We start from the raw sequence: 101,854 nt of genomic DNA, 5'->3' as shown, positions 1-101,854 counted from the left end.
AAACAGAACTAAATATACTAGTTTCAAGAGTACAGCATATTTCAGTGATAGCTTCTATTTGAGTCCTTTTTATTTTACCAGTCCTAAGTTTGTGATTTTTAAATGAATGTTGTATGTAAAAGGAGAGATGCTCCCAGCCTGGTTGTGCTCAGTGTTTAATTGATTCCGGAGGGAGGTAATTTGGGCTCAGTTGTATTCCTGGTGTCCTGAGGTGTGTACTGAGTGCTGCTACCTGGAGGAGAGCAGGAGATTTTTAAGGTAGTACCACCCTCTGTACAATAGAGGGTTTGGTGGTGATTGGCTCGTCATGCAGGCAAAAGCTAAGTCAATGAAATGGTACCATTCAGCTAAGGGGGGAGTTGGTAGTGCTGTGCTTGGCTGCCTAGGACTATCCCAGCTATAAGTGCTTATGTGCCCTCACAGGACCCTAGCCATCGAGGTGAGTAGTGATTGGTGCTTTTTAAATGTACTGATTTACAGGAGACTGTTACTATTAATTGCTAGAGATTGTTGCTAGCTATTTGAAATAATATGCAGTGTTAAGTATTGATTGTTAAGTCTATTGAAATGTTATTTGATGTGAATTAGTGATTATTGATCTCTGTTGAAATACTATCTGACCATCGTTGATACCTGCTGTAGTGTTATTCAATGCTGCTAATAATGACACTGAGACATTCATTTGCATTTTCAAACTGACCTCCAGAGACAAATAGGCATTTTGATTTCCAAGGCTCTCGTGTTCAGACGCGAGTCACTTATGTGACTCACATAATAAAATACAGCTAATTTCAGTGAGTGTTTCCTTGAAATACTCAAATATGATTCTTGTTGTTAATTGTGTTTGGTACCTAATTATTACCTACTGAATATACTTCTATTTTTTCAGATTTGTACTTTTGAATCAGCCTGTTAAGTATAAATACCCATTAAAGCTGCTACCTGGGTTTGTTTACTGTTTTCCCAGACAGTTTACTCAAAGGTGTGTTGTGACTGTGTTTCACTTTGATAGGACTGTACTGTGGAAACAAGGCTGACTTGTTTACCATTGCTTTAAACTAGGGCTTGGCTTGCTAGCACATTGGTTATTAAGTGGAGTCATTCCATTGAGATTACTATATAAAGACATATGAAGTCATAGACAGGGAGAATGCATCACCACGCTGTGACTGTACAAGGTCAAGGATATTCAGACTCATGTTATTTAGTTAAAACTCTGACTAATAAATACAGGATATTTAATTTAATTCAGACCAAAGATGTGTAGTCTTCGTAAACTGTGTTTTTCAGAGAGGAGGATGTAAATTAGTTCCTGGCTCATTTCAGGTCCTTAAAAAACTGAAGTTAATTTCAACAAAAAATAATGTCTACCTCTTTTTTTCAAAATGACCTGTTTTCTAGTGATATCCTTATAATCAAGTCACAGCAAATAGGTACATTATTGCAAATCAGTTATAAAGCTGAAAAATATTTCAAAGAAACTGCCCCTCCCATCCAAAACACCATTAGACCTGCATAGTACATGAAACTGAGTACTCAGAAATATGAAGCCTAAACTAGCCATATCCTTTTGTTTCATTTCCTGTTTGTACTCCACACCCCATCTCTCCTCTCACTCTCAACAAATGTTCTAATCTGTGAAATCCTTGTTAAATAATTACATGACCTTGTAACATGCTGTAACCCTTCCCACATTATTACCGATTGTGTGAAACCATCATTTAAACTTTCGAGTTGCAGGGTGAGTCACAAGACACCCAACATAAGGACTGTTACTTTTGTTAAAGCAAATTCTTACAAAAATAACAGTCGGATTGTCACGTTCTCCTCTGCCCTTTTGTTGATTTTTCTTTTGAAATTGCCCTTGTTGCCATCCGCCAGGGTACGGACGTTCAGAATACTGAACAGTCAATAATTCAGGATCCCAAATATTGGTCTCCATATTTTGTATGCTTTTTGTGGTCTCATGTAAAGCAAATAACGTGTTTCACAATCAAATTTCATGTTCTCTTAACAAAAATAAAACAAGGAAATGACAATGTTGCAAACGTTTGGCTCAAACCTACAAAAATCTGAAAGGAAATAAAAACAAAAAAAGGTTTTGTTTATTTTTAGATTTTCTATATTACTGGTAATTTCCACTATAGCAACAAGATTTTAAAAAAAAAATAACATTCAGAATGCCCTCGTCTTTTTCCAACTATTTTAACTAAAACATTATTTTTCAAATGAGAATTACCCTAAAAACCTATATAATAGGGTGACCAGAACTAGATGAATTTTTTCGGAGTCCTGGTCATTGGATTAGGTTTAGTATATTCTTAATAATGTAAACCTGAGCCTACAGTCTCAGAGGCTTTATGTTGTAGTATGCACTGGAAAGCAGTGCAGATTGAAAATGCATCTGTAAATCTTGGTTAAGGGATCCCAGATGAGCACAGCTGAAAACCACTCTTCCAGATTATCGGTGGGCCTTATAGGGTTAACGATACTTTGCATTCTACCCCAGTCTAGAATTACAGCCCAGTGTCTCTGCTCCCTGACTCGTTTAGTTAAGGAACACATGTTAAAGCAAGCCCAAGTAAATCGAATTTTGTCTGCATCTGATTTTTTTTTTTCATTGCCTCCAGTCATTGAAATTAAAGACAAAATTAATAACAAAATGATATGACACATCTCTTATCACATAATTGTTAATCACCTACAGTTTGCTGGATACAGTGGTGCTGCCAAGGCAGTTGGTTCTGGGCAATACAAGAAGAGTCACACTGCCGCCATTTCAGTGAAAATATACGAGACTCACAGCCTTTTTGTCCCTTACATTCAGAAAAGTGGCAGTAGGAAAGCCACTGGCCTTCTCCAGCAATTCTAGACCCCTAGACAAAAGGTTCCCAGTCCGGGAGGCCATAATTAGTCAAGTCCAATTTGAATGTTTCTGTAACATCATTCTCAAATGTGTTGAAAATGTAATGCAATGCTGAGATACTGTGCGCTGAGGTCTAATACACAGGAAGTTGGGTTTTTGTGCGGTATTTATAATTGAACATTACAGATTTTATATAAAAAAAGATTGCATTGCCATCATTGTGAAATATTGGCTAACTAGGGTGCTTTTCCTTAAGCAATGTAATATACTGCCGGCCCACAGATGTTATTATGTTTCAGCACCACATGTATTGTTTGAATTATTTGAGAGGGCAGAAGAAAGGTCTTTAGGTAGAACCTAAGAAGCTCCTGGAAACAGCGTTGTGGTTCCCAGGAGCCGCTCTGGAATAGTTTCCTGGACACGCAAATGGAAATTTGGATTGAGCTACCTCCTGGTTTTAAAAAAGTATTTTATATATAGCACTTAATAGTTATCTAAAACAAATCGGTAGAGAGTGATCATAATATTTGTATGTGTTTATGTACATTACATGTATGTATTTATTCCACTTTGCAATATTGGTACTAAATTATTGTATAGGGCATTTTAGTACGATGTGTAAATAAATAAAACAAAAATGTACATTATTAGACTGGACTGTTCCAGCTTAGAGTTCTTTTTTTTTTTTTTTTTTTTCAGTAGGCTAAAGATAAGATTAATAATTATCATTGCTGATTATATTCAATAGTAAACTTTAGTACATTGTTTACATTTTTTTAAAGTTTTGTTCTAACTTTGTTCTGACAGATAGCACCTGATTAAAGATTTGTTTGAATGATTTCTATAACAATGGTATAAGATTGTTTGAATGATTTCTATAACAATGTGTGAATGTGTGGGTTGCTGTGCGTAGTGAGAGGGTGATGCAGGTGCTCCAAACAAGGACAGACACAAAGTTCTCGGTTCACGGTTTAATCCTCCAACCACTTTCACCGCTCAAAAATAATAAAGCTGGCTCTACCTAACAATGTGTATCGCCAGTGAAAAACGAGGGATTACAGTCCCGAAATAATAATACAAAAACACACACAACACAGACAGACACGTCTCCAGACAATAAGCTCTTGGTGCAGGTGCGGTGCTGGAACAGTGGTGTTGGTTCAGTGCAGGTGCGGTGAAGTCCAAGTGAATCGTTGGCCCCAAGGCCGCATCTCCCAGCTCCGTGCTCGATCACTCTGCCGACAGAAAACACACACTCTTGCAAAACAAACACCCACTTAACTCCGCCTCTCAAAACACAGTCCTCGTTTCCTCCCATCAACCACAACAAAGGAACCGATCACGACGTCACGTCCCTCGAAAGTACCCATAGCCCCAATCACGTCTCCTCCAATTCATGAATGAAACTTCGCTCACCGTACTAGGCGATGACTCCTGGTACCGTGACGTCGTCCCTTTCCTGAATAGCAGGCTTCCGACTGCCCCTGGAATGAACTTCCAAACAATTCAGTACGGGGCACGTAATTCCTGCTGTGCAGTGCTCTCACAGGTCGAGAGGGAGATTGTTGATCCAGATTCATTCGCTCTTTGTCACATATCCCACCGCTCAGAGTGAAGCCGAAGGTACACTCGGCAGAATCTACCTTGCAGATTACACCCCCCCTCCCGGGAAAAATAATCAGCATTTTGATGATCTCTCTCTGCACGGTGTGTCATGAAATACATGAAGGATTGCAACGCCAAATACCACGAGTTATCTGGGCATTGCTATCCTTCATCATGCTTAACTATCTGAGTGGGGTGTGGTCAGTGACCAGATTGAATGAATGTCCCAAGAAGTAATAATGTAAGGTCTGAGTGGCCCATTTAATGGCCAGACATTCCTTTTCTATGACGGAATAGTTACGCTCCCGAGGGAGCATTTTTTTGCTTATATATAGGATGGGGTGTTCTACGCAGTCGACCTGCTGGGAGAAGACAGCCCCCAGACCAACATCCGAAGTGTTGGTGTGGAGGAGGAATTCTTTATCAAAATCTGGAATGAGTAGGGCGGGGGCTTGGCAGAGTCGTTGCTTAATGGTATCAAAGGCCCCCTGATACTCTACTGTCCACTGGGGACCACAGTGGCGTACTCGGGATAAATCGGCAGTAATAACTGGCTAACCTCAAGAGAGATCTCACCTGGGACTTGGCTTTCAGGATTTCAGGGTTTCACCTGCCCATGTCCCATATTTAATCCTAAATATTGGGTTTCTCCTTCGGTAAATGCACATTTACCCAAGTTGGCTGTCAGCAGGGCTACCCTCAGAGACTGCAGGATGGCTGTGACCCTAGCCAAATGCTCTCTCCAGGTGGAGCTGTAAATCACCACATCATCAATATACGCTACTGCATATTCACAATGTGGGCGTAAAACCTGGTCTATTAGTCTCTGAAAGGCAGCGGGCGCACCATGTAGCCCAAACGGTATGGTTGTGAAATTAAACAAATGAAGCGGTTGGTGCCATCCTTTTTGGCCACTATCACAATTGGACTGCACCACTTGCTCCTGGAAGGCTCAATCACCCCAAGCTCGAGCATCGCCAATACTTCTTTGCAAACGCCACCTCGTTGACTTTCTGGGATCCGGAAAGTCTCTCTCTAACTCTCTAACTGCGATACCTGGGGGAGAGACAATGTCATATTCAATAAGATTAGTTCTACTAGGCACATCAATAAAAACATCGCTGAATTCCTCAATTAACCTGCACATATCTCTCTGCTGATCTGGGAGTAACTGTTCCCCCATCGGAATGTTTGATATGCTAGAGGCCTCTATAGAGGTTCCAAAACCATCCTTTACCTCGCCTGGGGCTATAAATAAGACCTCCCTTGGGCTTTAACAAGTTGACAGGGTAAATTTCCCGTTCGTTGCGGCGGTCGGGCTGCCGAATTTCATAATTGACTTTCCCTATAGCCCGAATCATCTCATATGGCCCCTGCCATTTAGCATATAGCTTGGATTTCGACATGGGAAGAAGCAGCATTACCTTATCTCCTGGTCAAAAGGTCCAAATCTGTGCATTTTGGTTGTAATGCTGCTGTTGCCTGTGCTGAGCCGTTTTTAGATTGTCCTGGGCCAAACAACCGACTAAATCCAGACGATCACGCAGTAGGAGCACATGCTGCACTACATTTTTGGACGAGCCTTTGTGCTCCTCCCTCCCCTGTCTCAACAGGTCAAGGATGCCGCAAGGCTGTCAGCCGTACAAGAGCTCAAAGGGAGAGAACCCTGTTGAACTCTGTTGAACCTCTCTCACTGCAAAAAGGGAAGGAGTGCTGCCCAATGTTTCTGCTCTTGGTTCACAAATCGTCTCAGCATCTACTTTAATGTTTAGTTAAAACGTTCAACCAAACCGTCCGACTGTGGATGATAAACAGATGTCCAGATGAGATGTATTTTTAACATTTTATACACTTGCTGTAGGGTTCAAGACAGAAAGTTAGTACCATGATCAGTCAATATCTCTTTGGGGATCCCTACTCTCGACATAATCTGCACTAGTTCTTTGGCTATTGCAGCGGCACTAGTGGATCTCAATGGAACTGCCTCCGGGTATCGTGTTGCATAATTTACCACCACTAATATATGCGTATACCCAGAGTCAGAAGGTAGCAAAGGGCCCACTATGTCCATTGCAATGCGCTCAAAGGGAGTGGAAATGATTGACAGTGGGACCAAAGGGGCAAAATGCACTCTACCCGGCGCTACTAGCTGGCAGGCTGGGCACATGGCTACATATTTCGACACTTCGCTATGTAGCCCTACCCAATAAAATTGAGCCAATATGCATTCCCTCGTCTTGTCAGCTCCCAAGTGTCCTGCAAAGGGGATGTCATGCTCCAGCCTCATGACCTCGGGCCGACACGACGGGGAAACCATCAATTGTGTTACAGGCTGTCCTGTGCTCGGAGCAGGGTTTACCCTATACAGTAACTGCCCCTTGATAATGAAGTGCGGATATACTAGCGCCCCAGCACCTTCAACATCCTTACCTTCAACAGACCTAACCCACCCCCAAGCGTGCACCAGTGTGGGGTCTTTTTTATGGTCCCACACCAGGTCCATGCTGAGCCCCACATGTCCGGTATATTGAGAGGGATCGGAGTAACATCTGCTCTGGAGGGTCCAGTAACCTTGCCCTCTCGGTCACACTGCATACCGACTCCCTTCGAGTGGCGTTTGATACCATCCGCGCTCTCCCCCACCAGCCCCCAGCCTCATTTCAGAGATGCACCTTCCCATTTTTCTATCCGTCTCTCTTTCTTTGTTTTCCTAGGATGAAAAAGGGAAGAAAGCTTGCAGGGGGAAAATCTCACCAATTATTTCCCCTGCTTTGTCTGCCGCGGTTATGCGTGAGGCCAGGACTTTTGGATTAATTGCCGATACTGTGGCCAGTCGCGACCCAAAATTATGGGGTGCGGCAGCCTTTCCACCACCCCACTGTGAGGTAGTGCTGTGTCTGACCTATCGACACGTATGCTTTTAGGGTGGAGTATGTCGCCGTATCCCCATGGATACAGGAGATCGCCACCTTGCCTTGTGGCCGCCACGGCACACCGCCTAAGAGAGCTGATCGAATTAAGGTCTGTGCACACCCACTAAAGTCAGTCCACTAAAGCCTGGGTACTCACATTACCAACCATTCCATCAATAATACAAGACCCCTCTCGACCATTTCCCTGTTCCTTACCTGCCTCAGAAGCCAAATTGCACGTCACCACATTGCACTCCATTGCCGAGGGGCACAGGCGGGCGATGTATCCAGGTTCATGGCACCTAAAACAGATGATCGGGGCAGAAGGCACTGGGGTCAGCGGTCTGTCCTGCTGCTGATAATGCAGCAGGTCGGGATTAGTAAATCTAACACAGCTGGGGGCCAACCGCTGCCTCCCTGGTGAAGAGGGGGGTCAGCCCATTGGGATCAGTGGTTTGGCCGGTCGGGGTCCCAGGGGAGGAGATGTTAGTGGTGGTGCTGCGGGCGCTGCTCCTCGGCTGGTGAGAGGAGGAAGAAGGGTCAGTAGTCTGGTCTTGATAGAAGTCCGGGAGTCCTCAAAATCCACCGCCAGTTTGATGGCTGCCTCCAAGGTGTCTGGGTTGTGACACCGTACCCAGTCCTGTGTGTCTGTGCCGACCACATGGCAGAACTGCTCCAAGACCATTGCCTCGCCCATCTGTGCACCGGTCTTTTGCGCAGGTTTGAGCTAGTGCATCATGTGGTCCCACAGTTTCTGGACCCTAGGGTGGGTCTCCCTTGGCCTCCGGTATTCCTGGAAACGCATCCGGTGTCTCTCCCCCGTGATGTTGAGACGCTGGAGGATGGCCCTCTTGACCAGGTCGTACTGGCTGGCCTCTTCATCAGCCATGGCTTGGTAAGCTGTCTGAGCCTCCCCGCTCAGCAAGGGCTCAATTGACTGGCTCAGTACTCCCTTGGCCATTGCACAGTGGTGGCCAACCGCTCGAAGGCAACCAGGTACCCCTCGGGGTCATCCTCCGCTGTCATCTTCTGCGCCTGTGCCTTAGGGGGTGCTATCACGGGTACCCTGGTGTACGTTCCTGAGCCCGACCCTCTCTATCAGTGGCATGTATCTCTCCTCTCTCTCTGCCTCTCCTCCAACTCCCGTCTCTGTTCCAGCGCTTGTAACAGCACAGTGAGCTTGGCATCGTCCATCTCCCGTACTGACACCACGTGTGAACGCTGTGCGTAGTGAAAGGGTGATGCAGGTGCTCCAAACAAGGACAGACACAAAGTTCACGGTTCATGATTTAATCCTCCAACCACTTTCACTGCTCAAAAATAATAAAGATGGCTCTACCCAACAATGGGTATTGCCAGTGCCAAAACGAGGGGTTACATTCCCTAAATAATAATACAAAAACAAAGACACAACACAAACAGGCATGTCTCCGGAAAATGCTTAGTGTAGGTGCGGTGCTGGAACAGTGATGTTGGTTCAGTGCAGGTGCGGTGAAGTCCAAGTGAATCTCTGGCCCAAAGGCTGCAGCTCCCAGCTCCGTGCTTGATCACTCTGCTGGCAGAAAACACACACGGTTGCAAAACAAACACCCACTTAACTCCGTCCCTCAAAACACAGTACTCGTTTCCTCCCATCAACCACAACAAAGGGACCGATCACGACGTCACGTCCCTCGAAAGTATCCATAGCCGCCCTCTCCGACAGCTAGTTCAATCACGTCTCCTCCAATTCATGAATGAAACTTTGGTCACCGTACTAGGGCGATGACTCCTGGTACCGTGACGTCGTCCCTTTCCTGAATAGCAGGCTTCCGTCTGCCCCTGGAATGAACCCAATGCCCAACCATTCAGTACGGGGCACATGATTGCTGCTGTGCAGTGCTCTCACAGGTCGAGAGGGAGATTGTTGATCTAGATTCATTCGCTCTTTGTCACACAATGGTATAAGATTGTTTAGGGGATCACTGAAGGGTTCTTATAGACAGTTCTTATAGGATTTTCTTTAGGGTTTGTACAGAAAAAAGTGTGTGACAGATTCGCCCCCAAGCTTTAAGCATGAAGCCAGATAAAAGCATGCTAATACTGGGTACTAGTCCATTTATAAGCACTACCTTTCTCTCGATCCGCTTTCCAGTTACATTACTGGTATTGCATCAGCAGACAGGTATACTTGACTGAACCCACTGCGCCATCTAGTGATATTTTGATATTTGAACTATAGTGAAAATAGATAAAAGGGCGAGTTCTGTTATGTTATAACCTGATACTAAATCTAACATCCCATTTCTATTGTATTTAAGAAGATGCAACTCCGTACAGGAAAGCACGTGTCTAATGCCTTTATTTAAAAAAAAGAAGATATTAGCTTTACAGTGCCCATGAGCCCTCATCATTTATAGTGTGTGCAAAAGAAAAAAAGAAGTCATGGCAGTGTGTAATTTTCAAAAAACAAGCATGCCACTGCCACCAGCAAAAACAAGAAAGCACCATGACTTACATCCACTGTAAAAAGTTTGACATAAATACTGACAGGCTGATGGTTCGTATACCCTTCTACATTCTAACACCCCAAGAGCACGGCCAGTGCTTTTCTAGGCATATTTAAAAACAGGGTAACAAAAAACCCTTTGTGCTAAAAAAAAGTTTTTTAAAGTTGGATAAGCGCTTCTTCAGATATATAAACACAGTAAGTGTGAAAATGACTATCTGCTCATCGCTTTCATGAGCGTCCACTTCCTCTTCTATATCGCTTGCATCTGTACGCTTTGTATACTGCAGCAACAAGGCAAGAGGTGTTAACATTCAATGCCATGAGGGGTTTGTTCTTTTACACAACTGAAACTAACAGCTATAGTTTTTTTTTTCTTCTGATAAACCATATCAATGATTCAGTTATTGTTAGTTTAATTCTAATGAAAAAATCATTCAAACTAGAATTCACACTCTTTTTTTTCAGCTGTGCTTTCACAGTATAGTTCACAGTCTACTGGATGCATCCAGCTAGTATTTTACATGCACTTTCTACCCTGGCCAGAGGCATAATGAGGAAGAGATGATGCTCTCTGTAACTTATGGTGGTCAGACAGTGCTGTCGCTAACCAAGACCACTTTCTCACATGTGGAAAATATTCATGTTCCATGGTTTAATGAATAACAATTACTGTGAACATGCTTGCATGTAGGATCATATCATTACCCCAAAAGAAACAGGCAAAAGCAACCTTTAACAGGATAGTCTCTGACTTAGGAAAGTATCTTTGAAATCGACTAAATTGCTACTTTGAAGCCTGTCTTATTGCTTTTGGCTGCCCTCTATCTGTCCTGCCAAGAATACTGTTCTAAATAATCCCATCAATCTGAAAGACAAGCAGGTCTGGGAATAATAACACGGTGTGCTTTCTAAACCTAAACCTAACAAAGAGGGCCTAAAAGGGAGCTCCTAGTTTCTCTGCTGAAATGAATTCTTCACAAGGATGGACATTATCCTGTCTAAGTCATTCTCTCAATCTGAACACATATTCACCACAAAGTATACCCTTGGAGAGCTCAAACAAATTGAGGGGTGGAACTGACCTTTATGGTTGTTTGTGAGGCTAAGGGGTTATGAAAGAATATCTTCTCTTTACCAGTACCTTTTCTGAAAATCCCACTTATACCAGCTCAAACTGAGGAGGCTCAGTTTCCATTGAACCAGACTGGTTTATTCTGCCCATTATTGTACGTTTGATGATTACGATGATTTGTGAAATGGCGGCAGACACACGCGTCTTCCGAAACATGCAATGCAAAGCCCTCTTTTCTCACACTACAGGTCCACAGCGAAGCCAACAGACCTATCATGCGGGAGGACAACACAGATTTGAATGGCTCCACATCAGACCCAAAGTCGCCCTGCCAGCTTCCTACCATTCAACCTTAAACTTTTAACAACCTCCCCTCCGCTCCGATGTCCTGGTTTTTTGTACCTCAGAGGTGGCAGTCCTAGTTCGCCATAAATAAACACACTTCACATCCAGTTCTGGTAACGCTATTGTACTTTTAGAGGCACTTCCTATTATTGTTATTGTTACAGGTGTTTGTAAAACCGATTACTTTGGTGAATTGAATCATAACAGTAAAATAATCAAGAAATCTCCTATAATAATTATAGTACCTTAAATGATATAAAATCCAGTACTAAATTTGGATAATCAAGTTTTTACTTTACAAGGTAATGCTGTTGATACTTCTGGTGGCAAAATCTGTTTCACTGCCCTCCCCTGTTCATTGTAACGGGTCCACAGCAATATGTCAGTATCTGTAGAGTTCCTGTATTATTTTGTTGAAACTGCTTGTTGTTGCAATGTATAATGAACCCCTCCAGAACCCCTCTGGGCTGGAATGATGAGCATCTCTCTCTGGTGACGTATCTCTACAATTAACACACCACAGTAAAACTGTAGTATAGGCTACCAAACTATTTGTCAATCAAGTATATACAGATAGGCAACTCTTTACATTGTCTCTAATTACTGTGTATTTACATAGTAATTACTTGATAAATACATGTGCATTTACACGTAATTGCAATGTTAGTATGCATGGTTACTATACACTTAATGTGTAAATTGTTTTGCACAATGTATGCAAGTACACAATTGTATCAGAAAAGGGTTAAGCTTAGGGTTATGTCGTGCAAAAGGATTTATACATTAAGTACATTGTAGCCATGCACAATAACATTGTAATGATGTGTAAGTACACATGTATTTCCTAAGTATCTTCTCTGTAAAGACATAGTAATTAGAAGCACTTTATGAACAATGTTATTAAACACATTGCCAGCAATCCTGAGAAGTAAAAACAATTAACTTCTCAAGGACTGGACTAAAATAACTTTGACAAAAACATATTCATTATGCTCCTGTAAGCACTTCTTTATTTTTCAAACAAAATAAATGTACCCAAGTGAGTTTTCTCTCAGAGGGCAATGCCATCAGAGTGCGGTTTTTGCAGGAAGCGGCCACTCCTGAAATGACAAAGCAGCTCGGTCTGCCACTGAGAGATAATTAATAAGCTTGTTTTTCATTCTTGATGAAACCTTCTCATTCTGCTGCCAGTAGAAAATGCAGCAGTTCATTGCAATTAACAAGTCTCACAGCTTGTCTGAGATTAACACTTCACAAATGTGAATAATATCACAATAACGCAGTTAAAACATAACCCCCTAACCCTAACTCTCTCAACAAAAAACAAAACAAAAAAACAGAGCAGGTAATAAAAAGAACAGATACAGCTTACACTGAAAAACCAGGACTTTTTTTCCCTCAATTCATTGAAGCTGCAGCACCTCTGAAGATGTTCAAATCTTTTTTTTTTTAATCAGTTATATAAATGGCTGTGTTAATCACAACACAACAGGGCCTACCTTAAAAGGTTACCTTGGCTGGAGGCACTTTCAATAAACAAAACAGAAACAGAAACCCTAACTCAAAATCTAACCCTAACCCTAACCCTAACCCTAACCCTAACCCTCTTGTGGCCATAGTGCTGTATTGCATCCTAGTTTAATTTCAAAAACTGACTGCATCATAAGGAAAAATCTCTTGGTGATAGCTTCACTTACATTTCCCTAAATATACTTACGTCCCCTAATTATATTTACCATTAAACCCTTAACTTATCATTTTTTTAAAAAATTTGGAATCACCATTATTTTTTCTCATTTTCTCCCCAATTTGAAAAGCCCAGTTTTTTTTTTTTTTTATTTCAACCTGGTTCACTGCTGCCACTCCAGTGCTGACTCAGGTGAGATGAAGATGGACGTGTGTCTTCTGATATGTGTACCGTCAGCTGTCTGCCTCTTTTCACTCTGCGTGCCACCTCACAGCTATAGCATCGGAGGACCATGCAGTCCTGGGTAGCTTACAGGCAGGCCCACAGGTGCCCGGCTACAGGGGGTCTCTGGTGTGCAGTGAGCCAAGGATACCCTGGCCAACCTAGGCCCTTCCCACCTGGATGGCAGTGGAACAGCCTGGGCTTGAACTGGCTATCTCTGGGCTACAGGATGCATCCTGCAATCCATGCAGAGTGCCTTTACTGGATGCGCCACTCAGGAGTCCCTTAAGTTCTAATCTAACCACTGTTAGCATCTAAATTTGAACTAAGTAGTGCTGTACCAGTAAAAAAACATAACTGAAATACAGACTATTACCATTAAAGATGATCAAATACACTAGCAGTAGCAGTAATAGAGCATTTAAATGATGCTCAAGCTAACTTCCTTTTCAGATGCTGTTACTCTGTTTAGAGAGAAGGTGGTTCATGATTCAATAGACAGAGTAGCCTCCAGCTGAAATAATGTTAGCATTGTCCAGGGACTGTTTTGTTTAAATTGCAATGATTCCCAAGATTATGCTTTTATCTTTAAATCATTGAGCCTATGAGATTTGTAGATCTAAACTGTATACCTTAACCATATGGCCACCCAGAAAAACAGCTGTTTAAAAGATTCAATGGTAATGGAGCTTGTAAAGTGAGTTACGTGTACACTGGTTACAGCAAAACTGGAGATGGGAATTCACAACCCATTATGTATAATAGACCACATACAGTATATATTCTCTGTGGGTGTGAAATGTGAAGATTCAGAATGTAATGGGAAAAAAGATAAATAGATCAACCTTTTATTGAGTATTACCAAACATGAGAGTAGAAGCATCAATTAAAGCAGACAGCTTTACAGAACAGTTGACAGTGTAACAGACAGTGCTGTGTGAAGCTCTACTGGAACAGATTGTGCATAAACTTCTTCCCAGGCCTTAGCCCGCACAGAACAGCACTGGGATATGGCCTGTGATGTGTTACAGTTGTTATTTATCACTGCGTTAATGATTTAGTTGCACTGTACAAGTCTTTCTAGACATCACTTCACTTCATCCATTTTGCTGGTCGAAACTTTGTAACAAACAAGTACAAACAAATGAGACTGATAAATATCTCAAAAGACTTGTCATGAGCCACGTGCTGATGCCACAACTCAGAACAAAAGAAGTATGTTAGAAAACACACATTGATTCAGTACATGACTTATGAAGAAAAAAATATAATAACTCATAATCACTTCACAAGGGTGCAACAACAAATACTTATTGGTTTTTAATCCTCATGTGCAAGTTTAATAGGAAGTTCATCAATTCATGTTTTTCATTTCGCAAAATGATTATTTCTTATTCTAATCCTCATCTCCATTCAGTCCTGAATTGTGGGGATGTTTTATGTTGTGGACTGTTCTGTGCACTGAGAATCACACTGAAACCACCAAACTCTTTTCACTTGTTATGATCGTAACTATTCAGACCCAGACCTCCAGTGGTGTATGACTAGTGCATACTACCTAGTCCCCTTCACTACATTCTTCAGGATTTCACACTGCAGTTGAAAACATTAAGATGTGCATTGTCAGGTTTTTAGAGATGTGCAGGACATGAGTTTTACAGAAAATAACCCAGAATGACAGGTAAGCAGACAGATAGGGTAGAACCAGCCTCGGTTTCATGTCTTCACATGAACTGACTTAAGTGGTATTAAGTTCCTTCACCAGGCAGCAAGCCTGAGTTATAAACTAGGATTCAAAACTACTATTAAGTGTGTGCTGGGTGTTCCAAAGTGGTTATTTCCACAAATCAGTGGCCAGCTTGTAAAGACAATCCTATTATGAATGTCTAGCCAGCCAAACTTAGTTTCACTTGCTTCATTGTCTTCACTATAACTGCTTGTCCAGTTTAGCACCACCCACTTAAAACCATCATATATCTTCAACAGTATCCTAACATCATGTTGTCAGTTACACATGATCTCCATCATATTGGCACCAATCACAAATACAGCACAAGAGATCTGCATACCTTTACATTATCACCATTCAGTCACTGAGGAATTTGAGATGCGAACGCTGTAATAGTGCTGCTTCATTGTTCGCGTCTTCCAGAGTGTTGGAGCAGATGTTCCAGCAACATTCCAATAATAAGTGCAATCCTACTGCATCCATATCAGGCACTCAATTCAAGAAGGAGCCAATCTGAGTCATCACCTTCTGGGTTTGTCCAACAATCACAACGAAGAACGATTGTCTTCTGCGAATGTTCAGGAGCGAGGACAGCCTTTTTGTAAATAAAAAAAAACGAACTTCAAAAAAACAACTTCTACAAAACATTTATTTCAGCGGAATCTTTGGAATGTAGTAGTCATAGTTCAGCGTAAATGATAACAACAGCTACATGTGATTTCAAGGCTGTCCCATGTGTAAGAGTACAAACATTAGATAAAGTTAAGGCCTTGCTGTTCTTCGCTACAACAGCAACTTACAGAAGCAGTATTGAAAATAAAGTTTTGGTAAAAAAATCTGCACAAAAGTTTTATGACAGTACAAAACGTAAAGCAATAATGTACTAGTTAAATGGAAATATGTTACTATAGGAAATTTGTATACCTTTTTTCAATAATGAAAACACCTTATTTATTTTACATTTCAAAATTATGTCACATAATCTGAAACCATGTAAAAAGAATTTTGTAACACTGTTTTTACAAATCAGTAACCTTATAAACACAAACTTCTTAAATATATTTATCAGTGCAAGATTGTTTTTTTATTTATCTAAAGCTACAGTATCCTTTGTGTATTTCTACATTTCACATGAGAGAAACATTTAACAAGAAACATGAGCCAGCTGTATCGCAGTATACTGTATCTTTTCAACAGAAAATAAAACATGAAACGTGCAGAACTGTGCTTCACAGTTCAAAACCTTACTTATTTCTATTACCTTCACAGCTATGGATGTCCTATTATGAGAGCTAGTTTGAAACCAGTTTTGCTTTTACTGCTAAAAAAAAAAAAAAGCGTTTACTAATGTGTTTGCTGCTAAAGTTTTAATGTGGTCTATTTTTAAATCACATACATGCAAAGCACCCACACATTTCTCACCATTTTTACCACTGAAAATACAACCAAATGCATTAGCATTCTATCGTGTAGCGTGCACTGCACACCTACTTAACCAAAGTGTCTTTACATTTTGTTATCCTGCTGGATGTCATGGAAATGCATAGCCCTTTTTAACCTTTAGCATGCCTTTCTTCACTGTGATCATTCTTATTGATTTTAAACTTGAAGCTGGACTGGATCATGTGGGCATGCTGTGCTCTGGTCGAGGCCGTCCTTCATGTAAAACTTAAAACCAAAGCCTGATCTGCTTGCGTTGTGATTTGTAGATTGGATCCATGGTACTTGTTGGGAAGGAGCGAGGGCACTGCTATTGCTCTGCTTTGTCTCTGAGCCAATTCCTTCAAAGATGCTTCACTTTTATTCCCTGTATGGGGTGAAGGCGTCGCTGTGAAAGAGGATGCATGCTTCAAAGGTTTCAGGGAAGTGATATAAGTCTGCACGCCTTTAATAACATGGCTGCAAGAAACCAGCCTTGGACTGGAGCAAACAGAGAGGCACAGCGTCCCTCCCCCTCCCCCACCCTAGCTAGACCACTGATCACGTTACAGCAGATTGTCAGCAAAGCACTTGTCTGGTTGTATTTCACACTATACACACAAAACCAAAGAAAGGGATACTGCAGCTTTTTTTAAAAAGGGCAATAAAATATATTAAACTTATATACAATACGTGAGTCATGTCAAAACCTTAGGGGAAGCAGTCGCTTTTGTTTTGCCTCAACCACAATACTCTTATTTATTTTGCTAGCAAATTGGTTTTAATTGAAAAGGGATGTAAAACTCCAAAATAAACTACAGAAACCAACAAGCATGTAATAAAGGCCCTGCAGGAACTATACATCAGTCAGACCCTTGTCAGAGACAGTGACCTGGGGTTGTACTGTATTGTACATTACTGTGCTGTATGTCCTTCGGAAGGATAATAGTACATGTTTGTCAGGATGGTTCATTTTGGTATTTTACATTTTTTAATTAAAAAAAATATATATATATAATAAAACATCTCCTTCAAGAAAATGATAAATACTTGTAACATTGTCTTAATTGGTCTCAACACCAGCATATGATTATTAAAAATGAAAATGAAAAAAATAATACAAATAACAATAATATTAATAATAATCTGGCTGTACATCTTTCATTTCTATACACAGTGTCCCTGTTTTGTAGGCTTCTTTCACTGCAGCTCCTGAGAAAAGCTTGGCTCAGTCGCAGTCCCTACAATCCTCTTTCTTCTCGAAAGATAAAAGCAGTTCCCATTCGCCTTGTTTAAATCCTGGGGCTCATTTGTCTCCATGTCTTCTCTCATGCCTCTGAATATGAATTCTGTGAGTTGAGTTTGTCTTTTTTGAGTTTGACTCCATCTACAAGTTCAAAATTATAGTTCTCCAGAGCTGACAAGTTCCTTTCTGCCATTCCGCCATGGGAACAGGCACAGTAAAGGACGACTCCGCAGATGGCCCCGAGAAAGACCCCTAGAGCGCTCATGGCGATGATAGTAATGAGAATGGGGTCCAGGGTTTTTAGCATATTCCCTTGGATCTCTTCATTTTCACTACTGTTGTCAGGATACTCATACTCCGGTGTAAGGTCTAAAATGAAGAGAGGAGAAAAAAAATCTTAATGAAAAACACAGTTTGTGTCTCCTGGGAGTTTACAAACTTCTGCCCTCAATCCACAATGGTTACCAAGCTACAACTGTGTTTACAGTATGGTGAATTTTTCACAATATCGACAAAATCACAGCATTATAATAACAAGAACAATAACACTAAAAAAGAAGAAGAAGAAGAAGAAGAAGAAGAAGAAGAAGAAGAAGAAGAAGAAGAAGAAGAAGAAGAATTATAGTGTTAAAACAGCATGTGACCTGACTGAGTGTAATGCAACAATATACAAAAGTTTTTTGTCACTGAGTCTATATGTGAATTTTGGATGCCATCTTGTTTAGTTTGCAGCTATTTCTGGAAGATATCTCCCTTATAAAAGTTTCCCACAGTAAAAGCATGGTAAAGCATTGTAAGAACAGTGCGGTATGGTAAAGCACATTGATAAACATGGCAAACCAGGGTAATATCAGTGGATTTATTGCATTCAATCTTGAGTACATTCACCAACAATATCGTTGGGAAGAGTATTGCTTCAGTTGTGTGTGTATGCAGGATTCTTTTGTCCAAGCTGTCAAGGGACCCACTTTACTGTAAATCTGATGTTGTGTAGAAAGAACGGGTGTGTGTGTGTGTGTGTTGGGGTGTGTGTGTGTGTGTGTGTGTGTGTGTGTGTGTGTGTGTGTGTGTGTGTGTGTGTGTGTGTGTGTGTGTGTGTGTGTGTGTGTGTGTGTGTGTGTGTGTGTGTGTGTGTGTGTGTGTGTGTGTGTGTGTGTGTGTGTGTGTGTGTGTGTGTGTGTGTGTGTGTGTGTGTGTGTGTGGTGTTGTGTGTGTGTGTGTGTGTGTGTGTGTGTGTGTGTGTGTGTGTGTGTGTGTGTGTGTGTGTGTGTGTGTGTGTGTGTGTGTGTGTGTGTGTGTGTGTGTGTGTGTGTGTGTGTGTGTGTGTGTGTGTGTGTGTGTGTGTGTGTGTGTGTGTGTGTGTGTGTGTGTGTGTGTGTGTGTGTGTGTGTGTGTGTGTGTGTGTGTGTGTGTGTGTGTGTGTGTGTGTGTGTGTGTGTGTGTGTGTGTGTGTGTGTGTGTGTGTGTGTGTGTGTGTGTGTGTGTGTGTGTGTGTGTGTGTGTGTGTGTGTGTGTGTGTGTGTGTGTGTGTGTGTGTGTGTGTGTGTGTGTTGTGTGTGTGTGTGTGTGTGTGTGTGTGTGTGTGTGTGTGTGTTGGTGTGTGTGTGTGTGTGTGTGTGTGTGTGTGTGTGTGTGTGTGTGTATGTGTGTGTGTGTGTGTGTGTGTGTGTGTGTGTGTGTGTGTGTGTGTGTGGTGTGTGTGTGTGTGTGTGTGTGTGTGTGTGTGTGGTGTGTGTGTGTGTGTGTGTGTGTGTGTGTGTGTGTGTGTGTGTGTGTGTGTGTGTGTGTGTGTGTGTGTGTGTGTGTGTGTGTGTGTGTGTGTGTGTGTGTGTGTGTGTGTGTGTGTGTGTGTGTGTGTGTGTGTGTGTGTGTGTGTGTGTTGGTGTGTGTGTGTGTGTGTGTGTGTGTGTGTGTGTGTACAGAAATGGCATAAATCGAAACTATTAAGCAATTAAAGACAAAAAATTAAAAAGAAAAAAAAAGCTTTTTAAAGATATAATGTACAAACTGCAAAATGCATTATTATTATTATTATTATTATTATTATTATTATTATTATTATTATTATTATTATTATTATTATTAATACTGGAAATAATGAAATGGAATATCGTACCAATATCATCAATGGAGTTTCCAGTGTCTGGATATTCTGTTGGAATTTCTGGATCTAAAAAATAAACCATTACAAATTGTCAAGTAGGGAAATATTTCACCAACAGTAAAACAATAAATAACCGGCAGTCAAACAGACTACTTCTTCACTCTGTGTGAATAACTCATATGAATATAAAATAAACACAAGCAATGTGAAAACAGATTTTCTTGCACCTTCATGTTTTATTTTTTAATAAACTGGGGTATTAAAAAATGTTTTTCTGATAAAGAGGGAATACACAAACAATTAACTCTTTTAATGTAATGTAATTGAGCCTCTGCTGCGTGCATCGACTTACCCCTGCAATCTCCCATATGCATGTCATCCAATATGTTCACATCATCCAGCGCGATGTCTCCCCAGCTGCTGTTTTCAATTACAGCTTCCATCACAACCTGTTCAAATATCACTGTTAGTTATTATTACCAAAAAAAAAAAAAAAAACATCTACAGATTTTACCAGTGTAAAATACAGCATCTGCATAAAAGGGTTTACTCATCTAAAACAGATTTTGCACTTTCATATCTGTGTATAGTTTGTGGTTCTTTTTTGTGGTCTTTTCTTAGTTCTTATATCATATTGCACACCTCTTTTTTAGTAATCTCACATTGCTAAATAAGCCACCCTTTAAAAACCAAGCAAAAAAAATAAAACAACTGCCTACAAGTAACAGGCAGGGCTGTGTGACTTACTGCCGTTACTGTGTCTGTCCTGTCCCCTTTTGGTGGGTTGAGAGGAGGTTAAAAGCTCTAAAATTATTAATTTAAATGAGCCTAGCTATTTCACATTGTGGTCTAGACGCTCACTTCCAGTGCGCGGGGTCGCTGGTTTGTGCCCAGCCTCTGCCCTGTTACACACACGCACATCACGTTACGGTAATGTACGCTTCTTTCACTGGGATGGTACCTGATAAGCGTGTGGGCTCTGAGGAATCACGAGCCGGCCCTCTCTCCAGCGGCTGCCCTGATGCCCGCTGACGGTCCACAGAATGATTTCCATGGGGCCTTCTGCGGTTTGCTCCCTCTGTTTGATCCTCAGGCGGCCGATGTGAGAGCCGAACATGTGATACCAGAAGGACATGCAGAGATTGGAGCTCTGGGGAAGCACGGTGGGGCTCAGCAGCCGTGCCACTTCATTCTCCGGCTTCCCATTCGCCAGAGCGGAGATGAAGTTACCACCGTCTGCATTTAAAACATGAGCCAGATGTTACAAAATAGTAATAATAATGAATAGGAATACATCCCCATGTATACAAACTGGTATATAAAGAGTAATTATTCGTATACAAGAAGGCTGGCCAAAGTTGGCCTTTCCAGTCCTGGTCTTTGTTCCAACCCTACTCTAAATTGTGTAACCACTGAAACCTCCATCCAGACCCTGAATTAGTTAATGACATCATTGCACTTGTTAAACGTGGAGTGTAATAGCCCTCCAGGACTGTGACTGGACACCCCTGGTCTACAATCTTTATTTCACTTTAAAATAGGTTTTGCTGTTGGAATGAGGAGCTCAAGCTTACTTAAAACTCATATATAAAACCTGCGGGAGTGCTGGTGTCTCTCACCTCCTGTATGGTCCTGATTTGGCCCAGTGTTGCTGGTTGGTTTCCCACTTGACTGCAGCCTCCACTTCCCTTCCTGCTGCCAGCCGCACATAGTCTGGTCTGCACCCCAGCCAAAGTCACAATTGAACCAATGAATGTTCGTGTCTAAGAGGGGAAGATAAAGAGGCACAGTCTGTTAAAGTGAACTGTTAAGACTGCTTCGGAATGGTTGGGAAAATCAAATCCTGATTAAAATGCATGACCTGGAGGGGTTGCAAAAACCCCACCCCAATTCAACAATACACAGAAAAGCAGGCAGGTCCCTTGTATTGAAAAAGATGGAAGCTGAATTTAAGATATGGAAAGATACAAGTTGAAAACACAATTAAACTGTCCAATATGCTACTCATGGCTGACTGACCTACAGAACTGCTGAAGCCATTAATGCTGTAGAACTGAGACTTAAACACAAGATGGCAGCAGAGAGCTTTCACAAGCTTAAATTAAAAGCAGAAGTCTGTCTGGAACAGCAAACAAAGACAAAAAAAATGTTCACAAGAAAAGGGGAGGGCAGGAGCAAAAATTCAATTCCTTACAGAGCTCAAATCCGTAACACATTAATTCATTAATCTTTGTAAACAAAAACACCCCTAAATCCTACTTGAAGATGGCTAATTAAACAAGGATTGTTAAAACTGAGAGAATGCTATAACATGTTCAGAGCTCAGTATTCTAAGAAAAGCATAAAAAGGGGGTCATTTTTAATGAGCGGAGCTGTACACTTTAAAGCAGGATATGCTCATGTAATGGGCCCGCATTCCACAGAGCTGGTTCTCTGGAGACAGCTATATGCCAGCAATTGCATGCTTCACAAAAACAGGAATTGACTAAGCAGCTTTATTTGCTATTGAAGAGATAAAAGCGCAGGCCCTGCCTCAGCCTGCTCCAATGTCTTGCACGACACAGTTGTGCCTTCTTGCCCTGTGTTAACAGCAAATCCTTTTCTTTCTAGTTTTAATTTATCAGTCATTCACGCTTCCAACAGCATGGAGCCTATCAAAAAGCTCATGTGAGATAAAATGTTGCTGGAAAAATACTGGTAATCTGTTCTTTACCTTCTATGTTTTTATCTCTCTTTGATGCATTAAATAGTGGCTGCTCTTGTTTTTAGGTCTGATGTATTTAATAGATATAATATGAAAAAAATATCAACAAAAATGTATGGCAGAGGGGTAAAAAAAAAGATAATTTCTAGATTCAATTTCACACATTGCACAGTACATCAAAGATATTGTGTTGATTATTATTTTGTATTAAATGTTATTATACTGTGTAAGGTGTTTTTTTTTTTCTTTTTCAGGATCTCATTTTGGAATCTATCTTGCATTCATTCATTCAAACTGGGCAAATCGCACTGTTCCCAATCAGCCTGTTTTCCCAATCCAGCTGCTTGAACATTTTTCTCACCTGGAAGTTTTGAGGTATCCCCACCTGTTGGCTCATCTGTGATCTGCACAGCTCCACCACCTAGCCAAGGAATAGGAACTGGGTTAGATATCTGCTGGACAACTGCAACATAGGCATGGTTACCAACAAAAGTTACTGCATGTTTTATAAAGCTTTTAACTTCAGCATCAAATGTGTCCAACTAAAACTAAAAGGGGTTAGTTGGTTTCAAGTAGTCCTTTTTATTTTTACACAAAATCTTCCACATTCCACATTATTTAAAGGGATAAGCTGTAAATAGAGCGGCATTCAATGGAAACTAAACAAAAAAGCTAGATACCCCTTGACCATGTATTTTAGCATGGTATTTTTTCAGCTTTACCATGCTTTCCCCATGATTATAATATGCATCTACCATTGTTTACCCTGCTTTGCCAGTATGGTAATATGCTTACCATACCTCGCTATTCTTTACATAGCTTACCAATGCTTTGCCATGCTTTCACGATGTTTTATTATACTTTGCTATGCTTTTTCTATGGGAAACTTTTAGAAGGGGTGTCCATTGAATGGTATTGAAAGAGACTGGCATGGGTGGAAAGCTGGCAATGGAATGAGGGTGGTGTTAGCACCTGGCAAGTCGTAGTCATCACCTGTGCCACTGTGACAGTTTGCCTGGTCGTCATCACACTCGTCCGTCAGGCTTATCGCCGTGGTGGTGGGAACCGAAGTGGGAGCTGGGAAAAACAAACACACAGCTTCAGACACGTACCACCCTACAGTCGAGCACCACCAAAGAGTTCCACCCAAAACCAAAAAGTGTAATTACACTGAGGAAAAAACACTGGGTTTGAGTATGCATTCGGTATGAGACCGCTTTCACTGAGAACGAAGCAAGTTATCTTTTAGTGCAGAGCATGAAACGAGTGCATGTTTGTGGTGAGTTATTGAAAATACAATGTACAGCACATATTGACATGGTGAAGCTAATGTAACTAAAACTCCCTGTGAAACATACCATACCGAGATAGGCTATAGTGAAATACCTGTGATCATAGGCCATATTCACAAACATGGACTAGGGTTTTATGAAGCACTTGGCTTTTGGCAAGAACACTGCACATTGATCAGGCAAGAAGTTAGAGCCAAGGCATATGATTGCCACACTACTACATTGGATTTCCATGGAATGAGTTTGTTTGAATACTGATACTGTCCGAGCCATGTTAACAGATATAGATCTGAAGCCTGGCAGCAAAACTGAATCCGTTCCAGCAATGTGACTTCAGCTCTAATCTTCCATTAAGTGGCCTTTTCAGAAAAACAGTTTTTATTTTACTAACTATTTAATTTGATTAAATATCCTTAATAGTAAAGAATAATAGCACATCAAATAAAAATCCTGATATTGAACACTGGTGAAGCTGACATCATAAAGTACAACACAGAGTTAAAGCATGGAAGAACCCAATTCTGTAGTCATGGGTAATGTCCATCTTCATGAGGGCAACTGGTAGGAGATGTCTTGTTTAATTAGTGTAAACTGAGAATTTGTTTTGGCTTCATAAAGACAACATTCAAAAGCACACTTTAGGATTTGGAATGGCATAATATTCTAGACATTCTCATTGATTGATCTTTATTATGTTAAAAAACACATGATCTAACTGGGGAATACTGGGGACCTGAGGTTACCACCCATTAGTTCTACCAAAATAACCCTTATATATACACACACATATATATTTATATTCTGTCATTCTTTCAGTGACTAAATAATTACCATTTCAGCACTGAAGAAATGAGTAGGCCTAATGGAAAATGAAATACCTTCAATCTCGCAACCAAGGAGCTCCATTCTCAGTCCCAGCCCCGAGGATGCAGCCCGTTCTGGGTAAACCCGGATGAACCTTGTCAACAGTGGCTCAAACGTTCTCAGCTCGGGGGTGTCGTAGTTGGTATTACCTTCAAATGTCTTGAGGAACATCGGTGGAAAGAAGAAAGGAAAGACATATTGGCGAGAATCCTAGCAGTGATAGATGCTAATAGTTTTACAGTGCAGAGGGCTCTTGGGGTTGAAAGTGGGTTAAGATAATCCATATTGTTTCGAAATGGCTTCTTCCTTCATTTAAAATAGATTAAAACACACTCAAACAGGTGTAGCATGACTAGATTAATGGCGGTTACTGACACTGGATTGGCATTCGTCAGTATAGAGTTTCAAACAGCATTCCTGGTAAAGAAACCTAGTAAACAATGTATAAAGTGACCAAACCGAAATGCTTTGAACACAGCTTCTGAAGAAGTCAGTTGTGAAGACTTATCAAAGGATACTCTCATTGGCAAATTTGCACCACACATCATTATCTAACTGATATGAGCAGAATGAATGCAAGAAACAGCAATCTGTTCCCACATCGCTCTGAAGACTGTTAAAAGGGCTTTATGAAAGAGGACACAGGAAACAAGACCATGGAAATTTGGATTTCATTTGTTCAAAAATCACATATTAAGACATCTGGAAGAGATTTTGTATTGTTGTACCTGTCCCTTGTAACCAGGCACAGAGTTTAACAGTATTTCTTGGGAAGTGCGCTCCACACTCAAAGCATAACACTGCTGACAGATACATCTGAGGCCTGCATTGATGTTGCATGCTTCTTTCAACTCCTATAACGATTCTTAAAGCTCAAAAGTGAAATTTGACTTTCAGGTCACAGAGCTTCATAAAAGGAATACGAAACGTGATTTGTAACCAGAACAAATGAATAGGGACATGTCAATTGAAGGGGGGGGGGGTTAAAGAATTTAACCCCCATAATGCAGGTAATATATTACCTGCTTGTAATATATATTACAATGTAAATTGTTGTAATAGGTTTGTGCTAATACTTGGAAGCACACGGTATATAATGTATGATAATGGCAGAAAACTCTTTCAATTCATAATGAATGTACTTCTAGCATGTAATACAATATGTCTACAGAATGCTGTCCATATGGGGTATCGGTTCAGTGCTTCTTGAGTCAGAGATTAGCTCTTAAAACTTTGAAATAGATACAGTACCCAAGAATACAAGCATCACTTGCAAGGTATGACAATAACTAGATCCACATTTGAAAGTACTCCATATAAACACACGACCCCTAGGCAGTTGAGAAATAAAGAAATGGTTGGGTGACTAGATCATCCTAACTCACCTTGGGCTTATTTCCACTAGCATCCATGATCATCTTCCAGTCTGAGCCGTTGTTGCTGTAGCCGATCCTGAACTTCCTCATGAAGACCTTGTTCTCCCTGTGCTTGCCTCCCTGGATGATGAGCCCCCGCACCAGCTTCTCCTTGGCCAGGTCCATCTGCAGCCACTCCTTGGTGTACGGTAAAGCCTGCGGCTGCAGCACCCAGCCAGACCGGCTGGTCAGGAGACGGGCGTTCTCGGGGACCCAGTTCCGGTCAGCAAAGTTGGAGGCTGTGATGTGGCCATCTGTGATGAGACCCGACACCATTCCCAGCATTCCAGAGCAGGGGTACTCTAGAAGAGGGGTAAGAGGGTTTGATTATGAGTTTGCTCATACTGTATGCAGTAATCAGAGTTTAACACCACATGCAGGTACTGCTGGATATTTTAAAAAGACCAAACACATCAATATTTCCAAACTAACATCTTAACCACTGTGCAAAAAAGAGTCAGTCCCCTTTTGCAGAGGTAGTTTACCTTGCTGATATCCCTTGTCTCACTCATTATCTTTAGATTTCTCTTTCTTTACTCCAAATCTCAGATCCCTCAGAAAATAAAACAACAAAAACAATCTCAAAGGTCTCTAGTAATGCTGCGTGCAAATCAAGTCAGGGCACTTCAGCACAACACAAGAGCCAACACAACACGTGATGATTTCATGATTTTATAATAGGGGATTTGCAGAGAGCTGTTACTCAAGGCCAAGCTGGTAGTCGGATCCAGATTCTTTTTTCATAATCCTTGTACCAAAGTTCTGAATTCTAGTTGCTCCAACCTGCTCAGAATCAACTGCTTATAAACAATCCACTTTGGATGCCTAAATTAACCCCGGTAGCATAAAAAAGCACAAGGTAAACTAGCAGGCCTACCACTGACAAGCCACACTGATGAGTATGCTCGTAGTTATTTGGTGAGACGATGGGTTATTGGGAAACGGTTCAGTATGAAAATCTATAAAATTGCCTGTTTTGATTCTTTACCATTATGAAGCAGTATACTACTTCTCAACTCAATCCACCAAGCTTCAGAAGATAGAAACATCTAAACAAGGAAGCATGTAAAACGCTATGTGCTGTGTGCAGGCAGCCTGTGCACACAATAACATGTACTGTATGATCATTCAGATCAAGGTGTTGCAGTTTCTTTAAGCATGATTAAATAGAAATCCATTCTCAGACACTACAATGAACAACCACATAAACCTTGAAGAATAGCTTGCAGTTTTCATTTGCGTGTGGGTAATGTTTAAATATTTTTCTAACTATGAAATGAATTGAATCCGGGGGCTCTAATCCATCTCTTGTGATTGCTATCGAAGTTTCTGTTGCAAGCTTTACAAAGGAAGGAACTTTCTGGAGAGCAACCACAAATTAAAAAAGCTGCAGAGGTAGAAATGAAGATTAAAACCACTATTACTGTAGCAAGGACCTCTACATGAAGCTTATTGCATCGAAAGACTGGAGGAAATCAGAGGGTCAGATTTGACTGAGAGCATCAAGACCAAATCATCAACACTGCATCAAAAAAACAAGATGTAATCAACGAAAGAGGTGGAGTTTACTTGGCTAGGCTAACCATTTTAGTTGTTCCCATGAGGTCTTCTTCAGGGAGTCTTCTTTTGATTGTTACCCGCTAACTGAATCTCAGTGCTTTTAACTGAGCTTTTCCTTTATTCGTGCTGAACCAGCAACATCACAATTTCTCCAACAAAACAAACACCAGAAAACATGACCTACAACAACTCAGATACAAGTTCTTTCAAAATGAAAAACTTAAATGACCCCGGTTTCTTCTTTGTCTATTCTGCTGTCCTACATACAGTATGTCCTAACAACGAATCACTGTTGAGGCTTCCTTATATTAATTGCACATCTCTAGGCCCCTTTGTGCCTCAAATCAGGCCAACTATTTCTACCATCACACGCTTTAATTCTCCAGTACGAAAAATGACAGTCCCTTCTGCCAGCTACTGCTCTAGGCTATGCAACTCCCATCAATAAGCTAACCACTGCTGCTTGGAACCACAAGGAAAAGCTAAGTGCAAACCAGCATAATAAACCACAATAGACAACCTGTGGTGTTTCATCATGACAGTGTACAGATGGGCAGGGTGGTTCGATAGTCAACCAAAGACTTAACATCAGAAATGTAAGATTACCTTTCAACATTTGAACCCGATAAGTGTAGAAGAAAGTACAGCATTCATATGCATCTGAAGGCAGCAGGCTGTTATACTGCCATGTATTTTGCATCCTAACACCAGGCAGCATACATATGGAATAGGATTTAGTGCATTTATATTTTATAATTCAGTTCAAAGCAGAGTGAAAATACAGTTGGATTGACTTGCACTGACCAGAGATTTTACAGCCGTACACCTCGAAACGCAGTGCTATCCCGTTCTCCCACGTTGTCGGCCGAATGCGGATGAAGCGAGTCAGGGTGGGTTTTGGAAGAGGAGTCTTGACAACATCTACATGATTTGTGTTCCCCTGGAAAATCTGTATTTAAAACAAAGGTGATGAATTATATACAGTGTTTTTTTTTTAAAGGATGTACATGAAGAAAACCACAGAGACATGACATGACCTTCAGTATATTTTATGAAGTCTTTTGTGAAATGTGTCCTAGAAACATAAACTAAAATTTAATATGTAGGCCACTGTTCTCAATAGAGATAAGAATTCATATCTCACTATATTCATATTATATATTTGTATAAACAGTTTGCCTTCAGTATGTTTTGTGAAGTCTTTTGTGAAATGATTTGTTCCTCTGAAAACAGTTCCTTTATATTTCATGGACACTGTAAGTCTATGTGGCAAAGTGCCCGCCCATGTGTGTATTTTGTGTTGTGTGTTAATGTTGGTGTATAGTCATTGGTACACGGGATATAAACGGGTCTGTGTAACATGAGTGTTTAAAATGTATATTGGTATTTAGGCACGAGGATTGCACAGAACTTCACGTGCAAGTAAAAAGTAATAATATATGAGCATGGGGAATTGCACTTTATTAGTTCACTTGCAGTTGTAAAGCTACTCCAATTGAATGATTGATTAGCAATCGAGTCTCGGTACAGCTGCATAAAAGCTGCATGTTTTCACTCACTCGGGGTTGTGTGTTCGGTGAGTGGAGAACAGGATTGGAGACAGAGGTAATTGTAATAATAATAGTTAAGAATAGAAGCTCACCGTGTTTTGTCTGTATAGTCTGTTTTATTTGTCTGTTTAATTTTGGCTACCAGTGCCGTGTCCTGTGTTTTTGTTTGTCTTACAACAGTTTATTTTCTGTCTGTCTGTGCACTATTAAATGCTGAGTGAGACCATTCGCTCAGCTCCACCAAACTCCACCTCTCTGTCGTTTATTTCCTGGTTCTTGTTTCTGGTCTGACGTCCCCCACTCCGGTCGTCTTTGTGACAGTCTATTACTGTGATCTATAACTGCTGAGGACCTTTAGAGCTGATAAGAGCCTGCTATCAGACATACACCTTGTGCACCTGCCACATTAGGATGCTGTTTTATTTTTCAATGTTACTGTAACTAAAACTGACACCTAAAAAGGAAGACAATTCTGCAGCAACTAATTTGTTATATATTTTAACACAAACCTGAAGCCATGCTACTTATGCTCGAAGATTTCCTGCCGTTACTGAGACACCGTTAAATGGGGAAAGTCCATTTATGCTGTTATTACAGTCCAGTCCATTTATTACAGTCCAGTAATATCTCTGTATTATCACCTCAGCTAACAGCATTACCAAGACAAACCCAATTATCCCCCTACCTTTTGCTTAGAGCCTTCCTTCAGAGTAATCCAGTCTTCCCCATTGGAGCTCACATCCACTTTGTAGCTTTTCACGTAGTAAACTTTTGACGTTACTTTTGAGACGGCCCCTTGAGTTCCAATGGCAGAGACGAAACGCAGAAACCCCAGGTCCACCTGAGCGAACAAAATGGAAATCAAACAAGGTATTAGGAGACTATATGAGATCCCTCTGATTCTCTACCTGGAAATGAACTGATAGTGCAGCCAATAAAAAAAAAACCAGAAGATGATTACAATGCTGGTGTGTAAACGGGCCACTGGGGAGCCACATCTAAACTGTGAGTGGATAATCTGGGAGAGACCTTTTGAAGCATGCTTTATTTACATTGTCACCGAAAAATAATGCATTATCACTCTTCATTACAGTACGCTAAAGTATAATTCAAGCTGTTTTGCCTAGTAGCCACTGTGGCAATAATGTGCAGTGATGCAAGGAAACAAAGGTCAGCAAACAAGCAGCATTACGAATTTAAAATATATTTCTTTTGTGGATTTAGGACTGGAGGCAAAGTCTCAGCTGGCAGCTTCACTTCTATAAATACAGAAGATTAAATCGGAGGGCAGATGTGAAATGTACACCTGGTTTCAGTACCTCTCCGGTACAAACTCCCATCTAACTTGATAAATGCAGGTCAAGGCAGATGATATAATCGAACGTCCAAGATTGTGGAATTGATGATTTAAAGATAGCGTAGAGGAGGATGCTTTGAAGAGGAAAGTATTTGCTGTTAATTAGTGGAACAGTAAAAAAAATCAATCCTGCATTGCTTTCGACAGAGGTGACTCTGACATTGCACCCGGTTGCTAATGTAATATTTCAAAGATTCCACTTCATTTTCTGACATGTGCAGAGCTCTGTGCAGAGCTATGATCACAGCACTTAGTGAACTTTTAGCATAGCCCAACAACACAATTCATCAAACAGCTCCCACTGTCAGAGGCCTTAAACCCGCAAGTATTTAGGTTTGAAAGCATTCTGCTTTGCTGCTGTTTGCATTGCAAGTTAGAAATGTAATAGTAATTTATTTTTCCACAGGAATATTTATATGGCTTCTTGCCTTTGTTTTCTTTTTAGTTCTGTTTCCACACGTTCGTGTGTGCCGTATATCACTTTTAATACACAGTTCAATTAAATGTGAATCCTTCTCGGTTTATCCTGATAAGAATGACTAAGCACGGAAAAAAAAGAATAGTCTTTATATTTCTTTGGGTAATGTGAATTCTTATAAGCCTGCTGATTTAAAGCCAGTATTAAAGACAGGCCAGGAAAGAAAATTACTGACAGCATTCAAATTACACAATCTCATATCAACATTTCAGTCACATGGAGGAAAAAAGTGAAAGTCTAGATTCACAACAGATTTTACTTTACAATTAAGAAAGTCCCAGGAGATTTTTTTTTGTATCTTATTTTGAACAACTGTAGCAATAACAGCATTGCCTGTCTTTAAATAAACACAAATACAAAGAAACAGCTTCAGCATTTCTGCCAAAAGTTTTGAATCCACCGAACATAAAATCCATACTGCTGGATTTTGGCAGACCTATATTTCCCCAAATGGAATAAAATCCTTGATATTAAAATATCATATATATATATATATATATATATATATATATATATATATATATATATATATATATATATATATATATTTTTTCTTTCCCTATTTTCCCTTTCATATCACTTTGGTATAATATATGGACTCATTTAGATTTACTGCACTCGTTCATCATAACCCAATGTAATGCAAGAAACTAAAAACAAAAAACGATCCTGGTTCTGTTCCAGGAGCTTCTCCCAGATAAAGTTGCGTAACTTTGAAAATGTCTTTTAGTTCATTTTTGAGTTACTGTATCCAGTTTTCAATTGCTACATTAGCCTACTGTACCGTTGGGAGATAACCTAATTCTTCCACAGGACGTGCTTAAATATTTTAAAATGTTGTTTCCTTTTTAAGGTTGAGTCTATCCTGTATAAACATCTCCAAATATATATATATATAATATATATATATATATATATATATATATATATATATATGATATATATATATATATATATATATATATATATATATATTTTTGAGACACAAACTGTATTTTCTTTGTCTCAGGGCACCTTTGGGACTGTCATTCAGAGGGATTTGAAAACAGACACAGCTGTAGGGAACTGTGCGCTGTGAATCTGCATCTTGTGAACAAGCCATGCACCAACGTTCAATTCCAATGCAACCTCTTACTCTCAGACCTGATATATACCATTGATATGAATGGCAATTTAACCATGTTTGTCTCTCAACAGTGATTTAATTCTGACATTGAGGAGAAAAAAACTGGTTAAGAAATCCCATTGAATTCTGAGTGCTTATTGAAAAGGGATTCTCCCTTCAGTTGTGTATTGACAAGGAGTCTTGGTTTAATGGGAAGTGTAAGGAGGATTCTGTGTACATTTGCTTTAATTGTTTTAATGAGTACTCTGTGGTTTGAAAGATATGCCATCCAGCACCAATTCTATTGCTAAGTAAATATTTTTTCTTCAATTTTGCCATTTCCCTCTCTTTACATAAAACATACAGCTTAAGGGCCAATTGCATATCAATTTACATCAATTTGCATAATGAAGCAGAACGAATCATTTAAATATCTGTCTAATTTGCCAAAGTAATGTTTCTTTTATAGTTAATAGCATGCTGGATTGTGTCATATCCATGAATATTTTTGAAAAACTGTATATTGCAGAAAAAAAAAAGTTTTTTCTTTTAAACAAACAGCTATATCAAATATGTTTTTATTCTGGCAGATCTTTCATTTTCAATTTTATATAGAAGTGTTTCTAAAAAAAATATTTCACAAAATGCAAAACAACATAAATGACTTATGTGATGCACATTGGATCTTTCTGGTGAAACTTGATAAAAGCTTCCCTGCATTGTGTTCCTAATTTTTGACTACACTGCGTTAGTCCGTTCTGTCAGCAGGTAATGTGTGTACATGAGTCAGCTTCATGGGCAGAGGCTGTCAGCATCTGTGACGAGACACTAGATGGCCCTCAAGACTTTGCTCTGTTCATTTATAGAGGTCTTGGCAGACTGAAGTTAACATGAAGGGAGTCACAGAAGGTAAAATAATATTAATCCACCCAAAAACCTTAAATAAAAATGGAAAAAAAGAAACACACAACAATACGATAACCAGATTAACCAAAGTGGCAGTCCAATAAACATCAAGGTTACAGAAGTGTGTCGTGTAATTGGACGATTTCCTTTTCACTCGTTTAGTTATCTTCATTATATAAAAAAGAAAGCTCAACCCAAGCACAAGAAAACACATTCGATGTGTTCTTTGGATTTGTTAATTCTTCCCTCTCAGCTGTATGATCAGTTTAAAAAAAAAGCCTTCCTGTGTGGGCTATAGGAATTTGGAATTGGTACCCAAGGGACCTAACTGAAATGTTCTGTAGATTCTACATAAACAAAAACTTGACGATAAAATAAAACCAAACTCTGATATACGACTATATACGAAATTAAATACCATCTGGTTCTGGTTAACTATGGAAATGCTGACATAAAAGACAAATTCAAAATAGACCTATTGAAGTAAAGACAATGGGAGGAACTTTATGGTTTAGAGGCATCTTACAAACCTATGAATGAAACAGCTTTTTTAGTATAGACTAATTAAGCAATTCTATCTAACAGGTTTAATGAGAGAAGAAGGTTTGCTATAATAATTATTATTGCTTTTTTTAACAATCTGTTCTTTGTCATTGAATTTATTATGTTTTCTTTTGTATTTCTCAACTTCCCAACTCTTGCAAAGATGCAATATTTCTCACAGTATCCAAGATGCTGGGCAACTTGATAGGGCAAGGTAAATCCAATTGTGTTGAACCTTAATGTTATTTGCATTGAAATTGAGCTAGAATTGCTTTTATTATATTATTATGTATTATGATACCCCCATCGTCTTGCTTAATGAGCAGGGGTTGTCTTAAAAACCTCTTAGATACATATTTTGTTTTTATCATAGGAATTCAGTATTGACAATAACAGTTGTCATGTACTGTATATATAAGAAGATTCACATCATTTGATGAAAACCTACAGTTCTACATTGCGGGGTGTTGCAGTGTTAGTTTGTGTTCGTGTGAAAGGGTGACTGGTTCCCCCTGTCTCGTACTGCGGTGGTGTGGAGACAGTGGTAATTCATGTGATTAAGCAGAGCATGCCGTAAGCACCAGGAGATGAATTAACTGACCCCCAGCTGACAAACTAGGGACTGGAAGCAGCAAGACTGGGACACCCATTCCAGGTGGCAGGTTTAGTTTGTGAAGTAAGCTGTTTCAGCACTGATTTCTACAAGCAGCGTACATTAAAATAATAGACAAGCTCTGCATCTGGAGAGCTTATAGGAGCCGGAGTCTGTATCACAGGAAGCAGCCCCATTGAAAATCTTTTTGTTTTGTTTTGAGCTGGTAAACAACAAAAGTGCATATCTGCACATAAATCAGTCTCTTGTTTTGTGTGCTAACGTGGCAGACTCAGCAGCTACCATATAACAAAAAGCCTTTCTCTCTGAAAATGTTTTAAAGTAAAATACTCATGAATAGCTAAATTGTTTCTTTCACTGTAAGGCACAAGAATGATCCTGACGGAGCTTTGTTTTTTTATTTGTTTTTTTTTTTAGCATGGCAGGATTAACGTGTCTTACAGGCTGCCATACACGTGATCTGCATATACAATGTAAAGCTTTATTCCAGCACAGTAAACTGTTATGCTCATTTGGCCAAGCAGCTGCTTTTATAATAATTCAATCAGAGCATAATTCCGACTTCTTATTTCAGGCAGCTTTTTTATATCCTGCTTTTTATTTGCTTGTTCACGTTGGAAAAGCAGCTAAAGCACATTGGCTGAGTCAGCTTTCTTCCAGGACACTCTCTTACAAGACAAGAACTTTAATTACTATTCCAGATTTTAATTACTTATCGCGTGGGCCAAGGGGCCCATGGGCTGAAAATATCTCTCACAGGTTACTAGCACCAGTCACCAGTAACAATGGAAAACGGACACAGTTGCATTTAAGCACCCAGAGCTAATTGAAAACACATTTGTGCTTCCTGCAAAAACAGGATATCGTAACGCTAATTATTTTAGTTCCAGACATTAGTTATGTGTTTTTTCCTAACTAGAGAAAGGGTTAAGAAAACGGATCTCTTCCTTACATCTTGTACACGTCGGGGAAAGTCCATAATTAGCAACTTGCTTATATCGGCTAGATTAAATTGTATAGAATTTACCATGATATGCCAATGACTGACAGCTAGAAAAACAGCGAGCAAGCCAAGTGGGAATTCAATCAGCCATGGGAATGTCAGACTGGCTCCATCGACAATATTTACCAACCTTAACCTGCCATTTATCTTTGTCAAAAAAATGAATGTGTTCTCGTGGGCTCAGGACTTGAACCTAAAGACTTTACAGTAAAAATCTTTCTTTAACCTTTAATCTACTGTACTGTCCTAGATAACACTTTCAAGACAAGACTAAGCTTGCACTACCTCACTTTTAAACACATTTTCATTGTTTCCTGATCATGCTTAACACAGTTTTGATTATAAAATCCCTAATGAAATCTATATTCTTAAAGTAATAGCTAGCTGGAGAAGCACCAATCTATTGGTAGATTGCAATCTTAATTCTCAGTGACTGCCAATATACTTATTTAAACTGGACAAAGCCTCCACACATGGCTCGATTCAATGCATGTTACTGGGCAAACAATACCGCTGCTTCTTAATGAATGATTTATCATCTCAAGAGGCAAAAAATGTAAAGAAAATAAAAATACATATTTCATGTCATGGGTGTGATTAGTATCGGCTGTCTCAGATTATAATCTTATTTTAAGATTGCTTCTTGCTGCATTCCAAAAGCCAACCAGTTAACACCTAAAATAATATAAGCCACAGATCACTTCTTAAACCTAAAACTCAAGAGTTTAGTTTCAAAAATACTTTCCTATTTTGAAGAGCAGACTCGGTTGTGTGAGGTGATCGTCCCTGCGTGCTTGATTCTGATTATATGGAGACTGAGCTCCATCCATCCTCCTTTCATTTCCCTGACAGTACACTAAGTATTCATTCAGAGGACCTGTTCATATTTCTGTGTGGAATTGTTCTCAACACATTCTGGCAGAGTGTTTGCCTATTTGTAGTCACTGCATTTTCTAAAACATGCTTGCTCTGGAAAGTAAATTGAAAAATGAAAAAAGCACAGCGTTGATGTATTTCTGGTACGAAACAGACATTGTTTTGGGTGCTTATAATGCAGTGCTCAGACACCCCACAAAAAGGCCACTAAGTCTCGAAAACCCTTCAGTCAAATGCCCCTCTCAATGTTGTAACAGCCAATTTCATTTGAACCTTTTTGAATGGCTTGATGGGCTAGTGAATGAATCAGTCTCAAAAACAATAATAATAAGAGGCGCCGATTCATGGTGCATCATCTAACGATGAGTGAAACGCTCTGCCTAACGCCTTCACCAGTGAATGCATGTTTACGAGCGAGACCAGCTTTCCTCCAGCAACAAACAGGGTGGATCAGCTGTCGATTTCTGTAAATATGTCTTTGGATGACGGAATAAAGACGTGGCAAGAAAACATCTGCAGTTCTGTGGTAATATGAACAATACTGGGACTTACAAGACACTGTCTCTTGAGTACAGACGTCAAACTGGACGCTGTATAAGGACCAGTAAAATCAGCACAGGGGTGCATGAGAGAGACAGGAAAGCTGCACAAACAAGAAAACGTACTGTACACACAAGGAAATCAACACTACTGGCCAGGCAATTTAACAATGCTGCTGATACACACATTTACTGCACATTCAATTAAAAATGAATATATTCATAACTAAATTCAACATGCTAGCTAACCTCCTGCAGCACATGTCCTCATGTTAACTATCTCTTGAGCTACAGTATGTAGAATATGTTGTACTTATATTTCTGCATTTTAATGATATTATATTAAAATCCACAAGAAATTGGTTTTAAATGCAACATAACAAATCTCCTTAATGAACTGACCGTTGTAGTTAATAATATAAATTGGTTTGGCACAAAATATGTTGTTCGATAATCAGCCAGTTAACGAATCCCTTAACTTATATAAATATGATGGATTTGTTAATAAAATAGAAGATAATGACAGTCTGTATTCTGGTCATATCAAAGCTATCTTCTGTGGGAGTTTGAAATTAGAACTTCCCCTGCATAGCATCTCTTAATCAAGTTGGAATTACCCATTTTACTCTTCTAATGATTCATTAAACTCCTTTAGGATGCATGGCTATGCAACAGAAGAATGCATTTAAACTATACATTAAACACCAATAGCAGGAATCTTTATTTCACTGGAAACAAATGTATATTTTTAAACTTTGGCATTGGATTGGTTCAGGGAATATCTCTGCCTGGTAATTCAGTGTTTTGTTGTTTTGATCATGAAAATCATCAATTTTCCCATAAAAAGATAGATTGGAAAAAAAAAAAAAAAAAAAAAGCTGTCATATTTTTATTGCAATTGTCGGGGGGGGGGGGTTCTCCTCATTTTAATGTTGCTTGTGATCCACAATCTCATTCATTTTAATGTTGTTTGTGATCCACAATCTCATTCATTTTAATGTTGCTTGTGATCCACAATCTCATTCATTTTAATGTTACTTGTGATCCACAATCTTTCATTTTAATGTTGCTTGTGATCCACAATCTCATTTATTTTAATATTGCTTGTGATCCACAATCTCATTCATTTTAATGTTGCTTGTGATCCACAATCTCTTTCATTTTAATATTGTTTGTGATCCACAATCTCATTCATTTTAATGCTGCTTGTGATCCGCAATCTCATTCATTTTAATGTTGCTTGTGATCCACAATCTCATTCATTTTAATGTTGCTTGTGATCCACAATCTCTTTCATTTTAATGTTGTTTGTGATCCACAATCTCTTTCATTTTAATGTTGCTTGTGATCCACAATCTCTTTCATTTTAATGTTGCTTGTGATCCACAATCTCTTTCATTTTAATATTGTTTGTGATCCACAATCTCATTCAATTTAATGCTGCTTGTGATCCACAATCTCTTTCATTTTAATGTTGCTTGTGATCCACAATCTCTTTCATTTTAATGTTGCTTGTGATCCACAATCTCTTTCATTTTAATGTTGCTTGTGATCCACAATCTCTTTCATTTTAATGTTGCTTGTGATCCACAATCTCATTCAATTTAATGCTGCTTGTGATCCACAATCTCTTTCATTTTAATGTTGCTTGTGATCCACAATCTCTTTCATTTTAATGTTGCTTGTGATCCACAATCTCTTTCATTTTAATGTTGCTTGTGATCCACAATCTATTTCATTTTAATGTTGCTTGTGATCCACAATCTCTTTCATTTTAATGCTGTTTGCGATCCACAATCTCATTAATTTTAATGTTGCTTGTGATCCACAATCTCTTTCATTTTAATGTTGCTTGTGATCCACAATCTCTTTCATTTTAATGTTGCTTGTGATCCACAATCTCATTCATTTTAATGTTGCTTGTGATCCACAATCTCTTTCATTTTAATGTTGTTTGTGATCCACAATCTCATTCATTTTAATGTTGCTTGTGATCCACAATCTCATTCATTTTAATGTTGCTTGTGATCCACAATCTTTCATTTTAATGTTGCTTGTGATCCACAATCTCATTTATTTTAATATTGCTTGTGATCCACAATCTCATTCATTTTAATGTTGCTTGTGATCCACAATCTCTTTCATTTTAATATTGTTTGTGATCCACAATCTCATTCAATTTAATGCTGCTTGTGATCCGCAATCTCATTCATTTTAATGTTGCTTGTGATCCACAATCTCATTCATTTTAATGTTGCTTGTGATCCACAATCTCTTTCATTTTAATGTTGTTTGTGATCCACAATCTCTTTCATTTTAATGTTGTTTGTGATCCACAATCTCTTTCATTTTAATGTTGCTTGTGATCCACAATCTCTTTCATTTTAATGTTGCTTGTGATCCACAATCTCATTCATTTTAATGTTGCTTGTGATCCACAATCTCTTTCATTTTAATGTTGCTTGTGATCCACAATCTCTTTCATTTTAATGTTGCTTGTGATCCACAATCTCTTTCATTTTAATGTTGCTTGTGATCCACAATCTCTTTCATTTTAATGTTGCTTGTGATCCACAATCTCATTCATTTTAATGTTGCTTGTGATCCACAATCTCTTTCATTTTAATGCTGTTTGCGATCCACAATCTCTTTCATTTTAATGTTGCTTGTGATCCACAATCTCTTTCATTTTAATGTTGCTTGTGATCCACAATCTCATTAATTTTAATGTTGCTTGTGATCCACAATTTCTTTCATTTTAATGTTGTTTGCGATCCACAATCTCATTCATTTTAATGTTGCTTGTGATCCACAATCTCTTTCATTTTAATGTTGTTTGTGATCCACAATCTCATTCATTTTAATGTTGCTTGTGATCCACAATCTCATTCATTTTAATGTTGCTTGTGATCCACAATCTCATTCATTTTAATGTTGCTTGTGATCCACAATCTTTCATTTTAATGTTGCTTGTGATCCACAATCTCATTTATTTTAATATTGCTTGTGATCCACAATCTCATTCATTTTAATGTTGCTTGTGATCCACAATCTCTTTCATTTTAATATTGTTTGTGATCCACAATCTCATTCAATTTAATGCTGCTTGTGATCCGCAATCTCATTCATTTTAATGTAGCTTGTGATCCACAATCTCATTCATTTTCGAAAAAGAAATAAACACTCTTGGCATTACTGGAAGGCACGTATTAATAACATATTCAATATGAATTGACCTATTTTAATAATAAATAAAGGTTTAATTTACTTAACCAAAGAAGTCTTTATATATGATAATCACATACTTCATTCTGAGCACTGCACTTCAGCTAAAACTAAATGTGGGATGCAAGATAATGTAACCCCGTACGCTAGAAGTACAGAAGGTATCGATTATTAACTAAACCACACTTTGGCTCAATGCTCCAAGGTGCTTTGCTTAAGACTGAACACATTCACATTCACAAGACTACTGAATAATGGGGGTTGCTCAATCCTTTCTTCACTGGTTTGTAAGACTTCCTTTAGATTTAAAAGATACCCCACAGGAAATAGCTGAGAGCATGTTTTTCAGTCAATGGCTCAGTTATGTAGTGTTGTTTTGCACTAGCTTTTCCTATGCCAAACAATAGAAATAGCACTGCCCTTGTCTTAACCGGGAACACAGAGGCCATTTCAATGATTACATTTGTCTGGAGGAAAGAGCTGGCGAAATGATTTTGATTGGAGTAAGGAAACACATCACTTAGAGGGTACCTTGGGCAAATATTTCATTTTGGTGTGAGAAACGGCCCCATTATTAGGCCCCAAGGAATACAACAACAATTTCTTTAGCATGAGAAGCCTGGGAAGAGAAAACATATAGATGCTTGTTGTTTTATCACACCTGTGGGGTTTAAGTTAATAGATTATATTTATTGCCCCCTTCAGGGTTTATTTGCTGGATATGGATGCTGTTAGACTCCAGTTTTGGCTCATGTCCGCCCATCTAATATCACAGCAGCTCTACTACATAACATAGATTGCAGAAAAATGACCAAGGGTTGTAGCTTTTCTGAAAGGCTCTACATAAAATGTGAATTACATTGACATAGTGGTTTTAATCCGTAAGTGGACAGACTTCGATATAAAGGTACGCTGAGTGCACTGCAGGTAAACAATACTTACACCTTCATTATTTAATATGTATACTTTCAACAAAAAAGATACGATCAAGACAGTAACTACATGTTGTTAATGTATGGAGTTCCATCTTCACAATCGTGCATGTATCAAATATTAGTATATCATAAATACAATGTGGCTGTCTAGTTAATGCATTTGTATGTTAAAGCATATGCAGGAATTTATAAACTTCCGTGTTGAAACAGTATTGGGACACAAGCAGGGTGCTGTATTGTATATTCACAACTTCTCACCTGTATAAATTCTTTACTGGAGTCTTCTGCAGGGGTCCATGCGTTTTCAATGTAGTTCAGTCTGGATTTCTCTGCGGACCAGTTTGCGTTGTACTGGGAGGAGCACATGATCTGATCTGAGGTAATCTCACCAGATTCCATCCCCAGTGGTTCCAGACAATCGAAATCTAGGTTTTATGGAAAACGAAAACCCGTAAGTGGGTTCTAGAGCGGTGAGTCCAGAGGCTGTCAGTCTTACCATATAACCATCCAGCCTTTTTAAAAGTCAACAAACAAGTAATTTTAAAAAGCTACCCTTGCAGGGGTCCTGCCGCTCTCATCTGTTTAATCAAAGTGACATGTCTACAGCTAAATTCAGCATTATTCCATTTTATTTTTCATTTATTTTTTAGCATTATACAAATTTGTCACACATTCTGGAATTTCCTCTGTTTACAAATTTACTAACAATGACGATGCTAAGAATTAACTGCATAGATGTTGACATCTGCTACCACCACATTGGTGTTTTTATTTGTATTTAACAGGAAAACCCCCAAATGGTGTTGCAGTCAGTAGACCCCATTGGGTTCAGAGGTCACGGGTTCAGTCTCTGGCCAGAGTGCAGTCAGCCTGGGCTCCAGCGAGACAGACTGGGTGGCTATCTGTCTGCACAGTGGGCAATAACAATGGCCACTGGAGACCAGAGTTTACTGCTTCACACCACACAAAGCTTCCTGGAGAGGAGATGGGTATCTGCAGCAGTATAAGCCCACTGAATCTCACAAGCTCAATAAAGAATTTCAGTTTCTTAGCTCACCATATAGTGCCACTTAGTAAGTCAGTTTCTAACTCCTCATTCACCGAACACCACAACATGCAGAAATACACAATGTAAAAAATCAAAACAGGAGTTTCAAGACTTCAACCAGAATGAAAAGATGTGAAGACTAACCTTCTGGTACAGTCTTCTCAATGACGGTGAAGTTTGCAGAGAAGCCTTCCTTTGCTATGGCATTGTCGGTCATCAGGGTCATGGCAAGGATTCCAGTAGAGGTTCGGAATCGACCAGGTGTGTTCTGTCCACAGAACCGTCCTACGTGGGGACCAACTAAATAAAGAGGGAATAGACATGTGTTAACAGAGTAACACTGCATAATAAGCTTCATAATAACTCTAATTCACATTACACTCAGATCCTAGCATTAGGGTTAATTAAACTGCGACACATTTCCCAAAGTGTATATGCATTACACAGGACGTTTGAGGGATTCTTTATAAACACGAGAGCACAAAATTTGCCACCTTGAAAATTAAATACACTAGAGTAAGGAAATTGCTAGGGGCTGTGGTTGGCTTAAGAAATGTGATGGTTTGAGTTACCAACAATAGTATGCCTCCTCTTTGCTAAATAAAACCCCACAGCATTTCTATAAACCTATATTCTTGACATAACTTTACTATGAAAAGAAACAGCTCTTTTGCAATTTTAAAAAGCTCTTTGCAATTCTGTATTGTGCTCTTCTTTTAGCAGGACAGTGCCTCTGATCCCAGAGTGCCATTCTCAGTGCCAGCGATAAATTAATTAATATTAATTAATTAATAATAAATTATTACACGTTAAGATTACATTTCAGACATCTTTTCTTGACTGGATTATAAAAAATGTCACTTTAAAAAAAAAAAAAAGTATGTTAGTTTTCTTTTTTCAGTTTTACTAGAACCCCCACCCCCCCCAAAAAAAAGAAACCCTTGAAAAAAAGGAAGATAAACCACCCCATTCAAAGTTTTTAATTTAGATAACTTGTATGTTCCTGAATGAATCACACATAGAAAAGCTTTGCTTGGGAAGTAAGAGCTACTATGGGTTTGTTTTTAAAATAAGGTTCTAATTTGACAAACCAAAATTCTACTGGGTTAAGCCTAGGATCGATTTCTGTTAATGCATTCTACAATACCAGCTTATCCCTCTGGATTCCACTTATTTTAGAGTTAACATTGGGTAAACCATGAATAGAAGGCTGATGCAACCCAGGGGTAATTCCCTAGTGCTGTAAAATGCTCTAAAAAAATCCAGCTCTGGCTTGAACATGTGGGGTATTGATGATCAAATCATCCCTTGGTTCTATTTAAAAATTCTCTAGAAAGCTTCCAAAACACAAAAGCTTGTGGATCATCAATAATATAGACATGAGCTACTCTGCACCACTACTGTGGTCTCTTTAGCTTTATGCATAAACTTAATGTGACAGAACAAAGCAGACCCATTAAAGGACTTGTATGCCTGTTGGCCTTGCTCTATTTAAATTCATTGTAAAAGGAATATAAAAAAAAATCCCTTCAAAACCTTCGTGGCACATTAGCAGCTACTGTTTCAAAGGAATGTCGAACTGCATTTGGCACCAAACAACAGGATCTTTCTTTTAGCACAGCAAAGAAAAAACATGGGAGAAAACAGTTCATTATTGTCTGCAAGCTGAGGTCAGCTAAACATCTCTTTGAATACACAAGCAACTTTATCAGACACCACAACCCTGCTCGCAAAAGAAAACACAGCAGCCGAACCTCGCCTCAGACACCATAGCTGAAAGGGAAGGCAATGCATTGCTGTGGCTGAAGCTTTGTCCTGACTGCTTTACGCTGCTGTTCCAGATTGTTACATTGGGAAGAGGAAGCTTTAAGGAGTTCAGATAAGGCCTCCCTGAAAGTTAAAGAGGTGCTTGTCAACATCAACTTCCTTTAATTCTCATTCTTATTCTTTAAAGTGATAAAATCAGAGGTGGGTTTCAATGGTGCCATTTAGAGTGTGGTATAGTATAAGCCACGCTGGTCACACCAGGATAATTTTTGATCTCAGCTTTTGTGTACTATTTTGTATAAATATTCACACCCATGATTGTTGGCTCGACACAAGATGAATAATGCAAGCCTAAGCAGCATCCGCTTTTGGCATGATACAAGATACAACCATATAAACCTGAACAAGCTGATTACTGTAGGTAATTCTTTTTTTGCTTGTTTGTAATGAAGCCTTCTACAATTAGGTTTGGTGGTGCTTTTCCTTCTATACCAGCACAGCACTGGCAAAGCCCACGGAAGGACCGTTGCATTTCCATGACATACCTCCAGGGAAGCCATCCCAGATTTCCAGTCGATCGTAACGGCAGAACACTCCGGTGGGAGGGGTGGTGTCAGGCTCCAGCTCAAAGCTCTCAAACTCAACAATGATCTCTGCCATCTTGGGTGCAAAGATCATGTAAGTGCAATCCAGATTGTTGGGGTACTTCTCAGGGAATCCTGGGGATTTGATCACTCCGCTTGTTGTTGTGAAGTTTCTGGAACATTCAGGTCCTGAAAGACAAACATACAGTAGAATCCCGTTATTCCGTGTTTCAATACTTATTGTTTCGATATTCCACGTGGTTTAATACAGTACATTATCAGAGTATATGAGTGCAGAAATCACCTGATCTATGTGGAAATGGGCATTCACACTCTTTATTAGTACAGAAATTAGTGTATGTTTGCGGAAGCGGACCGATATTTAATTTAATTCAATTAATTTGAGTACAGTATATCGCAAGTCAACAGACAGTACTGTAATGCAGTTACTGAAACCAGTGACAAGCGAGCAAAAAGCAGATTTAAGACTCTCTTAGCCTGGCAATCTGAATATGAAGAGCAGTTATGACAATTAAAGACTCAGAGCGAGATCAGTGACTTTTTTAAACCAACTTTCTCTGCCTCAGAACAATGCTGATTATGTACAGTATATGTTTTGACCTTTGTTGGGATATTATATTTTATTTGTATGATTGCTTTTTTAGAATGAATAGCACAGGGATTTCTCATACAGTAAACTCAACCTTGTGCTTTTATCATTAATTCGGACTCAAATGACCCTATCTGCATTAATTAACAGGTCTACTGTGTGTTTATATATATATAAAAATAGAGTGCCATGCTATGTGTACACCCTATAAATACAACTATGCAATTGAGTCTCTGAAAGTAGCCCAGGAATGCCCGTCCACTCTTATATGCGTATAGCACTTTTAAACAACACCTCTTGTTGGTTATGTTAATATGTTTTGCTTTAAACCAAAAACCAGCTGTTGCTAGCTGGTGTCAGTGTTAAATTCTTGGGGAGTGTGAAAATGATCTTGCGGTATTTTAAAGGGTTTTTTTGAACAGGAAGAAACTGCCCTGAAAAGTGCATTGTACAGCAGTAAAAAAGAAAGAAAAAAAAGAAAAGCAACCCAGATATTTTACGCTGTTTACTGTAACTATTCAAATACTTCAGCTTGCTGCTTTCCCATGGCCCTATTATTTTAACACTACTAGGACAGACAGGCAGGTTATTTTGTGTCAAGGTTTTTAGGTTAATAATTAGACAAATGCTTGCTGTGGAAGTGAAAGAAAAGTTAATAAGAACTGAAGAGTTAATCGTTTGCTTTTGTGCAAACAAGGTAAAATCCCTGTGTTAACGCCCCCCCCCCCCAAAAAAAAAAAAAAAAAAAAAAAAAAAACCTGCTCCACTTTCAGGAAAAAAAGAAACTGACGTTCAAACAGAACAATTGCGGGGCCCAGATCTGGCATGGAACTTAAACAACAGTTACATAGCCGTCATTCTTAAACCCACAGTCTGAGCACTGAACACTCCCGCTCCTACCCCCTACCTTTTTAAAAACACCATGTAGAAAATGAGTGAAGTTTTTTGACACACTCTAGGGTTGAGTTACCTAGAGGAGTGACAGATACTCCACCAGATGTGACCTATGCTGGCAAACTGAATGTGAAAGTCAACTTGCAGCACACGCGCCAAGGCTGCCCCCCTCTGGTGTTGACACAGGTGCAGACATGAAGTGCTCTGGGAAGCAGGGGCATGATAAGCTGCTGCTAACTTTCCTTCCAGGTAATACAAGCAGCCTGTCTCTGGACTGGGCTGCTCCTGACATATCAACACAGGTTCCAAAAAAGTGTTCCCACTGCAGCAACATCAAGAGCTAATTTGGAAGGTCCCTTTCCTGTGGCTCTGAAAAAGTTCAAGATCTTAAATGAATGCGTAAGTGAGACATTGAGAATAAAGTAGGATGTAATGATACAATAAATATATTCCTTTCCCAAGGATGGGGAGGAGAGTGTATAGGCAGTTTGTCATGAAACAGTCTGCCAGAAACATTCAATAACTGTTTATTTGCAAACAGAGGCTTTAACTAAAACATGAACTAAATCTGCATGAACTTGCTTTTACTTTTGTCACTTGTCAGTCATACCTCAGTTCAGGCCACTCAACAGGAGGACACCTACCTATGAAATGAAGCTTATCTAAATATGCTCTCAGTAACTCCTGACTACTGAAGCTAAGCAAACAGTTAGCTGATGCATTTTTCAATAGCAATTCTAGAAGAGTCAACCCCTCCCAAAATCCACCCGTACCTTCATTTTCCCTTTACATACATCACACCACAGCAGCTTTGTGCTTTACCAGCAGGCCAGCACTCACCAGTTTTGAAGACTTCATAGCGGATAGAGAAGCCAGCCCCATGTGTTTCATAGTCGGACACAAACTTGATGAAGAGCAATGAGGTTGTGGACAGCACTGGAGAGGGGGCGATCTTCCCACAGTGCTTCCCCACCAGTGGGGCATTCTCATCACCCCCATCCCGGACCTCTACATAATCATACCTGCAGAAAAGAGATGTCGTTATCAACCCGGTTCATACATGCCTGTGATGTACATTGAAGTCCTGTTTGACAGTAACATTGACCAGACACGATTCTTTGTTATGTTTAAACCCTCTCACAGTGTCCATTTTTATTTCAGACAGAAACATGCTGGCTAAATATGTCAGACAGTTAATCCCATTCTAAAAAAAAATAAAATAAATAATATTCAGTAGTGTTTTTTTCTTGTTTTGTTTTGTTTTGTTTTTTTGGTTAGCTACAAATATGAAGACATCTATGGAAAGACATAATAAACAAATTAACATAAAAGAAAAACTCATGGGAGTATTAAACCTGAAAGAAAATGTAACATAAAGCTGCAGTATTCCTTGTCATTATTTTAGTTTAGAAAGTCAATCCTTCCATAAACTTAATTTATTTAACTGTTCCACAATGTAAGTAGCCTTGTTTGTGATTCAGTGTTCTAGAAATTGTGTGGTTGATGATCGACTATTGCAGTAAAAGTTAATTTTACATCACATAAAATTGTGGTGAACAAAACAAACAAAAAAAAAGATACTGTAAAGAAGCTAATGTTAAAGTGTTAATTTAATGTACCTAATTACCTTTGTAATTTCGGTTTGTTTCAACACTGATTGCTTTGAAGCACTGCGGTACCTGAGGGTTCAGCCCTTTACTGCCCAGGGTATGTTCCCTTCCCTTCCCATACCTATTTAACACATATGTTCTCAATGTCAAATATACTGGACACTGGAAGCAAAGGGCTATATTATAGATTATTTACATTTCTGTTGCCTGCAACCGATTTTCCATGTGCTTTCTGGGAAACAAAAACTATTTCACACTGTGCTTGCTCATTTCACTTGCTATTTACTACATACAGCAAGACTAAGAGCAAAACCAGGGATTTTAGAAAGAAAGACCCACAGTGGAGATTGCCTTCGCCAACCCTCATCATGGGTCTAACCCCAAAAATTATCCTGAATCTGCAACCAATTAAATTTAAGATTTGGAAAATGTTAATACCGTATAACCTCTCACAGCAATGCTAAAGTTAGGAAACACGCTGGGTTTACAAGATTATTGTACTTCTACAACATATTTATATATATATAAAAAAAATGCAAAGTGCTTCTTTTTCATTGGCAAATGGCATCCCTTGAGAAGGCTGTAATGCAAGGGTGACTTCACCCAGCTCTTTAGCTCCTTTTACTGGAAATGATATGACCTCATCACTGAGACCCTGGTTCACTGTGTTTCCGCTGATGGAGATTTGTGGCTGGGAAAGGCATGGCTCTATCAGGTGCTGTATTTTATGTCGTGCATCTCTCTTGCCTGCTATTAAAGAGGCAATGTTACGTTGCAACTGTTTCAATTTGGAAAATTACAAAAGGTTACATAGAGTATGACCCATATTGATGCTGGCCATTATCTTATTGTAAATGTACACTGGTAATGGACTCATCCTATTTGCTGGGCTTGTTTTGGCATTGACACCTATCCCTTCAGAAACAGCTGTGAAAATATTGACCCCCTTTTAACAAATAACAGCTGCAGCAACTGCTTAAATCGGCAGATTGATATGCCATAACCTACTTTATTATAGAGGGAGTGTATTTCTCAACACCAGTAAAGCAACCAAGGAGCCCAGACAAAAGGACACTAAAACCTGTCAAGCCACTCCCATCTAGCCCTGCAACAAAAGCCCTCTTCTTCTGCACACAAGACTGCATTTTAAACACTTCTTCCACTGCACATTGCTCTTCACTCACTTTGTATTGCTTGTGCCCAGAAAGGTCAACATGGGTATGTCAACAGCATAGTAAAACATTTCTGTACAACCCAAAAGAAAAATATTGTTTTCTTGTTTATTTATGTTGTCATAGTATCACAATAGAGTTCATATACATTTTAATTAGTGTTTATGCCGTATTAATTATAATATTTAAGCCCCTTGTTTCCTGTGATTACACAGCGCTGAGCATTACAAACCCATCTCATTAACCCACGCGTTCAGTCGTTTTAATCCAACATGGAAGACGAGATGATTCACTTTCAAAATGTCACAGTGTAAAATGATGGCCGCTGTAACATCACTGTGTTCTAATGAGTCTGAATAATTCATTTGAATATGCCTCAGACTCAGACGGTACTCAATTTCATTTGCGGGGGATGAAAATAAACTACACAGAACAAGAGCAATGAGCCACGACACCTTTACTGCTCGAGGACAAATCCCTTTTGATATCTGCATGCACATCTTCACGCTGCTATAAATGCCCTTGCCACCTCATTTGTACCTGTGCCAAGGCTTAGAGGCATTGGTTTTAACAAGTCATCTGGAAGCCATTCTATGATCATCTACAGCTTGTTCACCTCCTTGTTCAGCATTTAAATTAGTGAGGCTGCCAAGCACTGCTCTGCTCTTAGTCACTTTATAAATGTTTTTTTTTAAATCTGTGTCAGTAACCACCTGCAGGTTAATATCCCAGCCCTAACAAAGTCAAATCCTATTAACAAACTCTGAGCAGGCTTTTACGTCTCTTCCAGGGCTTTGGAAAACTCTAGGGATCATTCCACGCTCATCTCATTTGTTTAAATTTTGAATTGAAGACGGACAGTCAAACAGTGTGATCAGTACAAGTGCTGGTAGAAACATTACTCCCAGAGCTTGCAGCCAGCTGAGCCTCAAGCAGGGCAGAGGGAGGGGAGGAGGTTAGGTATCTGTCCTAAATCTTTGTGATGGCATCTCCTCACCCCAATAACAGTAATGGAATAAGTCAAAATGACCAGTCTTCCCTAAATTAATTATTAAAAAAAAAAAAAACACTAGCTTCTTTTCTAGAGAGGGAATATGTCTGCAGGGAAACTGGATGAATTGCTAGGCCTCAAGTGATGCCCACAGTGAGTCTAGCATGCATTCACCCTGAACTAATGGACAGCTCAATTGCTTTCTGTTTTGATGCGTTCTTCATTTGGCTTTCTGTTTGATTAGCCGTGTAACAGAATATTGAAATGCTTGTGATATTCCAGTGCCTGTCTACCTGTTTTGATGTCAAATGCAATGAAATTGGGCAAACATTACCTAAAATCATCTTTAACTGGTATATTTATTTATTCTCAAACATGTACTCAAAGCGGTTTGGGTGTTCATTTTTGCACATAAAAAAACCCCAAGTAGTATGTATGAATGGCTCGATATTTCATCAACCTAAAAGTATTTTAAGTACACCTAATACATTAAAAAGGATTATAAAGTGTTCTGCAAAAATATAGGAATAGTAATGCCCCAACAGAATGCAAAACTGCATGCCTTTACAAAAGAGGCAAAGTCAACCTAAAGCTGTGTGTTAGTGCTCAGGTGAAGCTTTGTTAACATTTGCAGGGCTCTGAGACATTTAAAACATTTGTTTATCCTCTTTCTAGAAAGCCAAATTGATTTTTTTTTTTTTTACTGGAAACATACACAGATTCAAATGTACTGATGATATGAATTAATCCGAACAAACTAACTTTCAAGCAGTAGCCTCTTCAGGTTGGTAATCACATCTTCTCAACTTCTGACAGAAAAATTCAGAAAGAGATTTCATTCACTTACACCCAAGTATGAGCCTTATTAAACCCCAGTTATACATTAGACCTGATATTTTTTAACATGAACAATAAAAAGAACACTTGTAAAAGCTACTTTTAAAACCACAGAGAACACTGAATGTTTCTTGCAGTGGGTGATTATCGTCAGCATTGATGGCACTGCTAGATTTTTATCCGTTAGGCTTTTAGTTTCGTCGTTGCTTAATCTGAACAATCAGATTGAATGAATTAAAGTTTTCACCTCCAACGACTGTTTTATTTCTTTGTCACACAATTAGTCCTTATTAGAAAACGTGGCTTTAAAAGCTAGAATGAGTAACCCAGTGACCTAAAAATTGCCCAGAGGCTTGCTGTTAATTTATTCCAGGCCTAGACTGCATTTCTCCATGACATCTTTCAAGAAAGCTAGCATTTATAAAAATAATGACTCCTATTGTATACAGCATACCACTGACCTTAAAATAAATACATCTTCTGTGTTGCTAATGTTTGGATACTGCATATTTCCCATTTAAGTTTGGCTGACCATGTAACAAATGATATAATCACTGTCTATAAAACTTATTAGAACATTGTATTATTAATAACAGCCATCAGCAAGTAAATAAACTTGGGAATGTAGAACTAAATTATTTTAGAGTAATAATAAAGTTCCTTTAATATTGATATTTGCAGGTCACCAAAAGATCATTTGTTATAATAATATCCAGCAATAGCACAATAGTCTTGTTTATCTGTATTAAATCTCTCAAGTGCAGATTTCAATAGATTTGATTTCCTTCTTCCAGTGATCCAAAGAAAAGAATATGTTCTAAAAAATGTGCATTGTTTGCATATTTATTAATGTAGCTTGTAAATGCAAATGTTATTCTATTTTTTTTGTTTATAGACAACAAAAAACATTTATTTTGGATAAAGTAACCCTGCTGTTATAAATAACATTATGGTTGAGGCAGGAAACAGTTCATCAAGCAAGGAACAATCTAAAAGAAAAACACTTTGCTGCTGTTGAAGGTTAAAGAATGCCTCAACCTATAACTGAAACCTCCCCAAATTATTCCAGTCTCAGTAGTCCCTCAGTAGGGTGCTGGTCACCACAGTAAACCTAGAGCTGTACTTTATGTAAAAAAACAAAACAAAAAAACTGGTCTTAAAAAACGAACTGCCAAGTCCAACTTTCCAGCTATTATCAAGACAACAACTGTCATATGTCCAGCTACACATTGTCATGACCTTTGAGAGAGCTATAATTATAGGCATGAAGGGTGTGTAAAGACGTGTGCTTTGTGCAAGAAAGAAAGAAAGAAAGAAAGATTGTATATTGGTAGTCTAACTAACCCTACTTGAGAGAAGAAAAATGATCAATTAAAAAGAACCATTAACTGTACTTATTCAACCTTAATCTGTCTTTTGCAACCTTGCACTCAGGATCTGTATACAGAATCCATACAACTTAAAAGGGTTCATACAAAAGGTAAAGGCTTTGGGTGAAGTTTCAAAATTGTACCCATCTGCAATGCTGACCTCTTGGACAGCAAGACCACTCTAATGGGCTAGACCATTAACCCAGAGGTCTTCCTTGGGGGTCCCAGGCAGGCAACTGGAACAATGATTTTGTTCCTTTACGCCCTCCCCCTTTATCCTGGGAGCTGTATGGAGTGCCAGGGGGCAATAACTACTTTAATACGAATTATTCAATTAAAAGCTCCAGCTCTCCCTTGTAGAAGGCAAGTCAGCCTTGCTCTCTGCTAAATGTAACGATACACTGCCTGCTGACAGGGCAGCACAAGCACTTGGCAGGGGGTTGGAGGATCAGAGAACAGAACAAGAGCTGGCAGACCAAAACCGCAAGAAATAACAATAAAAAAGATAAAGGCCTTCATAAACCTTAATTACTCAGAACACATGTATTGTGCCATGCGATCAGGCACCAATACAAGTGCACTGAACATTACTGAAATTCTAATAATTATCCAATTAGTGTCCTGACAAAAAGGCTCCTTCTTGTACTCTCAGTCACACATTCCTTTCTAGCCGTGCTCTCCTTCCTGTTTTGTGTTACTCTGTAGACACTGAATGCATCAGGTGTCAAGGAGGGTCCCTACTTCTTAAGGGACTAACGCCTTGCCAGAGTGAAGAGGCAGACGGGATTGTCTCTGATCAAAGTCAAGGCAGGATTTGAGACGGCACTCCTGCCAATTTCTGGAGGACAAGCTGACCTCTAAATCCAACAGTTCCCTTTCACTGCCAAAGTCGATGGCCATGGTCACGTAATTAGAAGTGGGATGTGTGCCAGTCGCATTCGTTTTGTCTGGAATGGTTGAGCTGCTAAAATCTCATACAACACAACCTATGTCATCAGTGTGGTCCATCGCCAGAAACTGAAAATTGCTCACGTACCCAGACATGGCGTAACAAAACCAGAATACAGCACGTCAAGTAAGAATATGTTTTGGTTTATCCAACTGGGTGGGAGTGAAGCTAGGCTTTTTAACAGCTGCTTTGCTTATCATTGAGTTTAATTTAAACTTGTTTTTAGAAATACAAAATGTGATTATCTATGAATATGACGTATTCTGTACATAATCCCCCCCCCCCCAAAAAAAGAAAAAGAACAATCATTACAAAAATAAAAACAGTTTCAGTTAAGTGGACCAAATTATATTGGTATTTTTATTTTCTTTTGCTATTATATCCATCATGAGTCATTAGAATAATACAGTGAAAAAGTTGTACTTTGGCTTTCATTATTCTCCGAGTGTGTGCTGTGCTGGGCATACCAGATAGAATCATATAACAGGGTCCTGTGACTCAGCTTCTTTTTGTAGGAACACTCCGCACTTCTAACTGGAACTCAGGAATGTTCTTAGTTCTAAGTTGAATATGAGAAAGAATCCAGCTTACAAAAATACCTGTACTGGTGGATTTGCATGTTGTAGCCCCATGGCTACAGAATATTTAAGTCTGTGGAAAATAGGAAGTAAGTGCTACTGAATATACCTGTAGTTCTGCTTTGTAATTGTCACAGTGAGTATTTTGAATCTATTTGAATGTCCAATTTGGCAGTTTCTAAATAAGAGGTTGGCAATTCACAAATGTTGTGCAGGAATCAAGTCGTTCATTCAAATGTTGTTCTGTATATACAAATTAGAAAAAAAGAAAGCTTTTTTTTTTTTACAAGGACATGCATGGCATGATGTGGTGACCTTTATGCGATTTATGGTTCAAATTCAATGTCTCACCAGATTACTACATCCGGATATCTACCGTATTAAATCAAGAAGAAATATTGTTGATGGAATATTGATCTATATTCAAGTAGTTTACAACCAAATTATTAACTCATACTTTCTGGTCACAATTCAATACATTATTTGACTGTGTTGCATTAAGATCAGGCTTTGATTTCTCTTATTTTGCAATATCTCTTCTTAATTAAAGGTTTAGAAAAAAAATCGATGTACAAAATTCCTAAATTAAATTAAAATGAATTTGTGAAATATGATTGTGGCAGGCTGGTGAGTGGATAGAGGCCCAGAGACAGTCTGCAGTTTAAAAAAAAAAACAACAATTTTATTATAAATAACACAAAATAAAAGTGCACAAGGGCAAAATAAAGGGATTTAAACACAAAAAAAAAAAAAACAGTACAAAAAACAAACTTACAAAAATAAAGGTTTCCAGGCTGGGCAATGCCTTCACTGGATTCACAAATCTCAAAAATACACACAAACCAACAACTACCAACCTGCTTCCTCAACTCCCTCCTCCCAAATGAGAAGCAGAGGCCTCCTTTTATGTCAGGTGGCTGGGCGCTGATTGATTGTTAATTAACCTAATCAACTAATCAACCCCAGCCACCTGAACATAATAAACCCAGGCAGGTAGGGGAAATTAACCCCATCCCTTCCAATTTAAAAAGGGCAGAGCTTTGCTCTGCCACAATGATGAATTTAGTACTACTGAATACCTTTAAATAAACCTGGAGTTTGTTCCTACACAACAGTGAATGCTCATATTTTACAAACATTCACCTACGTAATGGAGAATAAAACACAATGATTCACAACAAACAATGAAACAATCATTTATTAGCTCTTTTCATTTCTATTATTATTCTAATTCCTGCATCGCGTTAAAGATCAGTTAAGTACACACATGCTTGTCTGTAATTGGTTCATGCCGTGAGAACATTATGAGAAATAAGTACAGACTTTGTTTCTACGGTACATTGGATTTTATAGCTCATTCACTTGGCCCAACAATCCTTTTTGACAGGATGAGACTCTAGAGGGCAGAGCACCCTTGTATATCAGGATATCTAATTTCTATAGGGCCGAAGGAAAAGTAAAAGGTCTTTCACAAGACCCCCCACCCCCCCCCCCCCCCCCATCCCCACCAATCCCCCGGCGGTACACCGTTTGCTGCTTTTGCAGGAATCACAAATAAACAGAATAAAACTGGTTGATTTAAAACATCAGTCATAGGTTATGGATTTTTCTTCAAGCGGCTAAAGAGGCAAAAATAAATTTTAGTAGGGTAATAAAAACGACTGTTGTTTTCGAAGGTGGATTTCCAAGCTAGTTGTCTAGATGCTAAACAGTCAACATCAGCCATGGATTACATGGGTCTATGTATTGGACTCATTTGTCCCAAACTACTGAAGTGAAAAGGCTAAAGATTACATTTTACTTGGGTAATAAAAAGTACTGCTGCTTTTAAATGAAAGGTCAGCTTACCAAAGTGGGTGTTAAACTACTGGTGTTGTTAGCAGCATTATACTGCACTACACGTGCGGACCACAGGAACATTCTCAAGTCTAAGCAGTGTTTTTTCCTTGAATGAGATATTTCACTTTAGGGGTAAGATATTTATGAACCTGCAATCCATCCCCCTACGGCTCTTTGAAACCCCCAAACCCAATTTGCTGAACACTCCACAAATCTTGATTTCCTGGAAACCAGGCTGTAATGCAAACACAAACACAACTCAGCTGCTTGTACTTGTAAATAATAGAACATATACTGTACTTAATTCATGGTAAAACGTATGCATGCTAATGCAAACTGAAAAGCTGTTTTAATGTACCAAGGTGGATTATCAGATCAAAATGGCTAAAGAAAAAATGTACAGTATAAAAGTTATTAATGTTTTATCGTTTGCCTCATGGGCAACAATACATTTAAACACAGGATTTTCAAAATATATTGATTTTAAATATCAGACTCTGGCATTTTATAAATGTGTTATCTCGCTGTTGTTGGCACTGTTTGATTTGGGGGTTTGACATAGAAAATCTTGTAACTCAACCAATTTTGTTATTGACAGAAAAGTACAAGGTTTCAGCTGCTTCTAACCTTGAATCTTAGTAAATGTTTTCTAGCATTGGGTGCTTAACAACAACATACTGTATGTTGCAATGTATATACAGTACAATGTGTGGTTTATGTTCCCTGTTCACTGAGCTATGACAGTTTGCTGTGACTTTGAACACAAGTGCACTTTATTAGGGAACATGATAAGCCCAACAATGAAAACTTCATTAGTAGTTAAAATGAGCCTGTTTCAGTCTGCTTTTTTGAATCCTGTTGCTTAGCAGCTGAAAATATTTTGTATGTGCTGATAAGACAATGTGTAGTGAGCAGAAGATCTCACCTTAATAAAAGTACTTGAGCAATGTGTGTTGGTGTCTTACTTATACAGAGGCACACACAGTGCAACACACATTTTAGTTTGCTGGCATGGCATTCTTCCCTGAAAATGTCTTACCGGCACATATTTCTCTGGGTTGTTTTATTAGTTTGTGTTGTAAACCCGCTGTCTACCACCCAGAGCTGTAGGACTGGCATGCTAGCATTTTTGAGTTTCTGCCAGCCATAGTAAATGAATAGTGGCATGCAAGGTAAAGCCACACAGGCATGCTAATCTTTAGCCCTCAGCATTAATAGAATTCCAAAACCAAATGTTTTCAACAGGTACATTTACAGTGGGAATATTTTAGGAGATTTACGCTTCAATGGAGAACTACAAATAACAAACAAGAATTGGAATCCCTGTATTATTGTTCATACTAAGAACTAGGGAGTACATACCTCACATGTTTTTAAACACAGGCCCTCACAAAATATTTGTCTTTACACTGATAATACAAACCCTTCGAAATTCTTAAAAAAACATAGTATCCTTCCCATGTCCATCCGCTCCACAATATCTTTCAGTATCCTTTAGTCCGTGAAAACTTTATTGGTCCCCAGATGACGACATTCTATCCAAATGTAGTCATGCATCCCATCTGCTAGACAGCACCGGTCACCAGGGTCTTAAATTACTGATAGTTTACACAGCCATAAAAAAGTAAAGAGTACAATAAAAAGTACAATTTACAGAAGGAGTTTGGAGGCCAGATTGGGTTTTATGGGGGTAAAATAAGGTGGTAACATGGACGGATATTTAAGCGCTGACGGCAGATATGAGTCCCCAAACACACTGACCAAAATGAATTCTGTTCATTAGTGTAGAGTGTAAAAAGGGCCAGCCTTAAACTGCCAATGAACTTTTGCAAATGAGACAAATAACCTCAGCGATGAAATGAAACAAGACATAATGAGGATTTCTAAAGGGAGTTAGTCAAGAGCAAAAGCTGGGGTCGAAGCAAAGACAGTAAAAGGGTGACTAAAATGCCATTACAGAAATGTTGTGTAATGCAATGTTCAGTTGATAATGTTGTGTAAAGCAATGCTGTGTTGATAATGTTGTGTAATGCAATGTTGTGTAATGTAATGTTGAGTTGATAATGTTGTGTAATGTAATTCTGAGTTAATTAATGTTGTGTTGTGTAATGTAATGTTAAGTTGATAATGTTGTGTAATGCAATGTTGAGTTGATAATGTTGTATAATGCAATGTTGAGTTGATAATGTTGTGCAATGTAATGCTGTGTTGATAATGTTGTGTTGATAATGTTGTGTAATGCAATGTTGAGTTGATAATGTTGAGTTGATAATGTTGTGTAATGCAATGTTGAGTTGATAATGTTGTGTAATGTAATGTTGAGTTGATAATGTTGTGTAATGTAATGTTGATAATGTTGATAATGTTGTGTAATGTAATGCTGTTGTAATGTAATGTAATGATGTTGACAATGTTGTGTAATGCAATGTTGAGTTGATAATGTTGTGTAATGCAATGTTGAGTTGATAATGTTGTGTAATGCAATGTTGAGTTGATAATGTTGTGTAATGCAATGTTGAGTTGATAATGTTGTGTAATGCAATGTTGAGTTGATAATGTTGTGTAATGCAATGTTGAGTTGATAATGTTGTGTAATGTAATGTTGAGTTGATAATGTTGTGTAATGCAATGTTGAGTTGATAATGTTGTGTAATGTAATGTTGAGTTGATAATGTTGTGTAATGCAATGCTGAGTTGATAATGTTGTGTAATGCAATGTTGAGTTGATAATGTTGTGTAATGCAATGCTGAGTTGATAATGTTGTGTAATGTAATGTTGAGTTGATAGTTGATAATGTTGTGTAATGTAATGTTGAGCTGATAATGATGTGTTGATAATGTTGTGCAATGCAATGTGAGTTGATAATGTTGTGGAATGTAATGTTGACAATGTTGTGTAATGCAATGTTGAGTTGACAATGTTGTGTAATGCAATGTTGAGTTGATAAAAACAGCTTTTTGTAGCTCATTACATCTCTACCTGGTGGTTTCACAGACCCTGATTACCACTTCTTCGACTACCTCATAATAATATAGGTAATGATCAGCACTGATTCATATTCTTATAGAACAAAAATTTGTTTTTTGTATTGCTAATTCTACAGTCCTTACATAACCAGCACAAAATGCCAAAACATTTTGAAAAAATGTGTTTAAATGTTAAGGCTATTACAGTAAACTGTTTCTTGAAGTGTGAACATCTGCTTCACCACCCTGGAACTCAAGAGACTTGATTTTAACATACCAACCGCCAGCAGGTGGCGGCAAACGTCAGAACATTGCTTAGTAAGACTTACTTGCATTCCCTGTCCTCCAGATCAAAATGAGGGTTGAAGTTGATCAAAATCCTGTGGTATGGTTCTGGAGCCTGTATTACCCACACACAGTTCTGATAGGGAAAATACGAGTTTGGGTATCCAGGGGAAGTTAGATAATCAGGGTTTGAAATGTGTATATTGCCGCCACACTTATCTGTAAAGAGAAAAAAAAAAAAAAACATGACTTGAGTAACACAAAAAACAAGTAACACTAATTGAACTGGTTTTACAGACCCTGATTAGCACTAATCTTGGGCTACCTTTACCTAAGTTAACAGTTAAGTATAACTGTGCAAGAACACTTTCCCTCAAATTAAATAAACATCAGTTACAGACCAAAGTTTAAGGTACTGCACACTTCAATAAAGCATATGCATGCTATGTGCGATTTCATATGCTTATGTGATGTTTGCACAGTTTTATTCTATACCATTAACACGAAAGGATTTGAATTTGAGAGACTACAGTTTTATTCTATACCGTTAACACGAAAGGATTTCAGTTTGAGAGACCACAGTTTTATTCGATACCTTTAACACGAAAGGATTTGAATTTGAGAGACTACAGTTTTAAGAGAGCTGTTGTTTGCTTGCATGTGCCCAGTGTGTCTAAGGACAAAATCAAACCACTTGAATCAGCATAAGGAGTAAAAAAACAAAACAAAAAAAACAGCAACTATTCATTATATATTTTCTCATGAGGACAGTTAGATTAAAAATAAATACATACATACATACAGACTTTTAAAGCTCATTTGCACCCTAACCCATTTCAGGCATGCTTTGTGATATATTTATTTATAAATACACAATTTAGCTTCTATAAGGAAAACATTAATTGACCAGTTTGCAGGAACATCAGGGAATTGTTGACCTTAAAAGCAGTCGGGCTGATAAGAATTTCCCCTGGAAAAGCTTCCATTTACTAAAGTTTCAACATGCCGATATGTGTTTATGTGTCTGGTCTAAGGTAATAAACTGACAGCGGTCTCTTTTCATCTAATGGTTTAAGGGGATTTAGTCTAAAGAGCGCAATGACCTTTCCTGACCATGCTACCGGGTTTAAGGGTGAAAGGAGAGTTTTTATGTGTCTATTTTTAGCGCTAAACCTCTTTTCTTTATGTCTTTTCAATCATAAGCCTTCAAGCCCTTTTCTGCATTGTTCAGACCTGTGCTCTAAGAACCCGAAGCAAATCCCCGTCATGATTTCGGGGTTCGGAAACACGCGCAGGAGCCGGCGCCGTCTCTTAATCGCTTGCTTATTCGATGTTGCATCTGTGCAAAGCGTCTTTTTGGGATCAAGGTGACTTAATGAAGCAGAAATCATCCCTTAAGATGACTTTAAGTGAGGCTAATCAGGAATGTGCACACAAAGGGGGTAATGAAGCAAAAATGTATCTAGGAGCTGAAGAACAGATGTAGTCTATAACACAGATTAAGCATTTCCACTGCGATGGATGAAAATCGCATGTATAATACTGCATTTCATTCAGACAGATGCATAACTTGGGACAAGTACAAAAATAGGACCAGGGCTGCTGTTGGTACAGTTTTTGTAAATGCATATGTGGTAAGCCTGGCTGTGTTTATTATGCAATATAGCACGATTAAAGCAAAGTATGGTACAAACAGCATTCCTTGGGAATATCCAACCAGAACAGTTGAATTAGAAAGCAGATGCGAATTAATGCATGGCTAAAACAAAGCAAAGAAAGTAAAACGCGTGGATACAACCTTCATTTTTTAAAGCATCACCATTTTGCAAAACTTTTATCAACCTATCAGGGTTTATTTTGATTTTACTGAGAAGTTCAAACATGTTTTGTTTTTTCAAAAAAGAACTAAGTAGCAACATATTCTACCTAACTGGCTGCAAATCAACAGTGCCTGTTCTTTGTGCTTAGTACGCTTTGCCCTGTCACTTTAATCTGGGGGATTGTGAAAGTGACAGCGCAGAGAAGTGCGTGTTTTCCCAGTTCTGCTGAATCTCACTAACAGTTGATTAGGAAGAACAGCGCCTGATGACTAAGCCCCATTAGCCTTGGGCTGGGTTAATGAATTCGTGTAACAGGCAGCAAGCAGCATCGAGTCGGGGCTGGAACTTGGCGTTCGGGAGACTACGAAGCACAAGACAAGGCTATTGCGCTTGAAGGACCCGCCTCATCTTGATTTACAATCAACTGCAAATCCGTGTTTTTTGAGATAATGAATATTAAAGTGTTAATACCCAAGCCGTCAATGAGTCTGAGTTTTTAAGGGAAACGTTGTTTTAGGGTGCCCTGCTTTGCTGTTTGTGATTCAGGTTTTATGGCTACATGGCTAAAGAAAATGTGAAGAGAATAATACAAAAAAAAAAAAAATTAAAAAAAGTTTATACAGTAATCCCGTCATACAACCTCAGCAGTGAAACACGTATAATGCAATCACGGTGAACCACTTGAATAATTTAACAAAGATTATTATACTTAAATTGTTTCAAAATGCAACATAAAAACGAAACGACTCGTTATTGTGTTGCCAACAGCACCGCGAATACGATAGCTTGCATCTGTGATTAAACTAAAGTTTAAGTAACTGTGCATTTGTTTGCAGAATGTCGGGGTGGTGTGTGTGTGTGTGTGTGTGTGTCTATATATATATATATATATATATATATATATATATATATATATATATATATATATATATATATATATATATATATATATATATATATATTATATTTACAATGTGTGTGTCAAAAACACTAAAAATTATATATACATCTGTAATAATATATGCATAAGTGTAGCTTCTATTATTAAAATATGCCATCATATCTTAATAATAATAATAATAATAATAATAATAATAATAATAATAATAATAATAATAATAATAATAATAATAATAAAAGTAAACCATTAACGAAAATAGAAATAATAGAAAAGTATACAAAATCTAGATTTTAGCTGCCACTTACCGTTTTTTGAAGCTTTGGCTATGATGATCCCAGCTAAAAAGTGCAACACTAATCCACAATGCATCCTCATGGTGTTATACTAAAAAAAAAAGAAAAATAAACTCCGCAGGATCTTTGATTTATATTCTCCCTGCTTGGCTCGAGCAAGGAAAGGAGCAAAATTGTCTCAGCGTTACAGATATTCTTCTTTTTGTGCCTCAGGTCGCCTGCATCCTGTCAGTTAGTTCTCATTTCCTCGCCCTTTTCCCAGACTTGTTCCTCTCCCAGCTGCTGGCGCTGACATTTCCCACTAAACAAGTCCAAGGCAATACAAAAAAGAAGACACAAATACAACTCCTGTTTTCGAAACTCCTTGTTAATGACGTTCAAGCAGACGTAATCCCTTCTGTTAAAAGTAAGAAGAAAAACCATGCAAGATTACGCGACCCTTCTCTTATATAACAGGTTCACCGTACTGCCTCAGTTTTATGCTGTGCATATCCTTAAACCTGGCAAGACACACACGAGCAGTACTAGCATCTGTAGAACAGCATTGGCATTACAAGGATTTAAAGCAAGCGATACTCTCCTAAATCATGACGACTTTTTTTTTTCTCCTGCTGTGCCCTGGCTGGCTGTTAAAGTGGATTCTTCGGAGGGATTACTGATTGGTTTGATTGCGATATATGCAAAACTGACCAGAGAAGCCCTCCTCGTTAAAAGTGAGAGTACTCGCTCTATTTAGTGGCAGCTGCATGAAGAGGAGACACGTAGTATCTCTCTCTCTCTCTCTCTCTCCTCTCTCTCTCTCTCTCTCTCTCTCTCTCTCTCTTCTACTGATCATAAACAGACATGAGTTACAAGAGCCAGGCACTTTCATCGTGCCCTCAGTTATAAACTATAGCATTGGAAACGCTGCATGATAATCAGAAAGTCTACCATATTGTATAGTATCGTACTGTTAACAATTTCTGTAAAGTAGACTAACCTGCCGAGTTCGTTACACCGGTACCACCCTACAACTATGGCCAACTGTTTTGCATCACCTTGAAATGTATGATTGAGACAAAAACAAACAAACAAACCAAAAAATGGTGCAAATACATGGGCATAATTTAGATATTGCATTTAACATCATGTAATTAAAGAAACCACTAAATTATATTGCAAAGGTCTACCGGGAGTCATAATAGTTGTACATACTTTATGCTGGATTTTGAAATGTCCATTTTTTTTTTCAATTTTTATCAGTTTTTTGTTAAGTATATGGAAAACTACAAAGCGGTGTGCAATTCAATATGTTAACGTAACATTATTCAACAGGTTGCATGCGACTTTATGAAGCAAATTGTATTCATTCTGCAGGGTGATGCAAAACGTGTGGCCATATACAGTTGGTTTTAACTTGCGTCAAACAAAGTAATACGAAGTGTATAGTTGCCCTTTCGATTTCAACTCAATCTTTACTCAACACGTCATGTTTTGATGTTCAAATACCAAGGAACTGGAAAGGTATTGACGGACAAAGAGCTTCCTTGATATTTAATTATACACTAAAGCCAGTTTCCACTCTCTTGCATAAGTGAAGTCTACGCGAAAATGAAATTGACAAGCCATGACCTGCACATCTGCATCGGGTATCAGACTTTTAATTAAATAGGTCTATAGCCGCCGAATCTTTATTTATTTTTAAGCGAATCAGTAATTTTGTGATGGTTACTCTGTAAACGTAGATTAACAAAGTTTTAATCATTTTTCAGAGTAAAAAGATCTGCATCTTACAAAAGAATATCATTATACAGCCAAAGCGCGTCCCTTTAATCAAGATAGTGTTATCTATCAGCAAACAAACAGCAGGAGCCGAGGTTTACACCGATCAGACAAATGAAGGGCTGTGATCCGAACAAAACAAAGAAGAGGAACATTTCATAGAAACTAAGTAACGACGTCATATATTGGACTATGCAGTGATACAATGTTACCAATAAAAACACAATCGATACCTTAAAAACACCTTTTTAAAGAAGCCCAGTTTCATAATTACTATATGTAACCAATATATCCGACCATATCCACCATGTAAGCAAACAAACTGCATAGATGCATACAGTACATACATACATACATACATACATACATACATACATACATACATGTTACTATACCTTTACAGCTCCAATCAATGACTGCATCCAGAGTTGTTCTATACGGAATTGCGTATTAATCGATATCTGTGGACGGGACGTCTAATGAAGCAATCCTTCACAGCGAAGCAGCTATAATAAAACTACAAAGGCAGACACAGTCAAACTGGGGAGGGTGTTTGCTGATGACGGCGCATGCAGTCACCTTTCTTCTTATTTGCTTTCTCCCAGGATCAGATAGTACACAGTGTAATTGCTCCAGTCACACGACAACAGCTGTCGTCGATGCTGCTGTGGCTCACCAAGATTTAGTAAAGAAGTTAGAGACGCTGCGGTATCGGATTGTACACAGGTTGAGTTGTCCTGTGAAAGATTTCTGAACCGCGGTAAATTATATATATATATATATATATATATATATATATATATATATATATATATATATATATATATATATATATATATATATTTTTTTAAATAACCAGAGAGACAAAGAAGAAAGCCTTCTTCATGCAGTCAGTTACAATGAGATGCGCTCGCAGTGACAGACGCACTAGGAGTTCGTTGACTCCCTCTGGTTTCGCTATCCTGAGTCTGACACACCCTCGGCAGTAAAGTGACTGACCAAACTGACAGTTCAGCGGCTGGGGGCTGGTTTCTCTTCTGGAAAACCAAAAATGATAAAGCTTACTGAAGTCTTTTTTTTAATTTTAAGGGAAACTTTATCTGTTTAAGCAAAGCTTGTAAATCCAACCCTCACCGACTACCGAATTAAACACAGTAGCAGGCTATAGTGTTGTTTCTTGGTCAGGTTGTATCAATTTAATTTCTTGTTGTCTCTCTGTTGTTAGCTATGCTATTATTGTTATGCACAGACCTAGTCTACCGAGTATGGTAAGCGGAACCTTATACAATCTGTAAGGCTACCATCCTGGTTTCTCAATGTATCTATTATTCTTTATCATTTTTCCGTCCACGCCCACGTTTTATTCATTTTTAACCGTAGCTCTTTTTTCGTCAGTTTAATTTCAGTGTCGTCCAAAGCTTGATGAATGCATGTGTGGAAGGTATACGGCTCGTGTCCACCTTCATTAGACGAGACAGACTTTTCACACCTGGTATGTGCCGATGTGGCGCTGTCATTTTTTGCAGTGACACTGAGTCCTGTGGGAATAAGGAGAACGGGGTTTCAGTCATTAAAAAAAAAGAAAGAAAAACACTTGTGTTGTTCTTAGGGTCTAGTTACCAGCAAAAAAACAAAAAAAAAAACTGTGTTTTGCTAAGCTACAGGAAATCTATTGTCAAGCTACCAGAGCTAATGCGTAGCCCTATACCGCCAGTTTCACTGGCCTACAGTAGACAGGACAATAAATAATTGATACTATGACGGTCGGTAAGTGATGTTGGTAAGGTAGTCTTAGCAAAATAACGAATTCATTATTGTAAAATAATTATTTTACATGTCCCGTTCTATGTTTATATACATGTTTGTGGCTTTCCAGGTGTCTAAATTGAGTTATTAACTACAGCAGAACAAGCATTGCTTAGGCAATGTGGGGTCGTGCTCAATTGCGTAACAGCCTATATATAGTATGCTGTTGTAATTGGGACCATTTCTTTCCATTCGTGATATCTAATTTTAACATGTTAATACTATTATTAAGGGAAGTTTTACTTTATGAGCAACATTAACAATGCATATTGATCATTTAATAACATTTTTAATAAAGTGCAGTCAACTTCGGTTCACTCGACTGATGGGCCATCGACACCTTTGCTTAATTCCAGTCTTCGTCCCGAATTTTCTCCATATATAGGCTAATATATGGCTCATGCATGCAGTTCTTCCAACAGTTTTCACAAGGACATTTAACTAAAAATAAACGTGTAAATACTGTAATACTGTAAAAGTGTGAGCTATGTTACTTATATGCATGTTAATGTCATGGCTCTGTGGTTAACTCGACACCTTGGATAAGTCAACACTAAATGGCACCCCCGTGGGGTGTCGAGTTAACGGAGGTTGATTGTATTTTCATACCCCGAAAACAAACACAAACGTAAACTGTAGCTATTGTGGACTGTAAACACTAAATACAGAATTTTAAAGACAAATCAATACCAGTTTTATTCATTAATTTAATAGATCTATTTATTATTTACCAGAAATTATGGTGTATATATATGTGTGTGTGTGTGTGTGTAAGTGTGTGTGTGTGTTGGGATGCGCTTGCCTTTGAAATTCTTCACTTATGTATTATCTACAACTACTAAGTTTCTTTTAGTATTTCTAAACACTTAGTTTGCAGTTGTTGAAAAAAATGTAAGGGGGTCTACCTATGTTGAAGACTTAAGAAAAAAGGTTCAGTTTGTTGCCAGTGCCTTTACTAATATAGTCCTAATTTAATTTTGTTATTGAGACTAAATACAGGCAGACCAAATAAACAAAAACAAACCAGATATCCTAAACCATAAAATATGCATGCATTTATTTACAGCATTCTCCGCACACCAGGGTAGACTGCGGAGATGAAAGGTGCCCTGGAAACAGACAGACACCAGCAGAGAGGACAGCGTCTCTAGCACTAGATTGAGATCCACTAACCAGACATGTCCTGATAACAGAATGTGGAGGTGTTTTACGATCTTGTAAGCAAGCTTCACAAAGTCTCTTACTTTAATTGTGCTTCAGCAGAGTGGTTTTTATTCAAGCAGAAATCTTCATAGCATTACAATACCATTGCATTCAGTGGATTGGGTAGCCCTCCATGGTACAGAGAACTACAAAGGAGCCCACTTTTCATTTGATATTTATAACCACCAGCACAGAGCCTCACCCAGACTCCTCCAGTGGTTACAATGCTTCTTATCTGATATCACGGGATGTACCCAACGCAATGTTCAAGAACACTCTGCTATGCAGGGCCAGCTCCTGGACCTGAGCAAACAAAACCAATTTCAACTGTCCGTGGAATTTTACCCAATGTATTAATACATTTTCACATGCATTCCCCCTTTTGCTGTTCCTTATATAAGACTTACAAGCTACAGTAGTTAATACACCACCCACATTTCCTGCAACAGAACCATACAACTCGTTCCATCATCTTAATGCTTTTCTTATATGTGGCAAGGCCATTCTTATCTTTATCAACACACTGTGCCTGCATCTGGATCAGGGTCAATGCCAAGAACATTTAGTTACACCAGCTAACCACAATTTGTATCAGCATTTTAAGCATAAAATTAATACAGTCAGTAAGTACGATTTCCAATAAATCATATCATTATAGCTGTGTTTTATTGGCTCAATTGAATAAAAGCACTCAAAATTAGTTTGGTTAATAGTATTCTTCCATCCACATCCAAGATTTTAATCTATCATCCTGGCACATAATTTCAGTTACGCCTCCTGACAACAGATTCTCTTCGTAGTATATTATATATATATATATATATATATATATATATATATATATATATATATATATATATATATATATACAGATATAATAATATAGATATATATATTGCCTATATATAGCAATGAATATGCCTAGATATAGCATGGAATGTTTGAGAACTTTAAGTACCCCTCCGCATGCCTCGCCCTGAATCCTGTCTGCACACTGACACGTAGACTCTTAAACTTTATTGGTGAGTGAAAAAGTTCATGGAAAGTTAATTTTAACAATCACAAAACAAGACCTGTTTGTTACTTTACAATATTAAATAAACATTTTATTTTAATTTAACAGTAACACATTCGCCCATGTTCACTATTAGTTACTACTGTTACTATCGACAGTACCAAATATATATTTTATAGGCAATTCATGAGATCCTGTAATAATATAATGTATTTTCCTTATTCAAATGTATGCAATCAATTTGAATAATAACTACAAAACACCTCCATCTTTTCAAGTTTTTTTGTTTTTTTGCTTAGCCTTGTTTTACTTATTTAGTTATTTTTTTTATTTATATTTCATGCATAATTGAGTTGTCTCATCACTTTATCTTTACAATGGCAGAGCAGGTCTCCCTTTCACACGTCTCCTGATTGTGATCAGCACACACTTCCCTAACTCAGGGGGACGACCCTGCAGAGAACAGGCCAGCCAGCATTATCCACACATCTCTCTGTGAAAATTACCTCCATGCAGAGGAGTATATGATGTCATCTATTTTTTCTTTTTTATATTATAAAAACAAGCTGATTTAATTTCTCATTATAGTCTAAAGTCTCAGTTTAAATAAAGTTATTCTCTACAATACTTTTTTTTTTGCATTTCTAGATAGGTACTCAGAATAAAGAGATTACAGTTAATGGCTTTACAGCAAAGTCATTTAACAGGCCTTATGACATTTGACTAATAACAACGGTATAATAGTGAGATTAGAAAAATGGCATTGGCTATATTTGGACAGGCTCTACTATCTGAAAGAAAGAAAATGGGAAAGGCTTTATAAAATAGTTACTTAAATCTGATTTGTCTTAACATATTGACAATAACCTTTAATAATACACATGTAGAATAATTAGCACCACACAAAGTAGGCTAATTTTGGCAAAGTACATAATGTGTTTAATTTCTTTTGATTTATTTTTTCATGTGAATTTCCTTTCACAATACTGACATGACTTTTACAATACTGTACAGTTGGATGCGTTCAGTTGATCTGAATAGAGTAAGCTACCACTGAAATCATTCAAACATGACTTTAAAGACAACTAACTATGCTGACAGTGCAAGTCAGCTTATTTAGTGTAGTTCTGTCTGTTACAACACAAGAGTCAGGTAGTAGTTCGAATTGATTTGAAATGTTACCCTCGTAGTTCGGGGGGCGTGCAGCTGGGGGCTTCCAATTTCCTGCCAATTAGTACCTATTTTCTATTTAAGCCCTGATTACTTGCACCTTCGCTGTCTAGTGTTTCGTTTTTGTAGCAAACGCTCAAACGCCGTCATTTCGTCTTTCACTGGTAATCTAAACTTCGTTGCCTTTCATGGGAGGTCAATTTTCTGCACAACGCTCCCTAGATATTATCAATTATTTTCCTACCTGCTCCGGTGATTCTTCTCATCATTCAGCTTCTCCATTTAGCTGCAGGAGCTCCAACATTAGTCTTTCCTGCTCCATCCAGCCTCCTGCCCAGCAACTGCACCGTCCAAAAAGCAGCTTCATCACTCAACTTGTCCACGTCTTTATTAGAAAGACTGACCCTCCGCTAAAATTTTCAAAGCTCCTTCAACAAGACATCGACATTCCCGTCATCTCTGATTGCCTTGCCATAGCTCCTCTATATAAATCCACCACAAAGCTCTATCAGCTGAATCTTTCTTTACTCCTCCTTGCAATCAAGCACCCCTCCCCCACTCCCAGAGCCAGCACAATTTACCGTTCCTCCAGAAGAGCCTGTCCTGGATTTCCATCAGCTACGTTCAACATTTTAAAGACCTATCCAGACCATTTCATATGCCCATTCCAGTCTGTGGTGGCTTGTGCTTTTGACTGGTCTAAACATGCTCCAACGACACTGCTGTACTGCAACTTTTCCACTGACGCCTCTCAGACCATGGCTACCACGGCAACACCCTCATTGAGTGACTGTGGGGGGTGGTAAGTTGCCATGGTGACCAGGCAGCTTCATCAGGCACTGCGAGCTCTGTGCCTCAGTACTGCAATCTTCTGGCTTCTTGTTGCTGTGCTTTCACAACCTGCGAGGGCTCGTACAATTCACTGAATTGTGACATCTACATACTGTTTTAACATATTTATATACATGACTAACTGTCCAAAAACATGTATTGAATATATTTATTCAAATCTAAAAGCACACGCAATTGTTCTACATAGACAAGGATTTTAATCACAATAACCAAATATATTCTATCCTGCTCGGAGCAACACAATCTTCATCCTCTCGGGTTCTGCAGCGGTCTCAGATCTCTGCATTCTTCATCTCTCCCAAAAGCAGCCTCATCTCTGGCTCAATTTAAATCTGCCTTAACACTCAAAGACCAATATCTACCACACTCTACCGATGGTAGTCCTCCGTTCACTATTACAGACCTCTGCTTCAGCAGATCTCTACTACAATACTGACAGCACTCCATCATTTTCTTTCTCAGACCTCTGCTCTGTTCAGCAAATCCTGCCCTCTACTATTAATCACTCCTCACTACAGCAGATCTCCTCTCCCTCTTCAGGTTTGCTCACTACTGCAGCATGCAAAAGTTGCTTTAGTTTAATGTTTACATCTGCAACTCCAGAGTCTCCAATGCTCCAGCTTTCCTCCAATACGTAGATTGTGGCAACATTCCCACAATCAAGGCTAACACTAATCCCCATCTAATCAAAATACGGGACACTTCCTAACCAATCTATTCATATATCCGCTCATTCTCTCAAAGGTTACAGCATTAATACATGGTGAGAGACATGGTACGAGACTGGAAATCTGTCTTGATTATGAGTTAAGGAGATCGACTATTAGAAGAATAACTGGAGTTACAAAACCCAAATCTCTGAATGTGAGTTCACCTTTTCCATTTCAAGCAGACATGATAGTAGCAAACCGCTGAGTGATCCAGTATTAATTAGCACAAAGAATGGCTGCATCTCATCTCTCTGCCCTCGTTTCTAGAATATGGGGCACAAAGGCGCAGAGCTTCCCAAGCAGCCAATTAATATGTTCGTTCCGCTGCCACCTCAGTTCCAGCTCTCTTTCTGCCTCTGCTTTTGGTATCCAAGTTCTGTCAGCTGTTCCCATTGGCCTCCACAACTCCCCAGCTACTATTCGACTGAATCATACTCAGTAACTTTCAAACTGCTCGGCATCACATGTCTGCAGCCCTCGCCCCGTCTTCAAGGGCTTCTTATTCTACAGCCTTTTCAGCATTCTGCACCCAGAATCTAATAATCATATCCCTTCAATCAAAACCAGATCCTGGCTCTCATCGTCCATGCTAGGGATTCTCTCCATCTCCCTCCATTCTCTCCATACCAGTAATTCGCCCCCTGCCTCACCTTCCCGCCTGTCTATATCAATGGACATTTTCCATTTGCTCATTTCCATTCTTCAGAAAGGCCGCTTTTCCCCCTGTAAGGATTTACCTATGGAGATCATCTGCCTCTCGGCCACCTTCAATGCTTACTTCGTCATTTAGCTGCATATGTCCAAGACGGATCCATTTCAGCATGGTCAGTTCATTCAGCTGTCAAGTATGAAGTCCCCTAACCCCCCTTTCCTTTCAACGTCAAGGTATCTCCCCAGCAGGAACCCCTCCCAGACCCTCTGTTCATTGACTCCTGTCACTACTATCATCACTTGTCAATGGTTCTCAACACACCTCTCCACCCTCACCTCCAGAGCAGGCCTCCCTGCTCGACTCCACCTTGGTCTCAGGAGCAGGCCTCCCTCCTCGACTACTCCCTCGCCTCCAGAGCAGGCCTCCCTCCTCGACTCCACCCTCGCCTCCAGAGCAGGCCTCCCTCCTCGACTCCACCCTCGCCTCCAGAGCAGGCCTCCATCCTCTCCACCTTCGCCTCCAGAGCAGGCCTCCCTCCTCGACTCCACCCTCGACTCCAGAGCAGGCCTCCCTCCTCGACTCCACCCTCGCCTCCAGAGCAGGCCTCCCTCCTCGACTCCACCCTCGCCTCCAGAGCAGGCCTCCCTCCTCGACTCCACCTTCGCCTCCAGGAGCAGGCCTCCCTCCTCGACTCCACCCTCGCCTCCAGAGCAGGCCTCCCTCCTCGACTCCACCTTCGTCTAGGAGCAGGCCTCCCTCCTCGACTCCACCCTCGCCTCCAGAGCAGGCCTCCCTCCTCGACTCCACCCTCGCCTCCAGAGCAGGCCTCCCTCCTCGACTCCACCCTCGCCTCTGGAGCAGGCCTCCCTCCTCGACTCCACCCTCACCTCCAGAGCAGGCCTCCCTCCTCGACTCCACCTTCGTCTCCGGAGCAGGCCTCCCTCCTCGACTCCACCCTCGCCTCCAGAGCAGGCCTCCCTCCTCTCCACCCTCGCCTCCAGAGCAGGCCTCCCTCCTCGACTCCACCCTCGCCTCCAGAGCAGGCCTCCCTCCTCGACTCCACCCTCGCCTCCAGAGCAGGCCTCCCTTCTCGACTCCACCCTCTCCTCCAGAGCAGGCCTCCCTCCTCGACTCCACCCTCGCCTCCAGAGCAGGCCTCCCTCCTCCAGAGACTCCACCCTCTCCTCCAGAGCAGGCCTCCCTCCTCGACTCCACCCTCACCTCCAGAGCAGGCCTCCCTCCTCGACTCCACCCTCACCTCCAGAGCAGGCCTCCCTCCTCGACTCCACCCTCTCCTCCAGAGCAGGCCTCCCTCCTCGACTCCACCCTCGCCTCCAGAGCAGGCCTCCCTCCTCGACTCCACCCTCGCCTCCAGAGCAGGCCTCCCTCCTCGACTCCACCCTCGCCTCCAGAGCAGGCCTCCCTCCTCGACTCCACCCTCGCCTCCAGAGCAGGCCTCCCTCCTCGACTCCACCCTCGCCTCCGGAGCAGGCCTCCCTCCGACTCCACCCTCGCCTCCGGAGCAGGCCTCCCTCCTCTCTCCACCCTCGCCTCCAGAGCAGGCCTCCCTCCTCGACTCCACCCTCGCCTCCGGAGCAGGCCTCCCTCCTTGACTCCACCCTCGCCTCCGGAGCAGGCCTCCCTCCTCGACTCCACCTTCGCCTCCGGTGCAACCTCCTCCTCCACAAGGGCCAACATCAATCACAGCCTGATTAAGAATCTGGGGAGCTGGTTCTCCTCTGCGGTGGATTCTTACATTCATTCATCCTCCTCTGATATAGTTGATTTTAAAATTGCTGATATGCCCGGAGTGGGGACTTCCTCTCTGCCGGGGCCACCAGAGGTTTTCCCCTAACCAGCCTCAAGTGGTTTTTTCCTCTCCACTGAGCAGCAGGTATACACAGTCACATCCTACTAAATTACTAACCATCCCTCTGTTTGTCCCGTTTTGTCCTTCTGGTCTTTTGTATGTTATGCGCTGGCATGTGCTGTCTTTTGTTTGTCTCACAGTGTGGGAGTTTTTTTCGAGGAGCCGCGGGTCCATCCTTTTGGGGGGCAAGTGAATCTCACTTCCCCGACCTGAGGGCTAGGCATCCGCCTCCCTTACCTACAGGGGGGTTCTCACCATGTGAGTCAGAGCGGACTCCTGACCACACTGTGTCCTTTCGCAGCTTCTGCGCTTATCTTACCTCTATGCCTTGTCCTTATTTCAGGTCCCAGGCAGTGTGAAGTCTCAGCCAATTGGGGGTCTAACGACCACCCCTTTACAGAAGTCTGAGATACTGGGTACCTCTCTATCTCCTTTCCGGTCCCAATCTGTCAGGATCGACTTCCTCCCGAGGGGTGGCTCCCCGAGTCATAACCCTCGTATGTGTGTTCCTTTGACCCTGGGTTGTGTCGGCACCGTCACCCTCAGTCAGTGATCACTTTTTGTATCCTGTCTTCAGTTGCTGGGTCCTTTGTCCGAGTCGTAGCAGATTGAGGCAGTCACGGGTAATTTCCCTGTTTTGGTTGCTGGGTTGTATTGGCATCATCGCCCTCAGTCAGTGACCATTTTTCTATCCTGTTTTGGTTGCTAGGTCTTCTGCTCCTTCGATGTATTGGCATCATCGCCCTCAGTCAGTGACCATCTTTCTATCCTGTTTTGGTTGCTAGGTCTTCTGCTCCTTCGATGTATTGGCATCATCGCCCTCAGTCAGTGACCATTTTCTATCTGCTGGCCTGCTACTAGAGTAGGGCCTCGCCCACTCTTCTATCCTAAGTCCGGTCCTTTCTAGCCAGCAATCTGTCCTCATGATGGCTAACATAAATGGAACCAGTAACTTTGAAGAATAAAAGGAGACATAAAAAATATAAACAGTAAACACAGTGTGTGTGTGTGTGTGTGTGTGTGTGTAATATTCTATATGACGAAGGAAAATGAAAAACAGCAAGTGGCATACACTTACACTAGGTCTCACTTTGAGACAATATACATGCTTGGTGCAGTGCACAGTATATAGAATTGAGTAAACAAAATAAACAGCGGGGAGAATAACCCTATGGATCATGCAGATCATATTGTTAACTGCAGTATTTAATGATTATATTTTAGCCACTTGAATAAATGTATTTATTTTCATTAGAATTTTAACCTGTGTGGTCCACTTGCCCAAAAGACCTGCTTATCCCATTCCAGCCTTTTAATTTTTAATGTATTTCTATTGTTTCATTCTTTCGATTTCCTTTTTTCTTGTGTCTGCATAAGTGATGCACCAAAATGCTCTCTTATCTCAAGTTGAAACATTAATATCCAGGCAGGCTTATATAGTTTAGAAGCACCCAGACTGCACTGATCTAGACTCAAGCCAAAAAAAGAAAAAGAAAAACACAAATATAAAAAAATAAAGACTTAATTAAGAAATGAATCAGTTACCGTGACATTTAGCGCAAGCGGTTAGGAAATGAACATAAATATGCATATCATAGCAAAAAACATGAAGGGTCCTCCAGGGACACTGAGGGAGACTGGTGGGTCTTGCATTAATAATGAGAGGAGGATGCTGTGAGCGTGTTTGCTTTGTTCTAATTAGGACTGGAATTTACACATTGCAAAAAACTAGAACACAACACTTTGCATCTCAAGCATTTTGCATTAAAAACAAGTTACAGAAATCTGTATGCCTAATCAGGCTACATTAACTCTTACGTGGCTTATTATTTATACTTATACAGTGTTTCTTAATGTAGACCTTTGGGACATGCTGTTCTGTATTTTCTTAGTCTGTGGACAGATTTCTTGAGCCAGCACCTCATCGGTCTGTGTCACATACATGACTATAACCAGTCAGTCAAGATCAGTCTTTGCGAGTGACAATCAAGAAAGAAGAAAAAAAAAAAAAAACACACTAAGAATTTTACTGGAAAGTGTTGTTGTGCCTCCACTTGAAAGGCGGTACAAACTGTTTTAGGATGCATTGCACATTATATTTCTTAGCAATGATCATTCAAGCAGTGTCATAATTATTATAGCAATGCCCCCTTGTCAAGAAACACACTGGGAGAATCTGGGACAGCAAGAACACAAAAAAACAAAACAAAGCAAAAATCTGACTTGCAAATAATAACCCCTTTAATTATTCAAAGACAATGTTTTCATGTTTAATGACTGGTCAATTCCCTCATTTTTCAGCTGAGAAGCATGAAGCATTTATCATGCTCGCCAGAAACTAACCACAGTATCCAAAGGTAGATTTCCTTCCATTTCACTGGGAATGCTTACCTGCAGCCTTGCATTTCATTACCAAGCAGATACGAGGACTGAGAGTTTGCAAACAATGGGCAAGGAATAATAAAAGTTTCACACAGATGCACAGCTTTGGAATGTACGTGCAATATTGGAAACAGAACAACGAAGACTTGACACGAGGACTTTACACTTGTAACTGTGTTGCTTTAATATATAGACAGGGCCCAATTTTGTGAAAAAGCATTTGGGGCAAAAATATACTGTACTGGTATGCACTTAGCATTGCTAAAGAAATTGCTGAATTTATTAAATACAAGGATTACATTTTTTCTCTATTGTTATAAAGTCAATTGAATTGCAGCCTGGGTCACTTTACCTGTAACTTCTGGAAACTGAAATTCAGTATTGGCAATGCAGCCGTCACTACAGAATTCATATTTTATAACTAATGCAGTTTAGGTTGATTTTTATATTTGTAAAATTACAATATTAATTTTTTTTCCTGTTTATTAAATCCAATTTGTCTTTCTCACTGATGCAATCTTCTTTCCGATCAGCAGATTGAAAATCAGTCAAGAAGCAACTCTCCTGTTAGCGAGATTCGCGGCCTGCACTCCAAGCAGCAGTGTTTCAAAAGCTGAGGGAACACAAATCCAATTTTTCAGGAACAGTGGCTTGAAACTTGGTTCCAGGAGACAGGGAGACCTAGTTTGAGCCAACTTTGCTGTATCAAACTTAAAACTGTAGTCTTGTCCTTATCATTCACTTTTCATGTTGCCAGGTAGCACCTAATCTTAAGATAACCTTAAATAAAGGTAATTCAAACAGATACTTTTCAGCTGTACAAATGTGCTTGCCATGATATACGTTTGCTGTTACGCAACTGTGAAGCGTGATATATACAAAGAAAAAATGGGACTAGTGCCTGATGAGGTCAATAGCATTTTTGTTTTGCTCCACAGCCAGAAATGACATATATGTCCAGCGGAGCTGATTAGATCAGAGAAATGCAGAGCTACCTCAGGCCCTGAGTATGGTGTGTTAAAGCTCATATTAATGTAGCTGTCAATATCTGGTATTGTAATTGCAGCTCCATCTCAGAATGACAAAGTGCACACTTCAGACACATATGTGTCTCCAGCAAGACAAATGAAAAGAGGCAGGGCTCCATATGAGACTTTGAATTTGTTAAGATTGCCTGGTACACCGAATATAAATATATGTATATGTGTAAATATTATCAGTGGGTTGTGTGTGGCTTTTTTCTTGTGCCCCGCATTTGTGCCTCTGTTTCTCTGGGAATAAATTATTTTCTCTTGTAAAAGTGTATGTCTTGTAATAGTATATATATATATATATATATATATATATATATATATATATATATATATATATATATATATATATATGATGTATTTTATTAGGCGTATTTAGGAACTGCACTGTATGTATCTACCCTGTTATAGGCCTTGGGCGGACAGCTGTCTCGTTAAGACATTAAAAAAGTCTTATCCATACATTTATAGCTTGTGAATGTTTAGAAACTAATAGTATCTGAAGCTGAATCCCTCCGCTGTGTGTCTCCAGGCAATATAAGCAGAGTCTCGTAGTGGGACGTCAGACGACCGAGCCCACTGGCTTCATCATGTCTCAATCCTAACATGCAGGGACAACCTTACTTAAGCTAGGCCGTAAGATAAGCAAATATGTCACATTGCTGAGTTAACAGAAAAACAGGATGGCTTTGTGATTAAAAAAAAAAAAAAAAAAAAAAACATAGGGCCATATTTTCAAAGCATTTCCTCCAGTCTTTAATTTGAAAGGAGAAAGGAACAAAAACAAAACAAAAAAACGCCCCATTAGATAGAAATCGCCTTGAGTGTGCTTATAGAGAACTTGAAATATAAAACTTAGTTAAGTGTGGTTTTTACTTTTGTAAAAATGAACATTTTTGTAATATAATAATATAATAATAAATAATAATAATAATAATAAATATAATAATAATAATAATAATAATAATAATAATAATAAAAAAAACAGGGGTTCATTAAAGACCGGAGTAAACCCTTTTGGAAATATGGCCCACAGTACCTTGTAAAACAAGTTGAATTGGGAACCCATTCCTATGAGATCTACAGGATCATTTGGATCCAAACCCAGCAGTATGGGCACTCAGCCCAATTTAGCACCCTGATGGAACTAGAATTAGTTTTGGATACAATTTGTTTTCATTGTGTGTGTTTTTTTTTTCCAACCAGAAAAGCATATTAAGATATCACAGTTAAATGACATTAAAGGCTAACTGGTGGCTGGACCAAATCAAAGTTAGCACCTAGCGAACGAGGACGCAAAAGCATTTGCAGTAACAAAACACAAGAAAAATTACAAGCGAAATCTCGCAGAACCAAAACAAACCCTTTTCGCCATTCAAAGTTAAAAAAGCAGTTATCGCGTGTTGACAGCAAGTGGGTTGAGAAAGGGGCATGGTTTGCTATCGCCCGACAAAATCTGATCAATTCCAGCTATAAATCACTTAGCAAGACTTTCGCAGGGCCAGATAATATAATCAAGTTCAAACTTGTGGAAAGCTATTGCATGTTAAGCGAATAGTAAAATAAATAAATAATAAGACTAAACATCCTGATATTTGCAAAAAAAAAGTAAAACCAGTACATGCCAGTTGTGGCGGATTGATATGTCTGTCTAGGTTTTCAGTGAAGAGGTTGCCGGTACTAGATCCGTGATGTTATGCAGGGGTAACATCACAGGGCTAGTACAAGACTGACCAATCAGAGCTCTTTTTTCTTGCCATTGTATAATGTTTGTTTTAATCAGTAATGAAGTTTAAACAGTCTGTGCATTTGCTCCAAACACCATGACCCACTTTGAAGGAAGAATAAATCAGGCAGAAGATTTAGATCACGGTCTTGTAAGAGGTGGAATGAATTTGAAGTGAAGAAAGTGCTTCTAACACCTTTCTGTATGCTTCATGTGACAGGGTTAAGGGATTTAAAATATGCAATACAGTGATAAAAAATGAACTGTGAAATTACAAACAATGAAACACCCTGGTGTGTAGGATGAAACAACATTACCTGGGGCAATTTTTCTTCCCGAATCTCTCAAAAGGAATGTGCCTCATGCATTCATTTGTATTATAAACTATAAATACCAGCTGTATAATAGGGGCTCCATAAACATGGAATAATTTGAAAAGCAATCATGTATTCATTTATTATGAACAGCTATATCAAGGATGGGGTTGACTGCCTGTCTTCTGTGCCAAAGAAAGTAGCCAAAACTGAACAAAAGTTTGTCTGGGACTTGAGGGGTTCAATGAAGCACAGTGTTTGAAGAGCCAGTGATTCAATTCCAAGTCCAGGAACACACTGCTCTAAATTATGCAATTATAGAGTATAAACTCTGGTCTTACTGGAATTCTCCTGTGCTGACCGGTATGCATGGGCTTCGGTTTTCGGTGTTCAGGACCTGGATGTCTCTGGAGAAGTGCAGTGTACAGTGGAATGTAGTCAAGATCCATGAGACCAGCTATTGTATTTAACAACAATTTAAAAAGAAGAGTAATATAAGAGTCATTAATCAGCACCCAGTGCTGGAGCTAGGGTTTACTGGGCCCTGGTGAAAGACTCTGAATTAGACCTATCCCGCAAAAAGAAACAAACATGCAGTGCTGCTGTGGCACAACCTAAAGAAAACCTTGAGAAAATTAACAAATTCATATCCCCAAAGCATGTCTTTTTTTTAAACACTGAATTTTGACCGTCCATTAGTTATTAAACTATAACATTAATATTAAGGGTCAAATATATTTAAAAAAATGTCGCAATACAGTACAGGCCATAGTAACTCGAGGCTACAACTGTACAGTACAACTCTGGCCAAAGGTTTCGCATTTCCGTATGGAATTAAATAATTTGCTTCATAGTCGAACGAAGCTTGTGGAATAATGCTATGTTAACATATTCTAGTGATCTCGGTTCCCACAGACAGGTGCATCACACAGGGCGAGGCAATCCACACACAGGCAGAGGGCGGGCGCGAGCCCGGGACCTCTCGCACTGAAGCATAGCGCCGATACCGCTGTACAAAAGAGCTGGCTCCTTTGCAAGGAGCTTAGATCATAGGTAGAGGTAAACATAAGTTTTTTTTCTTACAGTAACTAAGCCACAACAGGGGCCCCTTGCTGCCCTGGGCCCCATGCAATTGCATGGGCTGCATGTGCTTGAAACCGCTAATGCTTCAAGGACAGCTTGGTAAATCATTGTTGACCCTTACCATGGAAAATGGCACAGCTGTGATGATGCTTGAAGGAACTGATCACATTAAGCAGTTTCCCTACTCAGAAACAGTCAGAGTGAAAGATTAGCCCACTACAGCACTGAATCGAAAAATAGCCAGAAACTGGCGCAATGAGTGATAGGCTGGGCATTGATTTGTGCCCAGGCCAGAGAAAGCACTTGTGATATTAGAAATTCTGATAGATTTATAGACTTGGACATATTTTGGACATATTAATGTTTAAACGGTGTTTGGAAATGGTGTTGATTTATTACTAGTTTTGGATGGCATGTTGAAATAGTTTGGGAGAAATGTATTGTGTCTGCAATGATTTAGATAGCTGCCAATCTACAATGCCTAATTGGAATATCTTCCTGGAAATTTCAGTACTTTTAGGTTATTGCCTCAGTCCTTCCCAGGGAGAGAGATTCGATGTCTTAATCAAGCTGTCCAAACATGCAGAAGTCAAGCAAAGGACACTAAACTCTATTTTATATAAACTCAGATACTTATTTTTCTGGTAACATTTCAGTTTAAGGATCTGTTGTAAAAGGTTAATAATGCCTCAATCAGTGTGATATATAAAGAGTGCTGTAAACAGAATTAGATTTTTTTATACAGTTATTTAGCATTATTACAAGCCCTTGTAATTGCTTGATAAGATATAGTTTTATTAGTAATGACTCATTAAAATGGTATTGTAATAAACTGTTATTCCTCGTTAATACTGTGATCGTCAAAACCCTTAATAACATATCTATTGATAACAAACAAAAAAAAGTCTATAGAAAAACTAACTGTATGGCGATAAATAATAATGTGGTAATGCAATAAATGGGGCTACCACTGTAAGCAAGCAAACAAGCAAGCAAACAAACAAACAAACAAACAAACAATGTTTCCTTAACCGTTTTCTCTATTACTTTCTTTTTTGATTTTCAGCATGAAATAAAACAACAATGCTTTATGCTAACTGGACAATATTTATCAGTTGCAATTGTAATAGAGTTTTCCCATGTTTGTATTTATTTAATTTCTTACCGCGATCTTCACCTTAACCTAACAAACTTTTACAGTTAAAACAGGTAATTGCCTAATTAAGTATTATTCTCTTTAATATAATGTGTGACTAATTAACTTGTCCTTTATGATTTTAGATAATTTCACAGCACTTTGTTTTGATTTAAAAAAAAAGAAAAAGAAAAAAAGATTATTAGCACCTGAATGGTTTAGGGTTCTTGTTGCAGAGAGTGGGACTACTGCTTCCTGTAACTATGTGGTTTCTTTGCTAGATTTATATCCTAACAATTGTTTTATTGCTGTCAGAAAATGTGTCTTTAAAAAGTAGCTTTAAATCTGTACGCAGCTGAAGGAGTGCATCTACTGTGCCATTGCTAATCAGTGTCAGGCACCTCTGCTAACCTGATTATATTTCCTTTTGTGTTTTGGAGATTTTATTAGTAAAAAATAAATAAAACATGACTATGTCAAACATAAATGTAACACTTCAACACTGCAATCTTTCAGTGTCAGAAACTCCTGAGGCAAGATCAAGGCATTGAAGGCTGAAACCTCCAGTCTCCAGTATATAGGAAGCCTGTCTCTGAGGAGGGCTGGAGTAGCCAACTAAAACATTGTAATTAAACCATTTTAATAGGGTTTTTATTCTGTCTGACTCATAGCTAACGATTCATTCGTTTTCAACAGAATTTAAATGAATTTAATTAATAGAAGATTACGGCAGTACTTGATGTTTTTCAACATCAGAGGGTTTACTACAGTATGTCAACATAAATATTAATTTATTTATTTAGGATGACCCCTTGAGATAGGTTTGCCGAAACACTGGGATGCTGGCTCTTCAAAGAAAAGAGAATACATAAATGTAGAAATGAATATTGATACAATAAATAAATAAACAAGCAAACAAACATATACAATAAAGGGAGACTGTCTTAGATATAGTAGTTATACATCAAACGCTCTCATATATTTTGGTCAGTTTATATGAAAGCAGTAACCCTCCCAAAGTGAACTGGTTACCAAGTGAACCAGGCAGAGTGGTTTTGAAAGTTCCAAGTTGTGCTGTTAAGGTGACACGCCTGAGCAGTCTGGAACACTTATTAGCCAATGAGACTGTTCCCTCTATTGTATTACAAAATATTTAAACTTAAATAGTGGCCCATCTACAATAATGATCCATCTTATGGTGTCACCAGTCTTGAAACAGAATGGACATTTATTTCCCATTGTATCCCACTCAGACACCTTGCAGTATTAAATATCTTGGCATCTCTGAATGTTAGCTCTGCATTATGGCACTGTGAGCAGAGATTGTTCATCAGACTGCATTCTGCATTATACTGTATAACAAAGGAATCGCTCTGCTACATGTTAGCACAGCACTGAAGCATCAACTTTGATAAACAATAGCTGTAGGTGTACAGGGATAATCACACCCTGTGTTTAACTTTGTTAGTAGAATACCTCTTAGAATTGGGGAATACATAACTGACAGTTGTGGGATTTAAGATGAGCCCCATGTGTGATGGGAAAGTGAGTAATAGAAGTGTTCCTGTGGGATGCATCACATGTCTAAGGACACTATTAAGCTTTCCACTGATTCCTCACCTTGATTTCAGAATAGAGGCAGTGTTTAAGGAATTCTTTCATCTTTTTAGTGCGTGTGTGTGTTTTTTTTTTTTTGTTGAGAATTGTGTTTGATTGTGTCTGCAGTGTTAAAGTATGCTCAGGCAGTTACCTCCATTGCACCAGATGATTATCTCTACCCTACAACTCTGCGGAGAGAGACGTCTTGTAAACATACAACATTTGAAACGCTTCACGCTAATTTCCGCTATATCATGCTTCACTAGGCGTAGCTTTGTTGGATTTCTGGAACTTGTGTCAAAGAAGGTATGTCTGACAATGGAAAAAATAGGTCATATTAATGGGACACTTTCCATCATCTACATTTTCAGAATATTTCATGTAGCCTTTGTATGTGTATTACTGGAGCAGTAAACTACCAAGCCACCAAAACATACTCAAATGGCAGTCTAATGATAGATACACATGTGCATGGCATGCCTATTGACTGTGCGTTAACATGGAACTAAACTTCAGCAAATTGTTAATTGTTAATTGTTAATTGTTTTTTTTTTTTTTACTACAGTTTTAACATCTGGTCAAGTTGTGATAAGCCCCCCCACCCCCCCAAAAAAAAGATTTATTTTGTATCTGGACTCAGTTCCAATTTCCCTTATCTTCACAATGCTGTATCCTGCATAAAGACTGAAGTCAACTTCAAACGTTATAATAAACTGATAACATTTTCATACCATTTTTTCCATTATAATAAAATGGCAATGTTTAATATACCCCTATACCCGGACTATACATATTGTATAATTGAACAGGAAATAAATCATACATGGAACTGATGTTATCTGAATTTTCACTGACTATATTTTATTATTTCAAAATGGAAATGCACAACACAAAGCCCCATCGCGAGTGGTTGGAGGAACACAATAACGCTAAATATGAATATTAAAAGTATAATGTTTGAATAAATGCTTTATAGATTTTGACAGAATTCATTTCAGCTGACATTACGTTCACTAAAAGTCTAGGCAACAGAAGAAGGAAGGACAAAAATAGCTGGAATTTAATTTAATCTGAATGGAATATTTTTCAAAATTTGAGCTGCCACATAGAGACAGTGAAAAATAACATGTATTGAAGATGCTATGTATATTTCTACAAACATTTTGCTAACATATCAAAATATTGCTTTACATCAAGTGTCTCTAATTACTGTGCATTTACATAGTAGTTACATGGTAAATGCTTATGTACTTACACATAATTACAATGTTATTATACATATTTACAATGTACTTAGCGTGTAAAGCTTTTTGCACGATATATGTAAGTTCACAATTGTGTCAGAAAAGGGTTTGGGTTAGGGTTAGGATTAGGGTTATAGCATGCAAGTACATTGTAACTATGCATAATAACATTGTTTTTATCACACAACAGTTTTACAATAAAGCCACACATTGGGAGGGCCTTGAGTTTCTCTGTAGCATTTTATTTAGTTTGTACACTGGTTAGTTTACCTGTTGTAATAGCTAAACAAGATATAGCAAGACTTTTCCCAATGATAAAAGGCACATGTTAAACTTGTGACCTTTGATAACCCTGAGCAACATAAGATGAGCTACAGTAGCGATAAACTGTCCACAGGAGCTGGTGTTGGGATGGATTGGGATTAGGATATTTACACAGGTCAGTCCTGGGAGCACATATGTTTGCATAAGCTTGCTGTGGTGGAGTAAAGCTTCTGTGGGAATCCAGACAGGTTGCTGGGGTAACAACACCTATCTCTTCTCAAACACGCCCACAGATGTTTTTAAGGAAAATGACTAATGCATATAGTTCTTGCTTGCACTTTTAATCTGTAAGGTTAATATGAGGTCATCTCGACACTAGTATATTCCTTTAAATGTTTACACTATTTTTAGACATTTACAAAAGGGTGTAAAAAAATAAATACAAAAAAAATTAAAAGACAACTGGAATTGTTTTAGAGAAAGTTGTATTAAAGGGTGATTAGAAAGTAAGTTTACCACATCAATGCACCACACCCTTGAAGTGGTAAACTTACTATCTAATCACCCTGTATATCTCATCAATATAGTATTCAATTTAAATTACCAGAAATCAAAACAACCAACAAATTTGAGTCACTTCAGAATTTTGATGAGCAGAACCAACAACAAGAGAACAAAAGGAACAACTTCCAGGACCCTATTGACAGTGGTGACCAGACAACAAAAAGAAGGGAGGTTATGATTGTTGGGGACTCCATATTGAGAAACACAGCAAGTTCAATTCGCAGTTTGGACCCCCTTACTACAACAGTGTGCTGCCTTCCGGGAGCCTTGGTCAAGCACATCATTGAGAAGGTGAACAGGCTCCTAGAACGAACAGGAGAAGACCCGGTAGTAGTCGTCCACATCGGTACAAACAACATTGGAAGAGACAGACCAAAATCCCTGCAAAACAAATTCAGAGAGCTAGGAAGGAAATTATAAGAGAAAACCAAAACTGTGGTATTTTCTGGTATACCACCAGCACCTTGCAAAGGACCATATGGACAGCTGGAAATAATTAATCAAAACGTATGGCTGAAGACATGATGCACACGGGAAGGCTTCACCTATCTTGATCATTGGACCACATTCTACAACGAGGACTATCTGTATAGACGGGACAGACTGCACTTAAATAACAAGGGAACCAGTCTACTTGGAGAAAAAATCCTTGAGCAGGTTCAGAAGCATTTAAACTAGAAAGGAAGGGGGGAGAAATCAACAAAAAAAACAGAAGGGAGACCGCATCAAAACAAGAACAACAACTCAGGTAAGACAACCATTAAATGTATTTATCTAAATGCTGGAAGTATCAAAAACAAAATTATAGAACTTGAAGCTACTGCACTAACAAGTAACTATGATGTGATAGGTGTTACAGAAACTTGGTTGTCTGAGAGTGATGGGGACGAATATAATATTTGTGGGTATACACTGTATAGGAAAGACAGGCAGGACAGAAGGAGGAGGAGGGGTAGTGCTATACATAAGAAACAGTCTTGAAGCCCAGGTGTTAAACCTGGACAAAGAAAATAAAGCCGAATCAATATGGGTCAGAATAACGGACAAAAATTCAAAGGGCATAATAATAGGAGCATGCTATAGACTGCCAGATTCAGACGGTGAGCAAAATAATCTGTTATACAATGACATTAGAAATGCGTGTAGCAAAGGAGAAGCCATACTAATGGGGGATTTCAACTTCCCCCATATAAAATGGGAAAACCCGGTGGGTAGCACGAAGGATGAAATTGAAATGGTGGAAATGACAAATGACTGCTTCCTAACACAATTTGTCAAGGCACCGACTAGAGGGGAGGCATGCCTTGATTTAGTCTTTTCAAATAACGAAGACAGAATAACTAAAACAGAGGTCAGAGAACCATTGGCAAACTCAGACCACAACATGGTCTCATTTGAAGTGTTTTTTAAAACCCCAAAAGTAATGACTAAAGCTAAGGTTTAAAATTTTAGAAAAGCAAACTATGAAGGTATGAAACAGAGACTAACAGAAGTAGATTGGAGTAAAATAGAGAAAACACCCACAGAAGAAGGATGGTTGTTCTTCAAAAATGTAGTACTAGAGGCGCAAAACAATTACATCCCTAAAGTAGACAAATCTAAATGTAAAACTAAATTGCCAAAATGGTTTAATAGATCAATTAAAAAAAATATTCAGCGAAAAAAGGCACTTTACAGAGCATTAAAAAAGGACCAAAAAGAAAGTACGCAGAAAGAGTACACGGAACTGCAAACGCAAGTCAAAAAGGAAGTTAGAAAGGCCAAGAGAGAAATAGAAATGAACATTGCTAAGGGAGCTAAAACCAATTCCAAAATGTTTTTCCAATATTACAACAGCAAGAGAACATTCAAAGAGGAGATTAAATGTTTAAGAGATACAAATGGCAAAATCGTAGATGAAGAAAAAAAAATAGCAAATATATTAAATGATTACTTTTCACAAGTTTTTACAAAGGAAGATACGGACAACATGCCCCACATGTCATCCAGTTCCTATCCAGTTTTAAATAACTTTAGCATAACTGAGGCAGAAGTGTTAAAGGGACTAGGAGCTCTTAAAATAAACAAATCCCCTGGGCCGGATGAGATCCTCCCAGTAGTACTCAAAGAAATGAAAGAAGTAATTTACAAACCGCTAACCAAGATCATGCAGCAGTCTCTTGACACAGGGGTGGTACCGACAGACTGGAAAATTGCAAAAGTAATACCGATCCACAAAAAGGGAAACAAAACTGAACCAGGTAACTACAGACCAGTAAGCCTGACTTCTATTATATGCAAACTTATGGAAACTATAATAAGATCCAAAATGGAAAATTACCTATATGGTAACAGGGTCCTGGGAGACAGTCAACATGGTTTTAGGAAAGGGAGATCGTGTCTAACTAACTTGCTTGATTTTTTTGAGGATGCAACATCGATAATGGATAATTGCAAAGCATATGACATGGTTTATTTAGATTTCCAGAAAGCTTTTGACAAAGTCCCGCACAAAAGATTAATTCTCAAACTGAACGCAGTTGGAATTCAAGGAAACACATGTACATGGATTAGGGAGTGGTTAACATGTAGAAAACAGAAAGTACTGATTAGAGGAAAAACCTCAGAATGGAGTGTGGTAACCAGTGGTGTACCACAGGGATCAGTATTAGGTCCTCTGCTATTCCTAATCTACATTAATGATTTAGATTCTGGTATAGTAAGCAAACTTGTTAAATTTGCAGATGACACAAAAGTAGGAGGAGTGGCAAACACTGTTGTAGCAGCAAAGGTCATTCAAAATGATCTAGACAAGATTCAGAACTGGGCAGACACATGGCAAATGACATTTAATAGAGAAAAGTGTAAGGTACTGCACGCAGGAAATAAAAATGTACATTATAAATATCATATGGGAGATATTGAAATTGGAGAAGGAATCTATGAAAAAGACCTAGGAGTTTTTGTTGACTCAGAAATGTCTTCATCTAGACAATGTGGGGAAGCTATAAAAAAGGCTAACAAGATGCTCGGATCCATTGTGAAAAGTGTCGAATTTAAATCAAGGGAAGTAATGTTAAAACTGTACAATGCACTAGTAAGACCTCATCTTGAATATTGTGTGCAGTTCTGGTCACCTCGCTATAAAAAAGATATTGCTGCTCTAGAAAGAGTGCAAAGAAGAGCGACCAGAATTATTCCGGGCTTAAAAGGCATGTCATATGCAGACAGGCTAAAAGAATTGAATCTGTTCAGTCTTGAACAAAGAAGACTACGTGGCGACCTAATTCAAGCATTCAAAATTCTAAAAGGTATTGACAGTATCGACCCAAGGGACTTTTTCAGCCTGAAAAAAGAAACAAGGACCAGGGGTCACAAATGGAGTTTAGACAAAGGGGCATTCAGAACCGAAAATAGGAGGCACTTTTTTACACAGAGAATTGTGAGGGTCTGGAATCAACTCCCCAGTAATGTTGTTGAAGCTGACACCCTGGGATCCTTCAAGAAGCTGCTTGATGAGATTCTGGGATCAATAAGCTACTAACAACCAAACGAGCAAGATGGGCCGAATTATCATAGAAGATGGATTTGTTTTTTTTTTTAAATGTACTAAACAAAGTGTTAATGTTTCCATTTAATGTGCTACCTCATAACTCTAATTGTTATTTTAATAAAACATGACATTCTGGAAACAAAAACGTTAATATTGTCAATGTCACTATGAGTTTTAAGCAGAGTAATTATTGTGCATATCATATACAAATCCCTATGCAGAAATCTGACAGACGATATTCACAGGGTATTTTGATGCAGACGAACCTTACATGCAGCTCCAGAACCAGTGTGCAGAGTATCACTGCTCAATGAGGATACGTTTGATAGTTAGTCTAAATTTCCAGCTGAAAATATGTCTAATCTCTTGCCGGTTATTTAAAAGCTCCTTCTCAAGGATTCTCTGATGCGTTTTGATGGAGATAATTTCAGACTCCTCTGGTGAATACAATTGTTTTGTTGTACCATTAAGCATGCAATTCAGCACTCCTAGGTAGATTATTACGAATTTTAATCTTCTCTTCCTCCACTGCCTCTAAATTGAACTCCTTTGTTGGTCCTTCTGAAATGTACAAAACAATAAGCTGAGATGCTTGCTCCTGCTTGCTTTCATTGCTGATATTTGAGTAATTTTAAAATATTATTGTCCTTCATGCTAAGTAGCATTGGTAAGATTTTATTGTAGTATATACTATTTTCTTCCACGGGTTTTTTTTGTAATGTTTTCATAATAAAAGTCTTTTATTTATGGGCATGTTGATTTTTTAAGTAGTAGGACAGTAAGCACCAGCTAGAATACAGCATGCTAACTCTCCCCAGTAGAGCACTGGGAGTCACTAATGTTACAGCTAGTAGGGCTTTAGCGTGCTCCTGAAGGCCAGTGCTGTATGAGCCTGAAAGTAAAGGAATGCTGTTCCGAGACTATTTTCTATAGGCAGCTGTGCTTTAGTCACATAACTGGCAAGCTAAGTCACATAACTCACATCTCCCGCACAACAAGTCTGATTCAGTCAGTAGTGCTCTTGATGCAATGAAAAAAGCATTTGGAACTTCTATTACGAAATACTTCTTCAAGGAGGCTAAATATACTGACGACATGTGGACACAAACAAAACCACTGACGCCCACACAAGTATAGCAAGGCACTCTGAGAAGATTTAGAAAGACACTGTGGAAATGCATGTAGAAATGCGAAAAACATATTACCTATTATATGTGTTTCTAGAAGGGCAATATAAATGTGAATTTGTATAGTAATTCTTGTTTGAGAAAATCAATAGCTTATTGGCATTCCAGTACCTTCAGATTCAGGGCTACACCACTGCTGAAGACCCAGGTGTGAAATAAAATGAGTGGCAAAATGATGACAAGATTTATATACATTAAGTCCAGCTCTACACAAAAGAGTAGGTAGGGTAGTAATGATGGTACAAAAGCTTAGGTAGGGACATATTTTTAAATCTTGAACCTGTGCTGTCTGTCTCAGAGAACTTACAGTAGCATCAAACATCAAGGAGTTTTTTTCTGAATGCATCTCTTATCTGTACTGTAGCATCTGAATTCAGTTTCAAGGAAAGCACTGAAAACAGTGCAGCTTTGCTCTCCTTGGTGACTAGGGCATGTGATGTATTCACAGACAGCTGTGGAACTAGCGTTTACTACTATAAACTACACACACAAGTTGACAGAGGATGAAACTGATGCATTTGTTAATAGCTTCTGGATTAGATTTAATGATCTCGTGCCACAACAGCTGCTGTCAAACTTTATGTTTGATCTAGTTCTTCACTTTCTCTCAGTGTTCACAAGCATTGCATTATTCTACCTTAACTCTTATTTTAAATTTCCAGCCTTATTCAAACTTGCTCTCTTACAGTTCTGAGTTCATGTGAAATGGTAGCTTGAAACCATAGGTTTGTTTTTTCTGTTCCTCAACAGAATGTTTCATTGAGTATTGCAAACAGCAACATTTCAATTTAATGAAAGCTCTTGAAGTAAAGAGCCTTTTTTAATTACACCAGTACCTTGCATATTTGATCTCACAGAAACGGGAGACTTGCCCCCTTTTTCTCAAGAACACCGTCCAGGAAGTTAACTGATATGATTTTAGCTGGGCACTGTTATGGGGAACTTTTTTCTAAACTTGTTTGATTGAAAAATATATCATCCTTGTGACATGAAGAGAACAGAATAGAACTGTAATAAACATACATAAACTACATATTGCATTATCTTTTTATGGGTTACTCATCTGCTATATATATATATATATATATATATATATATATATATATATATATATATATTGTGAGCCAGCTCACAAGTTTACCACCAGGAGTCATTCATGGCAGGTTTGGTGTGAGCCCACAGAGGTTGCCAGAAATGATCAGATGGACCTGTGGGCAGCATACATGCCTGCCATGATGTCAAGGAGTTAACGGACCGACAGGCTGCAGGTGTGGTTAGGTAGGCAATTAGGGTTTGACTATTGTTAGACTATCATTGGCCTTAATTGGCCCACACCTGTAGCCTGTAACGGCCAAATGCCTGGCTGGTAAAAGGGAGCATGTGCCGCTAGTCTGTTGGGTTGTTTGTTTGGTTTGCCTGCCTGAGAACTTCTGAGGACTATCTACAATAAGATCGGAACGGGATAACGTGGTGGTCTTTTGCATCTGCAATTCCCTGTTCTCTGCAGGGGCTATGAGGAACGGCCTGTCCGCTGCTGAGATTCGCAAAGGGACTGGACTGCGGAATAAGGGTAGGAGAAGGGTTCCTAAAGAAGAAACCTAAAACCCAGGTGGAATTACCTATTCACCAACTGGACGGGGTTATTGGTCCGGTTGGTTTACATCAGCAATTTTGCTTTGGTGATTTGGTTTTTTTTGTTTGAAACCTTGTTTGAACTGTTTATTTTCTTTTGGTCATTGCAATATAAGAGCCAGCTGTATAGAATACTGGAATAAAGACTTGCTTTGTTTTGGAAACTACTGCCTGTTTTCTTCGTGTGCACCTACCCGCCCACAATATATATATATATATATATATACCGACTGTACAAAACATTAGGCACACCTTCCTAATATTGAGTTACACCCCCTTTTGCCCTCAGAACAGCCTCAATTCGTCGAGGCATTGGCTGGTAGTGGAGCTCTACTCTGAATAGCTCATTCCATCTCATCCCACAGATGCTCAATTGGATTGAGATCTGGTGACTGGGCAGGCCACTGCAGTAAGATGAATTCACTGTCATGTTCGTGGAACTATTCCTGGACAATCCTAGCCTTGTGGCATGGGGCATTATCCTGCTGAAAAAATCCATTAGCAGATGGACACACTGCTGCCATGAAGGGATGTGCCTGATTGGCAATGATGTTCACATATCCTGTGGCATTCAAACGTTGCTCCACCTTTACCAAGGGGCCCAATGTGTGCCATGAAAACACACACCCACATCATCACACCACCACCACCAGCCTGCAATGTTGACACGCGGCATGATAGATACATGTACTCATGTGGTTTTCTCCATACCCTAGTCCTCCCATCAGCGTGAAACAGCAGGAACCGGGATTCATCAGACCAGGCAATGTTTTTCAATCCTCCAGTGTCCAGTGTTTTCGTTCACCCACTGCAACCGCAGTTTCTCGTGTTTTGCTGAAAGAAGTGGAATTCTGTTAGGTCATCAGCTGCCATACCCCATTCGTGTCAAGGTACGATGAGTTGTGCATTATTTTATGGGTCTTTCGGCACCAATGTTGTACTGGACTGTCAGTTGACTAACTGTAGCCCATCTGTTGCTCTGCACAATTTATGTCAGCCTCCTTTGGCCTCTTTCATCAATGAGCCATTTTTGACCACTGGCACACATACACAATCCATGTCTCAATTGTGTCAAGGCTTAAAAATCCTTCTTTAACCTGTCTCCCCTTCATCTACACTGATTGAAGTGGATTTAACAGGTTACGTGAATAAGGGATCATAGCTTTCACCTGGTGTGACGGGGAACTCCCCGTCTATATGAACATGCTTGGAACTGGCAGGGAGGGGGTTAAATTTCTCCCTGCCAGAAAAACATGTGAGAATGTGGCTGGAGCCCTAATTGAATAATTATTGATTAATTGGGCTCTAGCCACAGGGGATAAAAGCCAGGGGAGAGGCCCTGGCTGGCAGTAGAGTAGAATAGTGAGTGAGTGAGTGAGTGAGTGAGTGAGTGAGTGAGTGAGTGAGTGAGTGAGTGAGTGAGTGAGTGAGTGAGTGAGTGAGTGAGTGAGTGAGTGAGTGAGTGAGTGAGTGAGTGGAGAGTGAGTGAGTGAGTTTTCTGTTTGGGGTGTGTTCTTTTGTTTGGAGTTTGCTTTATGTTGGAGAGTTTTTTATTTAAAATTAAAGGAAGACCTGGAACCTGACTGTTTGTTTTGTAAGTTCATTTTGATTATTTCTGTTTGAACCTCTTTTTGTTGGCCCTTGTGCCTGTTTATTTGATTATTTTATTTAATAAAATACTTTATTTTTGCCTTTAATCTGTCTCTGAGACTCAATCCACTCGCCAGCATGTCACACCTGGATTCACCTCTTCTGTCTATTTCATGGAAAGAGCAAGTGTTCCTAATATTTTGTACACTTTGTGTGTATGTATGTATGTATGTGCGTATATATATTATATATATATATATATATATATATATATATATATATATATATATATATATATATATATATATATATATATATATAATATATATATAATATAGTTTGCTATCTTTACGATTAAAATAATTCATTGTGATTAATCGCATGTTTTTCTGTAGTTAATCACGATTATTTGCAATTTTTGAATGTGCTCAAATTTGGCCCTAAATAAATAATTTTCTGTTTAAAAAGCAGTGCATTATGTTATACTGTGTTTTATTGTAAGGGAAAGAAACACAAAAATTTGTATCAGAAATTTTTCAAGCATTTATTTTAGTAATTTACAGCGAAGTTAGAACACACATGTGCTTGCACACTCTCTCTTTTACACACACCCACCCACCCACATCTCTCTCGCTCTCACACACACCCACCCTCACACACCTCTCTTTCCCTCACTCTCACTCACACACACCCCTCTCACTCTCTCACTCACGCACACACACCTCTCTCTCTCTCTCTCCCTCTCTCTCTCACTCACACCCCCCTCTCTCACTCACACACACACACACTTAGCATAACTGTATGATAAAAACTATTATCTGTAGTGCTCCAGTAGTGCCTCCAGCGTCAGCAGTTTCTCCAGTTCAGCTGTGGTTGGCATGGCGATGTTTTTTTGTTGTGCCAGAGCATCCCTCAGTGGCTGCTGGTTTCTTTGCACACGGTTGATCATTTCCAGAGTGGAATTCCTTCTTGTTACATCCTGTGAAAGTGACTCCTTCTTTTGCCCATTTGCAACTTGCTGCTGTTCTAGCTCTGCAGCATTTGGTGGACTGTGTTTGAAATGCCAAACTACTTTTCGGCATTTGGCTAGGACATTGTCAAACCCGTTGTTCTGTAGGGACACTGACTGACCTTTGCAGACTATACGCGGTGCAAGGCAGGTGTTCAAAAGACAGGTGTCTCGCAGCTGCAATCATGTTCCGTGCACTGTCTGTTCCAAGTGTGGTAACCTTCCGTTTAATGTTCCACTGCTTTGCTACAACCATGTAATGCTCAGCGCACTTTTCAGCATCGTGCCTCTCTTCTGTTTTCATGAAGGTCAAAGGGTGTGAATGCAATTTCAAATTGTCATCGATGTAGTGTGCTGTAACCCCAAGGAAGTTGTGGTTACTCATCGATGTCCAGTGGTCTCCAGTGAGGGCAACAGCCTGTGTATTTTTCAACTCCTCCACTTTCTTAGCCCTCTCATTTTCGTACTGCTCGTGTATCCTTGTAACAATGGTGGCTCTTGATGGTAATTCATATGTTGAGTCGTTGCTAGCCTTCTCACTACTGCTGCCGGCGTCAACTCTGTGTTTTGCTTGTAAATGATACTTCATAGTCTATGTACTTCGGCGATACACAAGTAGGAGTAGCTGCAAATAACTCTGCTTTTATCCAGAGAGCCATCTGTAAGGGTTTTGTAATAAAACTGGCCGTTTAAAAGCCCTTTAACAGCTTTCTCCATCATTCAAGCTTGCTTAGTCAGCAAAGCTATATCTACATTCAAGCAGTCGATTGACAAACAAGCTCGAGAGTGTGGAGTTGTATTTGAACTATGGATGGTTCTAAGGCTCTGTGGCAGAGCAAAGCTCTGCCCTTTTTAAATCGGCAGCGATGGGGTTAATTTCCCCTACCTGCCTGGGTTTATTATGTTCAGGTGGCTGGGGTTGGTTAGTTGATTAGGTTAATTAACGATCAATCAGCACCCAGCCACCTGACATAAAAGGAGGCCTCTGCTTCTCATTTGAGAGGAGGGAGCTGAGGAAGCAGGTTGGTGGGTTTTTGTGTGTGATTTTTAAATTTTGATAAATCCAGTGAAGGCATTGCCCAGCCTGGAAATTGTTTTTTTTGTTAGTTTTGCTTTTTGTTTTTCTTTTGTGTTTAAATCGCTTTGTTTTGGCCCTTGTGCCCTTTCATTTTTGTGTTTATTTATAATAAAATAGTTATTTTTTTGAACTACAGACTGTCTCTGGGCCTCTATCCACTCACCAGCCTTCCACAGGCTCAAAAAAGAAAATGTGTTAATTGCGACAAAAAAATTAACAGCGTTAAGCATTTTAAATTAATCGCACACGTTAACTTGTTAACTCTGATAGCCCTAATATAGATAGATAGATAGATAGATAGATAGATAGATAGATAGATTGACTGTTAAAACATATCAGACTGCTCTACATAAGCCGTGTGGGAAACAGAAGTATGCATTTTTTTCTATGTCTTGAGGGTGAGCTCGGCTCCCATGAGCAGTTCCAGCTTTGTGGCAGTCTTAGTGGTCCTATACATTTCAGGGCTCTTGGAGCTTCTTTCAGTCGCTGCACCTGCTTCCACTTGAGGGTACTCAACATTCTTTCAATACTTTTATCAGGGAAAGCATTCACATACCCCCTGCAACTTCTGCAGCCATCATGTGCTCAAGGAATTTAACACCTCAGTCCAAATATTTCTGGTCTCACCACTTATCCTGGAAACATCCAAGGAACTCATAAAGCACCTGCAGCTTTGATACTCATAGAACCCCCCCAAGCTCTGTTTCCTTGTGGATTCCAGAATGGCCTTTACACACGTTGGTGTGCTGGGCTGCATTCAAGTATCTCAACTCTTGACAAATATGTTTGCTGTAAACTAACATTCAAGTACGCTAGGCTATAGCCATTGAAAGAAAGAAAAAAGGTTGCCAATGTTGAGGAACATTAGCAAACATTTGTACAGTTGAACTCTATCCTGGTATACAGTGGGTGGTACAGGGGTTTGTAAATTAGTTAAGCTGTTACATCTGTGATGGCTCCAAAGATTATTCAACCACCCCTGTTGGATTGCGATGCTTGGGGTTGGGATATTTGTTGCTCATTCCACCCAGCTCAGACCACTTGTTTACTCTATATATAATGCTATCTCTGAATAGTAATCCATTTACTACTATCTATTTCGTAGCCAATGAGAAAGGCTCATGGGCAATAAATGTCCTACTTACCAGTTATTCCTTTCCCAGAAAATGTGTAACATTTTGTGAGTAGCAATTGTGAAAAATGTCAAAAAGACTGCAGCCAAAAGTAGAACCATATCACCAAGCATCGGGATAGAAAGTGATCCAAGAAGCTAGGAAACAGCACAGCAAGTTCCAATACAATTACTGTTATAATGTATATAGATGTGATACAGGCTCTTTAATATGGTTCACTCACTGGAAATCTCCCTTGACATGTAACACCTAATTTCAAAGGAGGTCCCAGGAGACAGTGAACAAATGCCCACTGCATTCGGGCATTCAGTTGCATTTCAGTCCAGGAGGCGAATACTATCGCACAGTGGGGACATAGCGAATTGAGGTAAGATATAAATCCTTTCCTTGCTGATCACGGGACATATTGTTTACCGAGGGACTCTGGCAAAGTGGCTGCTGATTATGAACAGGTGCAGAGGTGATGCAGTGCAGGAATAATCACACAGAAGGAAACTGTAATTTGTTTTAGAAAAGGGGTGCTTTATTTTTTATTCCTGGTCTGACGACCAAATAATAAGCTCTGGTAATACACAAAAATATGTAAAACACAGAGTACAGAAAACAACAATTGCAGCTCTAAATAATAAAGACAAGTTATCTGCTCCACAATAATACTTCTAGGTGCGTGCAGTAGAGCTCGTAGTGGGTGATAACAATTCATTATAGTTTGTGACAGTTTTAGTACAATGGTGATCCAGTTTTGTGCTGGCCCAAGGCGACAGCTCCGGATTCGTATTAGCCATCTGGTGGTTCAAAAACACAGACAGTTACTAACAATTACAAACAAAACAAACAGTCATGAATATCTCTCTTTTTTAACTCACAACTCTCTCTGTCTCTCATAGTCCTTCCAGTCTCTCAATAAAAACCAAGCGAAGGAAAAGATTAACAATTCTCCAGCCCCTTTATGCTATCACGCATGACCCCTTGGTAAACTATTGCAGCTGCATTTATTGCTTGCAGCTGCTACCTCGTTTACTTTCCAGATCAATAAGTTCCTGCAACGGAGTCTCGCCTTCTTCCAGGCTGACCGACTTCCTGACCCTGGAAATGAACTGTTAGGCCAGCCCGCCCAAAGACTTTCCCTTTCGCTACTTCGTGCCCTCACAGGTTGGGAGGGAGATTTCCAACCAGAACTCATTATATTTCTGTCACAGGGACACATTGGAAACTAGCTATTCGATTGACGATTTAGGGTGGTATTGGAAGTGCCTACACTATGCTTGCTATTTACATGATTTGATGTAAGGTTCAAGTGAGTTCAATGGGAGAATCATCGCTTACCTTAATTTTGTGTGATTATTTTAAGAAAAGTGTCAATAGGATGTGGTTAAAATAAATATTAAGATAGACAATAGTAAAGAAGAAATACAAATATGCAGAAATAAAATTAGTCAATTAAAGTTAATTAGAAGAAAAGTCATTTCCCAATCCTGCACAGTATGAACATTAGGCTCAATAAAAATATGATTTCCTTTTTTACTGCCCATAATAACACTCTGCTTTATTAGTTAATTTGTTTTATTGGCAGCAGTTGGATATTCTTACATGTTTGTAATACAGGTGTGTTCTAATACAGGTAAATTACCTTAACAACCAATTTGGTAAATTAAAAACAGTATTGGCAAAAGTATTATGACAAACAATTCCAGGTTTAAATATTATTTATTACACCTGTTGCCAAGTTTTGCAGATTTAAAAGAAATGTTACTACACATGCACTGTGTTAATGGCAATGTGAATTTTGGATGATGGAATGTAGTCAGACAGAAAATGTCCAAATTCACTTAAACATATTATCCCTGTTGGAAGACTGAAGTTACATATGCTATAGGATGAGTAACTCCACCTTAAATCAAATCCTGATGCTGCTAAGTTAAAATAAATAATATCGTTAGAAAACCTGTTTCTTTTTACAGGCCCGTTTTGTAAATTTGCCCGCTGGAGCTAATTTTCTGAAGATATTTTCAAGACATTTTGAAGCTTTCCTTTCCAGCCACATGTTTTGTCAGCCAAAAAGCCAAACAGATTTAGCCTTCATTTTCCTTTCTCCCAGAGACAAAACATATTATTCTAACCTTTTCTGAGAAAACAAAATGAACAACTGGAATTATCAGCTAACAAAAAAAAGATGTTCTTCAGCCTGGCACAGTAAGACTGATAGCATGCATATTACATGTTTGGTTGAATTCCCAATTGCACTTATATGGCAGTAGTAAACGACCAGTTTATGCTGCCACTGTATTTACATTAGTGTTATAAATTGCAGCTGCTGAGCTACACTGTTTATTTATCACATAGTGTGCTGTACCTTGGTTAATGACAATGTCTTCAATCCAACATGCCTTTGACTCCTCTTTCATCTGCTTTCCATATTTCTCATATCCATGAAAAAAGAGATAATGGCTTGCAAGCTGATCAGTTTACTAAAGTATTAACTTTTAAATTGGTAAGTGCAACTCCAAAGTCTAAATAAGGTATTAATTTAGCCAGTGTTTTTCTCTGGAGCTTTAGTCTACTTTTTCTAAACAGGAAAATTAACTGGTACAGTACTCCTTGAATGTGAATTGCAAAAAGGAATTCGAAGGTCTCCAATGGAGACACAAAATCCATACTGTGTATTTTCAATTGCTCCTTGGCTTGGCTTTACATTCATTACATTCTGCTTGTTCCGATGGCCTTGATATTACAACAATTTCTTTAGTTGAGTGACTCAGGCAATGTTAGATGTAATTATTTTTTTAAATGATTTGATTTACAGTAAACAATCTTGTAATTATAGTAAGGAAATATTATACACACTAAGCTAAGTTTCTTAAATGGAAACCATCCCTTATTTCACTCCAAGAAGAAACCAAGCAATATACTATTGTAACCTTCAGAATGGTTCAGGGGGCTGGAGCTGGGGCTTCTCCCCCATTCTGTCCTGCCAGATATATCTGCCAATCTCCCTATTTAAACCCCAAGTCGTGTCCCTGTTCTCTGTCTTTCTTTTCGGTTTCCTCCATCCTCCCTTCCTCCTTGACTATGCTGATCCACCTCTGCAACGGTCTCCCTCTGTGGGCAAGTGAAGCTCACTTCCCAACCTTAGAGGCCCAGCCACACTGGTCTTGTCCTCAATGAGTCATTGGGGACCCTTGGCTAAACCTGACCCAACTCTCTTTCATTTTCTTGTTTTGTACCCTCTAGGTTCCCCTTGGGGGATGTAATGGTTGCTTCCCAACCTTGGAGGCCGATCGGTTCACTCACCTATGTGAGAGTGGCTCTCCACGACCCAAGGTGAAACCCTACACTCTTTCCTAAGTCTCAAAACACTTTTCTCTTATTTCAATTCCTGAGGTTCTTCCTCCACGCAGCCCGCACTCCTGTCCCCTAAAATGTAAAAAAAAAAAAAAAAAAAAAAAAAAAAAAAAAGCACAGATACGATAATTGGATTATTATTATATACACACACACACAATCAGAGGAATGTTGTGTGGCCTTAGTTTGAGACGTTTGACCAATAATTATAGTTTAGTGCTTCTTAAGAATTTACAAACTACTGTTTCCTGTTACTGTTTCCAGTGCACCAATCTGACAAACTGCACAGAGCGGACTGGGGGACCTTTTCATTTAAAAAAGTATGTAGGGGGTAGCATATGCTTTATGAATAAGTTTAAAGTGTATTAATTGCTGAGCTGGGTTCTTGGAAGCTAAAAACATATTGTTCTAATCATTGTTCAAAGCAAGAGAAAAGCCCAGCTCTTCCATTTCACGCTCCCAAATTTTTGTAATTTTTGTAGCTGGCAGAGTATTACATGCTTGTTTTAGCAAGTGTCCATAGATAGTTGAGACTGTCCCTCGTGAACAGCTGTCTGTCACCAGCCAGTCTAACAAAGGATGAGGACATATATCTGAGTCCCAAGGATGCCCATAGGCATGTAAAGCAGACTTTAGTCTTACATATAGTAAATAAGAGAAACCTGGGAGAGTCTTCCTTGAGTTCCTGGAATGTTCGAAAGCCTTTACTGTTAAAGATATCTTTAAAACTATGCACACCACTATTTGACCAGACATGGTATATAAAAGGCGTAAAATTACCTCCTGTCAGTAAATGATTACACTGTGTAACAAAAAAACATTTTTTTTTTGTTCCTGAGTAGTAAGTAGTGTAGGGTAGAAGTGAGTAGTTTTTCGAGATTTACAATTATACTGTAAATACAGTATAATTGTAAATCTCGAAAAACTACTCACTTCTAAATCTTTTGTAGTCATCTTTGTATTACTTTAGTATAAATACATGTTAACTTGGATTCATATGTTGTTTTTTTCTGACTATATGTGAACGAAAAGACACACATTTGCCCATTTTCCCATTGGAAATAGTGATATTTTGAAATATCACTGTCCTGGTCACAAAAGCAAAGTTTGGGGGGAATAATAGCCATTTTCTATACTTTTGAGGCATAAGCAATTAGGAAATAACACTTACTACCCAGGAACAAAAATTGTCTTACATAGTATTATTATTCCAAATAGGAGACGAATGAGAAAACTTAAATGGACCTCCCATAAATTTTTCAACGTCGTATCAAGTTTGTAATGAATTTGCAACAATAGGGCCAAATTTGAAATTTAAGTTTTTTTTGGGGATGCCAGTAAATAATAAGTCCTGTAGTCTATGTGGGTGAACTAGAACTGCTTCCAAATTACACCAGGTGACCTTTGAGTCTATGTTGGTCCATGTTTTTAATGCTCTAACTTGAAAAGCCCAATAGTATAGTTTAAGATCAGAAAGAGACAAGCCACCATTGACCTCTATACTTTGCAGTACTATGGGGACGTGGGGAATGCTGGGATGTTTTTCATTCCAAATAAATTTAGATATAATAGATTTGGCTTCCTTAAAAAAAGTAGGATATGGGGATAGGGGTAACATAGAAAATAAAAAATGAACTTTTGGTAACATGTTCATTTTAATCGTGGCTATCCTGCCTTGTAAAGATAAATACAAGGGAGACCATCTCTTCAGGTCTTGATTAATTTTGTCGAATAAAGTAGTGTAATTAACTTTGTTTATAAGTTGCAGAGAGGGGTGAATATGTATTCTCAAATATGTAAATTTATTATCAGTTGGGACTGTAATAGGGAGTACTGCATTCTTTGCAGCTAGATTTAGAGACATTAAAATTGATTTAGCCCAATTAATTTTATAACCAGACATACTGCCAAATTTAGTAAATAGTGTTAGACAATATTTTGTTTGAAAGATATAAAGGAATGTCATCTGCATAAAGAGAAATGTAATGTTTTGAGCCTGTGGTTGTTATTGGAGAGAGATCTGTACTTTGTCTAACAGCTTGAGCTAGCGGTTCCAACGATAGAGCAAATAGCAGTGGGGAGAGAGGACATCCTTGACGTACTCCCCGTTGAAGTTTAAAAGGAGAGGATTGATAGTTCCCAGTCATCACAGAAGCCAAAGTATTGTTATATAGTACTTGCACCATATGAACAAAACCTGGACCAAATACAATATAAGAGGACCAGCTATATCCCATATTGCTAGCAAGAAATCAGGGGGGAGGCCATCTAAGCCTGGACACTTATGCTTTTGCATAGATTTAATTCTGTTTTAATTCTTCTAAGGTAATAGGTGCACCAAGAAGTTTACTTTGATCAGGATCCAGTTCAGGTAGATTTAGTTTGCTTATAAATGTTTTACAAACAGCATGATCTGTATCTAATTTGGAATAGTATTCTTGAAATGTTTTATTAATTTCTTTAGATTTTGTAACCAATACATTATTTACAGTTTTAATCACGCTAATTGCTGCCAAACATGCATTATACTTTAGTCTCAGAGACAGTAATTTACTAGGTCTTTCCCCGTGGTAGTAATAATTTTGCTTGGTGTGATGAATGAGGAATTCTGCTCACGACAATGTCAGGGCTTTAAATTCGGTTCTGAGACTATTTAATTGTTTTGCTCTATCATCAGAAAAAGCCTGCTTCTGTCCTTTCTCTAAAATTTAAATTTGGGTTTCAAGGTTAATAATTTGTTTGTTTCTAGAGATGTGTATATGGGAAGAAAATGCATGGCAATTACCTCTCAGAAAACACTTCCCAAAGAACTTGAGGATTCTTAACAAAACTGAGATTAAACTTAATAAATTCATGTAGTTTATTATTAAATTGTGTAATAAACTTTGAATTTTGTAAAAGAGAAATATTAAAACGCCAGCTCTTTGCATGTGGAGGGCATATTATAGGTAATATATTACACAGTACAGGGGAATGATCTAAAATTAATATTGACAGTGTCAATTTTTAAGAATATAATCAATCCGAGAATAGGTTTTGTGTCGAGCAGAAAAGAAGATGTAGTCCCTTGCATTATCATTCTTCAAACGCCAAATATCCCGCAAATTAGTATCTCTAATAAAATTATTAAAATCCACAGATGAATTCAAACAATAATCAGCCAAATTGGGATTAGATCGATCTAAAACCGGATTGCTTACTGTATTGAAACCTATTATTAACTGGTGCTCAGAGAAATGTAGACAAGCATTCGCTATACCAGGAAGAAAGTTAATATCATAGTCATTAGGGATATAAATAGAAACAAAAGCAAATTTAACATTGTTCAAGGAACCTGGCAAATAAACAAAACACCCTGAGTCGTCACCCCCAGATCCTTCAACAGAAAGTTTTAGTTTCCTATTTACCAATATAAGAACCCCCTTAGTTTTATTAGTTGCAGAAGAGTATGCTGCAACATGAAAGTGTTTATTTTGTCCTCAGATTTAAGATGAGATTCCTGTATTAATGCAATCGATATCCTTTTATGGTGCAAAAAATCTAAACACTTTATGAGTTTAACAAGAGTATTTAAGACACGGAAGTTCCAAGATAGAATATTAATATCAGTCATCATGGTGGATCAACAAACGAAAACCTCTCTCAGGAAAACAAGCAAAATTAAGACAGACATAGAGTGCATTCTACTAGTTGCAGCAAAGAGCACATTGTGTGAAAAGATAATATACCAGTTAAAATAGATATCAGACAGATATGGTATGCAAAACAGTACAATATAATTGTAGGCAAGCA

General features: G+C 38.9%; 1 protein-coding gene across 4 annotated transcripts; it reads right to left on the bottom strand.

Annotated features, from left to right (window-relative positions):
* Positions 1 to 15,564: 15,564 nt before the first annotated feature.
* Positions 15,565 to 63,624, bottom strand: LOC121314091 (neuropilin-1a-like). 4 transcript variants are annotated; one of them, XM_041246954.1, is made up of 18 exons: positions 63,335 to 63,624; positions 61,191 to 61,575; positions 58,209 to 58,383; positions 46,407 to 46,588; positions 44,024 to 44,251; positions 41,856 to 42,011; positions 40,922 to 41,088; positions 29,769 to 29,924; positions 28,338 to 28,482; positions 25,944 to 26,275; positions 24,573 to 24,717; positions 23,375 to 23,479; positions 22,764 to 22,823; positions 21,318 to 21,461; positions 20,660 to 20,934; positions 20,051 to 20,147; positions 19,711 to 19,764; positions 15,565 to 17,963 (listed from the first exon to the last, which is right to left on the bottom strand). In XM_041246954.1, exons 2-18 carry the CDS (start codon positions 61,258 to 61,260, stop codon positions 17,677 to 17,679), a joined length of 2,778 nt encoding a protein of 925 aa, XP_041102888.1. In that variant the 5' UTR covers positions 61,261 to 61,575; positions 63,335 to 63,624; the 3' UTR covers positions 15,565 to 17,676. The 4 variants fall into 4 exon arrangements, with proteins under 4 accessions (XP_041102888.1, XP_041102889.1, XP_041102887.1 ...); XM_041246955.1 differs by having other exon boundaries at positions 61,191 to 61,479; XM_041246953.1 differs by lacking the exon at positions 63,335 to 63,624 and having other exon boundaries at positions 61,191 to 61,924.
* Positions 63,625 to 101,854: the final 38,230 nt, after the last annotated feature.

Source organism: Polyodon spathula, chromosome 4 (genome assembly GCF_017654505.1).
Source record: "Polyodon spathula isolate WHYD16114869_AA chromosome 4, ASM1765450v1, whole genome shotgun sequence".
Classification (NCBI taxonomy): Eukaryota; Metazoa; Chordata; class Actinopteri; order Acipenseriformes; family Polyodontidae; genus Polyodon; species Polyodon spathula.
Note: the sequence above shows the minus strand (reverse complement) of the source record. Positions and strands in the feature narration are given on the sequence as shown.

Bases quoted from the DNA above. Each gene is read 5' to 3' on its own strand.
- LOC121314091 (XM_041246954.1), bottom strand. From the start codon at position 61,260: ATGAGGATGCATTGTGGATTAGTGTTGCACTTTTTAGCTGGGATCATC. The intron at 22,824-23,374 runs GTGCTAACACCA...TTCCTTGGCTAG, and splicing joins TGATGACTACGACTTGCCAG to GTGGTGGAGCTGTGCAGATC. The intron at 19,765-20,050 runs GTAAGTCGATGC...TTTATTTTTTAG, and splicing joins GCATATGGGAGATTGCAGGG to ATCCAGAAATTCCAACAGAA.